Here is a 144,179-nt window from a genome sequence, read left to right as displayed (position 1 = left end):
AACCAAGCTCACCGTGTTCCTTCGAGATACTTTACACACGTTCTTGAAATAAAATACAGAATTCTCTAAACACGTGCTGAAACCAAATTGTTTAAAATCAACAACAAAAAACCCTGATTAATCAAATAATGGCAAAAATAATCTATCGATTAATCAATTAGTTGCAGCCCAAAAATCCTCATATAACTAAAATGAACGGATGGTTTTCACATTTGACGAGGACAAATTCTTCATCATGCTACTGCAGCTACTTCACAAACACTGCGTGAAGCAGTGCAGGTTCAGGTGAAACCCGAGGCGCTCCCTGCACCGGGGTGAACTGGATCATCTCTGCACGGCGGGAACAGTGTCGTCCTGCGTGAGGCTTTCTGACCAGCTGTCTGTCCCACATAGACTCTGTTGCATAACGGCCTCAGAGAGATTTACAGCCTGCGCACTCTTCATCACTGCTGACTCGGCACTAATTCACACCGAGCGCACCATGCGATGTTTGAGAGCGCGCCTTCGTCACTACAAACCTACCGATGCACTTCTACGACACCGACCAGAACCAGGGCTAGAATCCCTCCTCACAATCTGTCACCGGGTTGAGGGACTTTGTCCTCCAGCGTCTCGCCTGCTTGCTTGAATCAGTTGGTTCTTCTCTGTAAAAGTGCTTTGAAATAACTGTCGTATTCTCCATTTAAATGAAATTGATTTAAACAATCTATTGTGTTTTGGCGAATCCCACTTAAACTGTCTATTCAGAAAATATGAATACTGTGTCTTTAATTAATTTCAATGATAAGAGGATTAAAACCCAAACAGAGGCCAGGCCACCGTTCCTTCATTCAATCGCCACGCTGCTCCTTTATGACCCCAAACACTCCCCCTGTACGGTCGGGGTGGTTGGTTGGTTGGAATTTGAACCGTTTTAGTTCACTTCCTTGTATTTCCTACATTTCCTCCCGTCCACTAACCACTTCATCACTCGCACTGATACTTGTTCTGTGTAACACTGCCGGTAAAAACTATTTATTTCATTAAATATGTGGTCTCACTGGGTTTTTTTAAGAACTTTACCACAAAGAGAGACGAACATTCGACAAAGGTTGGAGGGACTCAAATGAAAAACTCCTCAAACTAGTCCACATTTGTATTTGAAGACATTTTTAGTAAATTCACAGAGTTGTCCATTCCTGCTTAGTTTCTATGTGAACTGAAAAGTGCTTTTCTCTTCTTTTTGTTTGAAAGTGTTCAAACTACACCTACAGGAGCAAATTGATGCAATTGATCAGCGGGTGAAGAGTGTGGCAGTACCTGTGTGAGGTTCACGTAGCACACATCTGGTCCATCCTGGCCTGCAGCTGGAAGGCGTCGGGCCGGTCCTGAGGGTTCACCGCCAGCATGTCCTGCAGCAGCTTCCTGACGCCGGCCGACATGCAGGACATGCGCTTCTGGGGGATGTTCAGCACCATCTTGGGGTTCTCCAGCAGCGCCTCGCCCACCGGAACGATGGCCGCCCCCTGCTTCACGTACGAGCCCAGCAGCTCCCGCTTGGACTCGGCGTCCACGAAGGTGATCCTCTCCAGCATGGCCCAGATGATGATGCCCAGGGCGAAGATGTCGGCCTTGGCGGTGTAGTGGCCCTCCCACACCTCCGGAGCCATGTAGAAGTCCGAGCCGCACGCCGACGACAGCCAGAACTTGTTCACGTTGACGTTCTTGTTCTTGTCCTCGCCCACTTTGGGCTCGCCGGCGCGGCCCAGCCCGGCGCAGACCTTGCTGAGGCCGAAGTCGGCCACCTTCAGCACCGGCGAGCCCGACTTCTGAGAGATGAGGATGTTGTCCGGTTTCAGGTCTCGGTGCACGATGTTGTTCTGGTGCAGGAAGGCGATGGCGCTGGTCAGCTGCAGCATGAAGCTGCTGTTGGTCTGCGGGTCGGGCCGCCGCGACAGGATGAAGTGGCTGAGGTCCCCGCTCTCGCAGAACTCCATGACGAACCAGAGGTAGCAGGGCTCCTCCGGGCGGCTCAGCACCCGCTCGCCTGGAACAACAGCACAGCTCAGACCAACGCCTTCAACCGACCCCCGGAGCACCGCCAACAGTGTCGATCACAATACACCTCGACATCATCACACGTCAGTCAATCGGTCATCACACTGCTGCTGAACCTCAACGCAGCAACCCACAGAGTTCACATCACTTCTAAACCGTTTGCGCTACTTCGCATTCCAACGTCTGGATTGGTGACATTTGTAGTCCACGTCATGGACCCCGAGGTTTCCTCAATGAACCACCGACTGTCTGCATGTGGCAAAACTGCAGCTAAACCGACAGCGTCGTGTAAATAAACTTCTTTGAATCTGACTGAAAAACCCCAGGAAGAGAATGTAGGTACTGAATATGACCTTCTCAGGGCCCAAGATACTTGAAACTACTCGACTTCTACTCCACAGATTGTTTTTGGATCCACGGTCACTTTTTCGGTTTAAAAAAGTGACATAACCGTATAACCACCCCCACCCCTAGAGACACCCGGAGCGCTGTTACCGTGTACTTGCACCACTACCTTGGTAAGTAGGTCTTCTGCTCATGCAACAGTAACAAACATGTCTGCCTCCGGAGCCGCACGACTCCTGTGTTCTAGTTTAATAATCCATATCGAGGTTCACCTCCAAACAGCATCCATTTAGTCACGACGCTCTTGATCGTGTCACCGGCCACAGCGGAGTGTCCTCTGGACCAATGTGCTGTTTCATTACAATAAAACGTTGAAACGTTGTCGTATACACGGAGCCTCGGCGCCTCCAAACGCAGATTCTTTACAGAACCTTGTCTTTTTGAACTTTTCTGAAAGGGACGAGGTGATGCTACTTGGAATGTTGGTAAAATGCTGAGTAAAAACCTCTGGAGCTCTACTTTCTGCCTCGAGGGGGCAGAAAGTCAGGACAGGAAATAATAGTCATTACATAACAGTAAAAACAACAACAACACACGCACGTTTTATTCCCTATTTAATATTATACATATAAATAAAGTTCTAAGTTCTACATCTTTGCAATCAGAGTGTCCCCCCTCCTCTGGACTACCCCCCAGGTAGGGACCGTGCGAGGCTCCCCTCCTCCCCGGGCCGGGCTCACCTTTCAGGGAGGTCTCCACCAGGTGCAGGTACTGCCTGGACGTCTTGTTCCCGTGGCTCATCTTCTGCGCCAGGCCGCTCCTCTGCAGGACGCACTCCTCCAGGTGCACCACGTTCTCGTGCCGCTTCTCCAGGCTGGTCAGCGCCCAGAACTCCTGCAGCGCGAGCTCCACTTTCTCCGGCGCGTCGCACCGCATCTTCTTCACGGCCACGCGGGCCCCCGACCTGCGGGCCACGGCTTCGTACACCACGCCGTACGTCCCCCTGCCCACCTCCCGCAGCAGGTTGTAGCGGGGAGCCGTCCTCCGCTGCCTGCAGGGCGGCGTCGCGTCCCGCTCCGTGTTCCCCACGCTGAGGCTCCGCAGCACGCCGCCTCCGGAGCTCCGTGCGCCGCAGGGCCGGGAGCTCCGTCCGCGTCTCCGACAGCGAGTACCGGTGACTCGGTCCATCGTTCCGCGCTTCACATAGCCGCTGGCGCCGCGTGCGTGCCTGGTGAAAGTCCTGGATTTAAACTGAGGAAAGAGGAAGTTACTCAACCGGAGGAGGAGGAGGTGTGGTGAAGCCAGCCGCCATTACCTCGCCGGTAGTCACCGCCCTGCACCTCCACAATAAAACACCCCTTTTGAGAGCACAGGAAACATACGTTTTACCCACAAAGAGTAGAATTAGGAACTCTACTACCATACCTCCCTCACACAGAGTTTATTCATACTTAACACAGTTTGTTAAGGGTTAAAAACTGGAAGTGACTGAGGAAACGATGTATTCACTTCCAATTAGTTAACAACGTAGTGGTGTTAAAATTTAAATTAGTAACAGACATTAAAAATTGCAGTAATTAATCCTTGAAATGACTGAATTTTCACAAAAAACAAAAAAAACAGACAGACAGGCAGGATGACAAAGGGCCCGTCCAGCCATGGCCTTAACATGCGTTTCAGGTGATGTGATGACGTGGCGAGCCCTGAAGACAAATGTGAACAGGCACCAAAGCGCTTTCACTCAAACCATTTCACGAAGTGGTCAGGGCCTGAGGAAGGGGCATTGTCGGGAAACTCATCATACATGAAGATGTAGATGTGATCAGTGGGCGCCGTGTTTTCATTCAAGAGAATGCGCCTGTCTGAGTTATACAGCCTCATAACCTTTCTAAGGTCTGTGCCTGGGGGTCTGCAAAGATACGGTGCCTTATAGCAGCCTGGCCAGAGGATACCGTGTGGGGATGAAAGTGGCGGAGAGGTAAATAATATGATACGGACAAGTGTAAACAGTCAGAAGTGTGATAGGATCACCTCAAACGCTTGATAACGCCACGTGTGAACTGGCCCTCACAGACAGACATTTTCTTCCTTTTGTGTGTTTATTTACTCGTATTTTAGAATCAAAAGTCAAACTTCTGAAACCTGCTTCGTAATGGTTTTAATGTGTGCTTTTATTCTTGGGCCTGGAAACACATCAATACATCCGGTTTGCGTCGCTCTGTCTTCATTAGCTTGACGTCAGCAGTCGTACTGGTTTGACCACGTTCAGCCGTACCATTGTAAAAGAACACGGGGTTCCCAATCAGCTTGTCTTCTGGCGACTGTGTGTTGTAAACAAAATATATTACAGCGGGTAAATATACATTCAGCAATTTAAATGTACACTTTTACAAGTATTATCCTCAGCATATTGTGCTTTTTTGTATAGTTCTGACCGAAGTACAGCAATATTTGTTGCAGGAACTTCAAGATTTAAAAAAAGAAATTTGTGATCAAAGGTGAAGACCACTTGACTCTTTTGCAAAGATGAGGTGGATTCTGATTCCAGCGTCTTTCTGAATTAAAGTGCGATGTTCTCCAATGTTACAGCCCTTTGTTTACATCCGCCCCCTGCCAGTCCACCGCAGATGGTTTGTCCCGCTGAGCTCCGATCCAGCATGGCGTTTCACGTGCGCTACATGTTACGTAAGGATGCACGTGTCAGAGCACGCCTCGCCGTCCGCAGGTCGGACATAAGACGTCACATGTTTTCATCTCATGGTTGAGACAAAGCCAGCAATGTGTACTTCTCAATTCCCACGGCTCAAAAAACTGAGATTATCAAAATAGAAAAGTGTGACATGCTCCAGTTTATGTATGATAAATTCACATTTTATGACATGAATTATTTTTTTTCTATACACCAAATATAAAAACACAGTGATTTCAAGGCACTTGTACAGAGAAAATCTCAAACTTCCTCATGAGCAAGACTAAATGAAGGCAAAGAGGAAAAGCTATATTTAAAAAGGAACAAACCTGCTGATGATCGAGGACATATCACTTAAAATTTATAAAAATCTCAGAGTCCACCACTGACATTACGCTGAAGCAAAAATATGAACACAATACTTTAGTCTTTACTCGCAATTTTCATTTTTATGAGCTGAAGCAAACATCTGAGACTTTTCCTACGTATACAAAATGTCTACTTCGACCAAATACTGTTGTCAAATGTGCCTAAATCTATATTAGTGAGCGCTTCTCCTTTCCCGAGATTATCCCTCCACCTCACAGGTGTGGCAGATCAAGATACTGATTAGACGTTTTGTTTTATGTGGTTGTTCAGTGTAAAAAAATATCTATCTATCTATCCATCCATCCATCCATCCATCCATCCATCCATCCATCCATCCATCCATCCATCCATCCATCCATCCATCCATCCATCCATCCATCCATCCATCCATCCATCCATCCATCCATCAATCAATCAATCAATCAATCAATCAATCAATCAATCTATCTATCTATCTATCTATCTATCTATCTATCTATCTATCTATCTATCTATCTATCTATCTATCTATCTATCTATCTATCTATCTATCTATCTATCTATCCATCCATCCATCCATCCATCCATCCATCCATCCATCCATCCATCCATCCATCCATCCATCCATCCATCCATCTATCTATCTATTTATTTATGAACATGTGCAAATAAATTAACAAACAAGAGAAACAAACAGAATGAATAAAAACAAAAACAGACACTCATCCAAAAGAGTAATCCCAAGATTACTTGACACACGCGCCAATTAGAGAATAAGAGCTTTACATGTCCAAAAAGGGGCTCGGAAGAAGTATAACTTTTTTAATCCTACACCTTTACATCTTCATCATTGCAATTAACACCAGGCTATATGTGTGTGTGTGTGTGTGTGTGTGTGTGTGTGTGTGTGTGTGTGTGTGTGTGTGTGTGTGTGTGTGTGTGTGTGTGTGTGTGTGTGTGTGTGTGTGTGTGGACTCACAGTGCCACGAAACACATACATACTTCTTAAAGCTAAGATATCAGGGCTAATACATTTGCTAATGCAGGTTGGTTAATATGCTAAAATTGAAAGACAAAAAAACAAAGTTTTTGCCAAGAGACACTGAAAAAAAGCATCCATCCATCCATCCATCCATCCATCCATCCATCCATCCATCCATCCATCCAGCCAGCCAGCCAGCCTGAATATTGTTGGAATTCGTTCCTGTGTTCCCCTGAATTCCCGCGTGTTCGTTTGATCCGGAGAGGCAGAAACAGAGTTCATTTCTTCAATAGTGAATTTAATAATCACACAAACAAGAGATTACAAAAATGCATATATCAGAGATTATATAATACGAGCTCAGACCATTCTTCCTTGCAGACCCAAGTATACAGGCCGGGTTTACAATGAAGAAGAGCACAACTGCAAGGCGGGGTTCATATTTACACATTTGCATACACTAACTCAACCTCACACTGGTCAGTTCCTGGTGATGATGTATGCGTTGCTGTGGTGAAGTTGCTATTCCTTTGTCTCTAAAACTGCTTCAAACTGGTTCTACTCAGAGCTTGACGTTCTGTGGGACACAGTGACCTCTGACCTCTTATCTGTTGATCCAATCTTACCTCGACCATGTTTTTGCAAAGAGGAGCTCTGAGGAGACGTCGCCCACCAACTAGGAATGTCCTTGAACATGGATTTATAGTTGTGTTTTCCCAACTTGGGCACTGGGAGAAACTCCAGCTGTGTAGAAACACAACTGAATACAATATGTTGAGTTGTCACACAGAAAACAAATGTTTAATGTCATCTCCCCCAGTGAGGAGTCATTCCAGGTCCCTGAGGGTTTCTGGCCACAGCGGCTCATCGTGCTGTTATACCTGCATCTCCTTTCTCTGTCTTTTGTCTTGCTAATCCCAGCCAGTCCTGCTGGGTGCAGTGTTGGTGTGAATTCAGCTCTGTGCTTCCACTGAGCAGAGGTCCTTGTCTTTATGTATGTTTGTTTTCCTGTTTTTCTTTTGTGCATCTGCAGCCTTCACCAGCAGTTTGTTGATTTAATTTCGAGCCTCTTTAGTTTTACGCTTCTGATTTCTGCCCCATCTCCTCGTCCGTCACCGGCGCGCTATCGTTTTTAGCAGAACTTATTCTCTGTATATCGAGATCCACATTAAAAGGCTACATAACTCACATCTCAACTATCACTCTCGACTCACCGCATGCTAAACTACTGCTTGTAGCCCGAACCGTCGCCAAGAAAACCATACTCACAAACTGGAAATCAAAAAATATCAGTATACGTACATCAATGGAAAAATCTGCTGTCTGACTATATTATTACTCCCTGAAAATGACAATAGAACCTCAATTCCCAAACAAACTCATTCAATTTCTACAAAATGGATAACTTCACTTTTTTTTTCTTTTGCTCCTTTCTGTTACTATACAAGCTATTTCCTTTCTCCTCTGTTTCCTCCATAAACATAACCAAGTCACACTGAGTATTTCATATACAAGCACACACACACACACACACACACACACACACACACACACACACACACACACACACACACACACACACACACACACACACACACACACACACACACACACACATTATGTAAATAGTATTTGAGGTAGCACATGTTTGGATTACTTTTGTATATAGAATGTTTGTTCATTTTCACACATCTTTGGAATTGTTTACTGTTTTGTATTGTTTATCTGCTCTACCTTAAATAAAAAAGAAAAAGAAAAAAGAAAAGAAAAGGCTACATAACTCAGCAAGTGAAGACGATGGTTGTTTACAGTAACTCTGAGGTACACATAAAGATGGCCATCAGGAAAAAAACATGTTTGGCCTGTTTTCATTTCTTATAAGAGCAAAGGAAACATAATTGGGGAAAAACAAGCTTTATTTAATCTAACCATGTTAAGTTATGTTTTAAAATGTCTGGAGTTAGGTTCCTGGAATCAGCATTGTTCCTCAATGTCAAACAAGTAGAATTAAATGTAGATTTTAATTTGTTCAATTTGAACATCATCGTCAACAAGCTTGGTTTCACTCCTCACCTTCATCGCTACTTAATTAATCTTCACTGTGTTTAGCTGGAGATGTTACTTCACCCCTCTTCTTCCTAAAAGAGTTTTAAAATAGTAATTATGCTGAATTCATTCTGTAAATAGACAATGATTGTTACTATCACAGAGGATAGTAATGGCCTGAGGTTCAGTTTATTGCAAGCAAAGCCTAATTCATCTCCGTTACACCATGAAGATTAAAACTGAAGTCTGATAGATGGTAACTTGTTCGGATGAAAACCTCATGCTGTCTCACTCACGCTTTACTATTTGGGTTAAAATAAAAAGAAGTATTTCCTCAGATGACCACACAATTCTGTTTGTCCCCTTTTTGAAGAGCAGGAAGTGAAACCAGTGTCCTCTGGAAGCGTTGGCATTAATGAAGGTCTTATATCGCTTTATTGTTAGTTCCCTGTAATGCATAATATATAATTATATTAATATAAATTAATATATCATTTATACCGTTCTTTCGGCTTCACATTGCATTATTTATTCACTCCATCCTGTGGTAGACGGCATGCTCCACTAACCAACAACAAAGGCCTTGTTAAAATCGTATCTACTTTAGTTTTCAGTCATTATTTAAATTTTTTTAATGTATTTCCGCAGTTATGAAAAAAAGAAAAACAGAAGAAAAACACTCAATAATCAAACTAATCAGCCAAAAGGCTGGTGGGTTAGAGCAAAAGTTTATACACACTTACCCCATCACAAAAAACAAAACAAGGCCCTCTAGATAATGGCACACACACACACACACACACACACACACACACACACACACACACACACACACACACACACACACACACACACACACACACACACACACACACACACACACACACACACAATAAAACAAAACTTTTTAAACTAATATTACTATTTTTATAATACATTCAATATATACCATACACAGATTTTATATATAGTTTATACATGCACATCAAACATATATACACACATATACATGAATGTACATGACATGTACATAATATTAATAATTATATGGAATGAGGACATTTACAAATAATATTAATGATCTACTATTTAAATTTCATAAATTTAAAAATATAGAGTGGAAATATTTTAATATATATTCTCTATTACAATATACACCTTTAATTATGTTTATTAAGTATTAATGTTTTATACCATTATATACATATATTTTATTGCTATCCTCTGTAAAATTGTTGCTCTTCTTTCTTATAGTTACTAATCATATATGATTTAAAAAACCTCTTAAACTGGTTTGTGTTGGTGCTTTAAATACATAAAAGAGATTCATAAAAAATGACGTCCATCCCTTTACTGAATTATTCCACGTTAACTTTTCAAACTCTAAGAAGTTGTGTTTTACGGCACAAAAACAACAGCAACAATTGTTTTAAAAATATTTATAAGTCCCAGACAGTAAATACAATGAAATAGAAAATCTATTACAAAAAACTGATTTTGCAACAATAAAATATCTCAAATCTAATCAGCACTTCAACAACTCCCTGCAATACATTTAAACAACACCTGGAATGAAATCCTCAACATTTTAAACAGAATTAAATGTGCGTCAGTTAAGATTACCAGCATAAAATCCATTCTTTGGAGTTTAACAAAAGTATTTTACTAAAGCCTTCAGCGCATTTAAGTGTTCGGAAAAAACACAATAGAAAAGAGCAGTTGTTGGAATTCTTATTTTCAAATTCATTCAAAGAGAAACAAAACGAAACAACTCCGACCCTTCACATCCTCATGATTACATGAATGTCATTTGCAATATGTAAAGCGATGACAACGACAAAATACAAATATCTGTGTCAAAATCGAACTTCGGCTGTATAAAAAAAGCTGCCGTTCCAGAGTTAAAAACAACAACAGCTAAACAAAAACTTAATGCCTGAGAGCACATTTCATGAATCAGTGCAGTTTGGTGTCGGTAGAGGACCGACAGGATCAGCGCTGCTGCTGCACTGAGATCTGGTCTGCTTCGGTCACTGCGCCCTGACCAGTGTAGTAATCCAGGAGGCGTCGCCACGTATGACTGCATCTCAGCAGCTCCTGGTCCCCTGCGAGTCAAACAAAGCATGTTTCACACATTTTCTCATCTCATATTAACCCAAAACCAACAGGGTGAGAAGATTGTGTCAGTAAAAACATGAATGTGAGCACTGCTGAGCTTCTGATGGAGCGGCACACTGGCTTGTGTGACTCCTGCTGTTTTAGATCATGATCGTAATTTATTTGACTTTTTAGTCATACATGTAGTCCTATTTTACTTTACGTTGAGTTTTTGTTTGAAGTTCAGATTTTGGATCATTTTACAATGTCTGGGAAGAATGCCAAAACTGGGAATACCTTCTAACCTCAACAATGTCCCGGACCACAGGAGGGCGAGGAGAATGTCAGGAAGCTGAGCTCTGCGTAAGTTGACCAGCAAATACTGTGTTTTTAGTCGCTTTGGAGTTCAGGATTGTGACTTGCAGCTGATTATTATTGCTGACCCAGCATATTTTTATACACTATTGTACCATTGTTGTGTGTGTGTGTGTGTGTGTGTGTGTGTGTGTGTGTGTGTGTGTGTGTGTGTGTGTGTGTGTGTGTGTGTGTGTGTGTGTGTGTGTGTGTGTGTGTGTGTGTGTGTGTGTGTAAGTAGATACATTGAGGTACAAAGTTGCATTGCAACACATCTTATTTTGGCGTCCTCCATGTTGCTCATCAATGGGTAGATAGTTATTTGTGACACATTATTATTAATGGTGTTATTACTTCAAACTACATATTGTTGCGATGCCCATACCTCTTTTATCTGATTCTTCTAGTTCAATTATTTAACGTTAAGTGAATAATTGCTGCTGTCTGGAACAGTGAGGGGAAGAAGTGAAGGGTTATTGTCTGCTGATTGGTCAGTGACGACCGTCACTCTGGAGCAGCGGCAATGTTTAAATACTCCATCGGCCGTAAACCCTCCTGTTGCTGTTTACATTGCTGCTTTGCTCACTGGTTGTTGTGTTGACTGGGTTTATTTATACACGGCAGCGTTTCGACGAGGTGCAGACGCTCCTCTCAGTACCAGGAGACGAGGAGATACCTGCGTCGTTACATGGCATTTACAACCCCGCCTACATTTTAACTGCACTCTTATATGGAGACTTGGGCTCGAAAAGAGGAACATGTTCTCTGGTTGCAGCACGCGCTTGGTGTCTATTTGAAATATTTAAGCTCTCAGACGGGGGCTCATGCTCCCTGCCGCCCTCCTCTGGTAAGACCTCGGCCTTCCCTCCTGGCGCTGCACTGCTCTCTGGACACGGAACCAGGATGCAGGTCCTCACCAATGATGCACAGTCCCTCCTTGGCCCTGGTGATGGCCACATTGATCTGATTGGGATCCCCCACAAAGCCCAGATGTTTGGACAGCCAGCCTCCGTCTGGTTCACGCTCGATCTCCGCGCTCGGGAGAGAGCACACTGTGGATATGAGGACGTAACGCCACTCACTTCCTACAAGACAAAATGTTGAAAAGAGTTTTTCTTAAACACTCTCTCGTTCGCAAACACGTTGAGATGGCAAAGAAAAATAATCACTGCATTTATTTATTAATGTTTCTACTCAATAATAAAAGTTTTACTGTAATGTTGATGTTAGCATGTTAGCATGTGTATCCAATGGATTCTTTAATCGCATGAAAGTAAAGGTCACCTTGACTTTTTGTGATTGTGGTAACAGTGATTTGTCCCATGTTTTTGCGTTTCAGCGCCTCCTTGATTTCAGAGACCTGAGCATTATAAGGGGACAGAATCACAATGCTCTGCTGGGGGATTCTGGCCGTCTTCACCAGCTTTCCAGCAAGCTCAACCTGCAAAGGGAACAAAACAAAAACAGTGTAAGAAAAGAAATCCACTCCGTTAATACACACAAAATGGTTTCAAAGGATGAAAGGGACAGTACCACTTTGTCCTTCTCCTCGTGGTTTGCTTTTGAGTTCTCGTTGCCTCTGGCTGTGCTGACAACCAGAGGGATCGTTTTGCCTTTGATGTCCCCAAACACAACTGGCATCGTCTGTTGGCTGACACGCAGGAGGCTGATGGGCTGCTCCATTGCAGTCTTTAGTTTGTCGTGATAAAACTCCTTCGATGGGAACTTGCATATATCTCTGTGCTAAAAAGACACACACAGGATGGGATGATGGTACAGGGCAGTGTCACTGGAGAAGACATGCTTCCACTCACTGATGGACATGCCAAACACCCTGATATCTGACCTCTGACATGTCAACTGAAATGTTTTGCTGTTATGTTTTCTTGAATGGAGCCTCACAGTGAGACTGGGCAGGAAACAGTCAACATGTACATTTCTTTACAACTATGCCACATCGCATCTTTGACAGTAGAGGCACTATCCTGAAGGTCAAGTCTCCATTGGCCCACTTTCCATAAATGAAAAACTTACTTGAGATCCTGCACAGTGTGCGTGAAACAAAGCAGAGTTCAGAACTGTCGTGTGTAGAGGTTCTCACCATTCTGTACTGGGTGTCCAACATCACCGCACAGTTTGTTTCAAACAGTTCATAGATGCGTTCAAAAAGAGACTTGGCCATCCCAAGCTTTTTCACACTGTGTTCCTTCACGATGGGGCGAAGCTGTTTGTGGTCGCCAATCAAAACAATCTGAAACGGAAACCTTACGTCAGCCACTGATTCAGAACTTTTGTGAGTATTATGAAGACATAAAGGATCCAACGCCTTCATTATTGTAACTAAAACTAATCATAGTTTATCAATACCCTCGGGGAAATTCCTTTTTTCCCCCACAATGAATGTTTTCAGGAGGTAGAGGCGCTCCAGGGAGCTGATGGGGGGTAAGGGTATTGCTCAGGGACCTACAGCAGTGACGCATCAGCTGTGGGATTTGGACATGAGACCCCCGACTCCTAAGTTAATGTAACTGGGATACATCAAATTAAGCATGTTTCCCAACCCCAACTGGGGTCTCAGCCTGTTTGTCCTGCATTAGGCTGCTTGTTTTCAGCTCAAAATATTATCGGCAACTCACAAAGCTGACGAGAAGTATTACTTTTGGCTTTATTGAAATCTTGCATGGTTTCTGTAGATGCTGCTCCCTAATGGCAGAGCACACACCTGACCAGCTAATCCAGGTTTTAGGTCGATTTCCTAATGTTCCTGAGCCCATACGGTGTAAGGACAAAGGACTCGTCTCTGTTCTTGTCCTGTTGGATCAGTTCCTTATCACTAAGTTATAATGTTTGAAGTACTGTATATGACCACCTAAATAAAATACAACTATAAATACCTTTTCTGGCTGGTTGCAGACCAGTGGAATCATGGTCTGGGGTTCTGTAGCCATTGCACATTCATCAATGAGGATCTGACGAGCACTGACATTCGTAGTCAGGCTTGGTGTAGAAGACGCCGTGCAAGTACACAAAATGATCTCATGGCGTTTTAGTTCGTATGCTCGTGCATCTTGCAGAAGCTTTTTGCATCTAAGAAAGAGGAAGACAAAACACAATCCACACAGTTGAGTTTGAACAAGGTTTCTTTTTTTTTGAAGTAGCACGGATGGCTCAATTATTCTTAGTTAATAAACATCAATGTGGTGGGTTTAAAATCTTTGCATAGCTGAAAAAAGTTCTGACTTCAACTGATCTGAAAAATTTGCAGAAGAGTTGTTAAATCCCCGTTGTGAGTCTGAACTTACTTTGCCACGTCTGCCGCAGTAAGCAGCTCTCCCTTTCCTTCACGGGCAAGTTGAATGCGCTTGTCAAAAGCTCTAATTTCAGCTGAAAACTCTGTGTCTTGGTCTCGCATTCGGTGATGCAGAGTGATATTCCTGCAGCCATGGAAAAGAGTTTTAGTTGAAAAGAACGAAATTGTGATTCCACGTCGGTGAGACTAAAGTACCTGAGCTCTTCCTTCGCTTTGTCTTGACGTGTCTTTTGGGAAAACTGAAGGTTGGCATCTGGTAAAGGGTAATCAAGCATCTCCACCTGATGGCTGTAGACCCGGAGAGGCTTCAGTTGCTCTGCAAACCTCAGCAGGTACTCTGTGTGACGGGGATGAAGACAAGGACAACATGAGATAAGATAGTAAGAAGATTAATGTACGTGAAATGTTTCTCCAGATACACAAATCAACTTGCCTGCTACCACGTCAACAGACTTGTTGGACGGGCCACAGTAGAGAATGACTTGTTTCTTTTCCTCGTCCTTTTTGTCAGCATCTTTCCTTTGGTTGTTTGAGTTTTGCTCAAAGAAATGGCACAGTATGTGCACGCCCACTATCGTCTTTCCAGTGCCTATGAAAAACGAAATATTGAAGACAATCCTGATAAAATGCTTTCATAAAATAGCTGGAATCAAGAGGGTCCTAAATGATCGTCCTCACCCGGTGGTCCCTGGATCAGAGTCAGAGTGTTATTCAGAGCTTTACTCAGAGCTAACCTCTGGATCTCATTCAGATTTTTGAGTCTTCCGTGTGTTGGATCTGCCATCACAATGCGCACATGTCGTTGTCCTGAAAGGAAATGACAAAACACGTCATTGGTGTTTCATATTTCACTGTTATTTGTTCTATTTGCTCTATCAAACTACCGGAGACCGTTGGACGTACCCATGTTTGGATGGTACCTCCCAAGGGCTATGTCTTGGACAAGACCACATGCACGAGGAACATTAACCACTGCAGTTTCTTTCCGTCTAAGAGAGAAAGAAAATATAAGAAAAAAACAAAACAACATGTTTATACCTCTTCTCATAACAAGCGCACGTAGGACAAAACAATAAAGAAATACATTAATACCTATTATACTGACAATTGAACTTACATGTCAGGAAGAAGTCTTGGGATTATTTCCACTGTGAAACTCGTGTTTTTCTGAAAAACACAATCAGGAATGGTTTCCATCGGCAGATGGTTGATGTAGAATTTCACTTTGGTTCCTTCCTTCTCCCGTATTTTCATGGCATTTGTAACACCATGGGCCACCCATGTAAACTCCGGAGGGTCTACGGCAGCAGAGTGTTCCAAGTTTGAAGGCAGTTTTAATCCTCTCTTCCGGATGCACAGTAAACATTTGGACAAGTTGAACTCAATAGCCCACTCATTTATCCACTGCACAGGTAAGAAGAAGCTTCCTGAGAGCTTGTCTTTCTGCCTCTGAGTGAAGCTGACCTCCAGGTTCTCAATGATGATGCTGTCACTTTCATCCACCGCTGCATGGGCAGACTCCATGTCACACAGTGGCCTCCAGATTTCAACATATTCTCCAGTGTCTTCATAACGTATCTTTGTTGGGCGGTCTACAGCTCGAGAAAAGCATGTGATGGGGTTCTGGACATGGTCCACACAAATCTCAAACTTCGGTTTGATTTGCACCAACTGAACAACAGGTGTACAAAAGCCTCTATTCATCTTAGATGTCATTTGGGTCCGAAGTGTGTTGCCCGGTTGCAACTGGAGGTTGATGTCCACCCAGTGCTCAATCTGGACCATCGATTCTGGAGTTTTTTTAGAGGCGCAGGCGCTTGTGTTGGCTTGAAGCATCTCAAGAGATGGTTGCTTAACAACATGTTTTGCCAGTTGTTTCTTATTAGCGTCCAAGATGAGCAATCGCGCATCTTCCAACTCTCCTTCGGTAATTGCCTCAACAGTGGCTTTCCATGCTGACATTGGAAGCTCAATGTAGTCATCGCTGTCTGCCATCATTTTCACCTCCCGGTGGATTTTCCTGGTGTCAGCTGCATAGATCCGTCTTTTCCACTTAAGGTTGACGCTGTGATTTCCCTCGTCATAATCTGGTTGGTCATCTAGCTGCAAATCTCTGTACATAACAGACACACTCACAGCAAATATGTTCTTGTTGAAAGGAAAAGACAGTGAGAAGCTGTCTCTTTTGGCATCTTGAAGAACCACGAAGGCCAGCTTGAAAGCGCTTTGTTTTTTAATGCTCACTGCATAGCTGACCTCCTCAGCCCTTCGTTCAAAAGATTTGGACTTCTTGAGTTTGCTCTCGGATTCAATGCACAAAGCTGTAATGTCTTCTGCTGTGTACTGGACTTTCTTCTGACAAATGACAGAGTGCAAAAGCCTCTGCAAGACAAGATCCATGTAACGCCTGATTGGTGAGGATGCCTGAGTGTAAGACGTCAACTGCAAATCATAATGCCCAACCTTTGCTTCCTCGGCAGAGTTTGAACGAATGGTATAAGCTCTACTAAGGCACCTTCGGAACTGATCGGTGACTTGCTGGAGCAAAGGGTGGATGTCGTCTGCGGCAATGATGTCCACCATTTTGTCGAGATCACCTGTGCTGGCAGCAGACTGGATATCTTTCCACATTTCTGTGAGGATGCGGAAGTTTTCGTATTTTGGAGGCTGTTCGTCATGATCAACTCTGTGGCGTACATGGAAAGAGAATGGTATCAACTCCCCATATTCCTTCTTGAATTCTTCAACTTTCTCGGGATTTGGTTTTGCCTGACAGCGAAGAGGTGTGGTGAACCAGGTTTTATCAGAATTGATCAAAATTTCAGCTGCATGTGCGTTGAATAACAGACTAAGCTCTTCGATCATCAGATGGGCTTTGCGTCTCCCGGGCGATCGGTCATCATCAGTCTGGTAATACTGCCAATCCACAAGTCGAACTTGTCTCTGAGCTTTGGCAAAGCGATAGGCCACTGCAACACAGTCCTTCACGTCACCAAATTTTGGATTGTCTGTATATCTTTCGGTGATGATAGTCTCTGCCTCGTCATACGTCAGCTGTTCATCTGACCTGATCAGAGAAAGCTGTAGTCTGGGTTTTCCAATCCTCTTGTTTGTTTCCTTTTCAACTGTGAAGATCAGTGAGACGACCCTGCAGTCTTGACCTGGCAGAAGACTAAAGACCTCAGTGCATTGTTGAGGGAACATGTGATTGGGTTTTTGTGCAGGGCAGTAATATGTCGAACCTTTTTCTCGAGCATCTACATCCAGTCTACTGCCTCGACTCACAAAGCTTGCCACATCTGCGATATGGATTCCCAACTCATACTGGTTTCCAATATCCCTGACACTGATGGCATCATCCAGGTCTTTTGCTCCCTTGGGATCCACAGTGAAAGTGATTTGCTTTGTCATGTCACGTCTGTGCTTCATGTCTTCATCTGCACTGAAAGCAACGTTGCTTGAATTCGATGTCTGTACTTTGAACTCTTCATTTAGGATTCTTAGTTGATTGGAGAGTCCTGTGATGGGCAAAATATCTGTGACTCTCCCCAGCGGAAACCAACACATGTCTTTCCACCCAAGCACTCTGATCACGAAAACATAGTTTTGTTTGAGGTTCAAATCAAGATATTTCTGCGTTACAACCTTCCAGTCTCTGTTGATTAGCTTCCATATGGGAATGAAGTTGCGGTTTTTCTTGGGGCTCAGTATGCAGATTTTTGTCTCAGATTTTGAAAGGGGCACCATCATCCTTTTGATGAAATCTTGAGAAGTCCGTCTTGGTTTGCTGTGGTCCTCATCCTGGAGCATACACAGCAGCACACGAGCGGACTCTGCTTCCCTGGTGATGGTGACCACCCGTGGAGCTTCTGTGGCGTGTACCACAACTTCATCTCCAGTGAAGGTTTTACCCAGGTTTTCCCTTCCATTGATGTTTATTCTCTTGTTAGTATTATCAAGAGAAAAGACATAACCTGTCTTAAATGTCTCCCTGACCAACATTCCTCGTACAAACTGTTGTGGGTCTTTGTTGCACAGCTCCATTACATCTGAGTTGGCTTCAGTGCTATTGTATAAGACAGGCAACTGGTGATTCTTGACTTCTACTTCCAAAGTGACTTCTCCTGCATTGTATTGTGTTTCCATATGCTCATACTCTTCCTGCAGCTCTTGAAGAATGGCGTCACTGAGAGTGTTGCTTTCAGGTGCATGTTGAGACTTTTGAAACTTTGCCGTCTCCATAAGATCCTTTTCAAAGAAATCTTTGGTGAAATAGTCTGGTCTGACACTCCTCTTGCTGACGCAGTGGTCTATGAAGCTTTTCCAGACTTGTGAGCACTTCCCAAAGCAGCAGAGGGCAGCAGCATCTCCAACCACAACCACTTGAGACTGCGCTCTTGTCACTGCAGTGTTCAACACACGGACATCGTTGAACAGCTCCAGGCCAGGCAGGTGAGATGTTTCTAGACTGTCTCGTGTTTGCACAGCTGTCAGTATGACTGCTCTGAACTGTTTTCCTGTTAGAACACGAGAATATCATTAGATTTCTGAAACATTGAACTTGTTTATGATATACAAGAGCAATACGATATTACAATGAGATGTGTGTGCTCTTTAATCACCTCTATGGCCAACGTAATGGTTCATGAAGCTAGTCTAAAATTACCTTGTACGTTTGCAAGATTCTCAACGTGCACTTGATGAAGACTTCTTTTTGAAAGTGCTCTCCTAATTTGCTGAACCTTTAATCAAACAAACAAACAAAAAAATCAGTAACAATAAAACAAACAAAAAAATGTAAACAACTCCGCCCACGTGTTTGTAAAGTGAGCAAATATTTGAAGCAATACGTCATTTAAACATGTCATTAATTTTAATAGCATTTGGCAATCAAAGTTGAAACAAACAAAAACAACTACCTGAGCTCCTTCAGACATGATGCAGATGGTGCTTGGGTCCTTGGGCCCCCACGTTAACGGCCACTGTTCAAGAATGTCTTCCACTACTTCAACCACTTTGGCCGACTCTCCCCTGTTATACCAGGACATTGAACTGGTGTCCAAGATGCACTCGCCTCTAACATGAAGGAACTTCAGCGCATGGCCATCTGCAGGAGGTGGAACCTTTTCAGTAGCTTTGATGACATCATTTTTACCAACATAGAAATGGGTGGACACAAAGTCCACTATTTCTTTGGTTGACCGGTAGTTCTCATTGAAAATGATTCGACTGTTCTGGGCTGCGTCACACTTCTGGTCTTGATAGTAGTGGAACAGGCGAGTGAGGAGCGTGTAATCTGAACGGCGGTGATCGTCCACAGAGAAAAGCTTCGGTCCCATTTGCATGTGATCTCCTGCTAATGCAACTCTTGTGTTCGGGCCAGCAAGACCAAGTGCCATTAAGGCTTCACATTCCAGCATCTGTGAGGCTTCGTCGATTAGAATATGAGTGAAGTATCCCTCCGGGAGCTTCAGGCCATGGAAACGTCTTGCCATTGTTGTTGTAGTTATGACTATGTTGTGGCGGTCTAACACAGCTTTGGTAGGTGGCAGAAATCTCGACCCATCTTGCGAACAAAAACAGTATTTCAGAGTGATCTTATCTGTGGCGGACACAGCATTCCCTTGTTTGTTTGCTTTTATTCGAATTGTTCGCAACCCATGATTCTTGTTGCTCATGAATGGATGAATGTGATCTCTGACATACAGATCAGCAGAACTGAAACAAAAGAAAAAAAGGTTCATGTAAATTTGAAACTGTTAAGGTTGCACATGTCCATAAGAAATAAACCACTCAAGATCATCACTGGAAGTACAACTGTGTATTGATATAATCATATCCAGCGACGTGGGGAGACCCTTGTGCCTTGAATAACCACTATGTGACCGTATTTACTGAGGTACATTGATAATGCCGAATTTCAGTAAATAGTTCAGTAAATACTTTGAAACAATTTGCATTACCTGTTGGTGTAAGTGCAAATCAGCACTTTGTTGTGAGGGTTCTTGCAAAGCTCTCTGGCTGCTGCAGCGAGGGTGTAGGTTTTCCCAGTTCCAAATGGTCCATAGATGAGGAGTGGAGCAACAGTCTTTTTCACAGTGGAATCCCCGGTGATAAAACGAATCGCTGCCTGCTGCTTGACGTTCTGGTTCTCATGTTTGCCGTTGCTGACGGGAACGCCACAGTTCCGGAGGTCTGGCAGCACCTGCTTTGTGTCCCGGAGCAGGTCCACCGCCCTGTGCATGTTGCAGAAGCTGCCGCGGTCCAGCTGAAACTGCACTTCCATTTGATGCGATTCGTTGGCTTTGAGCGCAAGATCGGCACAACATTGTTTTGACGCCTGCAAGTACATTTTGTTTTTGCCTTTTTTGAGTGGCAGAATGCGAGCTTCATACACCTTGGAGTTCAGGCCATTTGATGTTAAAGGGGCAATCAGGCCAGAATGGATGCTTCGTTTAAGCGCCATTCCTGCGGGGCTGTCGACTGTGAGATTACAAGGAATCGCAACAGCACAGAACAGCTCTCCTTGAGGAGCCATCATCATGTCAGACCATGTGCTGAATATGTTATCCGTCGTTTTAATCTCTCCACAAACATTGAGTCTAAGGAAAATTAGAAACAAAACAATCAGGCATTGTTTCAAACATTTTCATCCATTTCGCAAACTTAATGACAAAAGGATTCACACCAACAACCTTACCTTGAAACGACTTCATCCTCTGCATGTTCCTCATCATACAGGAACTGGTGCATTTGTTCTTTGTAGATTTCACCAGTCAGAGGCAGTTGGCTGTTTTGGGAAGACTTATAGAGCAGGTTGATCTGTGGAGGCTTGTACTCTTTTAAGAGCTCCTCCTGCTCTTCTGTCCTGGATGAACATGGAATGATAACTCTGTTCCCTCTGTGCCAGCGCTCAGCACCTTGAAAGGTGACTCCATTGCTCAACGACGGTTGTTCAGTTTCATCAAGTGACTGCTGGCCGACTCTGACTCTGATTTTCTTCAAAAGTACCGGCCTGATGGCAAAATCTAGTACCAGCCACTGTTCATACAAGCCGGGGTTGACGGACGTGAAAGACAAAGTGATGGCGTAGGTCCTGTCTTCAGTAAGAACGTTTTTTCCTGTGGAATAGATGCAGGAAACAGAACTGCTTTCACTGAGGCTGAACGACGCTCCCGGTTCTTGCTTCAGCAGGGCCACATGCACAAGCTCCCTCTGTTTGTGGGGAAACAAACAAAAAAACTAAACTGAAACACAACGATATGCACATTTAGGGAAATCCCACAACAGCTATCTCGAGCAAAAGCTGTACGGTCGTCACACTGACGGCAGAGATCACTCAGGCAACCATCTATTTACTTACAACAGCGATAACTCCACTGTATGGTGCAAGATAGTTTTTTTTCTTTTAATTGTTCATTACTTTGACAAAAACCTTGGACAAAAACACAACATTCTCCAAGGTCAAGTCTTAATAGCACAGAGCAAGGACCACACTGTGGACATGGTGTGCTCTCAGTTGTCACAGCAGATACTTTTCTCTGCACATTTTCTGCAGGATTCCCTACCTGATTCAACCCTGAGCGTTTGAACTGTTATTGTCATTATTAGATTACAATTCCATCTATCACAAGTGAAACTTGTGAACCTTGAACCCAATGTGATTTACAAATTACCCCCGCGTTTCATTTTAAATTGGCATGTGGATGATCGGCCAAAAATGATGTGTTTGCGTTCTCATGTGGACAGGCCCTAAAGTCTTCCCCACACTGTGATTTTCACAATCTTTAGCAGTCACAGCTTCTCACACCGCATGAGGCGAATGGTAATATGTCTGCAGGCTGTATAAAGACACGTGCTGACTCGCAGCCGGGGTAGTTGCTCTATCATGTATTGTGTAATCACATTGACTGGTAGCGTAATAGCAAACAATAACACGTCCAAAACATACACATGAACGGGACATCAGCATTCTGGTATTTATGTGTTTAGAAAGAAATCCCAAAACAGAGAAAGAGAAGATGAACACGGTCGTCTCTCAGAGAGAGAGAGAGAGAGAGAAAGAGAGAGAGAGAATAACCTGGAGGGCATCTATTAGCATCGACTAGCATTTTATGTTAGCATTTACTGTTGCGGTTTTTCATTTTCCAACAAAACACACTCAGTGAAATCAAAAGAAACAGGCTGCAGGTTGCAGAAGCAGCGACGATCACCCCAACTATCTGACACTGTCTGGTATTGATCGCAGGCTTACAAGTACCAACTTGGCCGTCTGGTGAAAAACGCATATTGTGGGGAAGACTTAAGGTTCATGTGAAACAGCTGGATTTTTCTTGAAAATGGAAGATTTTCTTTAGTTTTTTTGCAGTTCTCTGATCAAAAGTAGATGTAGTGGAGGGCATAGTCATAATATTCATTAATAGCTGATAAATGCCTGCATAGCAGAACTCATAATTATGGGTGTCATGTCTATTTATTAATTTTCTTTTAAATATTTTACAACATTTCTTGGCAAAATATGTTATTGGCTTTATGTCATTAAAAAACTCCCAGAATCATTCTGTGCTCAATCTGTGTTGGCCCTTTGGTTGCAGGATTGCTCTCTTTACAGAAAGACTGTTTGTGCTGAAGCAGAAGTGCGCAGCACACACACTCTGATGCTGCACGTTGCTAGTATACGATCTGATGCAAACATGCACCAGGTGCTCAACCTCTACGTCCGTGTCAAGCACGTAACCTGAACAGTGCAGACACTCAACAGTACCACAAGATTGCCAATATATCATCTTACCTCTGGAACTTCAAACAAATCCTACCTCTGTCTCAACGTGGAAATCCCAAGTCAGCGTTTTGTTCGGTGTTTCACAGACCACAGTTAAATCTTCATTACAGGAGACGACGACGTCGTCAACTTGCTCAGACATCTGTTCAGTGGGTGAAGTGGAAAAAAAACAGGTTCAGGATGATTAAGGTCAAAAAACTAAACTGAATAAGCTGTAGTTTTATAGTTCTGTTGTCTTTAATCGTGTAATTATTTAGTGCGGTAGCAGCAAAGGAATGCGCCACATAAAGTTGCCATGTTTCTCATTCAGATGATGAAACAGGGCAAACCACAAATTGATGGATTATTGGTGTTGCCCTGTCTTCCTGCAGGATCTCTGGCAGTGGAACTGAACGTTCGTGGTCTGAGCCTCCATCACGTCTGCAGCAAGTGGATTTGTCTGTTCTCTTGTTGCCCTCTCTCCCTGTCCTCTTCTTTTCTCTCCCTCTATCCACTCCCCCAACGGGAACAGCAGAAAGTCTCTGAGTCTGGTTCTGCAGCTTTCTTTCTGTTAAAATGGTGTAATTCTTTTCTATCGTCTCTTCTATTTTCTCATGTGGGATTGTTGCTTTATCTCACTAAATGTGCCTTGAAATGATTGTTTGGTATTTGGAGATATACAAATAAAACTTAACTTGTCGATTATCTGTCTCTTCAGACTTGAAAGCAGCCTCTGTCCACTTTATTTCTTTCTGACTATCATTTATTAGTGTGATAAGACAGGCCTGAACAGACAGGGGGAAGATAAATGCTCTAAAACATGTGGATGAGGTTTAGTTCTTTAAAAAGTGACAACAAACAGGCCACCGGTGTTTTCGATCCACTGGTTTCCATGTTTATAACATCTGCTTTCGCTCCGGCAACCACAGGTGAGTGAAAGACTCACCTGTGGTCATCCTCACAGAAGTCACTTTGTTTGTCTCTCATGAATTAATCACGAATGTAAAATGTGATTATTTGCATGAAGTGTCACGTGCAGAAGAGCACAGAGTATTCTAAACTAGTCAGTCAACACTGTAATAGCTTTGTATATCTTTTGTAAATGATCCGTCCTGTTGGATTTGGGTTTGCAGTGATGTTTGTAATTAAAAATGTGACTAAATAAAATATTTAAATGCGAGATGGTTTCACTGCACTGCAATGGTACAGCGGGTTCACAGCATTGTGCCCGTCAGACGCCACCGTGGCCACTGGGTCAGAGAAACACAGGCAAGGCCTGAGAACCCAGTAGAATAACACACTCTATCCATGAAGTGCATTCACCCTCATGAACATGGAATACCGTGTGTGTGTGTGTGTGTGTGTGTGTGTGTGTGTGTGTGTGTGTGTGTGTGTGTGTGTGTGTGTGTGTGTGTGTGTGTGTGTGTGTGTTGCTCAAAATGACAACAGTTAGCAAACTAAAAACACAGTTTGTTTGTAAAGATATCAGCTTTAGTAGGATCGATTTAAGCAGCTGCAGTTTTGAAATTTGTGAAAATGAGTTTTGATGGTCGTGTTTTTGAGTATTGGTTTATTCTATGTGCAGAAGTGAGACTTATGGGAAGCATATTTGAAATATTTTTTTTCCGGTGCAGCAGCTTGAGTAGACGAATGCTCAATGTGATTTCTGATGCCTGAGACGTGTTTCTTGGCGTGAAGTTGCTCAGTCTTCAGCAGAAACGTTCTTGTATTGAGAGACATTTCCTCAGCTGGCTCCACATGATGTTGAACTTTAAAATAATCTCTCAGCTTGTGCTTTTTTTTTTTTTTTTTTTGCCAGATTCAGATGTATTGGCGATAACGCCCCAACGTGTTTGACAACTCCAACACCAATAACATGTCCAACTCCATACGATCATGGTTCACTTCGTGGCTGCGGGAGCTCAGAGCGCCATCGACTGTTTGCATGGATAAGACTCCAGTTTGTGTGTGACATCACTCAGTGTTATTTGATTCCCTGCAGAGGGCATGTAATCCGAATGCACAATGTTACAAAGGATTCTAGTAAATCAATCCTTCAGTAAGATTTCCTCAGCCATAATTCAGAAATATCAAGACGGAGTTTGAACTGTGTGTTGCTCTCAGTCCACTGATCCATCACCTGAAGCTCTGAGAAGAACTTTTCTCCACATAGCAGCGAAATATCAGCACAAAAAAAAGGAAGCTTCACACTCACGATGTACACTTCATTACAGCTGCTTCTGTACTCCTCCAGCAGCTTCTCGTTGTAGTTCATGAGACCCTGAGCTTCGATGCTTTGCCTGATCTCCTTCTCTTCTGCAACTCGCATCAGCCACTCCTGAAGCTCCTCCACGGAGTGAGCCTTTGGACAATTCATCCCGTATTCGCAGGTTTTCGGTCTAGGAAGAAAAAGCTGTTTCAGCAATTTGGTAATATGCATGCTCTCATGATAAGGAGTGTTACGAATGCCTTTATTCTGTCTCTACTGAACTATATCTGCTTTGTCTGGACGTTTAACGTCAGTCCTTGGACCAAAATTCTCCGGGTCTCTTTTTAGCACACGCTACAAACTTCTACTCAGTGTGATGACAGGCAGTTTTCTTGCATTGGAAGCGTGTTTGTTTTAAGGGGATGGCTTGAAAATCTGTAGACACTGTGGATGAACACAAAGGTTTCCAGCTCACTTCACCATGAATATTCAAATAACAAAAGGAAATCTTATCCTCGCTGCATATTACACACGCGGCTGAAAAGTGAGACAAGCGTTTAAATGTGCAGCGTTTACCTGTCACACAGCCAGAACTCAGCCCGGCGGTTGTGCGGAGGCTGGCGTCCCCTCCACCTGGTGGTGGTGTCCTCGGAGAGCAGCTGGGCGTGCTCCAGAGAGGCGCAGTGCTTGTAGAAGCTTTCTGAGGAGGACAGGCTGAGGAGGCACACCTTGCAGTACATGCTGACCTGTCGGGGCGGCGCCGGCTCGCGGGGGCTGAGCTGCAGGAGAAGGGGGCGGAGGGAGAGGCCGCTGTGCTCCGCCTTCCACACCGCCATCTCCACCTCGCTCTGTGCAGACTGGCAGCGACCGGCGCCGTGCCAGCAGGGCTTCCCGTCCCTCACGTGGCTGCAGTAATTGAACTGAGGGTTTGGGGGGGGAGGGCGCACCTGGCTGTAGACGTGCTTGCTGCTTTTTTCCGACAGGTGGTGAACTAAGGCTGGACTCCAGCTGTGCGCCGCGTCGGCCGCACATTTGTCGTTCCACCTTTTGTGTGAAATCGTCTCTGGACGTGCACTGAAGCACTCACTGCAGAGCTCAATGAATCCCCCTGAAAACTGTTTGAGTATGCTTTCAGCTGCGCTTTGCGGCGTCAACACTGGCTCAGACTCACTGACGAGTTGGATTAACTTTGCTAGATTGATTCTTTTCTCTCTTAAAAAGTTCCATACGGTGGCTTCTTCGTAGCTTTTGGCGAAAGTGCACCCATTTCCGTGTTCTGTGCATCCCGAGCCCTCAACAAAGTAGTTACACTCCTTGTAAATGACATTACTACCGAAGTGACCTCCTGTTGGCCTCTCGGAGACGGGCCTCCACTCGCTGCTGCCTTTCATTTTGGCTAAGATCTGATTTCGGCCACATTTGTGAACAACTGACTGAACTGCGTATGTTATTTCCTTTTCTCTGACAGAGCACAAATCACAGACGGCCTTCACATCCAGACCTGCCAAGACGTCGGCCGGAGGTCCAGCTGCCGCCGGCCGATCGGGCCCCTTTTCAGACAGAGTTACCAGGTTACAGAAACGCATGTGGTCCAAGCCCTCTTGCTTTATAAAGGTCCACACAGCAGCTTCCTCGTCACTTCTGGCAAAGCAGCATCGGTTCTTGTGATGCGTGCATCCCAAGCCCTCCACAAAAAACCAACAAACCTGGTACTGACTTGGGTTTGGAAAAAGAGGTCGTTTAGCGACGGGCCTCCATATGTGGGACCCTTTGCCCCGGCAGAGCAGGACATCGCGAGAACAGTGGTGGCTGACTGACTTCAAAGTGTAGGTAATTTCCTTCTGCTCGACACAACAAACTCTGCAAACACGTTTGAAGTCATATGCTGCCAAGAGAGCCGACAGTCTGGACCCACTTGCTGCCATATTCACAACATGGTGTAAGATCTGAGGTCCAATGAGCCTCCTGGACGAAGAATCTGAAGGAAAGGTTTTGCCGGACAATTTCTGAAAAAGACAAGAGCAGAGAGAACAACGTGGTGAAATCACACAGTAACTACTGGGAGTTCACTTCAGTTCCTCGGGACACCAACCTGCATAAGGAAGGAAAATGGACAATCGACTGGTTCTCACCAGGGTCACGAATCAAAACGTTAGACTAAGCTGGAAGTCTTTGGAGTTCTGCACGGAACAGTTCGGCCGCAGGTTTTCACACTCAGTTTTGTGTGTGTGTGTGTGTGTGTGTGTGTGTGTGTGTGTGTGCGTGTGTGTGTGTGTGTGTGTGTGTGTGTGTGTGTGTGTGTGTGTGTGTGTGTGTGTGTGTGTGTGTGTGTTAAAACAATTAGGACGAGTATTCACACTAATATTATTTAAAAGGAATATTTAAAATGGACATAAAGCCAACATTGACTTCAGCCACAGTAACTTCAATACTGAGCATTAGTAGAGGTTTCTTACCTCATAAGGATCACCAGGTGCCATCTATGTTCCGTTTGGCAGTTTGGCTATCGATAATGATTAATCATTATCGAAGACAGTTGATCAACATCAACTGAAGTACAGTGGTTCAGGAGGAACGCTGTACTTCATGTCCTAAATCAAGTCCTAAATCATAAAAATGATTTTTATGTGACGTGGTCAAGCCTCTTGTGAACAGCCCCCCAGGATTTACAGGATGAACTTGATAATAAAGAATTTGATGTGATTGATTAAAAATGATAATAATGAATGTGATGTTATGATGCAAAAGGGGGTGGAAATGTTAAGGGGGTGTAGTGTTTGCTTATTACGAGGGATGAGCCGGATAAAGCATTTTTCACGAGTACAAGCACGATACAAGTAAAACTTGTCAATATTCGCGTTCGTGCTGAAGGAGAATCCTCATTTGGTCACTGACTGTCTTCACGCTCTGTGATTGGCCAGTCACACACAGAGCCCCCCCCCCCCCCACACACACATCTCTTAGGTTTTCTTCTGCTCGCCTCTATTTCGGTTTGTATGATATTTAAAGTTACTTGGTGAACTTGATTCGTAACGTACGTGGTGCATTTGACCAGACAGAGCTGAAAACGACTTGTGTCGCGTCGGACACTGCCTCCACTCCGGTCAAATTGTTTTTTGTTTTTTTTACCGTCTTCTTGCTCTTACTTGGGCTGGTGGTGTAAAGTCAGTTGGAAAAGTTTCCTCGTACTGAACGTGGTGCTTTTGAGAAGAATACAGTGGACTGGTGTTCTGGATGTTTACAGGAATCACCAGGTTCACACCTCATTAAAAAATGAACAGTCTGACAGACCACTTACACACATATAGCTGAACACACAAAGTAGCCTATATTAATATGTTTATTGAATATGGCTGTTCATAAAATAAATATACTATTATAAATATTACAAATTAAGCTTTATATACTGTATATAGTATATAGTTTTTTTAATACAAAACACTGAATCTCAATTCTGAGGCTGTTCTGTAAATAGATTTCAAATAAACAATAATAAAGTAACTTCTGATCAATTCATATCAATCTCAGACTTGAACCACGCCCACTTCCTGTTTATGCCCTGCCCACCCAGAGCACAGGTACGGATACAGAGAATGTAGATGGTTGAACAGATACAGATACAGATACAGATAGTGGTGCACTCGCTCATCCCTACTTGTTACTTTCTGTTCATATTTGAGTTGTTGAGTTGTTTGGAACGTAGCATGTGCCAAAAGGGGAATGTTAGATTATATTAACTTGAATTCTTATATTAACTTGAATTAACTTGAATTCTTCTATGCAGAAGAATTTTGGCTTCACTGTTAGAGATACAATGGCTTTGCGTCCTCCCATGTGTTTTGTCCACCATGTTGGTTTCACTGATACTCAAGAACAATAGTCTGTTGATGTGTAAACGAGGTAACGACTGTAAACTGGAGCCAGCCTCAAGGACAGGAAGTGACCAAACGGTCACAGGAGGCGGTTCCCAGGAAGAATGTACCCAGAGTTGATAAATCAGGGTGTTTCTTCAGGATCACTCTCTTCCCCATCCTTAAGCTGGGGGGAGCTGTGCCAGCGGACCATGTGGTGAGAATGTTCTTTGTTGAATAGATACTTGTCTTAAGAGGACATTATGAATATAAATAATTAGATTCATTTAATTTTCATACTGTGGGAGGAAAGTTGTAATGAAGAATGCACTGTGGTGAATGTTTATGTCCGAGCAGCGGTGCCCTGACAACCAACTCTCCTCTGTGAGCCTGTGATGAGGAGACCAGAGTTATTTTATGAAAATATATGAAAAGATGGTTCAGTTCTAAGGAAAGACAATTCATTTGTCATGATATAAGGTCGTGTGGAGTCCGACAATCTGTGGAGCTGACAATCCCCCCCCCCTCAGTGACATTGACTGCCCCCATGCTCAGCTAGTGACCGACTGGTAGAGGCCCCCAGGATTTGATTCCACCTCATCAAACGCCTTTGGAGAGGTTCTCTTGAAGAAGCCGTCCACACCATGAAACGCTTCACCTCAATGTGCTGTTTTTGGCCGGTCGTCCACATGAGGCAGTTTTAAGGAGCGCAAAGAAGTTTTTTTAATTAATTTTTTTAACCTGGGTCCCAGAGTGGGGGCATTTTAAACGTGCCGTCCAACCCCCTGGGGTGTGGATGGCAAAGACGGCAAAGACGGCAAAGGCAATCCTCTGTGGAACAAAGATGACGTAATCGCCCCCTTCCCCCCACCACGGTCAAATAACCACAACAATCAGGGACTACAAGCTCCGGTGGCCTATAGAACAAGAATTATACAGAGGTTTATGTGCAGGAATCTACTTTTAAAGTTCTATGTGTGTTTGTTGAGTCACAGCGCCCCTCAAGGCCTGGCATGTGTACTACATGCCCTGAAGCCTCGTGTTGAGACGTGGTCATAGTGACGTGTGGACGGAGGTTTTTTTTAGAGAAGGCTGGGGAGGAAAAAGATGGTTTTTCTCGTCGTGTGGATGAACCCTCAGTCTCCTTGCTCTGTGAACCCCGGGGAGAAAGGAGCTTGTTATGGAAAATTATGATTTGCCACTGAAGGATTCTGCGTTTTTCAGGATCCTGCTCAAAATGTTATTTGTATCTGTGCTGTCCTTATCCACCGGCTCAGCGGCCATGTTTATCTTCGGCCCAGCTGTGCCAGAAGGATGGGAATGAGCAAGGTTTCCCACCCACCAGGGTGAGAACCAGCAATGGTTTTCACCCTGGTGTGCTCACCCCCTCCTTTCTGTTTCTCTTAAAAAGTTCAGACCAAACTCTGAACGGGGGCAGACTCATCGGGGACTCTGCTTTTGTGTGTCTGTTGGAGCTTCAATAAATATTCCTGACTGATGAACTCTGTTCAAATGAACTTTTATTCCAAAGCGGTATCAATACAGAAAAAATCCACAACAAGCTGCAGGAATGGTGTGAGTCACCTTGAACAGGAAGCCCCGCCCACAGCCCTTGCTGATTTGCATTGTATTGCGTTTGTCTTTTCCAGACGGCTTGACTCCTCCAGTAAATTCAATTACAAAAAGCAAATGGAAAAGACAAAACAGGAGAAGCTTAGACAAAATGGAATTAGCAAACACAAGATAGAAAAAGGATATGACTACCTTTGTATATTTTTTGTATTATTGATTCTCTTTATATGTCCACATTTATTTCTTTTTAATTTTGGCCCTCCTGGGATTCCATACTCTCCAGCCTGGACAAACACCAAACTCCTTGAAGACATCAAGGATCTAGTGACATCTGGAAAAACACATGTGACTACTTGTGATCGAGTTCTATTGAATATGATATTAGGAAAAGTTATCAACTGGAACCAACGTTAACTCTGACACGCACACACACACACACACACACACACACACACACACACACACACACACACACACACACACACACACACACACACACACACACACACACACACACACACGTAACATCTTGTCGCCAAGAGGACATATTATGTGTAAACAAGAACTCTTTGAGGTTGTGCAATATTTGTAATGTTTAGCAAATAGTCCTATTCCGTTTCCTTTTTGGATAGGGTGGCGTATAATTCATTTAATGACAACATTAAATGCAACATTTGCAACATTTTGACCAGAACTGATCTAAAAGCAGCAACGGCGTAGTCAGGATGTTGACAATCAAACTGTAGTTAAATGTTCATATCTGCTATGACTCGCTGACTGTATTTAATGCAGACGTGCTTCGTGATGAACGTTGCAGTTCTAAGTCTTGACTGCTGTTCTGATTTCCTGCAATGTGACAGGCTGAGTCTGATGACATGAATCACTCTGATAATTAAAGGCTGAGGTGGCAAAAAGAAAAAGAAAAACCTCTGACGAAGACTGCAGTCTTTGTTGGTGAAGCAAGGAACCGTAACATACATTTACCATGACAAAATTTACATAATTCAGCTATTTCTCCGAAGATTTGGAAATTATGTGAAGATCGCGCTCCAAGAACCAGTTTAAATTCAACCTCCGACACAGAGAGGAGGATATACTGTCACACTGAAAAGCCTCAACATCGACAACCACATCCTGATGAGAAACAAAGAAATCATCATCAGCAAAGCAAAGAAAGGCCTCATCAGAGAGAGAATCGGGACAACGACAAACAAACTGGAAAAAAAAAATCTATACTTCAATCAGAGAGGATTCAAACCCAGTCAAAGTACACTTCCCACTCAAACACAACACACAAGAACAGATGAGCAAACATCTGAAATTCACTTTTAAAGAGGAATTCACCACAACAAATCATCACCATGTCCAACAATTAAACTCATGGAAAGAAAAAAACTGAAACAAACAAACACATCAATGCAAAAATCAATGGAAAAATGGTTTTGTATGGTTACTACGAGTTTTGCCACAGTTACTTTAAAACTAATCTAATTACTAGTTACTCCTTTAAAAGTGACTTAGTTACTTTACCGATTATTTGCTTTTAAAAATAACTAAGTTGGATTACAAGTTACTTTTTTTAGTTACTTTCAACAGCTGCCAACACCCCCCATCATCTGAACATGAAAATTACAACCGGTTTTGCCAAAAATCTTCTGCTGATCCTGCCTCCTGCACCTGCTGGTTCATATTTAACCTTTGCCCTTCATTCTTTGTTCTATTTATATCTGACTCGTGGTTTTATTATCAGAATTTTAGTCTTACTGCTATTTATTTACCCTGAGATGTAGTTGTAGTGTGTTGTTGCACTTTTTATTTATCTGCACTGCCTGCTCTATGCGACTTTAATTGCCCCCCTCCTGGACAAATAAAGTATTTTATTGATTGATTGATTGATTGATTGATTGATTGATTGATTGATTGATTGATTGATTGATTGATTAAAAATAAAAGTCGGAGCTGATTGTAATGTTAAGGTTTATTGATGACAATGGTTGGTTCCAATTCTTTTCGTGATACCTGAAACCACGTTAGAGCGAGTTGGCCTGTGATTGGCTGAGCGTGTAGAAGGGGGCGGGGTCAGATGACTGCACGCACTGCGTGTGTCTCTTTGGCGAACTGAGGAGCAGCTGGTCATCTTTGATACCAAAGTGGCTTTGCAGACAAGAAGCTGTCCTGCTGGACGCTATAATAGTAATACACAGTGACTTGCAGAAGTAACTTTAATCTGATTACTGGTTTGGAAATAGTAACTTGTTCGATTACTCGCCACTGAAAAAAGTGGTCATATGAGAGTAAGGGGTTACTAATTAACGCGTTACCGGCATCACTGGTTGCCACATATGAAACACTGAAAAAAAGATCCCACAGAACAAAAGAAAAGGATGTTAAAAACTCTTTCTGCTGAACAATAAAATAACCCAAGACAACCAGTTAATACACACAGCCAGCTTGAGACACATAGGACTCCAAAAACACACAAAAAACCCTCCCCTGCGCCCCCCAGTGGACAGCATCAGCTCCTTCACCTCCAGCCTCTCAGGTTTTATTGAACACAGCTCTACCTGCGGCGCTCTCACTTTAGAATTTAATACTAACTGGTGCGCTCTGCTTTTCCAAAGAGCAACCCGACTAACTTATATCTGTGGTGAAAATAAATACAAATACTAATTGGCTACGGGAGAACGCGATATGATGCAGTGTTTAGTAGTAATGTGTGCACAGTGTTCAGTCAGAGGTCAGAGGTCTGCTTGGTGCTGCCGGCTTAACCCCCCCCAAGTGCTTGATTACACTTTAACTTTAAACTTTAACTTTAACCTCCGGTTTGGAAACTTCCAGCCTTCAACAAATCGAACTGAGCACGAAGAGACAGCGTTCAGTTCAAATGAGGAAGTGGGTGAAATTCTGACCACAGGCATGAATATTTCACCATTTCCAGTCAAAACATTCTGAAAATAGATTTTGATCAAGTTTGTTCAGATGTAGCTCTTAATCTTTTAAGATACTCGAAAGCTAGGGTCACATTATTAAGAATATACGTGTGTGTGTGTGTGTGTGTGTGTGTGTGTGTGTGTGTGTGTGTGTGTGTGTGTGTGTGTGTGTGTGTGTGTGTGTGTGTGTGTGTGCGCCCCAGTGGGGGGTGGGGTGCTGCATGGTGTATCACAGCCAGCAGGGGGCGCAATCAGTCATAAACGATAATAAACAGACGGCAGGATGTTGTCTGGGCTTAAAAAAAACAAAAAAACACAAAACAAAACAAAACACAACAATAATAAACAAATACATAAAAGAGTTCAAATCCAACAAGCACGCACGCAGACATTAAAAATAGAGTAATTATTTAAACAATCTTCCCACTGCATCATCCTCTGCAAGCTGCTATGACAGCATAATAACCGGGAGCCTCTGCCAGCGGGCGCTGGTTCGATCCCCGGCCGGAGCGGCAGTCTAACCGGCCGATCACACTCACCTGCCGGGCTGAAGAGGACCGGAGCGGGCGGGAAGTGGCGGCGGATGTCGGTCGATGTCGGTGGATGTGCTGTCGTGCTGCCGGGCTTTAAACAGGGGGGAGGAGCGGAGGACGGCCCCGGCGTTAAGTTTCGATTCTCGGGTCGGTGCGTCAGACGCGTCACGCTGCAGGATCAGACCCGGTGAGGGTGTGACCCCCCCCCCCCCCCCGAGAGGAACCGAGAACCCCCCCACAGTTCATCTCTCCATCTCGCTCCGATAATTGCCCAATCCAGTTCCCCCCAAAATACCCCAAAATTATTTTTAGTGCAGGTTTACCTTGAACACATTACATTTTCTCTTTATTTGAGCGAGAGCTGACATAAAACAGTATTAGGCAGTTTATTACTGTTTTAATGTGTGTTTTATACTTTTTATTGTTCTTGTTTCAGATACTTTTTCAAACCAAAGTTCAGCCTATCTATCTATCTATCTATCTATCTATCTATCTATCTATCTATCTATCTATCTATCTATCTATCTATCTATCTATCTATCTATCTATCTATCTATCTATCTATCCAAATCAGTAGTTGCAAAGTTGAAAAGTGAATTACAAAAAAAAAAAGATAGAATATGTATCTATAACACACTTTGCATTTTGACAGTTTCAAAGTGTGAAAATGGGGAAAAATTGATAAGATATGAAAGGTCAGTAAAACAAAACCAGCTGAAAAGAACTCTAAGGCGTATTGGCTTAAAGAGTAATTCCAAAACCTCTCAGCAAGACCATCAAACAAGACAATGAACACGGCGCGTACTCAATGTGTTTACATATTTAAGTTTTTAAGACGTTCAAAGCCAAGCATAAATCTTTTCAGAATTGGATTGGTTTATTTAGGTTTGACACATTGGTCAAGTTTGCATGTCGCGAAAGAAAAGAAAGAACGAAAGCCTCTGTCCCAGTGTCGACGGGAAGAGTGTGTTTATAATGATAAGCTCCACTGGTCTCTAATAGAAGAAATAACCGGCGCAATATGTTTGAGTCCACATTTGTTTTGCGTGCGAAGAATTGGAAGAATGACATAATGTTCACTGGTCCAACAAAGAAAATAATTTCAGTTGATCCGAGTACAGTTCTAATTGCTTCAATTCCAAGTCACACGCCTTTAACCACAGCCTTATGAACCTGCCTAACTTGTATTTATGGATAATGGTAAATACAACAATACAGCCTCCACTGCATGGTTCTGGAGGAATGAGATGAACAAGCTCTGACTCAGTGTTTGGTGCTTATTCATAGGTTCAAGGTTGAAGGTTCAGTCAGGCTTGTTTGGTGCTGCTGATTTCTGCAGAAACCAAACAGAAACGCCAGATTAGACCGAATGAAACTCACCAGGTCAGTGTGGAAACTGGAGCTTAAGCATTGCAGGGTAAGAGCTGGAATGGGGACGATCGTAGTAAATGACGTTCCGAAGCACGATAAACACTGATGACGGTTTAATGACACGTCAGTGACCGCGTCATAAAACTCGTGGAGATAAGGCCTTTTCACTCCTCGGCTCACAGTCGTCTCACTGGTTTTTTACGACGTCACATCAGAGAGCATCGAAGCACAAATAACACATTCCAGGAAGACGGCGAGGAATGCGGTGTGGACGAGGACGCAGGACTCAAGCTAATCAAACACTAACAAAAGTAATTCAAGGTGAATATACCAACACCCAGATTGAACGCGGAATTGTTTTTGACTTTTGGAAGAGTAAGCGTAAATAAACAAAGTTTGTTTTCCTCTCAGTTGAAGCCCCTTCCCTCATGTCGCGCTGCACCACATGTGTTGATTTGCTTATTGCTGTCACACCAAAGCAAACAAATATGAGGAGAAGTAAATTTAACTTAATGGAATCTGACAAATCAAAAATAAAGATTCAAGTTTGTATTGTCACACAGATATATATATCTAGTATAAGTGTGGAATATTTGTACAACATCCAAGACACTGACTTGTGTGAACTCGTCATTTTAAATTCATCCACACAATAAAAAAATTATCTTGTTACCTTTACTGTGTTTCATTAAAACCCCAAATCCTACAATACCCATTGGTGCTGCATTAGAGCATAAGCTAGACTGAACAAGCGATCAAACACACTCCAGTTTACACTGATGATTTAACCATCAGGTGGCAGGAAAAACACAAGTTCACCTCACTTGGATTATGTTTGCCTTCATGTAAAAACAAAAGCAAAACAAACAAAAAAAACCCCACATTGTTCAACAGAGTTACGAGTTATTTTTTAAAACTAGGTCGAATAGAATATTTGTATCAGTTTACTTTCACATCTTCTGTGAAAACTGTGCTTGAGGGTGTTTGTTTGTTTGTCTGGCCGCCTGCTGAACGTCCCTTTCCTGCTCTGTTGCAGAATGTGCTGCATTTCACAGGAAAATGAAACTTCAGTCTTCAGCTGCACCGTCACAAGATTCACTGCTGAAATGTGTGTGTGTGTGTGTGTGTGTGTGTTTTTTCATTCACAGCCTTGGAGCAGCAGCATGCACTGTCTCAGGCAGTGGTAAATAGGTTCAGTGTAATAGAATCCTTTTTCTTCATTTTAACAATGTTCACCATTGCTCTCAATACATTAAAAAAAAGCCCCTCTGAGCAAAATTGGTTTAGAAACATGAACAATTCCCTGAGAGGGAAGAAATGACAGCTTTAATCCACACATGTTGTCAGTGGATGGCGTGAGGCTGCTCGCTCACTTGCTGCTGCCACGTCTCAGGTGTTCAGACCAACAATAGGACTTCAGCAGCCAGGTGTGTGTTTGTGCGTCGGCAAGTTCGGGTCATTGACGTTCAGAAGCATGTCACTCTGGGATAAGTTTCATGAGGAAGTTGTTCCTGTAAAATTTGCTGTGCAATCTTTTTTCCCCCCTCTCGCGTGTCGAGAAGTTGCGGAATATCTTTATATCTTCGATTCATTTGATTGGTGACACATTTCTTAGGTGAGGCTCTTCGCCGTTGTCCAATTCCAGAAATCTTATGTTACCTGATACAGTGCATTTATGAACCAGGTTACAACAAGCATCTCATCTTTTTTCTTTCTTTTTTTTTTTTAACAGCTGTCAATAAACAATTCTTAGCAAAAAAGCTCTCGGGGAGACAAAGTTTGAAGAAGTCAGATTAAGAGCGACTGAAAATATTCAAAAAGCACTTCATAGTAGAACAAGCCAGAGACAACGTCCTGTTCTTCACCATTGTAAGTGGGTGATAAGAAACAATTAAACGTGAGTGCAGGGCAGGAACCACAGGAAGGTCAGCCAGGTGTAAAACTCCAAATCCTCCCCAAACTTGTCTGGTTCTGCCTTATCTGAGGTAATGGTGTTAATGGTTGACAGAAACACCCTTTAATATAACACATGACTCTTTTATCAACACCCTGAACCACACAATACAAGCAGATGCTTAATTACTTCCTTTTAGAAAAACCACAAATTGAAACAAAAGTGACTTCAAGACTCAATATGTTTTAATTAATATTTGTCCTTCGTGCTTCCCTTTTTAAAACATCGCAGCTTTATGAAGTTTCCTGATATAATAATCAACAAAACCAATTTCAAAGTCATAAATTTTATCAAGAAACTAAACAGAGGCCAGAATTTGTTTTAATAATAAAATTGTATTATTATTATTATTATTCTCTGCCTTATTGACATCATGGTTTCAGCTGATTAATGATGAAACTGTTCTGGTGACTGAAGATAGTAATGAGCCGCCACGCCTGATGCCAATGGGCACACAGATAAGGGCAAATAGAATTCCTGTGAATTTTCATGTAATGGAACTGGAAATACAAGCCGCCCTATCGCGCCGCATTATGTAACAGCGGCACTATATCTAATAATGTAATACATTCTCACCTCAATATGTAATAGGGTTAGGGTTAGTGACACCACATTTTGTAATCACTTGGTACATATATATATATATAAAACATGTAATACAAAGTGTGGCTAATAATGTGGTGCAGTATGTGATAAATCATAAAAAGGTATGCCTTAATTAGAAAAACCATCAAAACAAGTTTAAGAATTGCAGCTTAATTATTCGTTAAACAACCCCCCCCCCCCCCAAAAAAAAAAAAAAAAATAGCTAGCTGTTTTATTTCAAGCTTAAATCAAATATAACTGTATTCATCATAATGGAGAATGTGTTCACAAGCTGGAAACCAAAGATATATTATTAGTATTACTGACACAGAAATTACAGGTGCACTGGAATCCCGAAACACAAAAACAACAATGGAAGTGAAACAATCTACATCCCAGCACCATCTGTGTGTTAATGGACCAACAGGGCTGGACGTGAATCAGCATCAAATCACCGATGAACATAACTTTAAAGAATGTCTTTGGTAACAATAGAAGTTTTCCTCCAAAGTAAACTTCTACTATAACGACGGAGGGAGGACTGAAAATGAGCACTCAGAAAATGATGGAACGAGGTTCAGTGAACAAGAGTTCCACCTTTCTCTCTTTAGACCTCTTTACATCCACATCGTTTCTTTCTTTCTTTCTTTCAAGCTACTAAACGTGCAGTAATGTATTATGTCCTTCTCGATTTGGACGTGTCCACAGCCGATGTCCCTCAGCAAGACCCAGAGTCTCGTCCTGAGTGAAAGAGCTCTGCTTTATAAAGCCTCACTATACTATTGACACTGTCGCCGTTTTCTTCCAACGGGAGGATTTCAGCTAAAGATCCTCAGGTGAAGGTTTGAGGAAGAAATGGTGAAGAAAGGTCCTGAAGAAAAAATGGAGTTGTGTTGCCAGATTGGTCACGTCAGAATTGCTGTCATCACGTGGGAAGGCGTCATCGTGGGGTCTTCGTTCAGAACTCAGTCTTCAGGTTCCTCCAGGAAGACGGTTTTCATCTGATGTGGCATCATTCATTCATTCATTCATTCATTCATTCATTCATTCATTCATTCAGAGCATCGTCTACTTCAGTTGATTCATATTTATGTCTTTGTGTCTCAGCAATTCTGTTTCCAAAGGCGCTTAATAAAGAACGTTTTTATTACAGAAAAATATATTATATTTACACTTTTTGCACGTCCAAGTTCCCAATACAAGGCATTCTGTCCCGCAGGGCTCGTTTTACATACAGTTCTTTACATTTTCATGCTAAAATATGAAGAAACATGTAGAATTAAATGCAGTCAGTAACACTTTTAATCTGCTCTCATTTCCTCAAGTAAAAAGAAAATGCTTTTGGGAATACTGGTTGGTTTGGAACTTTAAAAATCTACCAGCCATAATGACATGTAATCTAAAAACTCCTGATTGAGGCCCCTGCATTCTACCATCGCTATCTACAGTGATATATAATGCTAGTCCAACTAGGGATTAGATTTTTTTCCCCCAGTTATTAAAAATAAGGCAACATTTATTGCATAATGCACCAAATTATTATATTTAAAAAAAAGTGAAACACCTGCATTTTATAATAAATGTTGCAATATGTAACAAGTTAATACAAAATGTGGCAAAGAAAAAAAAACCGCTTAGAACTTTTATTCAAAATGACTGTAGGATATTACAAAATGTGGCATTAATACATAATGAAGTGAAGAAGTTTATTTTTGCATTATATGACACCATGGAGAGGTTCCTCCTTAACATTGTCCAAACAAAAGACAGTAAAGACAGGAAACTGTACATTTGGTCATTGTACTTGTCCAATAATGTTCATTTATGAAATTCAGGAGTGGAAAGGTTTTATACTGTATTCACTAAAATAAAAGCACCGATCGATTCTTCCTTCTGAGTCGAATCCCTGAACTGATGGTGTGTTTCTCTCTTCTCACTCTGTGATGTGACCCGGCGGCCCGTCGTCTTCTTCATGAACACATAAAACTGTAGCTGAAGCTCCACCATCTCCTACAACTTCCTCATTTCCTGCCACACCAGGCCTCAGACTGTCGGCCATGTTTGGTGATGAGACCACATGTGGAGACAGAAGATGGACTGCAGAGACAAATGTTCCATCGAGTCACAAGATCTGCATATGACTGAATGGATGAATGACTATAATAAGTAACTTTAATCAGCAACATATATCTCTAAAATGGTTTCAGACTAAAATGTATCTGGACAGTTAAAGCCCTATATAAAAAGATGTTAATGGAATATAAAAGGTCCGTTTCACTGAGTGTCCCCTGAAACGGTTGAAATAGTTAAACAATCCAAAAGGTTGGATTGATGTGGATGAAAACAGTATGCAACCGTTTCATATCTCACAAACCCATCACATATTTTATTCACAACTGGAGATGATGGTTTTGTTTAGTTTTTTTCAAAGGAACACGTGGAAAATCACAAATGACAATATATTTTTTAATGCAGTTAAAACTTATACTGACAGTGGGTATTTAAAAAAACCAGTTAATATCAACAAAAATGCGTTAATCTGATTGATTGTAAGCAGGTTAGTAAAATCCATCCATCCACCCATTGAATACATATAAACACATAATTAGAAAAGTGAGGGTGAATATTAATGAGTCTACAAACATATTAATGTGAAAAAGCGAATGAGCCAGGCTCAGCCAATCGTGTGTTGGAGTAGATAATGTGAAGCGAGGCTGGTTTCACTTTGCTTCAGGCCTCCATTGTTTCCTGGGATCTGCTGCTCTGTGTGAGTAAAACCCTCTGAAAGGGGAGTGAAACCCAAGCCTCTGCTGAATCAATCATAAAACTAAGTGCTGTGGCTGAGCTGACCAGTGTCTTACCCCCACCTTGAACCGTCTCCTCTAAACACCCAGTGATTTAACATGGAGTGAAGCGGACGACCTGATTGCAGCTGGTGAGGATTAGGATCCTCCTCTGGGAAAGTGAGAAACACGGCAGGTGGAACAAAAACAGCGAGGAGCGCTTGACCTGCTTTTAAGGACACGGCGTCTCCGAAGAATCCCGTCACATCACTATGGACGCAACGTCAGGCCGCCACACAGCAGCAGCTTACCAACACATTGTGTGTTAATAAGGCCGACACAAAGGACGTGGCTCGGCTCCAGGTGCTGCCAGGGGAACGACGAGGATGATGTTTACTCTTCACACCTCCTCTTTCTTGTCCAACAGCTCACACCTGCACCTGCACCGTTTTACACCACAGCAAGCAAAGCCACTGGATTAACCTTGTATAGCGCTTTAACACTTTATATCCATGGTCACATACACACACACACACCCATGGAGGCGGCTGCCACGCCGTGCAAGGCATCTCATCCAACCAATGTGCCGTGCAAGGCATCTCATCCAACCAATGTGCCGTGCAAGGCATCTCATCCAACCAATGTGAGCAATTTGGGGTTCAGCGTCTTGGTCAAGGACACTTTGACATGTGGATACGGGGAGATGGGACTCGATCCTGCAACCTTCCGATTCAGAGACGACCTCTCTGTTAACTGAGCCACAACAACAACAACAACAACAACAACAACAACAACAACAACAACAACAACAACAACGTCCTGAACCTTCCTCGTCATGCAGGTGGTGTTCCTTTATTGCCACAAACCACAGAGGAGTCTGGGAGGAGGACAATAAGCAGGAGGAGAGGAGGAGGAGGGGGAGGGAGGAGGACAGTCAGCAGCAGGAGAGGAGGAGGAGGTCAGTCAGCAGGAGGAGAGGAGGAGGAGGTCAGTCAGCAGGAGGAGAGGAGGAGGAGGACAGTCAGCAGGAGGAGGGAGGAGGAGGACAGTCAGCAGGAGGAGAGGAGGAGGAGGACAGTCAGCAGGAAGAGAGGAGGAGGAGGTCAGTCAGCAGCAGGAGAGGAGGAGGAGGACAATCAGCAGGAGGAGGGAGGAGGAGGACAGTCAGCAGCAGGAGAGGAGGAGGAGGACAGTCAGCAGCAGGAGAGGAGGAGGAGGAGGACAGTCAGCAGCAGGAGAGGAGGAGGAGGAAGGAGGAGGAGGACAGTCAGCAGCAGGAGAGGAGGAGGAGGACAATCAGCAGGAGGAGGGAGGAGGAGGACAGTCAGCAGCAGGAGAGGAGGAGGAGGAGGGAGGAGGAGGACAGTCAGCAGCAGGAGAGGAGGAGGAGGAGGGAGGAGGAGGACAGTCAGCAGCAGGAGAGGAGGAGGAGGACAGTCAGCAGCAGGAGAGGAGGAGGAGGAGGGAGGAGGAGGACAGTCAGCAGCAGGAGAGGAGGAGGAGGAAGGAGGAGGAGGACAGTCAGCAGCAGGAGAGGAGGAGGAGGACAATCAGCAGGAGGAGGGAGGAGGAGGACAGTCAGCAGCAGGAGAGGAGGAGGAGGAGGGAGGAGGAGGACAGTCAGCAGCAGGAGAGGAGGAGGAGGAGGGAGGAGGAGGACAGTCAGCAGCAGGAGAGGAGGAGGAGGAAGGAGGAGGAGGACAGTCAGCAGCAGGAGAGCAGGAGGAGGAGGGCAGTCAGCAGCAGGAGAGGAGGAGGTGAAGGTTTTTAGGATGTATGTACAGTTGTAATGATGATTTGAATTCAGAGGCGAGGCTCTGTCCTTCACACTGATTTGAATTTTAACAGGTGTAAAACAGTCAGACGAGTTACTTCTTTATTTCCTGGTTGGTTTATATTTTGGTTGATGAACTTTTCTTTCCCTGTAGAAAGTTCAGGTAAATCACTAAATTTGACTATGAAAGTTGTCCTGGTGGTCTGGTTATATTGCATCTGATGATTTGTTACTGGGGTTTGTAGTTCAGGTCTTTGATAAAGATTAAGAGACCCACTGTACCTCTTTTTAGCACTTTATTCCTAATTACTAATATTAATTGAAATCTTGTACTTCTGGGACAAAATCTTTATATTCCTAGTCTTCTTAGTGACTCCGGCCTTTAGGACAGGTATGACATGTTCTTTTCGTCTGGAATGACTCCGTATTGACTTTTACCACAGTGCAACCTTACTGAGCTCTCTGGACGGATCCCTTTCACACTCAGCTGATCCTGGATCTGTCTGTGTTCGTTAACCGTTGTTCGGATTCCGTCACCTCTTGGAGGACTTCTCTGTGGGGAGGACCAGACGGCTGCATGTTTCAGTCCCCATGCTGGCGGTGAATGTTGAGAATGTTGGAATCTGTTTCCAAGGACCAAGTTGTCAGCAGAATTTCAGAGTAAAAGCCTCAGGGAGGCAGAACGCGCAGGAGTCACACTGAGAGCGATTTGAAAAGTTGAAGACAATCTGATGACGTTATTCTTGTAAGAAGAGACAAAGACACAGTCCAACCTCTGAATGATTGTCCAGGAGTTTGACACCGCCCGTTAAAGACTGAAGTGTTTTGAGAAACATCCACCTTTCTACATTAAACAAAAGACACCAAAAGCAGCACAGACGTTCCTAAAGTACTGACACAGGTTACCCTTGAAACTCACTCTGCAAAATTACACATTATTTACGAGCAGAACAAGATTTCCCTCACAATTATTCATCCACACAAGATGTTTCTTCTGGTAACAGTATTTATATTGTATTTCAGATTTACATTCACCGTGTTAAACATGTCAAAGAACTTCCCTCTGGGATTATAAAAGCATTTCTATTCTATATAAATTGGGAGGAATGTTCTCTTAAATGTTAAGACAACCGTATTAACTATGCTTTTCCATTTGTTTGTACATGTAAGTAAAGGAGGAGGCGTGACATTGGTCCACATCGCCGCTCCAGGTCAACTGGACCTTCACACAAACTGTACACATCGTACACTTCAGACACAAAACTTTTATTTTTCTTCCGACTTCCTGTGGAACAGATCATGTGCGGAAGTCAACAGCTGTGGAGAGAGAAAAGTCATTTCACTACCGATATCCATGAGTGAGTTGACAATGTTGTTGCTTCTGCTACGACTTTACTGGAACACTGCAGCAGCTGTTTGAATTAAAGTCTCTGCTGCTTCTGATGTGACTGTGTCATAATGAGTGAAGCCCACTGACGCAGCTGAAAGCACAAAATACAACTTTTTATTAACATTTTGAAATTCTAAGAAAAAAACTCAACAAAAAAACGAGTCTCAAAGAGGAACTTGTGTTTGTTGGGACATTTCACTGCATTTTACACCCGGGAAGATTTTTTTTAACAGAATAGAATTCTTAGAATGCATTTATTTTCCTTTAAAATTGCAAAGTTTGTAAAAAAAAAAAAAAAAAAAAAAATAGAGAGACTTTATAGACTTTCTATGGTGCCGTGGTCTCGGTCCACTGGTGCAGCTCACTCAGTCTGCGGATCTTGTTTTTTTTATCTGTTTCTTATCTGCTTTCACAAACGGGGTGTGTGTTCTCTTCAGGGGGGAACGTGGGGGGATGAGAAGACTGATCAGACAGCACGGGTCAGGACGAGGGGAGGCGTCGTGCTCCCACGCTCCGTCCAGGAGAAACAGATAGTGAGAGACCTGCCGTCCCTCCTCCGAGCGGGAACCGCTGAAGGGTGACCGGCGGGGACGAGAGAGAGAGAGAGAGAGAGAGAGCGAGAGAGCGAGAGAGAGACAGAGAGAGACAGAGAGAGAGAGAGTGGGCAGCGCCGGGTTTGTGAGGAATGTCCAGAATCGGAGACGAGTCCGGCGCCGTCTCTCCCTTATGTGATGTCCTTCTGCCGGGGGGGCCGGTGAATGTTCCGGACCACACACTTCACCATCCACTCGATGCCTTCGTTCACGCCGTCCCTGCGCCAGAACAAGTGCTCAACCACTCGGGTGACTTTCATCAACATTTCCACCGACTCTTCTCCTCCACATTGGAAATCATAAAGAAATATCTACAACATTGTCACAGTCAACTGCTACCAACCACCGCGGCCCGAAGGAGAACTAATGGCTGCTCAAAGCCCTTCAGCCCCTCGGCTGTTAAACTCCTGAAGGCAGACCAAACCCTCTTTAAATCATTTCATCCACAGGACATTATTCCTTTCTTCTTTTCACCACAGGGAATGAACGTTGGGCCAAAAACGTGTGTGGTCATTTATTTATTGGTTCGTATTTTACCAACTCTCTGCATGAAATCTTCATGTGAGGATCAATCCATTAGATATTGGGTAGATTTACCCAATAAATCCCCAAAAAACTGTGAGAAAAAAAAAAAAAAAGTTTCCATACAAAGTGGATGAGAGAGGCACCTCACGTAGGACTTCAGCATCTGTTGCTATGGAGATGCTCAGTGTTTCACACTATGGTCATGCTAACTCGGTTCCGCTAACAAAGGTGGACTTTGCGCTCTACCGAGTGTAGCTCTAGATTATTACTGTTTGTACCTTATGTGTTTTATCTTATCTGGTTTCATCTTGCGACGTTCCGACACCTCCCCGTTTCTCATGCTTAAATATGTTCCCTTGACAGATTGATTATTTATTTACTTCTTTCTGCGGTGACTGACTGAAGCTACACATTAATTGTCCCTTGTGGGATGAATAAAGTTGTGGGAGGTGATTATCGGCGGGCGTTGGACTGACGGATGCTGCTGCTGCATGATGGACAATAAGTAGAACACAAACTGTCACGTCCTTTTCTTTTTCTGGCTCGATCACCCCGGGAACATCACTTCTGTGTTTGTTTACACATTAATAGTTAAACTAAACTCCCATCTGGGGGGGGACATCACGCTTGCTTCACTGACTTTTAAAGTGCCTCCTGTAATGTACATTCTTGAACCCTGACCCACGACTCTCACAGCTGGAGTTATTTCAGAGAGGATGCCGGCCGGTCGAGGGAGCTGGAGCGGAGCCCCCCCCCCCCCCCCCCCCCCCCCCCCACTCTCCCCCCTCCTCACAAACAAACATGGCCGACTGCTCGCTCAACGCAGCGTTTGGAGACGTTTGGAGACATGTACAGGAAGCATCATGGAGTTGTGAGGTCAGGTTAAGAAAACACATCCATTATTATTCTTTGAGTGCAAGTTGTTGATTGAATGGTCAATTTAAGCCGCTAATGTTTTTTTGACATGAAATGTAGGGATGGGTATCGTTAGGATTTGTATTAATCTGATTCCGGTTCCTAACGATTCTTTACTTTGATTCCAAAATAGTGAAACTGGTAAACAAAAATAAAATCCTGTCTGAGCAGCATTAGTGCTAAAATATTAAAGTGCATTGTGTTCAGAGCAAAACAACAAATAATTATTATATCATTAAATAAACATCAAGAATTAAAGTACATTCAGTATAACAGCTGCTTCCAATCAGTAGATATCACTGAGAAATAAACTGAAATAAAGATTATGAGTACCTGGGCTGCTCAATTATAGAAAAAAATCATAATCACGATTATTTTGGGCAAGATTGAAATCACGATTATGTCTTTGAATTTGGAACAGCATTTACTGATTAAAAAGAGACTCCTGTTAAATATATAAAAATACCTTGTACTGTAGTAGTAAGAGACAAACTACTGTGCTGCTCTCAATCTTTTGAAAACAAGAAATAAATAAAATACAATAACAGATAGATTTACTTCAATAAATAATTTTAACATAAATACTTTGATAAATTGTAAAAAAAAAAAAAAGGACATTTCTCTCTCTCCACCATGAGAGTGCAGCGCAGTGCAACAACAAAATACTTGGTGAGATGTCGTCACCACACTGAGGATTATTATATCACACCTGCCTAAAACCTTCGCACGGGGTTGTTGGGTTGAATCCAGGCTGTGTAAAATCACACATTGAAACATGAACTTTGGCCACCAGCTTTTGTTAAATGGAAAACGTTTATGAAGTGCTTTATTTGAGTGCCCTGCTTTTCTCAAAGCTATTTGTATCATGTCAGGATTTAATGAGGGTCAAATCCACTCCTCCTGGGCTGCGATGGAAACATCCCGTCAACCGGTTCACCAGCAGGACGAGGACGAGCCGCGGCGGCCCAAACTCATCTGGCTTTAAAGTCCCAGTGAAATGAAAATTCGACCTCCAAAACACTCTGTTTATCACTTCGAGGGACATTTTTATGCTAACTGGCTGAAGGGTAAAATGTTAAAACACGGCAATCTGTGAGAAAATAGCTGATAAATAGTGATTTCCGCTGCTGGGCGGAGCTTCTGACAATAACAGAGTGACGTCACGAGTTGTGCACACGCCCAAGTTGTGTTTACATTATAGAGGATCAGAGTTTTGACCACGAAGAGGCTGAATTTAACCATATTTCATCATCATCGTCATTTCAAACCCAGTGATTGATGAAGAAGACACAGAAGGTGGTTCTGCCATCGGTGACCCCGTCTGGAACATGTTTGAGGAAGAAGACGCTTCGTCCGCTTCAGCAGCCGCCAGTTTTCACCTTTGAGGCTCCTGACTTTTGGCAGAACGACCGGCTTCCGAACATGTTGAAGCGCTTTTCCGACTGTAGAATCACCGAAGATGAGTCCAGGTATTACTTGATCGTCTACTAGCCGCCCGAGCTAGTGGCTCCCGCCGCCCGTGCTCCTTTTCTCCTCTCTCGGTCTCTTCCAGGCTCAATCTTTCATCAAGGCTCATAAAACGCCGACTATAACTTCAAAACACTGTAAAAACTTGGATATTGAAGAGGTAAACAAACCAATATAAACACAACAGATGGAGATCTGCACAACTCTTGACGTCACGCTCACGAAGAAGGATTCCCCCGACTTCCTCGGCTGGAGATTCAAAATTCAAATAATTTTGTAATGTGACAAAAGTGGTGGGGCAGAGGAACCTTAGAAGTAGCACCCCAACTATCGTTTTTTGCAAAGTAGTGTTTTACATTCCACTGGGACTTTAAATCGCGGCCAACGTCACACAAGCGCCAGCAAATGTTTGGGTTCATTTCATCAGTTCAGAAACATTGGCCGCAATGACGTCACACGCAGAATGTGGGGAACGTCAACACAGACGGCGTGACTTCACGAACACAGGAGAGCTCCGCCTTTCTCTGGTCTGAACCGAATCCCCCCGACCAATGAAGTGTCGCCTCACGTGTGTTTTACCAAATGTTTCACTCGGTGAAGCTGAAATCAGACATTTGTCCGCTGAGTTAATCTTCAGGATTCTTCTGAGCTATTTACAATTGTCTTTTTAGTTTCAAACCTGTAAATACCCCGTGTGTGTGTGTGTGTGTGTGTGTGTGTGTGTGTGTGTGTGTGTGTTCTTACCCTGTGAGGGCAGTGCAGGGCTGCACTAAGCAGTCCCTCTTGCCAATCTTGGGTGCACAGTCACTGAAGGCAGTTTTAATGTCCGGCACTGATAAACAGCTCTGAGGAGACGCAGGAAACACTCGCTGATGAACAACATGTCCACAAGATGGCAGCACCTCATTACTGCTGATCTATACTCATAATAATAGGAAATGCCTGGTGGAATTATTGGAGGAGAGGATTTCTTTTCCTGTTTGTTGAGCAGAAGTAACAACCTTTTGTTAGTTTCCAGCTGGGACTGAGCAGTTTTCTACTGTTGTTCTACTTTATTATGGCCGCCATCTTGGCTTTTCACTACTGCTTCCTTGTGCCAGCTCACATTAATGCACAAGTTAAATAATGTACACCTGTGGTCTGAATAAGCTGGTCAAACAGGTTCTGTGAGTTCCTGGCAATCTGGGGAAAATCTGGGGAAACTTGATAAACACTGTCTATCTAATCAGAACGAGATGACATACCAATGTCACCTGCTGTAAGTGACTAAGGTGAGATTTCCTACCGGGACATCCTGCTTGTTGGCCAGCACGAGCAGTGGAACACCGTCCAACACTTCACTGCAGATCATTTTCTCTGGAGGAGGCAAAAGCACAGACGTTATTTAAAGAGACGAGTTTGACCGAAGCACATCTGGAAACTCCAATTTCAACAAATCAAGGCAGGAACCTGGGTGTAAGTCTGGACTCAGCCCTGAACTTCAACAACCACATTATGACAAAATCAGCTTCATACCATCTCAAAAATACTGCAAGAATGAAAGGATTTCTGACTGAATAAGATCGAGAGAAATTTGTTCTTGGAATCATCCTTGGTAGGGTGGATCGTTGTAAGTGTGTTTACAGGTCTCAGCCAGAACGTTCAGCAACACAAAGAGGGTGAAACACATTTACACCTGCTCTTCAATCTCTGCACTGGCTGCCTGTGTGTCAAAGGCTTGACTTTAAAATCTGACCTATAACATTGACTTGTAGAATGTGGAACATCCAGACCTGAGGTCCTCGGGAAACACTGAACTGCCTGGTGTCTGAACGGTGCTGGTGAGAAGAACTTGTCCCAGACGGACTCCGAACACAACTCACCAAAGGCCTCCTTTGATTCTGACAGACGCTCCTCATCGGTTGAGTCTATGACATAAATGACTCCGTGGGACTCGGCGTAGTACTAAAGATGGAACAACAAGGCGTTAGAGGGAGGGACGACGCTCCGCGAGGGACCTGAACTGTGAGGTCCAGACACGTTACTCACTTTATCCCACAGAGACTGGAGCTCGTCCTGACCCCCCAGGTCCCAGAACATCAGACGGGCCTTTCCCACGTCGATGGTACCAACTGTGGGGGACGACAGGACACCCGAGAGAACGGAACTGTTATTCACAGCATGCGAGACAAAAAGGTAACACACTCATTTCCTGGAAACCTTTGAATATAAAATGATTGCATACTGGATGTGTTCAGGTGATGGTTGTATTATGGATGTAACATATTAGTGTGGCAAAAATATATACACTTAAAGAAATTGAGAACAATGATGACTAATAGCAGCTGTTCAGAGTCTGCACTGGAATGAAGAGGATCCTGACAATGAAGTAAACATCACACAAGTCTGCATGTTGATGCTGTAAACACGTGACAAAAACTTACTGTTCAGGCCAACTGTCGTGGTGATCTTCGACAAACTCATCCCCTTGTAGTTCTTACTGAACCTGGTTTTAGTTTGTTCCAGAAATGTCTGCAAGGCAGAGAAAAAGACCAACTATATACAAAAAAACCCAAGCAAAACAAGACTTTTTTTCTCAGCTGAGTCACTTTGTATTGAACCAAATATTCGAGTGGGCCGTTTCAAGGGGGTTCACTGCAATCACCTCCGGTGGGACTGATATTTAATATGTTTGAGAAGATCTGCCTCCTCGCAGTTGGTTCTGGGTCGTTTGCATGTTGTACCTGGAGGTTTTCTACTCCCACAACCTGATGATTATCTCCTCCTGTCCTGTGGATGTCTGTCCATAAAGAGACAACCCTGTCCTGTTTTAAATGCAGCAGGCAGTGGATGGAAGCCTGGGATGAACCAACACGGTAGTATTAGTAGTGAAGGTTCTACCAGCGCAGTAGTGATGGAACCAGTACATGGAGTGAGGGTGGTACCCCGGGTCAGTGTGCTACACTCCATATGCAGTCAGTAGGCAGATTCATTATTAACATTTCCCTTGAACGGAGCAGACATTTAGAGCACATACCGTTTTCCCGGCATTGTCCAGTCCCAGGATCAAGATGCAGTATTCATCCTTCTGGAACATATATTTGTACAAACCCGATAACAAAGTGTACATCTTGGGAAACGAACAAACAAACAGTGGCTACCTGCTAGCTGGCTCACTGAGCTCACCCCATATAGGATGATGAAATCAGTAATGAGGGACACTTTTGTTTCATCGTGCTCTAAGAGAAATACAATAATAACTGAACACACGCAGAAAACGCACTTAATATCGTGGATTAGAGCGACTTTACTATTCTGAAAGCTTCAAAACAGCGTCGACGCTTCGTGGAAGCATACAGGAAGTGTGACGACATGCATCATGGGAAATGTAGTAAACGTTCTTCCGGACGCTTGTTGGGATTGTCGCGATACTTTTTCATATAAAACTACAACTCCCAAAGCCCATTGAGCATAAAATCCCGACACCCATTGCGAATATAAAACTACAACTCCCACAGGTCATCACGAGCGGGTCATACAGTTAAAGGAAACCCCTCAAATAACCCGCAGGTTATGTGAAAAGTCAGAGTACGTTAACCCTGAAATTAGAGAAACTCTGAGTTCTAAAAAAAAAGAGCTGAATTAAGCTTTAAGTAATTAACCACAGTAACAGACAGTAACAGCTTCCCACCTGAAGCTTTTCTATTTATTCAATAAACTTTACTGCACTCAATGATTTTACAGAAAAACTACAAAAACAGTTACGATCAACATAGACTTATTGTACTAAAAAGTATAATAGTAAGTGTCATATGAAAAGGAGTCGCACTGTACTTATGTATTGTACTTTCTTCTTTCTTCTAGACAAAAAGGAGTCTAGAAATGTCATGCAAATCCTTTGCAATGTGACCGAGCAATACATGCCTCCAAAACTAAACAAAAAGATAATTAATTTTAGCATGGATCAGATTGCAAATCTTTTGCCAGAACAATTTAACAATTGGACAATACCAAAATAGATTAACAGATGTTTCAGCTGAGTTTTTACAGAAACTACAAAGTATGTAAATGTTTAATTTAAATCTGTATTGAATGTAGACTTTAGTTGGGTAAATTCTATGAACAGGGCGTAAAGAGATTTCTTTCATTTTATTTGTGATCAAATATTTATTAGGAATTTGCCAAATCTTCTTCCATGGGACATCGTCTATATATTTGTTCCAATAAGAAATGGGGTAATGACACAATATCCATTTGGAATAATTCTCTCACTAACTTATTATTGCTTCTGGAATAACAGGACAAGCAGACCTTCCCTACAGGAGTATTAAGAGGAGACAGTCGGGGGGGGGGGGGGGGGGGGGTGTTCTGGGTATCAATCCAATACAGAAAATATATGTGAGATTTTGCAAATATCATAATTAAACATCAGGAAAAAAAATCAATGCTACCAAGTTTTGATAAAGTGTGGGGAGGTATGGTATTCCAAATTGGGTTGGGGTTTCTAAAAAGTTATTTCAAACAACTGATCTTAAATGTGTCATTTGAAGAATGAAAATCAAGAAAGTGGAGCCCATTTCATTATGAGTTCATCAGAACATTTTTCTTTCATGTGTTCTATTTTTCAATATGAAACCAAGAAGCATTTTATCAATCTCCTTAAGTCATTTGTCTTCAACGTGCAAATCCAAGGCTGCATATGTCCGATGAGAAAGACCCTCTGCTTTAGTAAAATTCTTGCTCTTGATGATAAGTCCCTCGGGAGCCAATGATTCAATTTCTTTTGTGTGTTTCTTTTTTTTTTTTTTTTTTGAGTTAAAGTCAAGGGTACATCTTGCATATTGGTCTTTTGAAATTAAAATACCGAAATACTGCACGTCAGTTCTGACAGGAATATTGTACATTGTAGGAGCTTCACAATCTTTTATTGCCCTAAGCTCACATTTATGTGAATTCAGACACAGGCCGGATGCCCTTGAAACTTATCAATAACATCAAAAGAAACAGGAATGTAGTTTTTGTTCTGTAAAAACAGTGTAATATCATCTGCTGACTGAGTAATAAGTAAATCTTTATCAAGAAGGGAGAGACCTTTTACTCCACTTGAATTGATATGATCGGATAAAAGTTGTGCAACTAAAAGGAAAAGATATGGAGAAGCAGGATAAACTGAAGTTTGGAGATGTAGCTAACTTACTACTTACTCATATAGCTGTAAATGTTAACATGAGCGATGATGATTTGATTCATTAGCCGCCCTGAGAACACATTTCATGCTTTTTCTGTCACGTTGCAGTGATGTGTTGGAATAGGAAATGTGGCAATGCTAATGTTTGCTAATGTTATGTTTCAGTGCTAAAAAAGTACGTTCTGATGTGTCAACCAGTCAGGCATCCCTGCAACCGTCACCCCATTGGAGCGGACTATACAAGTTAAACATTTGATTTCTGTGAGACAACTGAACATATTGTATTCAGTTATCTTCCTACACAGCTGGGATTTCTCCCACTGCTCAAAACTATAAATTAATGTTCAGGGACTTTTCTAGTTGGTTGGCGACGTCTCCTCAGCGCTCCACTCTGCACAATTCATGGTCAAGGTGAGATAAGAGGTCAGAGGTCACTTTAGTCCCACAGAACGTCAAGCTCTGAGTAGAACCAGTTTTAAGCAGTTTTGGAGACAAAGGAATAGCAACTTCACCATAGCAACGCATACATCACCAGGAACTGACCAATGTGAGGTTGAGTTAGTGTATGCAAATGTATGAATATGAACCACGCGTTGCAGTTGTGCCCTTCTTCATTGTAAACCCGGCCTGTATACTTGGGTCTGCAAGGAAGAACGGTCCGAGCTCGTATTATGCAACTGATATATGGAATTTTGTAGCATTATATAATCTGATATGCATTTTTGCAATCTCTTGTTTGTGTGATTATTAAATTCACTATTGAAGAAATTAACGCTCTTTCTGCCTCTCCCGGATCAAACGAACATGCAGGAATTCAGGGGAACACGGGTACGAATTCCAACACTTGCTATGAACAAGAGTCTTGTGCAGTTTGGGATTATAAAGAGTCAGAGTGTAGTAAAGTTGAATAAGTTGTGAGCACTGAGCACAAAATGCACTTTAGTTATATTTGAGTCACTGAGACCAAAACTTTAATAATTCCATAGTTACAGGTGTCTACCTCATTGTTGCTATGTTTGATGCCAAAGACAAATTAAGGGGGAAAAAAACCCCTAAAAAATAAACCTGAAGCATTTATTTTTCTGTTGTTTAGGAAAGTGCTTTTTCCTTATCTTACTCAGCTGTTTGCACTTTATTCTACACAGTTAAACAAATGTTTGTTGCTACAAGCATATTTCATTAAATGTTTAATTAACTCATCTGAATTGTCTTTATTTTTAGTTAGCGTATACCTGCGATAAGCTGTATGTTTTACATTCAATTTATGTACGGTCCGATTAGTCGACTAATTGAAAAAATTATCGTTGATTAGTCGACTATCAAAATAATCGGTTGTGGCAGCCCCAGTTCAAACTCCAGTAAAAAAAACAACAACAAAAAAACCCCAATGTCTTTGTTGCTTTTGTGAGGAAAGTCTGTCTGCTGGCTTCTGCCAGAAATATTTTGAGTTGTCATGAGAGTCTTCCAACCCAGATGATATTTTCCTTTTTGCCTTGACTGTGTTAATTCACCGTGGGGGGAAATTCCTTCCCGAACTGACCCGTGCTTCACGTCAGAGCGCATTTTATGCGTGGCACTATGTTTTTTTGTGAAATGGTAGTTTTCTTTTGAATATTGGTAAAGCGAGCGTGTAGAGCTGTTAGAAAAGTCACCCTAGCACTAATACAACTGGATTTTTTGGGGGTGGGGGGTATAGACAAAGACATTTATTTGTGTGTGTGTGTGTGTGTGTGTGTGTGTGTGTGTGTGTATTACAGTATATTATCGCCACTTTGTTCATAAGTTCACAACTTTGTTTCTAGAAATATTCCAATTCTCAAAGTGGTGGACCTGCACTCTAAAGACACACAGACTTATGTTCGATGTTCATTAATTAATTAATTTATGTTTTTATTATTTTGCTGATCTTGGAGAGAAACAGTTTCACCCAAAGCTAAAAGCAGGTTATAAAAAATTGTCTTTTAATTCAAATATAGTCTCTTTATGTTGAGTCAACATTAATTCTGTGGTTTTCCCTGAATAAATATCATTATAAGCTTCAGCCTTCAGTAGAAAAAAAAATGTAATATGTATATTTAGATATATAAAAGTTAGAAAATTGTCAAGAAAGTCAAAACTCCCAATTTTTAACCCCTGTTCTGTATCTACATCTGTGCTTCGTGTCATGCAGGAGGGAACTAAAGCTGAGTCGGCTGTCACTCCACAATGCTGAGCAGATGAAAAAGTGTCGCTGTGAGAAAACCGAAATAAAGTAGATTCTGTGACGGCGTGGCTGTGACTCCACGGCTGTGTCCGCTCTCCTGGCCGTGACATCTTGTAAAGTATGTGAGTCTCTCCGCACATCTGAAGAATGACTTGGGAACATGAGAATGCAGGTAGAGCCCGTCGGCCCTGTGCTGACAGAAGCTGCTGCCGGGGCGGAGCACAGTGATGTTGTGGCTGCAGGCGCCGCCTCCTGCTGCGGTCGTAGTGAAAAGCTGGTTCGAAGGTTCAGAAGTAGACGAGGAGGGCGGCGAGGTGAACGCGGCCACTGCAGGAGATGTTTTCTGAGTCGTCCAGTCTGAGGAAAATGACCCCAACATTTTAGTGTTTCAGCTTTTTTGACAAAAGAAATAGCACACAAAAATTTCAGTAATGCCATTTTTGCTGTTAAATAGCATGAAGTTGAAATAATCATAAATCAAACAGCCAAACATTCCTTCCTTTCAAGTCTGTATTAGTAGATGTTTAAATAATGACATCGTGACAAAACATATGCTCATGCTCCACGTGGATCCACACAAGTCCTGTCCAGGTTTATCCTCGGTATTATTCAGTGTGCCTGACATAGGCTGGCACGATAACGATAGTCCTCGCCCTGTACTGAGTTTTGATTATTTGTTTAATTCTTTGTAAAGCAGAGCAGCAGTCGGTCTCTTCAAAAGCACTGAAGGGTTTTTCAGATGTTGAGTGGTGTGCAGGGAGGATGGACCTCACCTTCACTGAGTTTCTGCTTGAGGTGTGATATGAGTGGATAGTTGCCCTCTCCGCAGAACTGTCCGGAGAAGTCGTCCATATCCAGAGTCCAGACTGCAGCGCCTGCCAGCCGCCGGCTCCTCAGATAATCAGCCTGCAGCAAACATGTCACAGTGAGCATCACTGAGTCCTCAGACAGACCATGAACATCTTATTAGACACTCAGCTGATCCAATGTAGTTGTTCCTCTGTACCATTGTTGCATGTAACCAAAGACTAATTATTTGAATTCAATTCGGCTTGCTGTCAGGAAAACTGTGCTTCTTTGATGGAGGTTGAGAATCAACCCTGAACAAGAAGCTCTGACAAAGAAAAAGGACAAATGTCCAGGCTTCAGTGAGATTTGAAGCAAAGATTCATTATATTTGTTCTCGACCACAGTTCAGCACAACAAGACAAAGGTGTTGCAAACATGTGGGTGAGTTCCACTTATGTTGAGACTTATGTTGAGACTTCCCAGTGAAGACACTTTCTTCACTGGGAACAATATTTTAAATCAGTTACGGTTTCTGCTACAATGCTGCTTAATGTAATTTTTGTTATTTTATGTGTGTGACATTATAGGGAGTGAAAACCTTATTGTAGAAGTTGAAAAGAAACATAGTACAAGCTGTACCTTGGCATCGAAGCTCCTCTTGTTATCAAACCCAACCCACTGGTTGCCTTTGGAGGCAAAGGGAACCTTCTGACTGTCACTCCACTCAACAGTCGAGCCGACCAGGAAAGAGCAGGTCTGGAAAAGAAAAAAACATCAGCAAACATGTGGGGATATTCAGAAAAAGATGTATGACACTTGTATTGCAGCACAGTTGGAAAATGAACCAGGACAGCAAATACAATGAGACGAGCAGCACGTCTCAGCAGCTCAGTCTGACATTCACACCTTAAATGAGCTATTCTGAAATTGATTTGTGAGCGGCCATCAATGGAGCCTTTTTTCAAAGGCAAAAGTGACTGACATTTAATCACAGAAAGTGGAAAGAAGACCACAATAAAGTGTTGGCCTTAACCAGAATGGTGAGGTACAGTTCAATCAAGCTGTAAAGCTGGTTTTAACACGCTACATTTGCAAGGACAAATGAGGATTTAAAAGGCTCTTTTATTCCCAGAAAGACTGTCCCAGAAAGTCTTCCTTGTCATCTTCACATAGTGCACACTCCCGGATCAGTCACCCAGTAAACAACTTACCACTAGAGGTCACAATATGCATGTAAAATCAACACCCAGGGATTTTTCCAGCGAAGGTATTTAACATGCAGCCACACAACCATGACTTTAAAACAGTGCAAAAGTGTACAGAACTGCCAATAACTGAATTTAAGGACCCTTGTGTCCTTTTTGCACCGTCAGTCTATCAACTTATTCTTTAAATGAACAGGCAGAGAGCCACAGCAGTCCTGTTTTCCTTCTGTACAAACCCCCCGGTGAAAAGTGGGTGGGTGACCTCCAGTGGAGGGTGGTGCCTGGAGCTGGAGCTACAAACAGATAGAGCCCACCTGGATCCAAGCACTGGGAAAAACTGCAAAGGCTGACTGAGGCTTTTTCTGAGGCTTTTTCTGCCCCCCTTTATGTTTTTGGTTCCAAGGCACACAAAACAAAAGAAATCAGGGGAAATCAGGACAGTTTCGCTGATCCTCTGCATATTTTTAAAGATCTGGTCACAAGTCGTCTGAGAGTGGAATGCAGTTTTTATGCACTCATGAAAAACCTGAATGGTTTTATTTGTGTGTGGAGAATGAGGTCCTTCAGTCCCTTGGTGAGGGAGCCGGCCTCATCATTAACCTTTAACATTGTTTGTGACCTTGTGTTGATTCCGTCGCTGTTCACAGTGTCTAACCGGTTTCCGGTTTCATTTTGTTTTGCATTTTCTTTCTTTCTTATTAAAAGGTTGATGCAGATCTTTGCACACAAACCAATGCCAGGGAATTCTTTAAAACGTAAGGACTCAGCAATACGCAATATTTTATTTCCCTTACGTACGATGTGAGCATGTTACAACCCTGCCAAAGAGTGTACGGTCAGAATCATCAGCTTGTGTGTTGAACACTTGGTCAGTACCTCATAGTAAGACCAGAGGCCGATCTGCTGGGTGTAGGGCCCCGGGGCCGCAGGGCCGCTGATCGGGACGTCCAGACCCACGGCTGCAGTGGAGAGTGTGAAGGGACGAGTGTGAATAGGAAAACCCAGCAGCAGCTTCCCCGGTGTGGCTCCTCTCTCCATCCAGTCCTCCATAATCTCGTCCTGACAAGGGAAACAGATGTGGACGTTTTCTATTGGATCAACCCAGATACGAGTGTGACAAATGAGCAACGTATTTATTTCCAAATGACATTTATGAAGCATAACACACAGACCAGATATGAGGAGTGATTTCTGTCAACATGTTTGCTAAGTCAGGATACTCTCTAGTCCACTGCAAACTTATTTTACATGAAGCCGGGATTAACCAGTGTTTTTGGACTGGAGACTTTTCAATAGTTATCATCTGTTATAAATCATCTCCTAATGATCAGTGACTCCAGTTCTCATTAGTATTAAATCTGATGACACAAATCCCAAAAATGAATTTAGAACCGGATCAATAAGAAGCTGCAAAAGTCTTTCAAACTGAAATTAACAGCAAGAGCTAATGCAGTTCCCCGTCAATAGGTGGGTAAAACCTGAGGAGCATTTCAGAGATCACAGTGTCCGCAGTGATTTGCAGGAATTGTAGTTCACTGAGCAATCCACAAATGCAAGGTTGGAATAGATTCATCCAAAGAAACAGATAGAAACATAATCCAAAACGACCCTGAGCCTCGGTGGATGGGTTCAGGTTCAGGTTAGGGGTTAGGACGTTTACATTTAACAGGGCGTTGAAAGTTTATGAACTGGGCTTGACACCCCCACCGTAACAGGCATGTTGGCAGTAATCACTCATCATCAGATAACATCCACAGTGACTCTACACTAGACCAGAAAACTATCACGGTTTTTGATCAGGAAGAATGAAACAGTTACTATGTTATCATGGTCTTGGCTGTAGAGAGAACTGTGGTGGCCCGTCCTTCCATCAGCTGCACTGTGGAGATCAAATGTCTTCACACTGATGAAGTCCAGGTACCTACAAACACACAAACACATATAATCAGACATAAGAACATTTAAACACACACATAAACACATAAAATATACACATACATAAATAAACATGTAAAGACATGAAAAGACGCATGAGCACACAAGTACAAGTACACACAAACATACATACACACACACACACACACACACACACACACACACACACACACACACACACACACAATGACATTAATACATATAAATACATATAAACTCATACAGTCATAAGTGCATATAAACACACAAACAAATATAAACATACATTTTATGAATGTTAAATAATGTGTGGGAGTGGCCCTCCCAGCACCTGATTTGTATAATGTTGGTAGGAGTCTATTTTATGTAAATGATGACACATAGAAACTGATGCGCTACAGATGTTAATTGCATTACATTTTGAATCAGATTAATGTTAATGATAGATTAATCTGCATTAACACATCAATTTTGACAACTCTAATATAAACACACATAAACACATATCAAGACACATATCACATTAGTTGGTGTTATGATATTTAACACTATTTGATCTCAGTAGAATTCCATAAGTCGTACTTCAACAGCTCAGATATTTCATGTCCATCTTTCCCATGTGGTGGTGCTGCTACAGCTGCAGACAGAATTAGCCGCGTGGTCCTGCTTCTTTCACTTTCAGCTCTGTACGCCTCTGAAAGCTCCTGAAAATCAAAAGAAATATATTTACACTTTAGTGTAAATACATTGTGTAGTGTTTACTTAAAAGCATGCTCGGTCCACTCTATATCAGCCAGCAAACGCGTGAAAGATCTCAAAGGAACATATTTGTCACGTCCCCTTCTGTGTCTTAGTCAAGTCTGCATCTCTTCCTGTTTTATTTTGACTGACCTGTCTTGTCCACGTCTCTGTGCACTTGTCCTTTATGTCTGCTTTCCCTCTGTGCGTCTGATTGAATTAATGTATTTCACCTGTATCTCCTCCTCCCTGTTTTATGTGTACCCGTCTCCTTTATGTCTGCTCCCGGACCTTTTCACCCTGTCCTGTTGCTCCAGGTCCAACATCATAAAACCCAACGCCTTCCTGTGGCTGTTCGACTCAACTTCTGACCTGGAGACTCTCGACGCTATTCTGACACCTCCTGTTTTGTGGGGACTTTAACTTGGTAGGCCGAGCAGAGTCCGACGCGCTTGAGGGCATAACTGTCCTGTGGAAATGACCACCTAACCGACGATGTGCCAGAAGCCCTCAGGTCAGCAGTGGTCCTGTCATCCTGGAGCCAGGAGGACTCTCTTCATGGGCAGACAGTGGTTTTGGTGGCCATCCATGGAGGAGAATTTGCAACACTACGTGGATGCTCACCCTATCTACACCAAACACAACTCTTCCTGTCCCATGGCTTCTGGGCTCCTGAGCCACCTCCCCGTGCCCTGCTTGGCCCTGGTCCGAAATCCCCATGGATTCGTCACAGGACTTCCTCTGTCACCCTCACTGTTGTCGACTGTTTCTCCAAGATGGCTTACTTCATCCCTCTTCCTAAGCTGCCCTCTGCTGATTCATGGTGTTGGATTGGGACCCTCAATTCATCTCAAAGTTCTGGAAGGCTATGAGCTGCTCGGGATGGGGTGAATCTATCCACTGGATATCATCTTCAGACCAGTGGACAATTGGAGTGGCTCAACCAGAAGCTGGAGATGGACCTATGGATCCTGGCTCCCCTGAACCCTTCAACCTAGACCTCGGTAGAAAATGAGCGTCCATGAAAATGTATGGTAGTTTAGTAAAGGTATTTTCCAAAGATTTTCTTTCTTGAACTTTTACAAAGTCCATGCCGCAAAGATTCATTTGTACCTCTTTCAGTATGAAGTAAACACAGTCCAGGCTAAAGAGACGAACAAAAGAACGGAAGGAGAAATGACAAACAAAAAGTTCAGTTGATTACGCACATGTTCTACATAGTTTCACTGAAAACTTTTGACTTTGCATGATTCACTCGAACACACTGAAATAATACAGGCATTATTAGAATACCCCCCCTTATCATGACATGGGCAGTACCGTATGATAAGAACTAGTAAAGGGGTGTTGTTGGCACTCATAATTCTCCTTCTCATTAATATTGTAGACACATGAATGATTCTGAAAAGACTTTTTGATGCTGATTAAAAAGTATTTGGTTGTAACTGTTAGTAGTGTTGGTACTAACATATCTCTGCAGCAGCTCTGGAATAAAAATGCAAAACAAACTAGCTCAGAATTTGTGCATAAAATCAGAAAATCATGCAAATAATCTGGATTAAAAATATTATTTGTTATCTTGTCTTGTGTAGTAAGACGATAACAAACCTCATTTTGAGGACAAAAAAAATAAGAGAACATTAAAAAAGGTTGGAGGTTTCCACATGACGTGGTGACAGAATAGTGCAGGACTTGTTTTTACCTGGCAGAGCAGAGTGAACCTGTGATTGTCTTCAGATCCAGGATCCTCCCAGTCCAGATCCAGACCATCAAACCCACGAGTCCTCAGGAACCTGATAGTAGACCTGACGAAAGCCTGTCGGGTGGACGGAGTGGAAACCATCATGGAGAACCTAGGACAAGTTAGAACAGTTCATTCACGTGTGTGTGTGTAAAACTGTAAGTAAAATGCAGGATATTGATATTATATATATTTATCTTTTTTGGTGGCAAAAGGAACAAAAATGTCTGACGTGTCTTTCAATGTTTTGACTTCTCCTTCACAGACTTTTCACTACAGACATCACCAATGTTTGCATTGCCATCATTTTCTCTTTCTATATTTCAGGTTATAAATCAGGTACTAAATCAGTGCTTGGACACAACCCGTGTAAAAGAAGTGAAACACCTTGGAGATCTTTCAGAGAAATTAAATTGTTGAATTTGTCAACATGAGAAGAGCAGAATAAAATCATTCTTCCACAGCAGAGACATTAAACATCTGGCCTGAGGGTCAAAACCAGCCCACCAGAGGGTCCAACCCCGCCAACAGGATGACAACTTGGGTTTTAATGAAAATTGCAAGCAGCCTTGAACGAGTCCTTACTACTTGCAGTCAGTCAAGAAAATGTCAGTTGGTCAGATGTGTCCTCTCATGAAATGTGAAATTTGGTGCATGGACAAGTTATGGAGACCGCACTTCCTGTTTCCAGCAGGTGGCACTATGGTTGATGGTCGCCATTGTGACGTGACTGCTGAGAGCTGGACGTGGATCAAGCCATGTTAAGGCATTTTCCACAGCCCTTCCTGTTTTGTGGCGAAACTTCAAACTTTGGCCACGCCCTCAGATGTTTTGTAATAATTCGCTCAGCAATCCCTTTCCCATCGTCAAGCCAATTCCCAGGTAAATTTGAATTCCCCCCTCGTGGACTAGTTAGTCTAGAAGATTAAGTTTGGTCCAAAATTTGCGAATAATCCAACAGCGGACTTCCTGTTGAGTTAGGAGATTTGGTGTGTCTTGGGATGTGTAGTGATTTTTGTATGTCTGGGTGAAACATGGTTCTAGGGCTTCAATAGGGTCCTTCGGTACTTTCAGTGCCCGGAGCCTTGTAACGTTTTCTTCTTGTATAACACAACATCGACATCAGAGGTGAAACATACAGTACATGGATGAAATAATGTGAAATCCAGATACTTCATTGATCACATTTGACACTAATAATCTGTTGTGAAACACTTTAAAGTTGTTTATCATAGGCTTTGTAATGTATATAAAAAAACAACAGCAAAAAAAAAGCTGAATTTCAGAAAAGTTGTAGTTTATTACTAGTGTGAGGCCGTCAGTGAGCAGATGAAGAAGATTCGTAAAACGTTGAGGTCAAACTCACCGAGGACCGTCTCCGTCCCCTCTGACGGACAGTAACATCTTCAGCCTGGGGTTCCTGTCTCACGCACGCACACACACACACACACACACACACACACACACACACACACACACACACACACACACACACGAAAAGGTTCTGTATCCATAAAAAAATCACTTTTTTTTTTATTATTATAGATATTTTAATTACTTTGCAATAAATACCAAGAAAGTATTGTATGGGAACATAAAAGCAGTTAAAAAAAAACATTAAAAAAAACCAAACAACAAAAAACCCAGCAGCTCACCTGCTCTTTATCTGAGTGAAGGATCGGTAGAGGCGGTCTTCACTCCACTCGTACTGGCTGATCTCATTGGCCTGGTCGATGACAGCGAAGCTGTACACCAGGTGAGAACACAGGAATGGGTCCACGTCCTCCGGGAGGAACCTCCCCGCCCCGGTCCGGTACGGTGACCAGTTGGTGAAGTAACACACCAGCTTGGTTGTGGTTGCTGGACGAAACACGACGAGAAGGATGAGTAAAGGTTGGTTCAGCCCTTGCATCATGTTACATCACTGCGTTGCTCACCAATCTGGATGAAGAGCTGCAGAGCCACTGCAACAGGAGCAAAGCCAGTGCACCTTTTATTAGTAAAAACAGCCCTCCAACACGCAGGTTCTATTCTATACATACTGGGAATATGAAAGTGTGTAAATATTTACCAGATATTTTGGCCCCTCCCGTGTTCATGTCAGTGGAGAGTGTTGTCGTCCATCTGGTGTGTTGCCATTGAGTGGTGGAGAGGAGAAAGTCACTGCAGTCTCACTTCTCCTGTTACATAATCACATGGTGCAGCGTTCAAAGCCACTTCTAAATACAGCCTATTATGATGGGAAAAAAATACACTGGTGGTTATGACAAGTGGCTGAAAAGAAATCTCGATGCCTGAATGATGTCCCCGCCCCCACCCCCCAAGGGCCTTCTGGCACATTACAAGACATCTTCCTGTTACTGTTACATCTTCGATTTACCGTCTTCATAACGAGTGCAAAAGAAAATAAATGCCTTTTTTCAAATCGAAGAAAAAAAGCACAGAGAATATTTCCATCTGTATACATTTTGAAAAGGAATAATGACAAAAAGGAAATGAGTCAGTGTTCCTATAATTACACATAATTTCACAGTCCAGGTATTTTGTTCAGTTTTCTCACTCCGTTTAGTTATTGTTTCATTTGTTCTGCTGCTTCATGTCTTTTCATGCTATTGTCTTTACTCTTTTGTCATTTTTCAGGCTTATGTCTATTCATGTCCCCGTCCATCCTCCTCCACAGACTGGAAACCACTGGATTATCACACACACCCCTTGACTGGTTCAGATCTTACCTCTCTGGCTGCACTCAGTTTGTTCAATTAAAGTCTTATAGGTCCCAGCTGTCCCCCCTCTCCTCTGGTGTGCCCCAGGGCTTTATCCTGGGCCCCATCCTCTTCATCATCTACTTCCTCCCTCTTGGCCATACTTTACGGAGGTACAATATTCGATTTCACTGTTATGCGGATGACACCCTCCCACCACTACCTCTGACCAAGACACATTATGTCTTCAGAGCATGTCAGTAGATTTCTATTGTTCATGAAATCCAACGTCTGATAATGTTATAGCAAATCTACCGCAAGTCATCAGTGTGGCATAAAACATGTTTAAAGCATTAATAGTTAGATGCATGTCACAAATAATTACGGACTTGGACCCCTGAAAACCATGAGTGAAGGTGGAGCAGTTTGATTGACACCACAACCTGGTGTCACAATTTAACTGTACTAATGAGACAGATTTGTTTTCATGTAGCACAGAAACTGTGAACAACTTTCTCCATAAAAATAGAATTTTTAAAAATGCATTTTTTTTTTAGCTTCTTATTTAATGATCAATTCATTTCAAAATGTTAGAACTACTGTATTAACACTAATATGTTGACAAATTACATGAATCACCATTCAATCTTTTACATTATGTACACATACTGATATGACGATATTGATGAACTTGTGGCGTCGTGTTCCACACAGTCGTGGAACTCTCTCATTCCATGAGAACGACAAACGGTGGTCATGTACATTTACACAATTGCATTCACATATTTGAATTCTTTTGATCATGTCAGATCTGTTTTGACTTTTCTAAACAGTGTACTGTATTGTTCTTTTTTTTAACAAAGGTTAGCATAAAAGCCAGAATCAGCTGACCCGTCACTGTGTAAAGTGTAGTTATGTGATGTTAGAGAACTTGTATTCCTTCATCGTGGTGATATCTGGTGAGCAGCGCAGTGAACATGTTCGAGATGCATTACGACATTTTCTCCACCCGAAAGGATCAGATTTTAACGTTTGTCATTACAAACTGATGTGACCCACTTCTATATTTCCCCCCGAACACTAAATCCCGTTTGAAACTCAACACTTAGTTCGCCTCTTTAATATCCATCAGTGTGTGATGGTGTTTCATGGCGGAGTGTATTTGACACGCTGACTGGCAGGACAAAAGACATCTCACACCTTGAGTGTGGAGCTCAGGGCTAAAAGTGCAGGAGGCTGCAAAGAGCCACAAACTTTATTCATGTGCCGCTGCTCTCCTTTTCCACTATCCTTTCAGTTCTGAATGAAAAATCAAATGTTCTGTCACTGATCAAACTTGTCAATACTCTCATCAATAGGAATGACACTTGATTTGTCACCAAACATGTACGTGACTCTTCAGCAGCGACAGGATCAGGATTTGGTTTTCTTTGAGGAGGATTCCTGTCCCCCTGTTGTGTCGAGATGATCTTTGGTAAACCCCCTCATGCTGACGACACTCAGCTCTCACCTCTCTCACATGGGAAGAAAACACCACAATTAATTCTGCCTTTTCAATGCTTGAAAAATAAAGACGTTCTATTCCATAAAACTTCACTTAAGGAGGCGACTTGTGCAGTTAATCGTCCACAGCGACACTCCCGCTCTCAACGTGTTCAAATCCATGTATGTCCATTTATTGACGATTTCTTTTACACCTTCATCGCACCTCGTTTCTCTGAGAGCCGGCGAAGTGGAATTCAAGAGTTCACTTTCAGACTCTGCTGATTAACTTGAAGGTTTTTTTTAAATTAAATCACAGAAGTCGTCTACACGCAGAGGTGGACAGGTAGTTTTCATGGGACACTTCAGGACACTTTCACCGACTTGAAATATCACAAGGTTCTCACACGTACAAACTGAAGGGGGACAAACTGGAGGTCTAGTTGTTGTCATGCAGCGCAGAACCTAAGAGCAGACTCCCAATTTTCAATAAAAACTCGACTTTATTGTTTAATAGTGCAGGAAACGCAGGGGAATGACAAAGACAAGACGAGCCGACACAGACAACAGAGAGAGGGGAGTTTAAATACACAGGGGAGTGCAGGTCTGGTCCTTAGAAACAGCCAACCTAAAGTGTTTGATGCTATGTAATCCAGAGCTGATGGAGCTGTCTGGTGGTTTTCCAATGTTAGATTAGTTCTGAAAAAACAACAGACCTTTGCTCTACATGTTGCCTCCAACTGCCGTACATCTGCCTCACTGTAGGGGGCAGTGCTGACCACACCGAGTTTTTTTTTCCATTTACAAGTTGGGGTAATAGACCTTTAAGAGGTCTGAGCGTTTTATGCATTTAGGAACACTTTAGCTTCGTAGTGCAACATAATGATGTTGGCAGACGAGTGGTGGACCAGACAAACAAGTTTATCTGAGGTGTGGCAGACACACACACACACACACACACACACACAAACACAGAGAAAATCTCCGTATCCATACAAACATGCGAACAGACAACGAGGTAAATGACTGAAAACACACTGAATACAGTTAATCTTTTTAATAGTTGTTATTTGCGTTGATTATCATATACATGGTGTCGTTCATGGCTCAGGGCCACACACAGCATTTGCAGCTGTCGTTGTAGATGGATCCATGGCCGCAGTAAGTCACATGGGTGATGCCACCGGCACACATGTAGAAGGAGGTCTTGTCATCGGGGTTGGCGTAGATGCCGTCAGGTTTTCCTTTGCAGAAGCCAGAGCCTGGAGCATGGGTGGTGGGGGTGATGGTGGTGGTGGTGGTTGTGGCTGGAGAGGCGGTGCTCACACCGGGCTTTGGTGTGGTTGTGGGCCCTGGTGGCTTTGCTGAATTGTGGAGGGAGAAGTGTGTTACTTAAAGGGCTTCAGAAAATCCCATCAATAATGATCAGATCAGTGCTGATAACTAACAGTGATAACTAAACCATGCGGCTGAACTGGGACGTTCATCTCAAACTCCAGTGCCCGCAGTTTGAATGATAATGGATTATCTATACTGTCAGGGACAATGCTCAATAACGGTAAAGACTTACTATCACCAAGGAGTTTGCGGAGATGAGACAGCAGGGGGTAGTTGCCCTGACCACAGAATCGTCCAGCAAAGTCATCCAAGTCAAGGGCCCACACAAAGGCGCCGCCAAACTTATACTTCTGCAGGTAACGAACCTGTAGGGATGAGAAGTAGAACGGTTGATTTTTGAGCTTTTTCGCTGGTTTTCAGTATGTTAGAGACACTCGATGAGTAAGCTCTACCTACCTTGTTCTCAAAACTCTGCTGATTGTCGAACCCCACCCACTCATTGTTTTTGGCGGCATAGGGAACCTGCTGGTCCTGAATCCACTGCACGGTGGTACCTTTCAAGAAGCCACAGATCTGGACCACAACAGGATTTTTACAATGAGTTTCTGCCTTTCCATTCGGGACCTTATTAGTCAAGGGGGATTTACACAGTTCAGTTTCAGACCTCATAGTAGGCCCAGAATCCAGCTTCACGTGTGAAAGCTCCGGCTGCAGCAGGGCCACTAGCTGGGGCTCCAATACCAGTGTTGGCTGACGTGAGACGGAAGGTACGGCCATAAGTGGCAAATCCCATCCTCAGCTTCTCCGCTGGAGTGCCGTTGTCTCTCCAGTACTTCATGGCATAGTCCTACAGACATGTACAGGAGGGGTCAAGTACTTTTGACAAAGAGCAATCAGTGAGAAGCCTGGTTCTTTTGCTCCCAGTGTCTGCTTACGGTGTTGAAATATATGAGGTCACCGGAGTCCATGGACCCCTGGAACAGAGGACTGTTGTGTCCAGTGACCCGCTCCCAAGTACCGTGGAAGTCGTAGGTCATCACATTGATAAAGTCTAACTCCCTGCAGAAAGGAAATAATGGGAATAGTGAGATCAAAAGCCTTGACTTCACTCCAAAGAGTTAAAATAAATAAATAAATCAACACACTTACTTGGCAATGGCAGCAATTTCATATCCAGCATCAATGGTTCCTTTCCCGGCAGACACAGCAGCAGTCAGCATGAGCTGAGGTCTTCCTGTGGACTTGGCCTCAGCAGCGTAACCAGCAACCAGTTCCTACAAATGTGCCCAAACAGAAGTGATAATGAAGTCTACCATATTGTGACGTAAACAGCTGTATATCTCACACAAATGTTGTGTACTCACCTGGCAGAGGAGCGTGAACTTCTGCTTGTCACCTGGGGGACTTCCACGAGATCCAGGGTACTCCCAGTCCAGATCCAGACCATCAAATCCATGAGTTCTCAGGAATCGGATCGAAGACTGGATGAACGTCTGGCGATTGGCTGGAGTGGATACCATGATGGAGAACCTGGCAGCATAATTGAATTCCAAGAGTGCTTTTAGAAGTTAGTCAGAGGTTAATAAGAGAGTACGATCTGGAAGAATGAAACTGTGAGTCCATATATCATCAAAGTATCAACTAAAATGAGTAAAAATTGACAAATCCGGCATATGTTTCACAACCGCTGCTAATAACCCATGACATTGCAGTACACCATGACATAAGACTGTGTCGACACAGTTTCATAACCTTTAACTGATGATGATTTTAGTGAGTGCCATATATAGGTTTAAATGCGTATATAGTTGAAACTTCATTGGATATCACATTTAAAGATTATACATTACATACGTTTTAGAAATTTAGATTCATATACTGATACGTTCGTGTTGCCAATTTGAAACGTTACTCACTGAGTTGAGCCGAAGTTCCATCCTCCAACAGCCAGCAGTGTCTTCAGGCTGGGATTCCTGGAAAGAGCAGAGCGGTTTAACTCAATTCACTTTTACTGCTCTGCCTTCAATTACCAGTTGCATGCGATAGATAACTGCAACTGAATCACTCATAGCTCTTGCAGGTACCCAATCCTAATAAGGCTTACTTGGCTTTCAGACCATTGAATGACTTGTAGAGGACATCGTCATTCCACTCGTAGGTGACCAGCTCGTTGTTGGGGTTGATGATGGAGAAGGCGTAGATCAGATGGGTGCACAGGAAGGGGTCCACGTTCTGCGGCATGTACTTCCCCTCCCCAGGACGGTACTGGGACCAGTTGGTGAAGTAGCACACCATCTGGGAGGCGGATGCTGCAAAGACGCAAAGGAACATTTACAAAGGAGAATAAAAATCCACATGTTAACTGCTTATCAGAAGCGATCATAACTTACCCAGGTGACAGATCACCAGACAGAGGCCTAGTGGAACAGAACACGGTTGAAAGAAAGAAAAGAAATCAGTGGGATTCAATTAAACAAGCCTGTGTTTGACAGCATTGTACTTGTCCTGAAATACCTGCGAGGACTGTGAGCCTTGCCATCTTCAATGTGCTTATTACAAGGTGGTAGATGACTAGAAGACAAAAAGTAAAGTCTATAACACAAGCAATACAGCAAAGATTCACCAGGACAATTAGAGTGACAAACTGGGATGTTTCTCCTTGTTGACTCACCCTGGGACCAGATGAAAGACCCAAAGAGCTGCTGCAGAGTTTGGCCTTTTATACATTTGGAAATCTGGCCAGAGAAGAGGAGGTGTTGCTGCCTTTGATCATTTGGGGCAATAAATGTCATGATTTTTAGACAAAGTTTTGATAAGACACCTCATGTAGATAATAATTTACCGAGTGTGTACAGTGTAGGTAAGGGGACATATTGCTTATCAATATTGCATTAATCAGCTGAAATGACCTTAGTGTACTGTGGATAATAACATTGATATTCAACTTTACATTGGACACACTGTGTTATTGTGCTGTCATGGAAACATAGAGCATAAATGAAAGTTCACTCACAAGTTAGATAATCGTTTTTTATCACACATAAAATCCAGCTGGTTGGTTAGTTTAACCCTGTTAGATCTTTCATGTCATCTGAACTGATATTTCCTCGAGAATATTCTTGCTGACGCCACAAAAATGAAAAGATTTGCCTTGAACTAGATTACTAATGTCATCATGAATCGAATGACAGAAACCCGTCTCAACCTGCTCTGGTCATCATCGCGCCGACATAATGCTTTTTACATTATATTACATTACATTACATTACATTACATTACCACTGCCTTTTTTAGGCTGCTTCCTTTGACATTCTACAAAATGTAGAATCACACAACATTTGAACCGTATTTATTCATCAGATTTCAAAGATTGGTTTTATATACTGTAAGTCAAATTTCTTTTTTTTTAATTAATTTTAATGAGCTATTCCACTCTCTATCCAGGATTGGATTTTCATTGCATCAAGCTTAATAATGTATTTGTTGAGTTTAAAGGAATGTGTTTTAATGCATTTGGTGAGCAAATATAAACAAGGTCAGTAACAGAATCAAACACCGTACAATGTTTGTGCATTCTCATCTCCCAGACAACCGGACAGAGGTGTTATGAAACAACTTGAGATGGTCTTGTTTTGATGTCCAGGTCAACAACTGTGATTGTGTTATCACGCTCCTTTGTTGAACGTTGGCCGTGACCATTGATCAAGATGTTCCTCTGCTCCACCTTCTACTGTTTGTTTTCCTGCGCCACAATATTCCCTGACTTGCGGTTAGCTTGGAGCTGACTGTGGCTTTCAGGGACATTTTAATGTGACGTGTTCACAAAATAGGTTCTCTGGGCATAAAACTACAGCAAATAAACTCATTCATAGTATCTTCATACCTTACTTATACAATAGTAAGTATGACATGAAAATATGTCAGTTTGGGATAAACTAAACATTTCAGATATTTTAAGTTGAAATGATGAATATTTGTCATGACGTCCTCTCGACTTTCTGCTAATGTGAACAATGTGCTTTCCGCTCTCTGATGATTGAGGCACCAGCAAAAACACAGAGCAGTCTGCAGGATAAATGTCCACATTCAGATCTTCTGCAAACAAAGATAATCCACACGTTACATTTGTAGGGTTTTGCCGCCATCTTCACTTGTTAAGCTTGTCTTCCAGGTGAAAGCAGGAGTAAATGGAAACTATGTCTACGCCTTACCTGCCCTCCTGTGCGCGTGGATTTCATTGAATCGGGCTTGACAGCAGGTTTGATTGTTTAATGTCAGTATGTTGCCGTGGTTCTATTGGGAATCAGGTCTGTGGAAAAGTCCCAGGCAACCTGGTTCATGTTCACCTGGTTCAACCTGCGATGTAGGGACACTCCGAGAACCAGTTGTCCCCTGAAGACAAGAGTCCACTCTTCTCATCAGAGGTCACGAGGATAAATTGTAGGACTAATTGATGTTGAATGAACTAAACACCAAATAGGTTCTGGAAGAAACATACTTTTATATGAAAGCACATTATTGAACCAATAAAAATAAATGTATACACAAGATGTACATGATAAAGGTGAAAAAAGAAGTTTAAAATAAATATTTAAACAATGACATGTAGAAATGTATACACCTGAAAACAAGACAATATTATACAACAGTAAATGTGGAAAAGAAAAGAGAAATTCCAACAGTCATCTATTTGAATAAACAGCATTGATCATACACAGTAAATCATTGTTGCCAGCTGATTGATGGCTATTTTAAGATAATGGCCAGTTATCTTGAATGCAGTAAAACGCCCTGTTACTAAACACATAATCAAGCCAAGTTATCAAAGGATTAAGTCATATAAGCCGCAGTATTCATGATTTAATCAGGGTTGATAGTTACTTTGGGAGAATCACGAGGGAAAATTGTCTCTTCGATACTATATTTTCAAAATTCTGTAATCGGATTCAGCATTTTCCATTTTGCGTTCTGTAAGCGCCATTTCTGTGTGCAAAACAAAAGAAAAAAAAATTGCTACCTGCATGCATTTGTCAGCCAGGCAGAAGAAGACAAGATGGCGGACATCAGGAAGACAGACATTAAAAGTTGTTGGATTTTGGCCGTTTTAGTGTTCGATCAGCTTGACATTTGTCATCTGCTCATTGAGGTTTGTTGACAGTAAAGTCCTGTGCGGCCACGTCGACTCGTCCACTCAGTGTGGGGTGTCCTCTGTTATGGGTTCCCCTCGCCAGGGGTTCTCCTGTATAGACCAGCACCCTGGAATCCTGAACTGCTCATCATGGTGTTGAAGGTGAATGAACAGATGACAAACAAATATTCAGTCTGAGAAATGGATTTGGAAAGAATTGAGATGAATGACAATAAAAAAAAAGTACATTCACTTTCTTTTTTTTTTTTTTTTTTTTTTTAATTATTTTTAAATACTTTACAGTCATTCCAATTTGCTGTTATAGAGAAAATAGAAAAGCCCAACATATCCACATGAGCAAGCAGGTGTGTTTGCGACTGTGGAAAGGAAAAACTCCCTCAACAGGGAGAAACCTTTGCAGAAACCAGACTCAGAGGTGGAGGAATTCTGCGGACCAGTTGGGGTGAAAGGATAGAGGAGAGGAGAGGAGAGGAGAGGAGAGACAGAGAAAGGCTTGGTGAAACAAAATAAATACAAAAAATAAAAAATACAAAATACATACAATACCCTTGTTAGTGCTACATACATTTTTTTTTTTTTTTTTGATAATACATTAACCACAGTGATCTAAATATTTTCCAACTGCCATGAGATTAAGACCAGCCTGAGCAACAACAGAGCAAAAGACCTAAATAATGACAACAATTATAACAAAAGCAAAAACAAAAAGGACATAGAACAAAAATAAATAAATAAATAAATAAAACAAACAAACAAACACAACAACAACAAAAGCAAACAACAACTTGGTTTTGATAATTAACAGAACAATCTCGTCAATGAGGAGTGGGAGTGTGTGTGTGTGTGTGTGTGTGTGTGTGTGGTTTGTCCTCTGGATGTGAATGGAACTGTTGTGGGGGGGCCGCAGCACCACCCCGGAGCCCAAGGCCACCAGGGCCGGACGCCGCCACTCCGGCACCCAGCGACCCACCGGATCCAGGGAGGCCCCGACAAACCCCCCCGGAGAGCCACGCCCCAACCCGGAAGGCACCAGACGGAGCGCGGAGAGAGGACCCCCCCCAGGCCAGAGGGGCCCACAGGAGAAGGATAAAGGGCGCAGAGCCCCGGGCCCCGACCGAGCCGCCAAGCCGGGACCGGCCAGTGCAGCGCCCCCAGGCCACGCGGGCAGGGAGCCCCCCCGGCCCCGACAGCGGAGCCCACCGCACCCCCGGGGACCATCCCCCCAACCCCCGGCGGGACAGAGAAGGCCCCAGCCGCCGAGCCCCAGACCAGCCCCCCCCCCCCCCCCAGACCAGGAGTACATTCACTTTCAAAGAACATTAACTTCTATCACTAACAGTACAAACAGAACAGGGCGAGCAACTGAGAGATTATTTTCCCCAAGGCTTCTGTTGTCAAGAGTAAGTAGAAATTAGTTATTCTATTTAGATTTTAACTGACTGGAACACTTCAGAATCTTCAAAAGCAATTTATTTTGTTTCATCATGCATCACTCCAGTTTAATGTACATCTTAAACACAAAACGACTGCTGATTGCAAAGATCAAACACAATATTCATTTAAAGCAAAACCTTTTCGACACAACTTTTATTGAAGGTGTTTTACCTTTTCTGTTTGTAAAATGCAGATTGACATTTTGATGTAGAATGCAGAAAATATTGAAGTGGCATCTTCAAAAATCTATTTCTCTGTTTTGCACCAATAACAATCACGTCAAGCCAGAAGAAATTCTAACTATTCCACAGAAGCATCAGGAGATGGTGGAAAGAAACTTGTTCTGCCAACAGGAAGAAGCCTGCAGGACCAGACTCAGAGGTGGAGGCTTTCCGCTCTTCTGGTTGAAGATAAGAGGATGAGAGTGAGAGAAAAGGAGACGAGCAACAAACGAATTACCATGAATCTATTTAGAAATGTATGACGAAAAATATTAGCTTAACAAACATTTTTCATCGTCGAAGACTTAATGAAAACTAAATAAAAAGTAGGGCATGAAAACGAAGGCTGTGACAAAATATAACTGACACTTTCGTCAGTGAATCAAAACGAGAGGAACATGTTAGGGCGGGACGAACAGATCCAATCAGATCTTAGAGGCTTGGTTGATCGATGTGAAAGCAGCACAGACTTTTTTAAGAGACGTTTTAAACTATACACATTTTGCAGGATGTTTCCACATCAGTTAAATTGTTTACATCATATTTAGTTGTGTAAAGTTGCAGTCTTAGTTACACAACTTTGCTTGATTCTAGTTTACTTTCTGTTTCACTTTATGTTTGCTGGTTAAGCACCAGAACATGGGGGTCAAACTCACTTCCACCAGGGGCCACATCAGCATCATGGCTGCCCTAAGACAGTATAAATGTAACTAAATGTAAACAAATATAATGTAAATTAAATTATAATGTAAATTAACTCTCATATGACCACCTTTTTCATTAACTAGTAATCTAATGCGTTACTATTTCCAAACCAGTAATCAGATTAAAGTTTCTTCTCCAAATCACATGTGTTACTATTGCAGCGTCACGCAGGACGAGTTTCTTCTCTGCCTCTCTCCTCCAAACAGTCACCTGCACACATAGGCAATTTCGACACCATGCTCCAATCAACCAATCAATGAAAGACTTAATTAATAAAACAGTTTCTTGCTGTCGGTGCGGGGAACATCTTAATCTGGATATACACAATATCCACAAGTGCAGAACTACTTCCATGTCAACAAAGACACATGTAATTATCGTATTTTATAGAATGTTTGACCCTGAGCTCACACTGAGACTTTTAAAGTGTGGTACGTTGATAAGATGCCTCATTTGTATGACAGTAGAACACTGAAACAGCCTCGCTATACGAGGTAAAATATTTTATATGTTTGTTTAAAAAGTATGAGTGAGATGATGAAACGAGGTGGAGCAGTCAATATAGAGACAGTCATTATCTCTCTGCCTCCTGTTGAATCCAAATCATCCTGGCTAAGTGATCCAGTTAGAAAAGCTATATACCATTTTGATGAGCTGAATGGACACTGTTTACGATTGAAAAATGAGGAGTGTTTGCTTATGTTTTCTTGCGGGGGCGTTACATTAATATTCCTTTTTCATAATCATTGGCTTGAATTTCTCACTTTACTTCCTCGGGATCTCTGTGTGTTTTTCTCTGTCCTGTGGTTAATATCACTAACCTCAACAAGTGCAAACCGAAAGTCTCTGCTAAAAGTTTCCCCCTGGTGAGATCCCCCCCCCCCCCGTCACCTTCTCATGTAGCTTTGCTTGACTTTTCCTCTGCATTTGACTTGAAGGTGAAGCGACACGAAGTGGCTTTGTTGTAGCTGCTTTATAATTCAAACTGAACTGAACTCCTAAAATGTTCTGCTTATTCTTTCCATGTCAAAATGTACAGAATAAACAATGTGAGTTTGTCGCTGTACCAAACTTTAGTCTTGCTCACTGTGTGAGGAGTTTTTAGTGTTGAACAGAAAGAAACCAACTGTCGTCATTCAGGGTTTATTGATACACGCAGCACTTGCAGCTGTCTTGGAAGACAGTACCGGCTCCACAACTCATCAAGTAGGTTCGGCCGCCTGCACAAGTGTAAAACTTGGTCCTGTCCTCGGGGTGGGCGTATATTCCATCTGCCTTGTCTTTGCAGAAGCCTCTTCCCGGGATGGGGATGGTGGTCTTGGTGGACGGAGCGCTGGTGGTGCTGCCTGGTCTCTGAGTGGTGGCAACAGGTCTCGAGGTGGTCGGAGGGGCTGGTGCAGCTGTGGTACTGATGCCAGGTCTTTTTGTTGTGGTCGAAGGCACTGGAGGAATTTCTGTGTGAAGCGAAACACCCAAAGTCAACTTTGAAGCATCGGACAGAAAACTCTGGTTTCCAAGAAAAGCAGTTGTGATTGAAATGCTGATGGTCGTGGTTTTCTCCTCTAAGCTTGACGATCTTGGGAAGCATCTTGGTTTGAAAGAAGTAAAATGAATACTTACCAGCATTAACAAGCTTGCGGAGATGGTAGAGCAGTGGATGGCTGCCTTCTCCACAGAAATCTCCTTTGAAGTCATCCAGGTCCAAGGCCCAAACAAAGGCACCTCCATACTTCATCGTCTTCATGTAGTCAACCTGGGGATTGAACACAATATGGAAATATGTTTTACTGCATTCCACTAAGCAGACCAATCAATCATTTCTGACACCGTTTGTTTGCCACCTACCTTGACCTCATAGCTCTCCCTGTTGTCGAATCCCACCCACTCGTTGTTCTTGCTGGCGTAGGGAACTTTCTGATCATCAATCCACCCAATCTGGGCTCCTTTCAGGAATGTGCAGACCTGTATGTGCAGACCAAGCAAATACATTTGTTCCATGGTCCATCACCTCGACATCTTCTTGTTAGAATTGAAGTCATTTTGTTGAGTCGCTACCTCGTAGTAGGACCAGAATCCCGCCTCCCGGGTGAACGGACCAGCTGAAGCAGCGCCGCTAGCCGGGGCTCCGACGCCAGTGTTTGAGGATGTCAGGCGGAAGGTGCGACCGTAAGTGGCAAATCCCATCATCAGCTTCTCAGAGGGGGTGCCCTGGTCTCTCCAGTACTTCATAGCATAGTCCTGTATGTGGAATAGAAGGATGGAGGGAACAGTCTGGATTTCTTTCTGCCTGGAAACTTTAGAGTTCAAGCAATGAAACAGGTCAAGTCAAAGGGATTGAGAAAAAAATGAATGTAATTGTACTGAAGTCAATTCATTTTTTCAGTTAAACATAGTTTCTAATAAAGAGCCAGTACTCCACAACCAGTTTGTGAGACAAGCCACGTCAATTCGCGAGATTGAGGACCACTCAAACTCCAGTATGAAGTGCCTTACAGTGTTGAAGTAGATGAGGTCTCCACTATCCTGGGAGCCACGGTACAGCGGGCTGTTGTGTCCCGTGAAACGTTCCCACGCTCCATGGAAATCGTAGGTCATCACATTGATGAAATCCAGGTGCCTGGGAATTAAACATTCATCAAGTTAACACGATGATCATTGCCAAAAATAAAGATGTCATTTTAAATTTCACAATTTCCAACAAGATTTCTTCAGTACTTTGCGATTTCTGCAATCTCATATCCAGCATCAATGGTTCCTTTCCCAGCAGACACTGCAGCGGTCAGCAGGAGCTGAGGTCTTCCTGTGGACTTGGCCTCGGCTGCGTAGGCCTCAACAAGTTCCTACAGACGATGTAAATCAACACGTTCTAAAACACAATGTCATTAATATAATTTGTCCACCATGGTGCAGTAGTCCTCCGCCTACCTTGCAGAGAAGACTGAACCTCTGCTTGTCGACTGGGGGACTCCCGCGAGACCCAGGGTACTCCCAGTCCAGATCCAGACCATCAAACCCATGAGCTCTCAGGAATCTGATCGAGGACTGGATGAACGTTTGGCGGTTTGCAGGAGTGGACACCATGATGGAGAATCTGTGGTCACATTTAGTGTAGTTTTGCACAAATTACATGAATTCCCAAAATACATTTTGTCTGAAGCAGTGCAGTACTGTCATTTCCCTTCATATCCAGCACCCGACGTCTATAAAACATCATACTCACCGAGTCGAGCCGAAATTCCATCCACCAACAGCCAGTAAGGTCTTCAAACTGGGGTTCCTTTCGAAATAGAGGCCATGTGTGAACAAAACTGCATGAAAGTCAATTTGCAGGAACTCTACTGTTCTAATTCTAGTCTCATCTTGTCACTGTGATAATTACATGTAATCACTATGATGAACACCGGAGAAAAACCAAAGCAAAGTGTGGTTTTGTTTTTAAAGATTGAATGACCTCATATATTAGTAAGAGGGATAAATGGAAATGTGTTTATCCTGTTATTTCAACATAAGCTGCATTATACTGAACAACTGAGGTTCAAAGGCTTTGAGCATATTCCTTGTAAATATGGCTAAATGGGGAAGAAAAGTAGCTTTCAAGTAGCTTTCAGTGGCATTTTATACATTTGATAATATTTGGTCATTAATGGACGCTTCAGTTCTTACTTGCTTTTCAGGCCGTTGAAGGTTTTGTACAGGGTCTCATCATTCCACTCATAGGTAACCAGCTCATTGTTGTTATTGATAATGGAGAAAGCGTAAATCAAATGGGTACAAAGGAAAGGATCCACGTTTTGGGGCATGTATTTCCCATTCCCGGGTCTGTACTGGGACCAGTTAGTGAAGTAGCAAACCATCTTGGAGGCCGTTGCTGCAGATCAAAGAAGGGGCGCAGTTGTTAGAACTGTTCCCATACATGATTTGTTTTTCTGCTCGATGAGTTGGTAAAGTCTTCCGATAGCCACTTACCCATCTGGCACATCAGCAGGCACACACCTGAAGGGAGACCACAGTCAAACATCAGTCGTTTACATTTTGGATAATGCAGCGATGACGCATCGAGTTTGTCAGTGGAAAGTGAGGGAAAGTGAGTGAAGGTTTTACCTGCGAGGATGGTGAGTTTGGTCATCTTGATTTTAAAACTGACAGTTTCTTTTCTTCTGGAGGAAACAAACAAAAACATGCTCATTAACACGGCCATTATTCACAACAGTAGAAAATTATACAATCCAGGAAACATTTTAGAAGTGCAACTTGTGAGGATTTAACTCAATCATGTCGGTAGAGCTATAACTCTGGAGAGTAATCTTTAAAATGTAAGAAATGAGAAGAACAGCTGATTCCTCAGCAGAAGCATACCTTGGATCACAGAGGAACGACTGTGTGAGGGATTTCCAGCTTCATATATACTTCATGCCCCTGCAGAGGAGGGGTGTCTGTCCTCACATATCTCCTATAGTAGGTGGGCAACAGTGACGCATTCAGTGCATTGAGGTACACAGAGGGATAAGATAAGTCGACCACGGACAGAGTGATAAGCAGTAATATATGGTATGGACGCAGTATACAAAGTCATTCATTCCGGTCATAATCTGCTTTTGGAGCTGATTAATTTGTGTATGTGACAGATTTTCTTGGCTTTGAGAATTTCTTGAGTGTCCAAACATGCCTGGAAATGTCACTTTGTTGTTATTGGATTATAAAATGGTCGTCCCAATGTTGATTCAAGTGCTTAACACCACTTCCATAACTGTTGACTTAATAATACTTGATGTCTGAGAAGAAACTTCTTGACTTTCTGCTGACGGTGCATCTCGTGAACACAACTTGTGCTGGTGTCGACGTCCATCTGGTGATCTGAGACGAGTGCCAGAGATCACAGGGAGCTCTAATCTGGTCCACACTAGACTTAAAACTTCACATGTCAAAGAAAACCATAATTAAGACACTTCTTGAACATCGAGACCTGCCAATGGGACAGGACTGTGTTCAGAATGCACTATGTGATTCCAAGGCAATCTGGATGAGTCTGATAGGATTATTAAATCTTTTTTTTTTTTAACCATTCTTGGGCCCTACATCATATATTTTTGCCCATACAGGCAAATAAATACATAAACAAACAAACAAATGGCCTCAGTCATACCCATTTACTCGTTGCCATTGTGACAATTACAATGACAATGTTATTTGACCATAGGCAACATCTGATAGCATCTTCCAAAACGTTACTGTTCCACTACACGTCAAAAATAATTCAGATATAATCTGAGGAGTGAAACTACCAATGTGAATTGGCCTCTGAATTCATCTGATTCCTACACAATGAAGCATTTGTGGTTTGAGCTGCGTGTCCAACCGATGGTCTCTCAGAACTTAAAGGACCTTCTGCTGATGTCTGATAGCAGGACGCCTTCACCGGTCAGTGACGTCCAGGTTTTGATGTGTGAATGATGTTTTAGGGGCCAAAAGGCTTCAGTGTTACTGCACGCAGAGTTTCAGATAGTTCCAGATGAAGCTGCATGATGGACACCAACTTATTGGTTTATTTTTGCATATCTCTGGTTGTGTGAATGATAATATAGTGTCTGCACAGGGACCTCTGTCTATCGACGTGTACTGACTACTGGACAAGACACGCTGTGAACATTTAAGGTCTGTTTATAACCTATTGACTAGTCTGGCTGCTTTACAGCAAAGCAGTAACACATCATCCAAAATATGAGCCCTTCTGCTGATGTAGCTTTTCAGTGGCAACGTCTGGTCAGGACTGTGTGATGTGGACTTTCCAAGGACATGTAGATAATCCTTATTATGATCCCTGACTCCACACATATCAGACTATTGTGCATAAAAGTGCTGAAAGTAACATTAAGTGTATGTTATCTCTCTTTGAGTGGCGCATGAGGACTCATTTAGCAATGTGAATAGTAAACATTGCTGATAAGACGACCAGTATGCAATTGAATGATTAAAAGTTCTTTTGATAATATTGTTACACAGGTTACATTTGCACAGACAGGGTGTGAACGGTTATGCCTTGATTGACATAGTTTGGCTTTTTTTTTTTTTGGCCCTGTTTTATAGTCATCGGGATCCAAAGTCCAACCTGTCAAGTTGATTCAGGGGAGAAGAAAAGACCTGGCGTTATTGCAGAAGCTTCTCCTGCATTATAAAGACTTATCTTAACTTCAGTTGTGTAAAACAGCTCAGCTACTCCCTGATCTGGCTCTTTGATCTTTGAAATGTAATGGTGCTACTGACAAAGCACCTGCTCCATGTTTGTGATAATGGTTCACAACTCAGCTATAACATTATTATAATTTATTATCTAACCTTTATTTAACCCCATTGACATTAAATGTTCTCTTTTCCAAAGGAGCCTATAGCATAGATAATAATTGGTATTTTGAAGTAGAATATTTGTCCAGAAAGGTAAGAGAGGAGCAGGCCAAGGATGGATTTATAAATAAAATTGTACCGATGTGTGAGTGCCCACGGTCGGGGAGGGACACTGAACTTTGGCATATAAAATGCAATGGTGAGTTAGAACTTTGCAGCCTGTGTCAAACAACAAGTGTCCAGGCAATGCAGGCGTTGTGCAGGAGCATGCATGTTCAGCAGGTCACCATCGTCAAGCAACGGAGGAACGTTAGGAAAAACAGAACTTGTTTCTAAAATAGAAAACGAGTTTGAGCTTAAGCTTCTTCACTACGGTTTCAACACGAGGTCTAAAAGTTAAAGGTTCATCAATTATACTTATATTGTGTCACTTGTTCAGTCTGACTGCCCTGCAGGGTTTTAATGATGTAAAGAGAATCTCCCCTCTTTCCAGCGCTAGAAAACAACACCATTCATTGAGTTTTTGAAGCATTCCACACACGTTTTAAACCAAACAGGTGCAGATGTACAGTCAAACACAACCTGCAGATACTGAGAAGATTAAGCGAAGGTAACACCGCTGCAGCAAATAACACTATGATCAGCATAAAAATTAAGTTGCACATGTGGAGTTTTATGACCCATATCGTTAACATAAATAGTCAATGAAAGTGGACCCAGGACGGAACCTTGGGGGACCCCTGGTGGGACATTTAGTACATTAGAGGCAATGTTATCAAATTGAACACAATGACTTCAATGTGTGTAATTTTTCAAACAACAGCGTGCTGGGTCAACCCGACATTGAGCATTGCTTCAGGTTGTGGTGTTCAACAGTGTTGATTATCTCACTGATATTGTATAGATACTATACATAGTGACTGGTTCATTGTACTGCGGCACACCTTGTATGTCGACACCGTCCGGTCTGAACCAGAATGAAGTCCTGCAGCAGTTTGAGCTGCAGCAACACCACTATGAGACCAGCACACACATCCAGTGTTCAATCCCCACATCCACCACTGGCATGACCCCATCACCAGCTTCACCTTTCTGAAACCACTTTTGATAGCAAACCCATAGAAACCTTTTTCAAAAAGTCCCTAAAAATTCTAGATCGAAACCCTTTGTCATATCATCGTTGTAATATTCTCAAAAAATGCAAAACGCTCAATAATTATTATTTTTTTTCATAAATTTTAAAAACCTTTCTTGCCTACAAAGACAACTCCATGGTCTTGCCCCGCTCTGACTCTCTGGCCACATTGAAACTAGAACCCGGTAGGGGTCTCAGCACCAGACAAACTGTGCTGTCCATAAGAGGAGGTCAGTTTAGGAAGAGATGCCCAACTTACATCTCTTTTAAAAAACAACTTAAAACATTATCTTAAAGTAAATCAGTTCTGCACTAATTTTACATAAATGTAATTTGTAGAGTTTTTATATTGAGTTTTATTCTGCATTTTATATAGTGCTTTGTATAGCTTTATACGTTGTATTGCTTGTGTGACCTGCCTCAGGACAACAGATGTGAATGAGCAGTTTTGCTATAATGTGGCACATTTACAATTTGTATTTGCATATAAATGTACATTAATGTGTGTTGTCCTGATTAAATAGGTAAATCAATAAAAAGAAATGATTATTATTACTATTGTTATTATTATTATTATTATTATTACTATTATTATTATTATTGTTATTATTATTATTATCATTATTATTATTATTTTTTATTGTTGTTGTTAATAATAATAATAATAACAATAATAATAATGTAAACAATTGCTTAAATCCTTATGCATGATGCAGTTGTGCTTCATATTTCCCAGCCATTAACAGGTTTCTTCATATAATCATTATATTTTCATATTGATGCAACCTTTTGGCAGTTTGGCTATAGATTATGATTAAAACGATGTGAGATAGTTATTAATTATTTGATTCAAAATGGAATCTGATCTGTGTCAAAGGCCTTTGGGGGCTCCACCTATTCATTCTCAAATGATGGACAATTCACTTATATCAGTTTCATAAGATATACTAAATGATTAATTATGAATTTGAATTATGTAATAATAATCGTCGAACCTCTCATATCACATCAGATCCCAGAAAGACCCGGGAAAGTGGAAGCATCAGACCTTCTCGCATGGAAGGGAAAAGAGTATGTGATCGTTGTCAACCCAGTCACACACACACACACACACACACACACACACACACACACACACACACACACACACACACACACACACACACACACACACACACACACACACACACACTGCTCTGCCGGTATTTCAACCCTCATGAGTTTGTGTTCTATGATGACACACACACACACACACACACACACACACACACACACACACACACACACACACACACACACACACACACACACACACACACACACACACACACGCTGCCCTGCCGGTATTTCAACCCTCATGAGTTTGTGTTCTATGAGGCACGACAGCGCCACCAGGAGGTCATTAAAAATGGTACCAAGGTAAAATGTTCATTTTCACTTGTTACCGTTTTAAATGAGTTTATCATTCCAGCCCCAGGTAAGTTACTTCACATAAAGCAGTTTCAAAACTCGTCTCTCATCGTTCCTGTCTTTATGAAGATGATTGAAATGAAATGTAACTGAACTGATTTAAAACGTCTTTCTATCCTGTCACAACAGGTGCAATAACTTCACCTCTGTATTATACGTGTCGCCTCCGTCACAGAATCAAATCTCTTCAAAAAGAGCTTCTACAACTGAGTTTGTAGATCTTCTATAAGACATGAAGTCAAGAGCAACGTTTCCACCAAGTGTCAGAGATGCACATATTCAGTTTTTCTGGGATTTAATTCTAACCTAAAAAGCTCATTGAGAATGCAGTGAAGCAGTTTGTTCAGATTAGAAATGGAACAGACTTGAAGCTCTCTGGTCTTTGAGATTTGGCGAGTCAAGGTTCACTTCCAACAGCACAGAGGAACAGCACTTGAAGATCAACTCCAACTTTTGTAGAGAGCTGAAATCTGCAGAAGGAGCATGAAAATGGATACAGAGGGTGTTGATGGAAGGTGTTACTGCTCCAAAATGAATATTAATGCAGAAAATAACTCGATCCACTCTTTTAATTAAACATTATAGTGCATGTTAGTGTGTTTGAAGTGTCGTATGTGGATCAGGTGGGAACCTGATTCAGTGTTTTAAGTCACTGTTTAAAATGACAGGGACCATCATATATGTGTGAATTAAGCATACAGGCAAATCTGACAGCGTGTCTTGTGATGTAAAAGGTGCATAGACTTGAGCAGGACAAACTCATTTGTAATAAATGTAAAATGTATTTTATTTGGCAGAACATCATGAAGTACATTTTCAAAAACACAACAAAAAAATAGTGCACATTTCTCCCCGAAGCAAAAGTACCAGCAATCGGACAATGTAATTCATCTTTATATTTGTAAAAAAAAAAAAGTGATCTGTATAAAAGAGGAACGTTCTCATTGATCTTTGTTTCAGATGAAACCTGGTGGACGGGGCTCAGGGCCAGTTGCAGCACTTGCAGTTGTCCCAGTAGATGAGACCGGGCTGGCAGTGGTGCAGGAACGTGTTTCCGTGGAAACACTGGAAGTAGGTGTTCTTGTCCGCAGGATTTACATAGAGACCATTGGGTCTCCCCCTGCAGAAATCAGACATGGGGTCCCTGGTGGTGGGGGGTCCCGGAGTGGTGGGGGGGGCCCGGGTGGTGGTGGGTTTGGGGCCAAAGCCTGAATAGTTAGAGAGAGAGAATCACAATTTATTTGAAGAACTAAACTGTGATCAAGAAATACTAACCACACTCGAATGAACTAAGTCAGACCTATCATGGCATAAATGAATAGATTAGAATATCAGATTAAATCATGTAGTACTCCATGTTATAAATCATGAGCTCTTTGATAATATGTCATCTTGTTTCTTTCTTGTTTCCTACACAAACAAAAGTACATAAAGGATTGTTGGATGGAATCAACTTGTTTTGAGAAGCTGATGGTCTTTAAGCTTTAGCCACAGTGATGTCTGTGTGGAACATCAGATATCCCATACTTGAGATTGTTTTAATGTGTTCATACTTTAATTGTTTAATGTTAATTTGTAACGTTCACCGTATGCACCATGGTTATCACATGGTATGAACAGGAATCTTGTGCTGTTGGGTAGTATACATGCATATTGGGTGGCTATTGCACCAGCAGGGGTGCTCAGGATACACATTATTCTGTGGACCTCAGATGTGAACATGTGCCTTGGTAGCTTATGTTTCAGTGTAAAGGATTACGATCCAACTACTGAACCCAGGCACACCTGGATAACATCTATACGTCTGAACAGGCGTTCAATATTTACCCATTGAAGTCCTGAGGTGATTGACGAGAGGATAAGGTCCGTCTGAGCAGAAATCACCACGGAAGTCGTCCATACCCAGAGTCCAGACGTGAGCGCCTCCTAAGCCAGTGGCAGTCATCCACTGGACCTAAAGACATTGACCATTGGAGCATTGAGAGCAGAACGGTTCCAAACATCAGCAGCTGAGAGAAAACGTGGAAAACAGGTAGAGAAGGAGCTTACCTTGGCGGAATAACTGCGTTTGTCATCATAGCCCACCCAAGCAGTACCATAGGTGGCGAATGGGACCTCCTGATCAGGGATCCATCCAACATTAGCACTGGTGATGAATTCGCAGATCTATAATGACAGAGTTCATTTGTATAGGAGATGCTTCACCTGAATCCCTTCATGTCCAATGGTTTTACAACCAGAAACAGTGACAACATTGATGTACCTCATAGTAGGACCAGAAACCTCGACTTTGAGTGTAAGGTCCAGCATCTGCAGGTCCACTGGAGGGTGCTCCCACACCATTAGCAGCAGCATTAACAAGACGGTTGTTACGTCCGTATGTGGGGAAACCGAGCAGCAGCTTCCCAGCTGGGGCTCCGAGCTCCAGCCAGTAGTGTACTGAAGAGTTCTAAGAGAACAGACCAAGAACATGAATTTGACACTGTTCTACTGATTATTTTCTGTTGTGACACTGAATCTAGGGCCACAGACTGTTTATGAAGTTGGCTTCCAGTTAGATAATGTGGAAACCAGACAAATGTCTGTTTCTGTTTTTCGTTAACTTTTAAGTTACCCACACTGGAGCAGCCCCTTTTTCTACTTTATTTTGTTCAGTGTGATACATTCTTCAAATATTTGAGATGGAACCATCTCATGTATACGGGGATGTGAATGAGGAATAGCATGTTTCAGGTCTCACTATGTTGTGGTGAAAATGTGCGCCGATGTCCACAGAGCTGCGGTACAGAGGGCTGTTGTGTGCGGTGGCTGGTTCCCAGTGTCCGTGGATGTCGTAGGTATTGATGTTGATGAAGTCGAGGTGACTGTTGAGTTCAAAGCAGGATTAAAGAAGACATTTAGTTCAGCAAAGTATGTTTCACTCCTTCATGTTACTGTACAGACTGAACACAGAGGAATCAAACTCACGCAGCAATCTTCTCCACCTCATATGCTTTGTCAACGGTCTGACGGAGCGCTCCTACATTGGCCGACAGCAGCAGCTGAGTCCTCCTGTTGTCTCTGGCATCGTCCTTGAAGGCCTTGACCAGCTCCTGTGGGCACAACAAGTATTGAGACTCTACAAATATAAGAGCTGATTGGTTATCTGTACAGGTCCGCAGTGGTTGAAGAGAGACAATTTGAGAAACATGCTTACTGCGACCAGCAGTGTGAACCGTTGCTTGTCTTGCGCCGGACTGCCGTTGTGTCCAGGAAACTCCCAGGCCAGGTTCAGTCCATCAAAGCCATGTACACGCAGGTACCTGATGGCAGACTGGATGAAGGCTGACCGGCTCTCCGGTCTGGCCACCATGGCAATGAATCTGAAGGAAAAGCAGTCAGTCTGTGATTTCTCAGCTGTACGCATCACGAGAGAAAGGCGGTGTAGAAGTTGAACTCACGGGCTCACTCCATTCACCGAGCCTCCAACAGACAGCAGAGTCTTCAGGGCAGGGTTACTGAGAGCAGGAGGACAGGAAGGTCAGGTCACTTGTTGAATGTGAGTTTGTGATGTGTTACTATGACAGTGTGAATGTGGAGTCCAGGATAGATGATGTTCATTCAGTGCTGGATCTGTTTCTGCTGACAAAATGTTGCTCTAACCAATCAAGGAAATATGTCGGTGTTCGGGAGTGGTGACGGTGTAAACTCACATGGTCTTGAGCTTTTGGAGCGTGACAAAGTGCTGCTCGTCGTTCCACTCCATCGGCGTGATCTGGTTGAAACTGTTGATGGTGGACAGGCCGTAGATGACGTGGGTGCACAGGAAGGGGTCGATGTTGTCCGGGGTGAATTTGGCATTGGAGGGCCTGTACTGGGACCAGTTGGTCATGTGACACACCAGTTTATTGGATGAAGCTGAGGGCAAACAGAAACACTTTGTACTTAATTTGAAGTGTTGGTGATACTTCACTACTTCAACATTACATTACATGTTCACACAACATGTTCACTTTGCAGCCCAAGGACAATGACAAGATTAGCTTTTATTCCGTTCAGATGTACTCACCAATGTGCAGAGCCAGCAGGACACCGAAAACTGCAAGAATCAGAGAAAAATAAAGACATTTAAAAACATAAACTTCAACATAGTTTCAATTAGCTGTATTTTAAAACACCAGGGTCGATAGATTGTGATACAAAACATCAACAGCTTGACTGGTTCAAAGAACTCATAATTGCAGGAATGAAGCTCATTTTAAGTCAGGGGCCGTTTACAGATTTCACTCATTTTAATTGGAGGTAAACTAGAAAATAAGCATCATAACCAAGTCAAATTGATGTTTTCTCTTTTAATTAGTGAAAAACAAAAAGTACACGTCCTGTAGATCTTCACGTTTGGTGCACTTTTCTGAAAGTATCTTATGAATACCCTGAAAGTTCTCTTTTTTTTTTTCTTTTTTAATAAAAAAAAAATTGTTTATATACAACACAGTCATTCCTAGGTGCTTTTAACAGAGAGAATAGAAAAGCCTAACATATCCACATGAGCAAGCAGGTTTATTTGCGACTGTGGAAAGAAAAACTCCCTCTAATAGGAAGAAACCAGACTCAGATGTTGCGCACTCTGCTGATCGGTTGGGGTGAAAGGATAGAGGAGAGGAGAGGAGAGGAGAGGAAAGACAGAGAGATAGACTGGGTGGGGAGATCCATACAATACCCTTGCTAGTGCTCCAAATATTTTTTATACAGTAACCACACTGATCCAAATATTTTCCAACTGAGATAAAACCAGCCTGAGCAGTACTATCTAGAGAGTAACAGGATTTTCTAGATTAAACCAGCCTGAGCAGCTCTATCTAGACAGTAACATGATTTTCTAGGAAGAGTATAAATAAACAGGTAGGCAAAAAATGAAATGTGTGTGTGTGTGTGTGTGTGTGTGTGTGTGTGTGTGTGTGTGTGTGTGTGTGTGTGTGTGTGTGTGTGTGTGTGTGTGCATGTGGTTTGTCCACTGGTTGTGGTTGGAACTGTTGTGGGGGGGCCCACAGTACCACCCCGGGGCCCGAGGCCACCAGGGCCAGACGCCGCCACTCCGGCACCTGAAAGTTCTCCAATTGCATGTGAAACAAGGTTTATGTGCTGTGCAATTCTACTTGTTATGATTTGGTTTTATGTAATATTTCAATGACTCTGCAGCGCCTCCCTCAGGAATTCAAAGTATACGCTGCTGCCAAGGGGCCAGCATTGTCAGTTTACCACAGACGTGCACGAGGTGGGTTGTCGATAACAGCACAGTGTATAAAACTCTATATTATTATTTGTACTAGTTCATTATGTAATCGTGTGTATTGCAAAGTACTGGAGTGTTGTTTTTCATGTGTTTGATGCATGTCTCACAAGTATAAATGTGTGTATTTGTTTAACACACTCCATGAGCCAGCTTCTGGTAACTAATGTGTGTATTAATGTGTGTGCTGTGTGTAAACACCCATAGCAAGGTGTGAACCTGACCAGCCAATGTTTATTTTCATACCCATGATATTAAACAGCGACACAAAGCATGTCCCGGCCTCCCGTCTTCATTCACCAACAAAATACACAACGTAGTCGAGGAGGTTGTTTGAGCCAGCCAGACACCAGCAGTGTCGTGTGGCTGAGCATGTTTACACATGCAACCTGAACGTGTTTCTCTGGCAAAGTGTCAAGGCTAAAGTGTTCGCATCTGGATGTGAGAGTTATGATCTAGCGATCCCCAGTGGACCAATTAGGAACAGGAGTCGCTTTGATTGAGAAACAATCGTCCACTCCAGATCGTAATGCAGGTGAGAACACACACTGTTGTAGGACAACTTGGTTTGTACGTGTTGAGCTTGATGAGCATGATAATCATCAAGCTGTGTTTCAGCATGACAATATGTGCTGTGAATAAGTTGTCATGCTGGTAAAAAGGGTAGTACAGGTGTACATTAAGTATGAGAACATTATTAACCCCAAGGGAAAGAAGAGCAGAATGTATTGTTACATCCAACTCAATGCAAAATCTAACATTCCACCACTGATGTGCTTTTGAACAAAACACCAGTTCTAAATTATTGTCCGAAGAGCATCATATATATATATTGCAGAAGTTATTCAACCTTCCTACAGTGGTGATGAACCGTCTATCAACAAAGCTAGAAAGCTGATAAAACATCCCAAACCCACTCATATGATCTGACGTCTGACATCACATTTCACATGTAGTTTGTTCTCAGTTCAACCAGACGTGAAGAAAGATGACGGAAAAACAACATTTTAGAAGTTCTACGGCTTTTCATTTGTATAGTTATTCTATAAAAATCTGGATTTTTCCCCCCTTTCTTTGACAAAAAAACATTTTCAATCAGACAGAAATAAAAAATAACTTTGTCTGTATATGAATGAATTAACTAATGAGTGAATAAACAAAAGATATTTACCTGTGAGGAGCTTCGTCATCTTGCAGTGTGACAGTTTGTATTTGTAGAAGTGAGCCTTTGAAAACACAGTTGGAACAAATAAAACTATAAGGCATGAACATTTACTGCAGTTTGAATTACAATTGAAACCCAACATGAAGTTCTTACCTTTCTCCAAGAGGATCAGGAGCTGAATGATGCACTCGCTGAGGTTTCTGAGATTTATATATTCGCGCATGAATGACTGAGTGAATCGTTGTGGAAACGTGCAGCTGATAAGGCCTCAGAGGCTGACACAGCAAGTAAAAACACTAAATGTTAATAATTTTGCAAAACCACTGAAGAATTCAGAGTTCTTGGGAAGATAACGATCAGATGAGGCTTCAGTTTACTGCAGCCATAACTGTAATCAGTTTATGTTGTAAATGGAGGAGGAAGAGGTCAGTAGACCTGGAAAACCCAGAGCCGAATTTCCTGCTTGGATGTTAATGTGATGCTCTGATTCAGGGGATCAATAAAGGCACGTGACTTCAGTCACGTTCTGACAGGCACGTTATAACAAATAAGAAAAATAGGTCATCATAGCATCAGTTTTTACTTCAAAGACTGCTGACAGTATTCGATCTGTGAAAATGTGCTCATCCAAAACAGATAATCCAGGATTATTAATGTACAATTATGTTGATTCAGAAAGCAGTTTGTGTCTAAAGCTTGAACAGCTCGTCACTACATCCAGGACTCCAACTTAGAATGTCAGTTGGCACATGTATGTCACATAATCAACGTGTCAAATTTGTGGTCAGTTGGAGCATGGACCGGTTATGTAGACTGTACTTCCTGTTTCCAGCAGGTGGCGCTCTGTACGACACTCATTGTCGTCATATAGATTTCATGCAACTTTGATGCAACGTGTAAAGTTTAGGCAAGAGCCAAGCATGCACACCCCACTACCTGTTTCCAGCAGGTGGCGCTATGGCCGATGGTTGTTCATATCATATGGCTGTGATCAGATCTGGAATCTAATGCAATATGTAAAGTTTGTATGTAAGTATTTACAGTTCACTTCCTGTTTGATGGGAAATATTAAAGGCCTTAACATGGTCCGATTGGCCTCACACTTGACACGTTGCATCAGAGGCCGGCCTTCATCACAACCATATGATGACTCTCACTCGTAGCACCATCTGAGGGTGAGGTTGTGGCCACGTTCACCTTGGAACAGGAAGTGCAATGTAAATGAACTATACATTAGGGTTCTCCAGTTCTGGGCCTTGAGGGCTGGTGTCCTGCATGTTTTAGGTTTCTTCCAGTTGCAACACACCTGAATGCAATAAGGGCCTCGTTACTTGGCTTGTTTACAAGCGTGATCATGACGTCAACATCAGATTGAGGTGTGCTGGAGGTGGGAGAGCTAAAATGTGCAGGACGCCGACCCTCCAGGCCCGGAATTGGGGAACTCTGCTGTGCGTAATCAGATTGCCCTCAACCTTCACACGTTGCATCACAAGTCAGCCCCGATCGACATCACAATTATTACCTGCTGGAAACAGGAAGTGGAGTGTAAATAACCTGTACGTGCGCCGATCTGACCCAAATTTCACAAGTTGCATCACAGTCCTGTCCTTGTCACATGAATCTCAGTTGTAGCTCTACTTGAGGGTGTAGAAATATATAACAAACTTTAATATTCGCCATCAAACAGGAAATTAATTGTAAATACTCTCAACATAGTCTGATCAGCCTGAAACTTTACATGTTGCATTCGAGTCCATATATGGTCACAGCCATATTATAATTCCGACCATCGGCTATAGTGCCACCTGCTAGAGACAGGAAGTGAAGTGTCTATGCTCCATTCTTGCTGAAACTTTACAGGCTGCATGAGATTACACATCTCCAAAGTCCTATGATGATAAAGACCATTGGCTAAAGCGCCACCTGCTAGAAATAAGAAGTACAGTCTACATAGCCTGTCCATGTTCTGACTGATCCAGAATTTTACATGTTTCATTAGATGACATTCTCAGAGGGAATAAAGTAGTGGGTAGAGTAAACGTACAGCTTAAATCAAGAGCATCATTTCTGAGGTTTTGAAGAGTACATTTATCCATGCTTATTCTTATCTGGATGGAGACCCAAGCTTAGTCACACAAACATTGTGCAGAACAAAAGGTTTTGCTTACCTGCCTATTGTCGTGACCACTGGTGTACTGAGGCTCAGATTCCACCCCGGTAAGGTCACTTGGGGCACATTCACAGTTCCTTGTTTGATCTGGACCACAATTCACTTCAGGGACCTCCAGGAAAGTCGGCTTTGTTTGGGCTTCGGTGAATGCTCCTCAGAGCTCAGATCCTGATCAAACAAGGTCACTCTGGTCACCTTGAAAACATTGGTCTCGGTTCTCACATCTACAGAATTTCTGGCAGGTTGGGTGAGAGGACATGATGTAGAGTGCAATGCATTTTAGGTATTACTCAAGCATAGCTAACCATGTGAATCAGAAGATGCAGGCACAGAACGAAAACATTGAAAAATATCTTGCAGGCAGATGTGGAGTCGTGGGGAATAACTAGTGAACAAGTCACCCATTGATATCTGGTCAGAAGACTATATATCGCAGTTGTTTGTGGCTACCCATTATCCACTAATTAGCCTCGCCACCACTGGCTAAAATGTCGGTACCTCCGCTTTCAGTCTGAACAATCAATTAGCCATGTTTCTTCTTTATTTTCTTACTGGCCAATCTTTGTTTCAGGTGACAGAACACCCAAACCAGCAGCTGCTGTAATTGTACAACTTTTTCCAGGCTGTTTGATCTGCTCTCAGAATGCGGCATCAACACAAACCGGACAAAATGAAGGTGTAAAAATCTCCCACCCCCCAAGTGAACCAAGTCCAGGACTATCCAAATGTTAAAGGCTCCTTAGAGTGTGTTCATATTCCCCTGATTGGTCCGGACTACGATTCTCTTCAGGGAAAAAACGTATTATTTGAACAATGTGAACATGCCCACAAACTCTGAACTGGGGCTAATGAGCCATCTCTGGTCTCCTTGAAAAGCTAAGGGTATGTGCGGAAAGTCCCTCCTATCTCCTTATCTATCGACCTTTACTTAACCCTGGAAGTGTTTTGTGTAGCGGCCATGATAAGGATTGTCCAAATTCCCAATAAGCAAAGGAAAGGAGGCTCGTTGCTTCCTTTAGAGCCTCCTTTAGCATAGGATCCACTGATGCATCCTTTAACAAAGGAGGCGAGCTCATGCTGCCTCACATTTCCAGGGAAAAAAGGAGACCTGCTCATCCGAGTGTTCAGGGAAACTCAGGATGACTGAAAAAGGAGCAGCTCATGTAAGCTACCAAAGCAATAATCTGCATTTACCAACTTTAAATCATATAAAACCCATATGTGCTTTTTGTAGTCCATTTTCTGGGTTAGGTTTAGGGTTTAGGGTTTGGGTTAGGGTTAGGATTAGGGTTAGGGTTAGCCTGGTGATTGGCCCAGTTTTGGTCTGGGCCAATCAATGAGCCGTGTTTCTTCTTTACTTCTGCTCTGGTCATTGTTAGCTTTGGGTGACAGCACCCCCAAACCAGCAGCTGCTTTAATTGTGTGACATTTTCCAGGCAGTTTGGTCCGGTCACAAAAGTGAATGTGAACGGCACCTGAACCAAATGAAGATGTGAAAATTCTTGGCTCCCCTCACTCCCATGTAAGTACCAGACTATTTGAATGTGAAAAACCCCTTATTGTACCTCTCTTCCTGGCTGACTCGCCAATAATCTAGTAGAGAACATGAGGGTTCATGATGTCACTGGAGCAAAGTTTTACCAATAATTTCTAATAAACTCAAAGTGGAGAGGAGATTATGAACAAATATTCAGGAGATAGGCAGAGTTCAATGCAAATAGAATTTATTCTCTCAAAGATCATAACCCCAAATCTATATTCATTCAAAACTGACTTCACGCATCTTCCATCCTCTCTTTAGATTATCTTCAATCCCTCCCAAACCATCCAAGGTGGGACAACCGATGTCCCCAGCATGAATTTTTATTCAACGAACACCATGTAACTGCATAATCTAAATACAATTTCTGTGAAGAGGCTCCAGTGTGATCTGTGTCCTTGTCAATCAGGTGGTATCAAATAGAAACTACTTCTATTGAAATTATGAACTCCAACAATTCTTAGTGATTGTTGGTAATGTCAATGAGTTCTGTTTAATCACCCTTTTATTGCCGAGGTTGAGGGAGCACTTTCCTATCGACACTGGATGGAAAGGTACATAAGAAACCTCTCATTTGGGAGAGGTGAATGATTAATATATTTTGTGTGTTTTGTCAAATAAGGGTGGGCAAATAACCTTTTCCGAAGGGGACGGATGAAGTTTTACTTTTCACTAGTGTGTGTGGTTAAGGGGTTGTATGAGTGGATCGGGTAGAAATCGGATTCTCTGTCTCCAATTTACAAGACCAGTACCATCATATATGTGGCTCATGTTTTCAGCATGTCTTATGGTATAAAATATCCATTCACTTAAGCATGGGAAGCAGATTTGTAATACATGTAAAATGTAGTTTATTTAGCAGAACATCATGAAGTACATTTAAAAAAATATAAAACATGGTATACATTTCTTCACAAAACAAAAGTACCAGGATTCAGACAATGCAATTCATCTTTATTTTTGTAACCTGGAGAAACGTTCTCATTGATCTTTGTTTCAGATGAAACCTGGTGGACGGGGCTCAGGGCCAGTTGCAGCACTTGCAGTTGTCCCAGTAGATGAGACCGGGCTGGCAGCGTTGCAGGAACGTGTTTCCATAGGAGCAATGGAAGTAGGTGTTCTTGTCCGCAGGATTTACATAGAGACCATCAGATCTCCCCCTGCAGAAATCAGATATGGGGTCCCTGGTAGTGGGGGGGCCCGGAGTGGTGGGGGGGGGCCCGGGTGGTGGTGGGTTTGGGGCCAAAGCCTGAATAAGAGACAGAGTCACAATGTATCTGCAGAACTAACCATGTAAACCACATCCCATAAAGTTAACAACCCAAATTAACTTAGTCGGGCATATTATTGGATACATTGATGGATTGGAATATCATAAAAATATCATAAATCATGAGCTCTTTGATAAAATCAACTTGTTGGGGGATGCTGATGGTCTTTACCCATTGAAGTCCTGAGGTGGTTGATGAGAGGATAAGGTCCGTCTGAGCAGGAATCACCACGGAAGTCATCCATACCCAGAGTCCAGACGTGAGCGCCTCCTAAGCCAGTGGCAGTCATCCACTGGACCTAAAGACATTGACCATTGGAGCATTGAGAGCAGAACGGTTCCAAACACTAGCAGCTGGCAGAAAGAGTAGAGAAGGAGCTTACCTTGGCGGAATAACTGCGTTTGTCATCATAGCCCAACCAAGCAGTACCATAGGTGGCGAATGGGACCTCCTGATTAGAGATCCATCCAACATTAGCACTGGTGATGAATTCGCAGATCTATAATGACAGAGTTCATTTGTAAAGGAGATGCTTCACCTGAATCCCTTCATGTCCAATGGTTTTACAACCAGAAACAGTGACAACATTGATGTACCTCATAGTAGGACCAGAAACCTGGAGTTTGAGTGTAAGGTCCAGCATCTGCCGGTCCACTGGAGGGTGCTCCCACACCATTAGCAGCAACATTAACAAGACGGTGGTTACGTCCGTATGTGGGGAAACCGAGCAGCAGCTTCCCAGCTGGGGCTCCGAGCTCCAGCCAGTAGTGTACTGAAGAGTTCTAAGGAATCATATTTGCTGTCTTATTAATGTGTACAAAAGTGAATGAAATGTCAACCACTTCTTTGTCAAGAACGCTGAAATTCCTCAGGCTTTACCATGCATCTTTGAAATTATTATTAATTAAACTATTAGTTAAAATTCCAAATCAATGGTATATTTTATGAGACTGATTAAAACACATTGGCTATCATTTCTTGTTAAACAGGTGGTGCCCTCAAGTTATGTGATGCATATAAGATCCCATTTTTTAAAAACAAAACCTTAATCTTTGATAATTGTTAATCAATAGCATGTTTCAGGTCTCACTATGTTGAGGTGGAAGAATGAGCCGATGTCCACAGAGCTGCGGTACAGAGGGCTGTTGTGTCCGGTGATTGGGTCCCAGTGTCCGTGGAAGTCATAGGTCATGATGTTGATGAAGTCGAGGTGACTGTTGAGTTCAAAGCAGGATTAAAGAAGACATTTAGTTCAGCAAAGTATGTTTCACTCCTTCATGTTACTGCACAGACTGAACGCAGAGGAATCAAACTCACGCTGCGATCTTCTCCACCTCGTATGCTCTGGCAACGGTTTGACGGAGCGCTCCTACATTGGCCGACAGCAGCAGCTGAGTCCTCCTGTTGTCTCTGGCATCGTCCTTGAAGGCCTTGACCAGCTCCTGTGGGCACAACAAGTATTGAGACTCTACAAATATAAGAGCTGATTGGTTATCTGTACAGGTCAGCAGTGGTTGAAGAGAGACAATTTGAGAAACATGCTTACCGCGACCAGCAGTGTGAACCGTTGCTTGTCTTGCGCCGGACTGCCGTTGTGTCCAGGAAACTCCCAGGCCAGGTTCAGTCCATCAAAGCCATGTACACGCAGGTACCTGATGGCAGACTGGATGAAGGCTGACCGGCTCTCCGGTCTGGCCACCATGGCAATGAATCTGAAGGAAAAGCAGTCAGTCTGTGATTTCTCAGCTGTACGCATCACGAGAGAAAGGCGGTGTAGAAGTTGAACTCACGGGCTCACTCCATTAACCGAGCCTCCAACAGACAGCAGAGTCTTCAGGGCAGGGTTACTGAGAGCAGCAGGACAGGAAGGTCAGGTCACTTGTTGAATGTGAGTTTGTGATGTGTTACTATGACAGTGTGAATGTGGAGTCCAGGATAGATGATGTTCATTCAGTGCTGGATCTGTTTCTGCTGACAAAATGTTGCTCTAACCAATCAAGGAAATATGTCGGTGTTCGGGAGCGATGACGGTGTAAACTCACATGGTCTTGAGCTTTTGGAGCGTGACAAAGTGCTGCTCGTCGTTCCACTCCATCTGCGTGATCTGGTTGAAACTGTTGATGGTGGACAGGGCGTAGATGACGTGGGTGCACAGGAAGGGGTCGATGTTGTCCGGGGTGAATTTGGCATTAGAGGGCCTGTACTGGGACCAGTTGGTCATGTGACACACCAGTTTATTGGATGAAGCTGAGGGCAAACAGAAACACTTTGTACTTAATTTGAAGTGTTGGTGATACTTCACTACTTCAACATTACATTACACAACATGTTTACACACCATGCAAGTAATTCTAGGTTCAGGGTCTAGCCCAGGACACTTTGACATATGGAAATATGTAGATATGGGATGGAAGAACTAACTAAAGGTTTAGAAGATGATCTACCCTACCAGCAGAGCAACAACCATCCCAAAATTAGCTTTTATTTAGATGTACTCACCAATGTGCAGAGCCAGCAGGACACCGAAAACTGCAAGCATCAAAGAGAAAAATAAATAGATTTTGAAAAAAATAAATAAAACAGGGTTTCAATGAGTTGGTTCAAAACGTGAAGGTCAATGTTACTCTCATTTAGATTTTAGGCAAACTAAATTAAGAGCATCATAACCAATTTATATTGAAGTTGTCTCTCTGTATTAGTGCAAAGAAAATACAAGTACGTCCTGTAAGTTTTCATGTTTGAGACACTTTTTTAAAAGCTGCTCGGCTCTCTGATCGCCTATGAGGTTCTCCGGGGACTCCAGGGGCTCAAAGGATTTTTGACTGTTCCTGACACAGTGCCAACGCTCCTTCGAGTGGCGTCGTACCCTCCTGATTGCTCCTGGATTGCCTGATCGTTGAAGCCTGGGCTATGTCAGAGTGGAGTTGCTGGACGTCTGTGACAATCTTCAAAAGTTCAGGATGTCACCGAAGCCCTCTTCCAATTCCCAACAAGTTTTGCCTGGCTGTGAGGCAGCCCGGGCCCTGGTGAACCCAATGAACCCAATGAACCCAATGCAGCATTTTCGATGCATCTCTGAATACGCTGTTGAGTTCCAGACACTTGCTGCTGAAAATGACTGGAACCAACAGATTCTAGCCGATGCATTCCTGAACCATCTGCCTGGCTCCAGAAAACACCACCTGGCTCCCCTGGAGCTGCCAGATTGACAGTGCTGTCTTAGCTAGGGATGACAAGTATCTTCACGAGTGGGAGGAGAACATGACTGGGGCTCCTGGGGATCTGCGGCAGCGTCCCTTCACCTGCCCAGCATGACAGGGTCCTGGCATGTTCCAGCCTTGGCCCACTGTCATTCTCTCATCTGTGTCATCTTCACTCCAGCAGGTGGTTCTCATTGATGCCAACCTGATGGAACAGTCCCTCAATGATTGCCTAAAGCTGGAGGTTACCTATCAGAACAGTCTGCTTCCCGTTACACCCCTTGGCAGGTAACTGCTCTGGAAAATAACTCGGTGGACGCTTCCAGTAACGATTACCTTCAGTAATGGACACACTGAGCTGCACTCCTTCTATGTTACAACGTCCTCCACCAAACTGATCATTCTGAGCTACTCCTGATTAAAAGTCCACAACTCCCAAATTGACTGGCCCACAGGCAGCACTGAGTCCTGGGGCCTGAACTGTCGGTTAGACTTCCTTTCTGCACCACAATGGCAATGGCTTGAGGGGTGCACAAAAATACGGAATACCTGAAATCAGGATGAAAATTTAACTCCCGACAAATAAGGTCGGCACTATTCTTTAATCGGTTTAACCTCACTTTGTCCTTCCACCCCGGGACCAGGAACATTAAACCTCATGCTCTCTCACAGGTGTTTGATTCCTGCCCCAACCTTGGTCCCGCAGCCACCATCCTACCCACAACATGTGTGGTGGGGTGGTTACCTGGGAGGTTGAGGAGAGGGTCAGCAGTATGCTGGAGGGCACAACAGTCCTGGAGAGGTGCTCACATCAACATTTGTTCATACCAGTAAACCCTTAGGTCAGTGGTCATCTCACTGATCTCCTGTCATCCAGGGACCAAGAGGACCATTTTGATGGCCAGACAGCAGTTTTGTGGCTTGGCATGAACAAGGATATCCAAGACTACGTGGCTGCCTGCCCTCTCCGTGCCCAGCACAAGTTCTTGCATCATCCAATTCCTGGCCAAGCATCTCTTATGGGTTGAGATATCCCACAACTTTTATGCTTTTGTACATTGTGTTCTGGTTTTTGACTTCCCTGTGGGGTCCTCCTTTTGGACCCCTCTGGTTTTGAACTTGATGAGTAAAAGCTATTAAACTGAGAGAACTGTCAACGTCTGAGCTCTTATAGTGCAGCATGAACTTAAATCAACAAAGTTACAAAGCTGATAAAACATCCCAAACCCACTCATTTGATCTGCTATGTGGCATCACATTTCACATGTAGTTTATTCTCAGTTCAACCAGACATGACGAAAAATGACCACCGATGGATGAAACGAGAAACACAACAAGTTCTACGGCTTATTGATTTATACACAGTTATTCTTAAAAATCGGGATTTTTCTTCTTTCTTTACCAACAAAGCCCCTCAAACAAACAGTTCAGTTTGACATAAATAACTCTGACTGTATTTGAATGAATGAACTAATGAATAAGTGAAACAAATCATATTTACCTGTGAGGAGCTTCATTATTTTTCTTTGTGACTGTTTGTAGTTGAGAGAGAGAGAGAGAGAGAGAGAGAGAGAAATGTTCTTTGTAAATCACAAAAAAAGGATATTTAAGCAATACTCTCAGATCTTCCACTGTTGGAACACATAATCTATAAGACACGACCATTTACTGCAGTTTGTAGTCTGACTGAAACCCGACGTGAAGTTCTTACCTTTCCTGAACACGATCAGAAGCAGAGTGATGTGCTTGTTGAAGTTTGTGGAGTTTATATGCTCACTGATGAATCACTGAGCGAATGCTGGTGGCAAAGGGCAGCTGATAAGGCCCCAGGGGCCGATACAGCACACAACTACACTCATATGAAACATTTTGGAAAACCACTGGTGAATTCAGAGAAGTTGGTTGAGAGCCGCAATACTTGTAATCAGTTTAGGTTGTAAAAGCAGGAGAAAGCTGGATGTTGACCTGGAAACCTCGAGGTGAACTTCCTGCTGAGGAAATAAGCGTCGTGCTCTGATTCATACCATGATGAGGAAACGTTCACCTGCAAATCACAAAGGGGTAGAACACTTGAAAAGAACCATGTTAGCCACCAGTTACCAGGTAACTCCGACTAAAAGGTCATTCATTCGAAAAATGGAGAAACTTCATTACAATATTGTATTCATGTAACAATATGTCAGAAATATGATCATAAAATAATGATAATGCATTTTATTTATAGGTGTCTTTAAAAACAGTCAAGGTCATTTCAAGAAATATAAATGTTTCAGGTGTATAATGAGTGCCTGTAAACAATTATGTATTTTCAACCAATCAGTCGTTTTGTTTTTTTTACAGTATCTTTTATCTTGATGACACAAGAAATATTGAAAAGTGAAATTTACTCTCAGGAAGTCTGTGACGCTACAGTTAATTGTGATCTTTGCTTGGATTTATGAAGAGACTTTATTAGATGGTGCTGCAGCTTTACTCAATCAGTTGGAGATACATTGATGAGGGGAGGAATTGTTCAGCCAGGAGAAATCTTAATGTTTATTTGCTGCCAGTTTAACTGTTCTGGTTTCATCAGTACGACGGCTCTTTACATCCTCCACAGGAACAGAGCGATTCCTTCTCTCTCCATCTGCTGTCCACACGTCATCTGCATTTGACTTTCTCACAAAGTATGAAGTCTCCGTGGTTTATCAGTGGTTCTCACTGCTTTTTGAAGGTCATGTATTTAACGGGTGCTTTACCCAGAATATGACGGTAATCTTCGACCTTCGTCCTTCAGCTTTGTCACTGATCGTAAATACTCAGACTTGTTCCGCATCGCATTTCCCAGCATGTCAAGAAAAGAAAAAAGACTTTCCACCGTTTGATGTGGAGACATTTTTGTTTTGTTAAATTATTGTGCTTGTGAGACTGTTTCATTGTTTCCATCATTACATTGAAATGTGTTGGTAAATGTGAAGTTGTGTCATTTTGATGAGTTTATTTTTTTGTAACATTGAATGTTGAAGAGATTATTTTAGACTTAATAAATCATGTTACATAACATCTGACGATATTTATCTCTGGTCACAGAGATTCATTCCGTTACGTAACAGTATTTTCTATACATACGGAGGACGCATGTATTAAACATACCACATGACATGTCGAGGTAAACTTCCAATGTCATTGGAGTTTCTTAGAGAGACAAAATAAGTTAACGCTGGATAGTGTGTGTGTGTGTGTGTGTGTGTGTGTGTGTGTGTGTGTGCATACGTGTCATTTGAACCACACACATTACTGAAAGACAACCTCAAAGGTGTTTATTTGAAATCATATTTACAAGTGGCACTGCTCCCATCATCCCTCCAACATCTTCACTCAGTCACATTTCAGGAAGGTTCAATGATCTCGACCAGGAAGCAGATCCTTCCTGCCATGGATCCACAGGTCAGTGTTACAACAGAGTGATAAAAGCGTGACGTCCTCCCGTAAAGCGGGAAGGTTCGTCCAGACACTCGGACATAGTGACTCTGAAGTGAACACTGAAGGCATTAAGAAAACACTTTGTACAGAGTATAGCACAAGAACACACACCTGGACATCATTCATTGGTTCTCTAAACATTTCTACCAGTGCAGACATGACGCCGACGTGTGACGAAAGAAAACATTCTGATTCAGGTTGAGAGTAAACTATGTGCTCCACGCCTCAGTAGATTTTACTGATCCAACCTGAACTTATACTCAACCTCCACTAATGGAGAAACTATTGGAAAACTTGAGAGAGAGAATGAGTTGATGTGTACTGAGCCACCAGGAGTTACAACATCCTGAATGAATAGTTTTAAATTTCTTGAGGACGGTAAGCCAGTAAAGGATGAAAAATAAAAAGAACTTTGTCAAACCATTTATATTTAGAATTGAGGGGTCCATCATTCAACCACCTGCCAAACCCCCCCCCCCCCAAAAAAAAAAGATCTTAGGTTGTCCAGACCGTTCAAATAGTTGAATGGAACTCAGTTACACTTTAAAACTCCAGTAATCACGAGTCTATTCACTGAAGGTACGGAGCAGATTGGGATCCGTGGATGAGGAACCAACTTGTCAAGAATTTCTTTCCAAATCTTTTCAGTCCTGTGATTTACAGGGTGAAGTCTCTGTCGGGGCACATGGATCAATGAGCCTGGTGCACCCATCGCTGGTTTAACGGTTCACTGGCTGACTTGTTCAATAGTTGACAAGAGTAAACTGCTTCAATGGTTTAGAGGCTGACCAGTTGACTGGTTGACTGGTTAGATAACTGCTGATCAGCAAAAATCCCCCTAACTATTTTAACAGCGGTTTAAGACGGAGTCACTGTGGACTTGAGGTTTTGTGACGACCTTAGAGCTGAAAGCAGCAGCTGATTGCTCTCAGTCAATATCGATGCACGGATTAAAAACTGAAGTGAATCCAAGACGGTCATTTAGGAAAAGGTCCTGGAATCTGCTCAACTGGTTTTGAGTGACTGTCATATAAAATGTTTTTTTTTCTGGCTCAAAGAATGTTTTTCTCGTGTGTTTCTTCGACAATCCCAGAGCATCACGTCGATCAAATCAACAAACGAGAACACAGAAACACTGGAACAAACAGCTGCGTGTCTCTGACGGGACAAACTGCAGAGGAACTGTAAAGGTCGAGCCAAACTGCTCAGAGGTCGTCCCTGGCGGCGAGCGGACCTGTTACATAAGAGCAGAAAGGTGCCGCCAGGTGACAGAGAAGAAGATGTATGACACTGTTCACTGCACTCTCGGGCTTTGGTGGCCAGCTCCTTCACGTAGCCCACCGCTTCACACACACTATCCGCAACCCAATAAACACGAAACAAGCATTTTACTACGTTTTCAGCATTATTCAAAGAAGGCAGGCACAGATAATGTAAACAGAGACTTAAATACTTCATCATCCATTCAGGTTTCATCTCTCGCGACAGAAAGTAAAAAAAAAAAAAAAAATGTAAACATTCATTTAGAGCAGTGGCGTAAATCTGAAGTTTGCTATAATTACAGCTGGGGTCAAAACACGGCAAACATACAGACAGAAGCAGGAGCTGGAAATCAACAAGAAACAGTTGTTCAGTGCTGCAGCGACTCTGAGACTGTGTTCACACCGACAACAAGTTCAGCTGGCAGGAGCTCAAAGGTGGAGTGAGGGACTGACTCGGGACGACGGCGTGAGTGACTGACCCGGGACGGCATGAGGGACTGACCCGGGATGGCGGCGTGAGGGACTGACCCGGGACGGCATGAGGGACTGACCCGGGACGGCATGAGGGACTGACCCGGGATGGCGGCGTGAGGGACTGACCCGGGACGACGGTGTGAGGGACTGACCCGGGACGGCGTGAGGGACTGACCCGGGAAGAGGACTGACCCGGGACGGCGGCGTGAGGGACTGACCCAGGATGAGGACTGACCCGGGACGGCGGCGTGAGGGACTGACTCGGGACGACGGCGTGAGGAACCGACCCAGGATGAGGACTGACCCGGGACGGCGGCGTGAGGGACTGACCCGGGACGACGGCTTTTGGTTGTTACTGTGAGTCCAGAGTGCCGCCGCCGGGCGGAGGTGAGCAGACTGAGGCCGGAACTTAAAGACGCCGGAGGACAAGAAGATGATTAATGAGTGGAGGTTATTACTGATGGTGACTGTAGTCATAGAGATGTTTTAGAAATTAAATGAAGAAAAATGCGGGTCCAGCAGGTCCTCCATTGAATGGCTTTAAATAAAGACTCGACATATTTTCACCATGATTGATGGCCATAAACTGACTTATAATGCTTTAAATGTTGAGAGAATTCAAGAGTTGTAGTTTTGCTTGAAAATATAAATATGTATATAATGAGAAATTTTTCCCACACTGTGATGAATTTGAGCCATTCATCATTCGGTGCAAGTAAAAATGATCACAACTAAATGTGTCTTGTTATATGTCTGGACAAACCTGGTTAATCACTGATTCTGGTGAATTTACATTCAAAAACAGGTGATTTGAGAAAATTGCAGCTTCTGCATGTTTGATTGAAAATGACCAAAAGAATCAGGCGCAGTTCACAGAAGAACCTCAAAAAAAGACAAGTTGATGGACGGTCCTGGAAGCTGAAGAGTTGCTCTCGGCGTGAACACACAGGCCGACAGGTCACAGGTCGGACTGGACTGTATTTACACAGGATATACACACAGTTGGTTGGATGGATAATTTACACCTGAAGCTGGCGTCACAGCTGGAAGACGCAGTCTGAGATGCGTCCGCTGCAGACGGAATGGTCCCCATAAGGCATGGTTTAAACTGACGGCGGGACACACAAACCCCGAACCCACAAAAACACCCTTTTTGTTGTCATTATAAAAAAGTCAACTAACTCCCCCTTTCTTTCCCCAACCCCCAGATCCCTGCACTGAAACCCACCCGACATAAAACACAGGCTAAGACACAGCAGAGCTGTGAGCCGTCCGCAGAACGAGACGATCACAGAGACACGAGGACGAGGAACCAAACGCCGGCGACGACCAGAGGCTGACGGAGGAGCAGCGAGGAGACGGAGGCGCTGTTCTGAACCATCATACCAGTACCTGCACACACACACACACACACACACACACACACACACACACACACACACACACACACACACACACACACACACACACACACACACACACACACACACACACACACACACACACACACACACACACACAGAGTAAAACTCAATCATAATCATACTCACTGATAAAGCTTTTCTTAAACATATGATGAGCATTTACACCTCATTCACATCTGTATTACACTATATCACACTATATATCACTGTGTCACACTGTAACACACTGTAATACAATGTATTACACTGTATCACACTGTATGACACTGTGTCACACTGTAATACACTGTAACACACTATATCAAACTGTATCACACTGTATTACATTGTATGACACTGTGTCACACTGTAATACACTGTAACACACTATATCACACTGTATCACACGGTATTAAATTGTGTCACACTGTATTACACTGTATATCACTGTGTCACACTGTAACACACTGTATATCATTGTGTCACACTGTATTACACTGTATTACACTGTATATCACTGTGTCACACTGTAACACACTGTATATCATTGTGTCACACTGTATTACACTGTATCACACTGTATATCACTGTGTCACACTGTATATCATTGTGTCACACTGTAACACACTGTATATCATTGTGTCACAACGTAACACACTGTATATCACTGTGTCACACTGTAACACACTGTATATCATTGTGTCACACTGTATTACACTGTATCACACTGTATATCATTGTGTCACACTGTAACACACTGTATATCACTGTGTCACACCAGGTCACAATGTGATATCCAGTGAACTGCAAAGCATTGTGGGAGGAAAATGTGATCACCATTCTTTCAGGGAATGATACTTTCTACAACAACAAAGTCATTTTAGTTTCCGGCCCACATTCTGACTAATTTGATCTCAAAAGAAAAATAATTTAGCAACTGACCAAAACGTTTTTTTTTTATCAAATATGAGAGCAACCCGTGAAGGTTCTTATTTATTACCCTTGAGTCAAAATAGTAAAAATCAGATTTGACCGTATACATTTTCACAGTGGTGGTAATGTTGTGAGTATTTCATTAGGATTACTGGGATTAAGGTAATCTGCATTATAACCTCTAACATTACTGAAACAGTGCAGTCTGTAGTAAACCTGCTCATAGTAAAAACTGGTAATTTAATCAATAAAGTTAGAAGTAATGCTTTCTTTATTTTAACGCTTCTGGAGCTGGATCTAACAGGATTGTAATCATCCTGTGACTAAAGTTCAGTCATCAGATCAGATGTTCCTGCTTTACTCTGAGGTTTCAGCTTCCTTGTTGCTTTGAGCTGTTGCTTGTGCGCAATACTTTTATACTTTTATCATTTCTGCAGCACGTCTCTTCAGTTTGTCATTTAACAGTGGTGTTAAATAGGACTCAAACCTCGTGAAACCACGTAAAAGCTGAGCGCTGCCTCTTGTTTCAGATAGTGATGACATGTTTATCAGCATATTCGCTTAATAAGTATCCTGACATCACATGGCCTTGAATAAATGGTGGCTCTCAATTGTGGCCAACCTGTTGGATTTATACCAACATGCGCAAAGATGAAAGTTTTCATGTAAAAACTGAATAAAGTTTTATGACAAGCGGTCATATTTGGACATGACAGGTTAACAACATCTTTATTGTGAGCTCTCCTCCAGACATGATGGGACATTGTGTCGAATGTGCAAAGTTCATGATAAAATACCTTGAGGCACAAAGGAACACTTCTTTGTGGTTATATGAATAAGGTGGTTATATGAATAAGGAAGTGAAATTCTTGGTTGCACCTTTTTATTGGTTTGTTTTCCCTCACCTGAGTCTCGGGACACGATGATCTCGTGTGCAGGCCCGTCGCCGCCTTCGCCCCAGGACCGGATCTCCAGCACCACGTAACCGTTGTCTTTAGGCAGCGGCAGATTCACTGACGTCTTCCCTTTGTCCAGGAACTTCAGCGCTGCCTGATCCTCATGCTTGTACAGAACCTGACACGCAGAGCAGCGGGAGCACACGTCATCTTCACTGCATCTCACACAGTGAGCTGTTCACTTTTACACCAATGCACCGTCAGTAAAACAATAACTCAGTGAAAGTTCGGAAGGAACGCGTTTGAATGCAGGAGTTACCAAACATGGTCGCTCTTCCAAGAGAAGGCGATCACCTTCGAGGATTCTGTTTTTGTCCGGGTGTATTTATTCGATTTTGGGATGTTTTGATGGCTAACTGTTCACGGATGGGAGAGGCACCTCATGGAGGAGATCAGCATCTGTTGCCATAGTGACGCTCCCTGCTGAGTGTTCCACACAGTGATGTTGCTCGCTGACAAGCGAGTTAGCGTCGATATGTGCTAACGACTAACAGGCTAGCGATGCTAACTCGGTTCAGCCAACAAATGTGGAGTGAGCGTGTATGTATGTATGTATTTTACCAAATTTTCACAAAAACTATTAACCCGAATTGCATGAACTTTTCAGGGATTATTTGTCATCATCCAAGGACCAATCAAAGGTTATCAGCTAACCATTTCTGAACAAATCCCTCCAAAACTGAAAAAAAAAGAAAAAAATCTCCCATACAAAGCGGATGGGAGAGGCACCTCATGGAGGAGATCAGCATCTGTTCCCACGGAGACGCTGAGCTCAACGGAGAGAGATAAATGACCATGACAAAAGGAGTGGTAAGGCGGTTCAAATAACTTTGTAATCCATTGGTTTCCATGGTGACATATTGTGGCGTTTTGCGTAGGTCTGCACTCTACCGGGTGTAGTTAAAGCTCTTTATTTTCCCCCACCTAAACTCAACACCTGCTCAATGTGGATAAATGTGTGCAGCTGTGTGGTCGTCAGCGATCATATGGCGTGTTTGAAAAGGACCGAAATGGAGGCCTGCTGAGTGTGGAACACCCGGCGGTGGCTCACCTTGTAGCCCAGCACTGCGGACTCATTGTGCATGGCCGTCACGTGGTCCCAGCGCACCGTCACCGAGGAGCCCTGAGTCTTCCACGACACGTTACCGGGAGGACGGTTGGGAGCTGCAAGACAAACACATCCTGAATCAATATGATGAGAAAGAAAAGTCAGCTCAGCCAAATACAACGGTCGTATTAAAGGGGTCACATTGTCATTATCATCCAGCTTTCAAACACTTTCACATGGTCTTGTTGATTCAATAACATTGTTTTCAAAATGTAGTGCCTCAAATCCAGCTTCTCCTTGATTCTCCTCCATTAGAATATTGGATCATAGGAGCTACATTCAGAATCTGCTGTGTCTGTGTGAGCTGGACTGGCTCCGCCCAGACACACCCATCTTGGGAAGAGGAGGGAATACTACCTCTCGTGGTGCCATGTGCCAGAGCAAAGCTGCCTGATTGTGGGAGGAGTCAAAGGGGAGGAGCCTACCTTGATTGTGATTGGCTGAACCCCCGATGACACTATATAGGGTTTGATTTCTGATTGGCTGGTTGGAGCAACACAATTTTTAAAAACCTGGAACAAGCCAGGGAGAGAGAGGACACACTTTTTACACCTCTGGGGCGTCGCTCCAGGTGTGGAGACGATTAGTACTGCTGGAAAACCTTTAGAAAGTTAATTTTGCATAATATGAGACCTTTAACTCAGTTTTTTTGTCTTGAATCTGATATTTAATTGTGATGTCATGAAAAGAAGCTCTGGAATTGACGGTATGCCTGCAGGGATAAAACATTAGATTTCATTGATTTAATGATTCTTATTAACTTTCTATTAGCATTAAAGTCAACCTGCTACACATTACAATAGGCAGAGGGGGGTAAAAGTCAACACCCTAGTCGTACACATTACGTCATGCAATGTGTCCCTCAGTAATGGCCTTTGTTGACAGGTGAGGTCACTTTGACAGGCTGCTGCTCTGAAACCGACACTCCAACGTTTTAATCTCTCGTTTCAGTGCAGCCACAGCCTGAAGCCCAGGAAGCGTTCCACTCTTTCTCTGCTGTCTGCAGGTGAGGAGGAGGATCCGAGGAGAGGCGAGGTGGCCCACAAGGCTGGTTGACCTGGAGGATCACTCGCAGTGTGTCACCCCTCAGCTCAGTATTTGTGTTAAATTCAACGTTACTGCAGGCGACACACAGAGACAGATGAGAATCGTTTCTCTCTCTTTGAGAAGACAGTTTGGAGCTGGGGGGGTTAAATATCTGGGCTGCAGCTAGTGGAGGGTCTAATCTGGCCCACAGGATTCTTTCGCAGTGTTACAACTTTATATGAAAGCCAGTTAACACTTTCATTTTAAAAAGACGTAACCAATGTAGCAGTGTGTGTGTTTGTGTGTGTGTGTGTGTGTAGAGCCAGACTCGTACGAGGTTTCCTGGTGGTGATGGTGGTTTGGGGGGACGGTGGTCCGGTTCCCGCGCTGTTGTAGGCGAGAACAGCGACGCGGTACCGGGTGCTGGGCCGGAGTCCCGATACCCGGGCTGTCGGTTCCAGTCCTGCGGTCCTCACTCGGTCTGCTGCCGCCTCCCGTTCATGCTGCCGCCAGTAGCGGATCTGAGGACACACATCGCAGGGCTGCTGGGAAATCTGGCACACGTGAGACCGACAGGGTTCTGGTCCAAGAGTTACTGTTACTGTGAGTGAGTCAGACCAGCAGGGGGGGGGGGGGGTCAGACCAGCAGGGGGTCAGTCCTTGCTGGGTTGCATGAGGATCAGTGATGAGCCAAACCGTGAGTTTGTCTGGTGAGACTCTCCTAACAATGACGTACGAGCAGCGCGACGTCAGTGAGTGAACAACCTGTGCAGCAGAGAGCAGGACCTGCAGCATTGAATTCTCTGAAGTACCGACATTACTTTGAGCTCGACTCAGTAAAAGGTGACATAAACCACAGCACCTGCTGTGCACTCTGCGTGGGAAGAAAACTTTGATCTACGGTGAAAACGTCCACCTTAAATCTGCGAGGAAGCAGCACGGGAAAGTGGAACCCTGCTAAAAAGAGTGACAACACACTGAACACATGGAAATGTTAAGAATATGAAATACAGTCAGGAGAGACTTTGATTTCAATTAATTTACTGCTGTACTTTATTTACATATATTCAAATGAATGAGTATATGTACACAAAAAGTCTTTTATTTTATATTTCATAAGAAATATTTTCTCTATTTCAGCAAAATATAGTGCATTTTGCAGAAAATAGGTTTAAATGTTCCTTCAAATCGGAGACTGTTGTATTTAATTTAACTGCTACTTGATGCAGGAAGTTAAAAGACTGAAACGAACAAAACAGGTTTTCAAGAGTTTTTCATTTGACTCAGTTTTATATGATGGAATCTGCAGAACCAATGTTTCGAAAGGAAACTAAAATTAACTAGTGTACTTTTCAAAATAAGTAATCAGTAAAGTAACTGGATTATTTGATCAGGGCAGTAATCAGTAACTAGTTACGATTTCCAAGTTACTTGAGCAACACTGATGAAGGCACTCGGCTCCATGAGAGGAAATAAATTCAGTCTGTCTCTTTAGCCTTTATTCTGAGCACTAAAATTTTAATCACCACGGCGATCGAGTGAGCTTTAACCAGGGCGTCTCCTACGATCGACAACAATCAACAATAAGGTCTGAAACAACTTCCGCCTGTCTGAGAACAAAGTTTAACATCATGACACTTTATAACCGGCGTGGTGAATCATAAACTGTTTGTTTGTTTGTCATAATAGAAGAACCCGCTCCTGATAATTCAGGCTCCGTCCACACCAGGAAGCCGGTTCAGCTAAACCAGATGTTTCTGGCCTGTCGTCCACATGAGGCCGTTTTAGAAAGTGTAAAAACAGGGTTTTTTGAACACTGGTCCCATAGTGGGGACATTTTAAAACCCCGGCTCACATCTCGCAGGATTGGACGGGATGAGAACGAGAACAAAGTCGGCAAAAACGATCATCTGTGGAAAAAAGATCACGTAATCGCTCCCCCCCTCCCCCACCGCGGTCCGTGATGTCATCAAAAAACCACAACAATCAGGGACTCAAGAAGCTACATGATGCTAACAGCAGGAAGAGTGTGGCCATAGACCTATAGAACTAGTAGTGTATAGAGGTTTATGAGCAGGATCTACCTCTAAAGTTCTATAGCCCCCTCTCCACCACACACAAGTGCCGGGGCGGAGCGGAGCGGTACGGAACAGTTCGGAAGCACTAACCCCGACCGAAATTTTGGGTCGTGTCTCCACTGCAGAGAGGAGCGTGAAAAGTGGGCGGGGCTTATGAGCTTCGCAGAAATGTGACATTATAACAGAAAAGAACGTCGTCAGATGTAGATCTTATGAATCCTCTGTTGTTGTTTAAATTCTCCACTTTGCACTTTAATTTTATTAAATTTTTTGCAGCGGAAAAAAAAAAAAGTTACTTTTTGCAGCAGTCATTTTTTGCAACGGAGAGCTGCAGCGCAACTTCCGTGTTTGTGAGAGAGCGGACGCTCCGGCCACTTGCCGGGGACTTGGGGCGACGTGCCCCGCACTCGAGCACTCGGGTGTGGGGCAAGTGGCCGGAGCGTTCCCCCCGGTTGGCTGAGGCACAGACACGGGAGTCTGAGCTTTCTGCTCAAACGCAGGAGGTTCTGATCCGGCGCTGATCGCGGTCCGGCAGCTCAGCGCCGGAACACGGAGGCGCCGAGCTCCGAGCTCCGAGCTCCGTTTCATCGCTTCCGCGGTCCGTCCCCGCGATAAAGCGCCACTGACCGCGGCTGAACAGAACGCTGACCGCCTCTGGAAAGCGGAGCTGCCGGAGCGCGGTCAGCGCCGGAGACGAAAGCTCCAGACTCCGGTGTCCCGGACGCGCATCCACGCCACGGCGAGCGCTATGCTGCAAACAGAAAACTCCAACGTGATGCAAAGTCCCTCCCCACGGTCTCCCCCTGCCTCAAGTCCGCTCTTTCACAACAAACACTAAAGTTGAGCAGCAAAGAAAAGAAAATGAAAATAAAAACAACCAGAGCGCAGCTGACCACACTGACAGCAGAGGCTTCATCCAGCCAGCACATTAAAATATTGAGGGCGTGTAGTAAATCACTGACCAATCAGCAGACAGCAGCTCAACCTCAGACCCGTTCCATGGTCCCCGGCACCCCAATGGATGGGGAGCGGAAAAGCGGTCGCCTTTGGAGCGGTCTGGAGCGGTTTAGACTGCATTACATGTCGTGACACGCGAGCCGGAGCGGTTTAGACCCGTCTAGGCTGGTACTTTTTGTGCGGTGGAGACGGGGCTTATGTGTCTTCTGAGTTTCTGGTGTGTTTGTTGAGTCACAGCGCCCCTACAGGCTGGAATGTGTACTACATGTCCTGAAGCCTCGTGTTGAGTCGTGGTCATAGTGACGTGTGGACGGAGGGTTTTTAGAGAAGGTATAGAGTGTATAGAGTAAAGGGGAGGTAAAAGATAATTTTTTCTCGTCGTGTGGATGAACCCTCAGTAAACAAGTTGTGTACTTTATCCTCCTTCTATTAGCGGAAGAGAATCTTTGAACATGGCTGTGTAAAATCCCAGGAGCACACTCCATGAGAAAATGACTCTTTCATCCGTCAGCGCTGGTGAACATTGTTTATGGAGATTCCATAGCAAACCGAATGGTCTGGTGTGGTGGGCGTGGCCCCGGAGCTGAAGGACGGCAGACCCTCACCTCGTATCCTCGCAGGATGCCGTTGGCGCTGAGCTGCTGCACAGGCTCCCAGGAAACCTGCATCTCGAAGGCGGACAGTGCCGTGGCGTTGATGCTCGACGGTCCCACCGTGGGTTCTGTGAGAGTCAGCCAGAGGTCAAAGGTCAACACACACACACACAGGTACTCGCTCACATTACGGCTTGATTCCAGAAGGAGCCACTTCATGAAGAGCTCCACACACATGATTTAAAACGATCCTGGCTTCGTGGCCGTTTTCACCAGAAATATAGAATAATAGAATAATAAAGTGTGTCAACTTTGGTAAAGTTTAACGGTGAACAATAATAGATGAACTTTTACTGAAACAATGGAACATTTACTATGAGTAACACGTGTGTGTGTGTGTGTGTGTGTGTGTGTGTGTGTGTGTGTGAGAGAGTGCACGTGCGCTGAAAGTCACGCATCATTTTGGTTTGACCTTCCTGTTTATATCCCTGCTGTCTTTTCAGAGACGCTTTTTATCTTTAAACAAATCAAAATCACACACACTAAGGAAACTCATTTGAATCTTTGTAGGAATCATGTTACAGCAAATCCACTTTAAAATAGTCAATCTCTGATCAAATCTGATCATTTCCGGCCATCGTTCATCAAACATAAACGTATTTAACTGGACAGGAGTCGTATGAAAACATCATTCAAACAATCATTTAAAAAGTGAGTCACTCCGTCAGACAAACGTAGAAGACAAAATGTTTCCTTGTGGTGGTGGAGGGAGTATGAAGCACCGGCCAACTAAAACCTGAGTACTTGAGTATATGTGGTTCCTTCCTGTCCACTGATTCTGACAATAAAAGCAACATCAAGTTTGATTAGATTAGTTAGATTAACCTACAGTTATTGAAAGACATGAAAAGTTAAGAACCTTTCCTGTTCAGAGGTGCGACAGATTGACTCGACTGAGTGATGAGCGTGACCTCGGCTCATTTTAAGCAGTCGTGGTTGTAACTCGTCGTTCATTGTTTCTAATCCCAGTGCTGGTCTCTGAGTGAGGCTCTCAGCCTCCAGCAGGAAGGTCATCCACAGTCCAACCTGTCCAACCTGTGGATCAGGTGATCAGGTGTCCTCCTGCAGCCTGAAGACACCTGCTTGAGGCTGCAGGCCTTCACTGCAGATGCAGTTTGCCCCCATCCCTCCTGCCTACACGCACACTCGCTCAGGGGACAACGTGCGGCTGCCCTCTGGTGGTCATTGACAGCTACTGCATGTCTTGCTGGAGTCAACTGCACATTTTTATCATAACATAAATAACATGATTAAAAAAACTAAACAAAAAGTACTTTTGCAAAAGAAAAGACTTTAATGTGATCACTGCATAACTCTATACACTAAGTTCATGCAGTTAAACTGGAATTGTAGTAAATTTAAGAGACGAGTCTGAAAAATAGTTTGCAGTTTGTGTGAGACCTGAGGGCCGACACCGATAACCATCATTTACCATCTAATAGCGTTAAACAACAGGACATATTTAACATGTAAATGTAGCCTTTTTGGGGAAGGAAAACCAAGTGCTGTTTTATTCCAAGCTGATTGTGTACTTTAACAACTGTGGGTTTTACAGGGTTCAGGATTTGTGCTTCTTAAGTTCAAACTTCAGCGACATACTGATGGTCACACTGTTGTTACCCTGAGGATTAGCACAGGTGGTATTTTATCCTTCCTGACTATAATTAGTTTGCTTTTATATACATATAGTCATGTTATACCACTACTGTGCAATAGTGCAGTTTGTTGTCATCACAGTGCAGTGAGTTGGTGGATTAAATACAAATAAGGAAAAGTTTTAAAGGAAGTGCAGATGTGCACACAAGCCTCTGAAGACTTAAACTAATAAAGATCTATAGTAATATAAAACTACTTAAAATATCTGTAAACAGCAGGAAATGTTTACACTTTTTTTACAAAATTAACAACAGCTGGGAAGACATAAACAGTTAAAATGATGATGGAATGTCCTAAAATGTTGAAAATGTAACAAGGAAAAAGAATCAAAATGGTTAATATAACCAAAATCTAATAAGAAATGTGGAAAAAAAAGGAAAGAAGAAGAAAAAAACAAAATATCAACTATTCTAAAATGCAGTTACAAAACATCATGAATGAAAAATCTTTTTTTTAATCTCTATACAACTACACTGGTTAAACACAACTTTATGAGCTGTTGTCTTCATTTCAATCAGCTCTTTGAGTCTAACGGCTTTCTTGAGTCTGATGGTTTCACCCACCGTTCTTCTGCCAAGCTTCTCAGTGTGCTGAGGAGTTTTGACTGTTTGCCGCCTAGTTACTGTAACTCACCCAGTGACTGTAACTCACTGAGTTACTATAACTCACCTAGTTACTGTAACTCACCCAGTGACTATAACTCACCTAGTGACTGTAACTCACCTAGTTACTGTAACTCACCCAGTGACTATAACTCACCAGTGTCAGAGGCTGAGTTGACCGAAACTCACCCAGTGACTGTAACTCAGCCAGTTACTATAGCTCACCTAGTTACTGTAACTCACCTTCTTCAGCTGAGTGCACTGCAGCGATCTGGCTGAAGGGACCTTCTCCTTTGCGGTTGTAAGCTTTGATCCTCACTTCAAAGGGGCTGTATGGCGTCAGGCTGTTGTTGTAGTAAACGTAGCGCGACGACTCCACGTGGGGGATTCGAACCTCTGTCCAGGCTGATGTGTCCTTCTTCCTGAATGCCAGGGTGTATCCAAAGCCGTCGCCGTTCTGATACTCTCTGGCCATCGGCTGGAGGATGAAAGGACATGATTATGTCAGACTGTGAGTCTCTTAAAACGGGACTAAATACATTATTATCTCTCAGCTCTGGTTGAGTTTTCTTGCTGTTTTTAACTTTCATATTGTTGGTTCTAGCACTTAGAGATTTATTAATGTAATACCAGCTGGGGCCTTTCTATGTGGAGTTTGCAAGTTAACCCCAACCTCCCCAATTAGCTAAACAAATATTACCCCTCTGGGGATATAATACATGATCAATAAATACTGGCACTGATGATACAGTATTAAAACGTTCCTTATATGAACAAAAACAACTTGTATCAAACATTATCAGGTCTGGTTTTGGGCGCCATAAAGACTAAATGCAGTACATGCATGCACAGAGAACATTCTCTCACCGTCCAGGTGACGATGAGTTCATGTCGGTCTCCTCCTCCTCCTCCCAGTCCGCTGGGCGCCACGGTTGGAGCTACGAATACGAACAGGAAGACAAACATGGTAAGAACAGGGAGTGTAATGATGGACATCACTGCTTCTGCACCTTCAGCGTGACGTATCAACCTTGAGGAGGGTCAAACATTTTGAAAAGACTTCATAAAACACAGAATTCCTCCTGAGTAAATGATATGAATACAAATGAATGATGTCAACGGACGACAAACGCCGAGCTTCATTCACAGATACCAGCCTCAATGCATTTTGAATCCTCATTAAATCACTGTCAATGATAATAATTCCTGCCTAAATGGTGATTATCAGTCCTGAAAAATCTAAAAATATGGTCAATGTTTGGTTGAGTGATGATGTGAACATATTGTACATCAGATTGCACCATAACACACACACACACACACACACACACACACACACACACACACACACACACACACACACACACACACACACACACACACACACACACACACACACACACACACACACACACACACACACACACACACCTGCTTGCTGTGTGCGGATGATGTGGGAGGGCATGCTGGGCTCCCCGCTGCCCAGGATGTTACTGGCAATGACCTGGAACTCGTAATCCATCCACGGCATCAGGCCCACCACCCGAGCCGACTCGGCGTTTCCTTCGATGTTTATGGGATCTGACGTGACGAGAAGAGACTTCATTGACAGAAACAGTACAAAGCAGTAGTGTTGTCAATATTAATCCTCAGGCACTTCAGCAAAATATAACGTGCACTTAATGTCATTTAAGTTTAGAATGGGCACTCGGTGGAGCGCTTACCTTCGCCAACCGAGTTAGCATTGCTAGCATGTTAGCGTCCACTTTGTATGGGAAGTTTTTTCTCAGTTTTTGAGGATTTATTGAGAAACGTTTAGCTGTTAACGTCGCAAAATCTAATCGATTATCCTGAGGTGTTTCTCCTGAGTCTTCCTTTCTTGTTTATGAAACTCTGAGCTGTGAGTCTGTTTCCTGCTTCAAACTTGCCACATTTCACTGCCTGCTAAGTTCCTACTTTTCTCTTGCATTGACATTATGTTGGACTTCTTACTACCATTTTAGAAATAAAAACAGCATCGTTATCAAGTCCGTTTCAGTTCTGCACCTGAGTCTTCAAGCTCTTGTACTATTTCTTTTCGCATAATCTAAGGTAACATTTTAATCAAATATATATTGGGAGTACTTGTCCTCATCTTCTTCCACTCTGACGACAGGGTGGATCGACCCATGATGACGTATCTTCCGATTGGACTGTGGTTGTCGTAGCCGCAGCTCCACCTGAGCTCCACCGACGTTTCCGCCACGTTCTTCACCAGCAGACCTCCAGGAGGTCCTGGTGGGCCTGGAGAACAGAACGAAACAGAAAGTCATGTATAGTACCACCGACCTGGAGTCACAAGCTCATTTTGAAACAACATTCCCAAAGAGAGAGGAAAGTAGAACGTGTGGAGGGACATTTCACTGCAAAAAAGGGTCGCGCAAATAGAAGACAGAAACCAATTTTGAGAAGAAAATGACTTAAAACCAGTGAAATTATCTGTCCATGCAGCCAGTAAATTTTACTTGAAAGGAAATCTTGAAATAAGCTCTTTATTTCTAGATTCAAGACAATAGGATTAGGGTTAAATCAAGGACGAAAAATGTGTTGGTAAATTTTATAGAAGTCATATTATCCAGCTTTTCAACATTCAGTTGGTCCAAAGACATTGTATTCAAAGTTTATTGACCAAAATCATCTTTTCCTTATTATTGATTTCATTTAGCCAGGAGAACCACATTGGAAGGGCCTGAATTTGAACCCGCGACTTTCTTGTTGCTCCACCTTGCAGTTTTCCTGAATTTTCCTCCATTAAAATATTGGATCCTAGGAGCTGCATTCAGAATCTGCTGTGTCTGTGTGGGCTGGACTGGCTCCGCCCACACACGCCCATCTTGGGAAGAGGAAGAAGCACTTCCTCTCGTGGTGCCATGTGCCAGAGCAGAGCTGCCTGATTATGGGAGGAGTCAAAGGGGGAGGAGCCCATCTTGATTGATTGATTGTGATTGGCTAAACCCCCGATGACACTATATAGGGTTTGATTTCTGATTGGCTGGTTGGAGCAACACACTTTTTAAAACCTGGAACAAGCCAGGGAGAGAGAGGACACACTTTCTACACTTCTGGGGCGTCATTCCAGGTATGGAGACGATTAGTACTGCTGGAGAACCTTTAGAAAATCGATTTTCCACAATATGACCCCTTTAAATCTAGCCAAATGATCTACCATGTTGAAAAATAAGATTTAAAATCTTGACAAGTGCCACCTAATGTGCAGTGTTTATTACTTTAATCAGCTACAGATCATTAAGATGAGGGTTTTGTGTATTGAAGGGAGTCGGCAAAGGTCGAGATGGCCAAAGTACAATGAACAAGTATGGATGATTTCAGAAAAATGTTCATTAAAAAAAAGGAGAAATAGTTGTGATGCTCCATTTCTACATGGTCAGCTTATGTCTCCACTGTCTGAACAGGTTGTTTCCAGTAATAAAAAAAAAGAAGAAAGAAAAACACATTCAAACGTACAGTAAGTAGAACCAGTATTGACCTATTTCAGCACCACAATGAGGTAAACCAGAGGTGAAACGCTCCTCTTTTCCCGGCTCTTCTTACCTCGAACTACAAGTTTAGCCGAAGCAGAAGCGCTGTCCACCACCGTCTGGGCCGTGCACACGTACATCCCCGCCTGACTCAGCTGAGCGCTCATGATCAGCAGGTCGCCGATGTTTTCCTTCTGAAAGCGCCGGCCGAGTGAGGGAGACGGAGAGAAGACAAAGCTCATGAAAGAGAAATGAAAACACGCGGGGAGACAGAATGAGGTCAGCTGACTCTGAGGAAGATGATGGACCACATCAGTCCCGGTCTTGGGTCCTTGTACGGACTTCTTGTTACACACAGAACAGATTTTAAAGTAATACTACTGGTCTACCACATGCACCATATGCACAGATTTGGTTACTGTAATTTCCAGACTATTGAACACACCTGAATATAAGCCACACCTCAATTTATAAAGAAAAAAGAATAAGAGAGGTCGGAGTCAGGAGATGCATCTGAACGTATTTCCCGTGTATCGGCGGCATGACGCTCATGAACCTATAAAAATCCATAAATTCGCCACGTCATTGTTTGGGCCACAGGTTTCAAAGTGTGTCAAAAAAATTAGCGGTTTATTATCTGGACATTACGGTAAACTGATTCTCTGAACCTTTAAATCTGATCCCACAACGGTGTGTTCGGTGACGTCTCAATGCCTCGGTGAACTAAAAACCTGAGACTCACGAACAGACCGGATGGAAATCTGTGGACGATTCAGCAGATCCACCGGACTCACCCCCTCCACCCTCTGGTAAGGCCCTGCAGAGTTCTCCAGGTCCAGCAGGACCCCGTTCAGGGCCCAGGTGAAGGTCAGGTCCATGGTGGGGTCGTGAGAGGCGTGGCACTGCAGCGTCACGTTCTCGCCCTGGTTGATGTCCGCGTTGGACGGAGCCAGAGTGATTTTAGTGGCGTCTGCAGGAGAGTCAAACAGACAGAGGTGAGATGGACGGAGCACGTTGCCAGGAGGTCTGGCGTGTGGTTCCAGGACCGTGGCGGCCCGAGGTTACCTCGGACTGACAGGTGTCCCGTGCTGTTGGCTTTGCCCAGGTAGTTCTCCGCGAAGCAGGTGTATTTCCCCTCGTCTGCCCGGCTGATGTTGTGGATCCACAAGATGCCGTCTGGAGTGACCGTGACTCTGAGGAGACACACGGACAGTAAACCTAGGATGCTCTAGAATAAATCTCTATTGTCCCCCCGGGGAGGACGTTTGTCTTTGGTTCAAAGAAAACATAAAGATCAAATCTGAAGCATTAAATATTGAGAACAGTTCCTGTCTCTTCTTCAGTGGTTCTAGTTCCTCCTCCTATTCAGTAAAAAACAAAACAAAAACAAAACAAGAACTTTGTGAGCCGCTTTATCAATAAATGCTTGAACTCCTTTTCTAACCAACAGATCCCAGAATATCAGAATCAGTGTAACTTGTCGTGAAACCAGAGTGAAACTCCCTCCATCAGTATTTACCAGGTCAGGACCATGGAGGAGTTTGTTCTTTATTTAAAGGTAACATGGAGACTGAGGTATTATGTGTGTTGCTACGTGGACTAGCAAGCGAGCCACAAATGTTTTTGTGGATTTTCTAGCCTGAGATCTATGTGTTTAGCACAAGTGGGAGACCGTCCCAAGATGGCGGCGCTGGAGGCACGTCGTGTCAACAGGCGCTGGTAGGCTGTGCGGCATCTAGGTTTTATACAGTATGTGTCTGAGGCTACGTTTACATAAACCAAAACAAAACGGATATTTCCCTCTCTTCGTTTAAAGAAAATCATCACTTACACTGACCCACATGTACAGCTGCTTCAGAGCTGCTCTGAGCAGCCAAACCTGTAGGGGGCAGTGTAAGCAAGAAGCCTGAAGCCATGATAGCCAATCAGAATCCTGGAAAATTAGGTTGAAGTAACTGTATGAATAACTGAGTACAATCTGCTGAGCTGATGATGCTCATGCTCAGGACACCAACTTACACAGGTACTATCATAGTTTAGTCATACAACGGGATTCCTATCATCGTGGTGTGTTTTTGACTATTATAATTTACTGCAGTTTAAATGTGTGTGTGACCAGTGGAACGACTGCAGTTTGCAGTCGACACATGAGGCGTCTATTCAATCTCACTGTGGCTGTTCTATCTCGGTATGTCTGAGGGTGCGTCATTCACTCACTCACCAGCAGCCCCGACTACTGAGAGAAACTTGTTCAATCAGGGAAAGATAATGGAATCAAACTCCGCACAAAAAGCTCAGGACATGTTACGTGGAGACAGGAGGGCTTGGTGATGCGTGGTGTTCGTCTCCTCTGGTTGATTACCTGCTGCTGTTGGTGAGCAGCTCAGTCCCTCGACTCCAGAACAGACTGGGCTTCGGGGCGGCTCGAGGGCGACACTCGATCATCACCTGTCCGCCCCGGGCCGCCGGGATCAGCCTCCTCACCGGATTCAGGCGGAAGTCTGGAGCCTGAACTGTGGAAGGAATTGAGAGCAGTGTGTTTTTGTAGGAGAATACTGGAGAGACGCAAACAACATTGACCTTCACTTTCCATTAAAATTCATTCAGGTCGCGTTCTTCAAATATGTTTTCATGTATCTTATCTGTTTTCAACAGTAAACTTTAGTATGAAACAGAGCCTCTTGCTACCTTGGACTCTGAGCTCGGAGGTGGAATAGATGGTGCCGTGCTTGTTTTCAGCGACACATTGGTACATCCCAGAATCCTCCAGGGCCAGGTTGTTGATTCTGAGCCGAGCCCCGTTCACCTCCACCCGGTCCTGAAACCAGAGGAAACAGTCGTTTCTGTTTGAACCAGGAGAACGTGAACCATGTCAGCATATGTTTTCTCTGTGTTGGACTGCTCTCCGGGCAACAACAAAGAAGAAAACAGGAATTTAAAAGGTGGCAGAGTGGCAGCGTGTTACCTGCGTGCTGAGCGGCTGCCCGTTGCGCAGCCAGCGTACGGCCGGTCGAGGTTTCCCAGCGGCCACACAGCTCCAGTGAAGCTCGGAGCTGATCTCCACCTCGGAGTCGCTCATCACCTGTAACCACTCCGGCTGAGCTGGACGAGAGGAGGACAGACACAAATTCAACTTCCGGCATCTGGCCGCCGCTGCTCGATGGCGGTGACGAGCAGCTCATGGTATAAACCTGTGGAACGCTGGTGAGCGAGAGTCTCCACTGGCAGGTTGTGCAGAAAACGCTCTGTTTGGGATTTGGATTGAATCAAAACTAGTGTAAATCCTGTCAACTGTGACAGCTGAAGTACAATGGAAAGATCAATTAAGGTTTTGAATAACGGAAGCAAAAGTAGAACTAGAACTACTCTGTCTGCCTCTCTCTCTCTCTGTCTCTCTCTCTCTCTCTGTCTGCCTCTCTCTCTCTCTGTCTCTCTCTCTCTCTGTCTGCCTCTCTCTCTGTCTCTCTCTCTCTCTCTCTCTCTGTCTCTCTCTGTCTCTCTCTCTCTCTCTGTCTGCCTCTCTCTCTCTCTCTCTCTCTGTCTCTCTCTCTCTCTGTCTCTCTCTGTCTCTCTCTCTCTCTCTCTCTGTCTCTCTCTCTCTGTCTGTCTCTCTCTCTCTCTGTCTGTCTCTCTCTCTCGCTCTCTGTCTGTCTCTCTCTCTCTCGCTCTCTGTCTGTCTGTCTCTCTCTCTCTCTGTCTCTCTCTCTCTCTCTGTCTCTCTCTCTCTGTCTCTCTGTCTCTCTCTCTCTCTGTCTGTCTCTCTCTCTCTCTCTCTCTCTCTCTCTCTCTCTCTCTCTCTCTCTCTCTCTCTCTCTCTCTCTCTCTCTCACCCTGCACGTTGATTCGTCCTTGGTACTTGTCGCTGCCCTCGGAGTTGTAGGCCTCGCACTCGTAGCTTCCCTCGTCATCGAAGGAGAGTTCGGGCAGGGTGAGGGTGGGACCGTCCACCGAGGAGCCGGCCTTGGACGGCATCAGACCATCCACCTTCCTCCATCTCAGCTTCGGGACGGGACTGTGGGAGGAAAACGCGAGTGAGAAAAAAAGGAGGAGGGAAATCGAAGGTTAAGGAGGTGGGTCGTTAAAACTTCCAACATGTGTTGCAACAAGTTCCCCACAAAAACCTGTTAACGCGGGAGCAGCGATTGTTGGAAACTCACTTTCCATACGCGAAGCACTCTAACTGGGCGGTGTGTCCAGCTAAGGCGTAGGTCTCTGCTGGGAAGCGAACTTTAATGGTTGGAGGCGACTTCCTGGGGTTCGCTGAAATTACAACAAAGAATAAAAACTATATATTGCATACTTCAGGAATTGATGGGACATTTTCATCTTTCACCAGTTTCCTCTCACTGTATAAAAGAAAAACTGTCTGATGTTAGTTAGTATAAATGTTCTGGAGCTGTAAATGCAGGTGAACCGACCTTTACACATCAGCTGGGATCAGATCACCCTGAATTGGGTAAAGTAGTACAGAGAGCGGATGGAAATCTCTACAGGAACTGCTAATTTGACTGACTTGGAGCTTACTTTCAAAAAGGCGACATATCAGAACACAGAGTCATGAGCTGCTTCCAGCTGATTGGACCAGTGTCATCGGCAAACTGGAGATTATTTACATGCAGTGAAAATATTAAAAAGAAGAAGTCACTGGGAGGATAAGAACATTTGAGTGACGGTGTGAGAATGAGCCAGGCAAGGCAGACTACTGGCGAATTCGATAAAACCAGACTGTGCTGATTCTTCACCAGTCAAAACATGAAGAGAGCTCAGGTCCAACTTGGACTAAAGTTGATTCAACGTCTACAAGAAACCCTAGAAGACGGTTCTCTGATCATGCTATGGAGATGCTGCTCATCAGCAGGCTGTGGAAAACTTTTAAAATCGTAGAAGCCAGATTCACTCTTTTAGAAGAACTATACCTTGTGTGACTTCTTTTCAGTTCAACAAAACAACATGAGGCACAGATAAAAAGTGTGGTCGGATCAGAACACAGACGTTCAGGTGCTCAGAGCTCACAGTAGAAACAATGTTCACACATTTAGTCGCTCAGATGCACCAACTAGGTTGTGCTTCAACTACAGATTCAATACTGAAATTACAGTCCATATTTTTTACTTCATTATTGAAAGCGTCACTTTATTTTCATTCGTATCATTTGGAGAAATTAGATGATATTCATCAGGGTAGAAGAGTAATTTAGTCGACTACTGTCAATAAGTGACATACATTAAAAGCTAACAGTGTTCTTTAAAGTGGCAGCAGCAGACGCTTCGTACCGTCCGGCACCACCGTCAGCTGGTTGGCCCTGCTGAAGGTGCTCTTGGTGCTCCTGTCCATGTTGATGGTGGTGAAGCAGAAGTAGTCCCCGGTGTCGTTGGCGTCTGCTTTGGCCACGTACAGGTTCCCTGTGACCTGCGAGACAAACCAGCGGCCGTCGTCCTTCTTGATGAAGTTGGGAAACTCTTTGATGAGCCAGCGGTAGGACAGGGCTGCCGGGGACGGAGACACAAGCCAGATTCATTCCCGTCGTTTAGCGGTCAGGTTAGAGAAGCTCTCCTAAACCGTCTTGACCTTGAGGCTTACCTGGATAATGTGGAGGAGGCTGACATGCCAGGAAGGTTCCTACGCCCTCATACGCTGTCTGGGGACTCCTGTTGTCTGGAGGGAAGTCGTGGAGGTCTGAAGAAACAAAGCCGATGGCGAGAAGGACAACGTTTACACGGCCATGTTTTGGATCACTGTCTTTCTCTGTCACGGAACCAAAGTCTTCACTTACAGCCAAATTTGAGATTGGCGGCTTTGCTGATGATGGTTCCGCAGCGGTTGATGGCCAGACACTGGTACGAGCCCGCGTCCCGGGAAGGTTCGGGGCTGCTAATCACCAGTGTGCCCGCCACCAGGGTGTACCGGTCCAAACCCAGCGGCACCTCTGTGCCATTCAGGAGCCACCTGGGAGACAAAGCAGACAGGTTCTGACTACGACTACGACTGGATGAAACTGCCCTGTTGCAAGACATAAGCGGCGTCACGGCAAGGTTTCACTTCTTCGCCATGAATCATCGAGAAATGTTGGGGGTCACTTTGAGTCCTCTGTGACTTGTCCATCATGAGACGCTGGACGCCTGTAGCAGGTTGTGCAGCAGGTATGTTGATGAGGCGCACGGGTTATGTGACCCACCTGTAGGAGGCAGCTGGACTTGCTCTGGCCTGACAGCTCAGGGTCACCTTGCCTTCAACCAGGCCTTCTGGGTAAATGACACTGCTGGGCTGTTCCTCAAACACTGGCCCGCTGTCATGGCCTGACACACACACGTCCCCACCTGCAGACATCATTCAAAGGGAGTTCAAAGGGAGTTAGGCACTTTTTCACCAACAATGTCCGCCTGGGGTCTTTGCACGTGTCAGTTCAACCTGTGACCGAAGCGTCCCAGTGAGCACACCCTGTCCTAACTCTGTCCAAACCTTGTCCTAACTCTGTTCAAGCCCTGTTGTAACTCTGTCCTAACTCTGTTCAAGCCCTGTTCTAACTCTGTCCTAACTCTGTTCAAGCCCTGTTCTAACTCTGTCCTAACTCTGTCCTAACTCTGTCCAAGCCCTGTTCTAACCCTGTCCTAATTCTGTCCGAACCCTGTTCTAACTCGATTCTAACCCTGTCCTAACTCTGTCCTAGCCCTGTCCTAACTTTGTCCTAGCCCTGTTCTAACCCTGCCCTAACTCTGTCCAAGCCCTGTTCTAACCCTGTCTTAACTCTGTCCTCACCCTGCCCTAGCCCTGTCCTAGCCATCTCCTAACTCTGTCCAAGTCCTGTCCTTGCCCTGTTTTAACTCTGTCCTAGCTCTGTCCTCTATGTCCTAATTCTATCTTAAGTGTCCTAAATTTGTCCAAACTGTACTAACTCTGTTCTAACTCTGTCTTCATTGTCCTAACTGGGGCGGCGTGGCTCAGTTGTTAGAGCGGTCATCTCCTAAACGTGAGGTTGCAGGTTTGATTCCCATCTCCACCTACCCACATGTCCTTGGGCAAGACACTGAACCCCAAACTACCCGGGTGAATGCAGTGACAGTGAATAGCTGGTGGTGGTGGTCAGAGGGGCTGATGGTGCTAAAATGGCCGCCTCCCTCCGTCAGTCTGCTCCAGAGCAGATGTGGCTACAGACGTAGTTTATCACCATCCAGTATGGAGGGAACCAGTAATGCAATGTAAAATGTCTTGGAGTGTCCAGACAAGCGCTGGAGAAAACCAATGCATTATTATTATTATTATTTTCCATTAACTCTGTCGTAACTCTGCGCTATCTCTGCCCTAAACATGTTCAGAGCATGACTCAGCACAAAAACCAAAAAGAAAACCAACAAAATTAACATAAGTCTCAATCATCTGAGTCTGAATCACCAGAACTGGATTCATAATAAATCCCTTCAGCAGAGGAAGACACTGTGTGTGTGTGTGTGTGTGTGTGTGTGTGTGTGTGTGTGTGTGTGTGTGCGCGCGCGCAATAATATATTAAAATTCTTATTTTTGTCATTTTCTCCCACCAATCCATCCAGCCAGACATTTGCATAAAATGAAGCTCATCTTCGATCCAGTTCTCTTCCACTCCTCCATCAGTAAGTTGATCCCACAGAAGCAGTTTTTTTTACAGTTTCTCCAGGCTTCACAAACACACAAGTGCTGAATTATGCAGATGTTCTCAGAGCCCAGTTACAGCTGGCAGCCTGTTAGGAATAGTATGAGCATTGATTTTGTATCTCCTTCTGTCTCCCTGCAGTCTTCCTCCTGGCTTTTCGCCACATGTAATTTAAACTTGTACGAGGCGAGGACGCGTGCAGTGAGTGCCTTGCTTTGCTCAAGTCTGGGACACGGCGGAGACCTCCGCAGGCTCTACATGTATGTGGTGATTTGGAAGAGCTTCTATTGTGTGGCTCTTAGAAATGCACTCACATTTCAGTTCACATTTGACAAAGACTTTGCAGAAGGCGAGTGATAATCAAAGTAAAAACAGTAAAAACATTTATATACAGGGAAGTCACAGTTATACAGCTTTTCTTTACTCTTATTGTGTAGAACACAAAAAACTGCTTCTATACATACAGGTACATTCCAGAAATGGATAAATACTGATAAATACAGTTATGGGAATACTTTGACTTTCTCTATGATCTGAATAATGAAAAACACCTTGAGCCCTCAGCAGCAGCATGGCGTTCGTGTGTGAACTCACCAGAAGCTTCCTTTAAGGCCACTGAGCTGAGGAACAGCAGGCTCAGCAAGAGCGCCATCATCTGGAGCCCACAGGAACACACCGAGGACAGCAGGGAGAGAACCGGGCGTCACAGGAGGAAGAGGAGGAGGAGGAGGAGGAGGAGGAGGAAGAAGTGTCTGCACCTGTGCAGAAAAGAGTGTGAGGTTAATGTGATTGCAGTAACAGGGTGAAGTCAGGTTCTCCTGGGTTCAGTCCAGTTCATGGTCCGGTTGCTTTATCTGTCCAACTCCTAAATGATAATGATGTATTTATTTTGGCACATATTTTAGGTGTGTGTGTGTGTGTGTGTGCACTGTTCATACACTGTCAATATTTAGAAACACAAGGGAAAAAAACCCACAGAATTCATATTGTGTGCAGGTATTTTCCATTTTTAAGTTAAAATAAATTTATTTTCTTCAAAAACAAGACATTTTCTGCTCCTGTCCTATACTTTAGGCAAAAAAACACATTAATTATAAATATAAACATACTTATACATATACACCTGAGGCTAGTCCAGTGGTGTCAGACATATGGCACATACACAGTTCGCAGATTGACTTTGAAAAGAAAAGTGTAAAAGTGGTGTAATAGCAGTACGTGCTGTTCCCAGGTGGTCCTGAGCAGCTCACATTGTTTCAGTGACAATAATGAAAGTTACACCTCAACGCTGAGCAACGCTGTGGTCATGAGAATGGTACAGGTAGTTCGCACTGTAATTATTCATTGAATTGAACATAATGAAAAGTGCATTAAATGGGAACATATTCAGGTTGTACTTTGCGCGACAACAAAGGCCGAACGTTGTTCTTTGTGTGGACTTTCGTGTTATTGTGCTCTTGAGCAGTTTAAACTGCAGTGACCGGATCCTTCCTGACTCCACACAAAGGACAAGACGTCACTGGAAACGCACTTTGATTCCACTCACGGCCGCAAATCAATTGGCTTTGGCCTCATTCCTCATTTTGGAGTTCAGTAAATCAAAATAGGTTTTTTTCTTTTGGTGTCTGTGCGGGAGGAATGACACACAACAGGAAGAGCTGCTGCAAGAGAGTTAGGAAACTCCAGTTTGTGCTTTTCATTAGAAAGTTAGACAACGCTCTCCCCCTGCCTCCTAATTTCATTTACTCATCAGAGCCAATCAGAAGCGTCCGTCTCTTTAAAGCAGTTGACGCAGGGTCACTTCTTCACATACGGAGGATTTAATATTCCGCTGCAGTCGTTCGCTGCAATTTATCAGAGCGCTTCAATGAAGCTTTCTGTAACTCTGGTGCTTCGGGTTTGATTTTTAGCAGCGACGTTTCTGGTGAAGATCGATGTGTTTGTCCCGTTTTAATCACCTTCAAAGTCTGTGAACTCTGATGAAGTTAATGTGGAAGAAAAAAATGCAAAGTAAAGTCAGTAAATAGATATTACACTGCAAAAATTCCCCCCCCAAAAATATATATACTAAAACAAGAAAATGAACACTTAAAATAAGCAGAATTCTCTGCCAACAGAACAAGAACATTTTACTTGACAAGATTTTCCAAAATAAGAAAATAATTCTCGCCCCATATGACCCAGCGTCTTGAAAACAGCATTTCTGGACTCAAAACAAGTATTTTCATGTGTTCTTATTTTCAAATGTTAAAATAAGAAGACTGGACTTATGAAATGTCAGTTCAGGTCCTTTGGTTGCTGCTCAGTCATCTTAAAGTGAGAAAAATGTTTGTTTTAAGCCAAACAATATTATAACTAGTTTTTAATACTCAACGCCAAGACCAGTCTAGCTAATAAGAAAATAAAGAAATAATCATCTTAAAACTAGAATAATAATCTGAGCGAGCAATTTTGCTTTAAACAAAAATGACTTATTAGTCAAAAACAAGTCAATTTTCACTTAATTTAGGAAAATATATCTTGCTTAGATTTGACTTTTTGCAGTGTGAGCGATGTGTCAAGATACAAAATGTGAAAGTTCAGTTCCTGACTGACAGTGAAGCTTTTTGGTTTTCAATGCGCTCCCTGTCCGTCCTCCAATGTTTGTAACGATGAGAACAAAACCGGACTGAAGCACCGACTGTGGGCAGATCTTTAAATAACACATAAAACATCCCATAATAAAACAGCAGATTTGCCTTCCGAAGCCTGTGAGATGATATAATGACACTTTATTGCTTTCGGTTTGAAACCAGAACTTCATCTCTGTGCATCACTTCAATCCATTTTGTTGATTTTGCACAGGAGCAGATGTTGAGCAGGTGTTGAGTGTGATTGCACCGCCAGCAGAAAGCAGGCTGGAGCAGCAGCAGTGTGGAAACAGTGGAGCAGGCTGGTGTTGGACTGGGTCACAACGTGGGCAGCTCTGGTAGATCCACCACAATATTTAGTTCTTCAAGGAATGAAGAACAACACACAGCTTGAGCTCTGCAGGGAGAAACAGCTTCCTCTCCAGCTGTGATGAACGTCACCGTTTCTGACTGACCTGGGGTCAGTGTGACTCTTTCTTTTCACACACAATCAAACCATCCTGATGTTAGCTGGGAGTGGCGTGAACCGGCCCCCTGCTGTGCATCCAGTCACATCAACACACCTTTCACCCCCAGGACCAAGCTGCTGGGGGATCTACTGAGGTTCTCTTCTCCCACAATGCACTGCTCTCACCTGCAGTTGTACTGGGCTGCGCACACACACACACACACACACGCACACACACACACACACACACATAGTGTGTGTTTCTACTGTTTTCATTCTCTGTGTTTCTACTGTGTTTCTACTGTATTTTCATTGTGTGTTTCTACTGTGTTTTCATTGTGTGTTTCTACTGTATTTTCATTGTGTTTCAACTGTATTTTCATTGTGTTTCTACTGTATTTTCATTGTGTGTTTCTACTGTGTTTTCATTGTGTGTTTCTACTGTATTTTCATTGTGTTTCAACTGTATTTTCATTGTGTGTTTCTACTGTATTTTCATTGTGTTTCTACTGTATTTTCATTGTGTGTTTCTACTGTGTTTTCATTGTGTGTTTCTACTGTATTTTCATTGTGTTTCAACTGTATTTTCATTGTGTGTTTCTACTGTATTTTCATTGTGTTTCTACTGTATTTTCATTGTGTGTTTCTACTGTGTTTTCATTGTGTGTTTCTACTGTATTTTCATTGTGTTTCAACTGTATTTTCATTGTGTTTCTACTGTATTTTCATTGTGTTTCTACTGTATTTTCATTGTGTGTGTTTCTACTGTGTGTTTCTACTGTGTTTTCATTGTGTGTGTTTCTACTGTGTGTTTCTACTGTGTTTTCATTGTGTGTTTCTACTGTGTGTTTCAACTGTATTTTCATTGTGTGTTTCTACTGTGTTTTCATTGTGTGTTTCTACTGTATTTTCATTGTGTGTTTCAACTGTATTTTCATTGTGTGTTTCTACTGTGTTTTCATTGTGTGTTTCTACTGTGTTTTCATTGTGTGTTTCTACTGTATTTTCATTGTGTGTTTCAACTGTATTTTCATTGTGTGTTTCTACTGTATTTTCATTGTGTGTTTCAACTGTATTTTCATTGTGTGTTTCAACTGTATTTTCATTGTGTGTTTCTACTGTATTTTCATTGTGTGTGTTTCTACTGTGTGTTTCTACTGTGTTTTCATTGTGTGTGTTTCTACTGTGTGTTTCTACTGTGTTTTCATTGTGTGTGTTTTCATTGTGTGTGCTTCTACTGTGTGTTTCTACTATCTTTCTACCGAGCCCACAGCCACAGACCTGAGGGTTGTACTGCTCATAAAGCCGCCACATGATGATTTGGTAATGAGAAACCAGGTCTTCATGTGTTTGAGCCCTGAGGGTTGCTGCTTCACGGTCCTGCTCTCAAACCGCCACCACTACTGCCCTGCTCAAGGGCAGGCAGACCCTTCACAACTGGTCAGATGAACTTCTGTGTGGTGCTGGTTGATGTGTCGATGATGATGATGATGATGATGATGATGATGATGATGATGATGATGATGAAAAAGTAAAACTAAGAGTATAAGCCTCTAGACCAAAAGAGTTGTGCCTGGAGCCACAGACATGTAAAGTCTCTGAAGAGAAAAACATCTTAAATAAATCACGACACAAACAAAACTTTCGGCTGCATTCATTAAGTGTCATAGGTGCAACTTAGATATATTTTATTCCATTTTTAGCTTCGGGAGACTTTTTTTTTTCCCCTTTGGATTTTCCAATTTTATGCATCTTTTATGCATAACTTTGGTTGTTTAACTATTTATAGCTGCTGTGGTGAGATCAGTTTTAGCTGGAGAGTTTTCAATATTCTTTTCTCTCCTTTCCTTTCCTTTATTTTTTCTTTTTCATGAAAAAAATTATCTACTATTTTAATCACTGCAGTTGAACCTTTTGACTATATTTTATTCTTCTTCTTCTTGATTAATTTTAGCTATTTCATTTGGGTTTTTTTTTTTTTTTTGGGGGGGGGCTCATCTTTCCTGGCTGTTTTACCTGTTTTACTTTATTTAGCAGTTTGTTGCCTCGATTATTATTTTGAAAAATCAGTGTGGTATGCACATTAAATAAAAAATGTAAAACGTTTTTTTTCTAGGTCAGGGAGCGCTTGTGAGAGTTTGTGAAACACTGTCCGGATTCAGAGCTTCTATAAACTGGTGAAAAGCAGTGGAGGTGTCCGCGGCCTCCATCACAATGATTTCTACAGTTCAGAACAAACGGAGCAAACCTTTCTCCTCTTCCAAAGTCCTCATGATTGCATTCAGAAGTTGGAAAAAAAAAAAGTGAACGGAAGGAGAAAAGAGAGGCCATGTTTCTGGGCTCCACATTCATTTTTGCTGATTGTTGGTTTCAAAATGTCACAAAAATTGTTCGCTGACATTTTTGTTGTCAGAAGTCAGCAAAAAAGAAAAAAGAAAAACCCATAAAAATGTATTGAGCCTCGAGCACCTTTCACAAATAAATGGTGCTGTAACTCCGTCCTCCATCTGCAGCCATTTCTGCAAACACAATAAAAACAGCAGAGCAACCGTCAAGTCTGAAGCTGGAATTACAGTCGGACCTTCGCAGGCCTGATCGTCTCTGCAATCTGCAAGACTAAAAGGTTTACGGGTCCTTAAAACCCCTCACACACTCCAGATGAATACCAGACCTGTCCGTCAGACTGAACGTCTGTGGACTTTCATGCTGGAAGGTCAGTTTGGAAAAGAGGAAAACATCTGTAAATAAACGACAAAGAAACGGACTGAAAATAGCCAGAAAGCGTCAGAATGAGTCTTCGACCCACAGACACTGTTGTGAGGTCAGAAGTGAAGCTCAGCAGGACAGAACACACACCGGCAGGAGAGAGCTGCAAGCTTAAAGTCCACTTACATTCAAAGTATTTCCTCCCAAACAAACAAACAAACAAACAAACAAAAACCCAATGAGCAAAATGTCTTTCCAACCAAATAAAAAAGGGAAAAAACGCAGCAAAAAGAATCTTCTCTCTACTCATGAGCTGTGCTCAGCTTTGTGGCCTCCTTTCTTAACAGACTCGCTGCTGCGAGAAGCTTCAGCCTCCAGCGGACATCGTTTACCCCGAGACGCTAGGATCCGTCTGGTCGGAGACAAAAACAGCTCAGCAGCACTATCGTCGAGTAAAGTCAAATTCTGCTTGTCTTCTTTGAAGCCTTGAAGCCTTCAGGAAGTCTGAAAACACACCGCAGGGACAATGCTAAATGCTAAATGCTAACCTCCAGAGAGTGCACGGACAACTCCTCCATGTGGACATCTCGTCCACCACTAATCTTTTCAGCATTGTTGATTTGAAGGATTTCAAAGTATATCTGACACATTTGGGATGTTTCTAAAGTGTATTTGACACAAAAACACAAGATATATATTTCATTATAAAGCGCTCTCTAGATCTAGGTTCTAATATCTGATGTCAATCTGAGGGAGGACATATGGACATATAGTAGATATATAAAAAGTACATAAAATATCAACTAGAAATAACAACATGTAAAAGTACATTGTATAGGATTTATTTTCTCCAAAAAAAGTCAGAAATCTCATCCATAGACGAGTTGTCCACTGAGGGTGCTGTCCATGGACGAGTTGTCCTACAATCCGTCCAGAGTACTGCAGGGAGCTAAGAGCTTCTAACTTCCGCAGACTTAAAAATCTGATAGCTGTTGAAGATTCTGATTAAGAGCTACATAAGAATGACAAATAATATAATTCAGAGACAATGGTTTAAATACTTCATTATAAATGTGGCTAAATTTTGACAGGTTTTTTTCCTGTTTGTCTTTTATTGATTAAGGGTTCATCCAGAAAAAACGATCTTTTTCCTCCCCAGCCTTCTCTAAAAACCCTCCGTCCACACGTCACTATGAACACGAGGCTTCAGGACATGTAGTACACATTCCAGGCCTTTAGGGGCGCTGTGACTCAACAAACACACCAAAAACTCACAAGAAGACACATAGAACTTTAGAGGTAGATTATTGCTCATAAACCTCTATATAATTCTAGTTCTATAGGTCTATGTTCGCTCTTCCTGCTGTTAGCATCAAGTAGCTTCTGCAGCTCCACCAGAGCTTCAGTCAATGATTGTTGTGGTTATATGATGACATCATGGACCGCGGTGGGGCAGAGGGTGGTGATTACCTCATCTTTTTCCCCACAGATGATTGTTTTTGCTGACTTTGCCATCCACACCCCGGGCGGTTGGACGGCACGAGCCGGGTAAAAAAAAAAAAAAAAGAAAGGTTTTCATGCTTCTAAAATCGTCTCATGTGGACGACGGGCCAGGAACATCTGGTTTAGGTGAACCGGGTTCCTGGTGTGGACGGCCACTGATTAAAGATTCTTCGGACATGTTTCAAGTGAAAGCGCCTCGTTTTTGTTGGAATAAATGTTAAATGCTGCTGCACACTGGAGCAGCCATCGAGCACGAGGCGAGCTTCGTGACTTCACTCACACACGCACACGCACACGCACACGCACACGCACACGCACACGCACACACACACACACACACACACACACACACACACACACACACACACACACACACACACACGCACACACGGAGTGTGACTTCATCAGGACACAGAGACTCTTATCTGAGAGGCTCATCATTAGGAAACAATGGCACTTTGTAAGTGCCTGTTGTCACCTCTTGGCCTGTGAAACAGAGGACACACACACACACACACACACACACACACACACACACACACAGGGAGATGGAGGCGCTCCGCTACACCAACTTTCTCTCCATAACCACCCATTGAAATGTGTCCAGGGTTGGTCGCCCTCAGGAAGGACGGCAGGATCTCTCCAGTGCTTGAAAAGACTCCTTGATTAGTCTGCCTTCTTTATTTTAAATCATTTATATTATTAATTAACATTTTTATAAGAAAGAAGGTGATCATAAACCTCGTGCAAACAGTTCACCAGCTGCAGAGCTTCCACTTGTCAATGTCACATTTAACAATCTGCGTCATGAGGATTTCTACGCGCCGGCTTGAATGTGACCATATGTTCAGTGATAAATGCACTGCTTTTCAAATGATACGTCAAAAACATGTCCAAAAAGATAAAAACGCTAAGAAGGCCAAAATGCTAGAAAGAGTAAAACACTAACAAAATTATACTATAGATGTATAAAAACTGTCAAATTGTTCTTTTTTTGTCCATTTTTGACTACTTTTCATTTGACCATTCTTTTTCACCATTAAAAATCTAAGACCTAAAATTACAAAATAAAATACAACATCTGAGTGGAAAACTTTTGGATAATTTATATTGGGAGTCACAAACATGTAAAGAAACAGTTTCACCATTTAGAAACCATCTATCTTCTATCTAAGTTATATTCACAAACATATGAACAAATGAATAAAAAATAACCTGTTTACAGAACCTATAAGAAACTCCCAAGTTTTTGTATATTTATTTATAAAGAGTTGTCACACTAATATTGCACATTAAAGAAGAATTATTCCCGATCACTAAAAATTGGTCGTTAATTTAAAACAGCTCCAGCTTTTGTTATGGCGAAGCCGTTAAAAACTGTGACAAAATATTTCTGAATTAGAATTTCATAAAATAAACAGAAGCTCCAATTGTGGTGAATAAAGTCGGAGTAAATATAAAAGCCATGAACTCTTCCTTTGACATTGTGAACTTGTTTGGAGCGCCAGGTAAATACATCACCGCACATAACTTGTTCACTCATAATAAACCTCTGCCTTTTCATTCCAATCTCCTTCCTCTTCCTCCAGCCAGCTGCTTTCTCCTCCATCAGTCATCGTCCGTCAGTGTTTTAACTGGTTCACAGAGAAAACGGCTGAATCACAATGCAGCTCCATGCACCTGGTGTGCTACGCTGGGACTGTACTCTTCATCCTTTAGCCCACTGACTACTCATCCTCTCCTGAGACCCAACCCAGACACTCCGAGAGCTTTTCTTCCTCTAATCCCAGGTCTGCACCGGCAGACTCCTGCTCACGTCGATGTGCTCGTCCAAAAACAAGAGGCTGCACCACAAGCGGCCGCCGTTACCTGGCTGACAGGACACAGACGGACACTTTGTTAAACGTCTTTATGTAAAATTGCCTGGTTCTCCACTCAACAGGAAAAACACGTAAATCAGGTCTTCAAATCTGAGGATTTATTTTATTGTAACTTTAGTTTTTTTTTTCCCAGATTCCAGCTCTGAAACAGGAGGATCGTGCTTTACAAAGTCTGCGTGCCTCAAATAACCACAAGCCTCCACAACTAATCAAATTAATAGATTAAAATCCATTATTGAAATAGTTATTAACTAGTTAGTTATTGATTAGTGAGCTAATAAGATATTTTTAACCATAAGCGGCCCATTGTTCTTTCTATTTTTTTTTTTTAATTTCCAAACAGTCTGTTCTCACAGCAGCCACAGTGTGGCAGTAATGAGCCACGTGTGGCTGTAATCTACCAGCAGAGGAGAAGGAGAAGCAGTCCACAGCCAACACTTGGCCTTGTTTTGTGTCACGTGCTGCACAGCAAGCTGGCGGAGGGCAGGAGGTCATAGAAGCAGGAGAAGAGGTACATCAGGAGAGAAAACTTTGTGAAAAACTTGGTTCACAATGTGGGAACACTTCACGCTAAATTTCCACAAAGAAGACGTGTGACCCGCAAACTGAGACAAGGTTGAGACAGCCCTTTATACCTGAGTCCAATTACTGCTCAATAAGCATTCATTAAGTTCACTGTGTTCTTTTTTGAGTCCTTTTACACAAATTAATTAAATAAAATGCATCAATCTTGTGCATGTTTTCATTTTTTTCATGAAATTTTAATAACTTGCCTTACTGAAGGTGAAGCTAAAATGTTTGTTTAAAAACAAATACCATGATTAATCGAATAATCGTGACTGCGGCGTCATTGAGGAGTGACTGACTTCATGGGTAAACGCCAGAGGAAGCGGCTCCGCCAGAATGTTAAAAGCTGTGCTCTTTTTACCTCTTACTCTCTCTTCTTTCACTCATGTTGTCTAGATTCTGTCGGTTGGTATTAAACAACCGCTAGAAAATGGATCTCCACGCTGACCAGCGTTACCAGATATGGCGGTTATCCCCCAGTCGGAGAGCCAAACTGGTTGGTCGTTTCATTAATTTGTGTGTTTATGGTGTGTTCATTATTACAGATATAATAGTTTTTACAGTTTTAACACGATTCCTACACAAACTGAGATTTGGGCTGGTTTTTATTGAGGACTCTGGGTTTCACCTTGTTTTTGCTGGAAGCGGTTACATCTGGCAACCCCGGTGCTGACTGGCGTGCTCGGCGTGATTTCAAGTCATCTTCTGCGCTCTGAAGCCCAAAAACATCCGGTCCGATCACGTTCACACGGCAGGTCACGTTTGAATTGATCACGCTCAAACGTTTCCCAGCAAAAAAAAAGCCAGAACTGAGAATCAAGACCTGCGACGTGAACGTCGTGAGTGCAGTCGTACGTAGGAGGTGACCTGCCTGCAGATCTCCACACACACTGATGAGTGAAACTAAAGCCAGCTGGAGGGGCGTGTGTGTGTGTGTGTGTGTGTGTGTGTGTGTGTGTGTGTGTGTGTGTGTGTGTGTGTGTGTGTGTGTGTGTGTGTGTGTGTGTGTGTGTGTGTGTGTCCACCATGTCTTCTGTGTTTCCAGAAACACCGTCGCCTCGCAGGTGAACGATGGGAGGTGATGAAGTGATGGAGAGAAAACTGACCCGCAGAGAGTCTTTCATGTGTTCATCCGGCTCACTGCTTCACTGCGGCAAACTGTGATTCCGGCCGCGTTTCCATGACGACCTTTCAAGTGAAAACGCATCGTTTTTGCGTTTTATTTTCACGTTGACGCAACAACGTCTTTGAAAAAACAATGTCCATTTATGGGGAACCGACAGAACCGCTGAAAACAATGTAGTTCTCATGTTGGGCCACTCGTGGGCGCTGTTTGCTTGTTTTTGTAATAAAAACACATAAAATATTTTTAGGGCTTGAGAAGCTTTTAGCAATTCATCGCTTTCGTCACACCCTTCCAGTGATCAACTTATTCCCACTTATGAAAACCTGAGAAGGTGATGTAGATTTGAGCGATATTTATGATAGGATGCTGTTAAAGCCTCCTGGAGCCGCGGCAGAGGAGCAGTTCAGCTGCAGACCTGCAAACACCTGGCAGGAGAAACCTCGTCCGTCCTCCAGCAGAACTTCACAATCTAAATGAACTGAGAGATTTTCCCTCTTCAAGAGGTAAGAGAGGAACCGGCTGGTGGAGGATGAAACCTCGCTGCGAAGAGAAAAGCATAAGAATGAACTCCTGACTTCTTTTTGTTTCTCAGCCGAGTCTAATTTGTGGCTTTGTGATCAGTCGGCTCACCAAAGACTCTTGTTCAGTTTGACAGGCGGAGAGTCAACAGGCTAATAACAGTCTGAACCGTCCCATCGACTGGCTGCTGGATATAAAAGAGCAGCAGCACAATGCTGAAGAGATACAATGTGCTTTAAAAAAAAAAAAAATCAATGACAAGTGAGTTCAGTTTATCAAAGAGACGAGCAGATTTAAAGACAAAGACACTCGAGCCGGACTGCATCCAGATTCTGGGAAAGCATGGCGTGGTAAACACGATCTGTGGCTGTGACCCTCTGAAAAGCATGAAAAGCACACGCACACACAAAAAAACCAAAGATGCTTGGGTAATTTTATCACTGATCCTTCTCTCCCGCTGTGCTCACATTACCATTACTGTGCAGTAAACAGAGACGTGGCTGCAGCGGTTATGTGTGGATAATGTGCTAACAACCCTTTCATTTCAAAAACTCACTGAAGTGCTAAATATACTGCAGAGCTGCGTGCTGGAGACAAACCAAGAGAACAACAGCAGGCACGTCGACACTAAAAACTGAACTGGGTGAAGGTCAGGGTTCATCCACACCACGAGAAAAAACGATCTTTTTCCTCTCCAGCCTTCTCTAAAAAACCTCCGTCCACACGTCACTATGACCATCCTAGCCAGAGTGTTTTGGAGGTCGAATTTTCATTTCACCAGGACTTTAAGGGTTCATCCAAACGACGAGAAAAATTATCTTCTTTTTCCCCACCCTTCTCTAAAAACCCTCCGTCCACGCGTCACTATGAACACGAGGCTTCAGGACATGTAGTACACATTCCAGCCTTTAGGGGCGCTGTGACTGAACAAACACACCAAAAACGCAGAAGAAGATAAAGGACATAGAAATGTAGCAGTATATTCAGGCTCATAAACCTCTATATAATTCTAGTTCTATAGGTCTATGGTCGCTCTTCCAGCTGTTAGCATCATGTAGCTTCTGCAGCTCCACCAGAGCTTCAGTCAATGATTGTTGTGGTTATTTGATGACATCACGGACCGCCGTGGGAGGAGAGGGCGATTACATCATCTATACGAGCCGGGGTTTTACAATTTCCCCACTCTGGGACCAGTGTTAAAAAAACACCTGTTTTCACACTTCTAAAAGTGCCTCATGTGGACGACAGGCCAGAAACATCTGGTTTAGGTGAACCGGGTTCATGGTGTGGACGGACCCTCAAATATACTTTAACTCTGATCCTGTTACATAACAAGTACCCAAAAGGTAAGATATTTACCATAAACTGATGTTAATACTGGCAAACAGAAATCAAATATAATATTTGTGGACCAGGAGTCAAAAACACGGGGCCTTGTTTATTATTAGCGCATAGAAAAGCTTCTAAATTCTGTCTTAAGGATGTTTAGAGAATGCATTTGTACAAAATAAAATCTGTCTTCATGAAACATACGTGTGTGGGTTGGTACGCGCTGTAGGAAGTCATCATAAATCCACTTGTTCTGGTCAGCAAGGTTGAAACCAACCAGAATATATTGTTTGCATATTGAGTGTTGAACCAAAGAAATTAGAAAAGCTGCTGAGATAAGATAAAAAAACAAACAAACTCTGTGTCACAGGACAGGAGCTGGATGAGCACTGGGGGTGTCTTCAGCTCTTCTTGTCTCTCGCTCTTATATAATACCTAAACCACTGCATTAATGCATTAATGGTAGGGATGTCCGACAATATCGGCGGGCCGAGATTATCGGCCGATATTGACTAAAAAATGTAATATTTAGAAATATCGGTATCGGATTTTTACAACCGATATTGGAATTTCTGAGTCTGCATGAACGCAGCATGGGATGTTTACCGGCGCGCGCTTGATGACGTTTAACAACAACAAATACAACATGCTGGACTCGTGGCTAAGAAGGAGAAGCCTGGTGAATGAAATGTCCGTGGAGGACTGGAGGCTCAACCAGGCCCTCTTCCCTGCTGGGCCAGTACCTGACTGCACCCTGCACCAGTGTTGACAGTGAACCAGTGTTCAGCACTGGTACCAGTACCTGACTGCACCATGAACCAGTGTTGACAGTGAACCAGTGTTCGGCACTGGTACCAGTACCTGACTGCACCCTGCACCAGTGTTGACAGTGAACCAGTGTTCGGCACTGGTACCAGTACCTGACTGCACCCTGCACCAGTGTTGACAGTGAACCAGTGTTCAGCACTGGTACCAGTACCTGACTGCACCCTGCACCAGTGTTGACAGTGAACCAGTGTTCAGCACTGGTACCAGTACCTGACTGCACCATGAACCAGTGTTGACAGTGAACCAGTGTTCGGCACTGGTACCAGTACCTGACTGCACCCTGCACCAGTGTTGACAGTGAACCAGTGTTCAGCACTGGTGCCAGTACCTGACTGCACCCTGCACCAGTGTTGACAGTGAACCAGTGTTCAGCACTGGTACCAGTACCTGACTGCACCCTGCACCAGTGTTGACAGTGAACCAGTGTTCAGCACTGGTACCAGTACCTGACTGCACCCTGCACCAGTGTTGACAGTGAACCACTGTTCAGCACTGGTACCAGTACCTGACTGCACCCTGCACCAGTGTTGACAGTGAACCAGTGTTCAGCACTGGTGCCCACATCATTGATGAGAAGAGAAATCACATACATTGCTGAGATGCTGAGATGCTTGTATTCATACAGAACAATCTCCCTCTTACACATGAGGACATGGGAAAAGAAATAGACCAGTTATATGGACGAGTCAACTTCAGTCTTTGTTTTTGTTGCACTTTAAAGGAGGGCTGTTTTAATTTTGTGAGCATTTCTGTGCCTTTCTTGTTTATATTTACACTATTTTGTTACTCTTAAAAGAGATTGAGCCCAGTTTGAGTATATTTTTTGACAAGTTATGTCCAGTTATTCATTCATTGACTGTTTACAACTAATGGACTGAAGATATGCCTCTTCCTTTTTTTTTATATTGTCTGTGGTGTTGTTGAGTTTGTTGTTGAGGTTTCTCTCTAACACTAAATAAATATGGCACTTTTTTCCATAATTTAAGTTGTTGTTCTCTTATTTTTCTCAGTGTGTACATTTGGAAAGTCATGTTTGATTCACATATGCATCCAGTGGGGCATCACAATAAAATTAGGCATAATGTGTTAATTCCACAGTAGGAGATATTTTATGTTGTTGTTATCTAACAGTTTTGATGTAAAAAGCCAGCAGATATCGGTATCGGTGATATCGGTATCGGTGATATCGGTATCGGAAATTAAGAGTTGGACAATATCGGAATATCGGATATCTGTAGAAAAGCCAATATCGAGCATCCCTAATTAATGGCCAGTCAAAAAGGTAAAAAAATAAACGCAACGGAATCGAACTCCAGCCTCCCACGTGATAGCCACAATACTGGAAGAAGAAGAAGAAGAAGAAGAAGAAGAAGAAGAAGAAGAAGAAGAAGAAGAAGAAGAAGAAGAAGAAGAAGAAGAAGAAGAAGAAGAAGAAGAAGAAGAAGAAGAAGAAGAAGAACTTCAGAAAACACTTTGAAAACTCATTTCTCAATGCTTCTATCGGCGAAAGATCATTTATTGCACCTACTGTCTTTTATATCCTTTCGTGCCGCATATAAAACATGTTTCTAACTGGAGGGAATTACTATTTATCATTTTTAATTAAAGGAAACAAGAGCCGTATGAGGCTCACTTCAGCTTGTTGAGCTCCTGCTGTGAATTGTCGTCTATTTAGTAGTTCCATTATTCTCCCACTAGATCACGGTCAGAGCCGTGCTTTTATATTCACACGTTTCCAGAGAACAAGTAGGAGTTGATAAGTTCATGTCGGTGCACACGGTGCTGAGCGAGAGCCCCGATGACAAATGAGGCTCCTGGTGAGATGTTGCTGAGCTGGTTTCCCTTCAGGTGCAGGCGAGGCGACGTGAGCCGACGCTGCAGAGCCACATTTCACGCTGCCTCTGAATCACGTTCGCGACAAAAAAGCAGGTGAAGTGAACCGTACGTCACTGATCTCTGGGTTCAGCTCTCAGGCTCACAGTCGTCTCATTAAGCGTCGCCTCCACTCCGACCGATCAAGACCTGCAGGACGTTTGACTGGACGAGCACTCGTGAGAGAAACACTGTGGAGACTCTGCAGATTGATGCTTTCAGAGGTTCCAGTGAGCCGAGCTCACAGTGGCAGACCTGGGAAAGCTGCCAGCAGCAATACATGCTGCTCAGGACCACTGAGTCACACTTCAAACCACAGTCATACTTTGATGCAGTGTTTTTCAACCACTGTGCCGATCTAGTCAGGTGTGCCTTGGGGAATTATCCAATTTACATTTTCTAAAAATCATTTGCAGAGTAGTCATGTATAAATACTCTTCACCACTAGATGGCAGCACAGAACTTTGCCGGTGAAATGTAAAGTGACAGACGTCAGTGTGGTTCATCTCCACCTCCTGCTCCCATCTTGTATCAAAGTACTGTGTCAGTGACAGTGATGGAGAAGTTTTTGAAAAGGAAGAATGTGAACCAGGATCTCAGCTCTTCATCCATCAGGTCCAGGTTTCACACTGAGGGAGTTAAAATAAAAAAAAGAAATTGGGAAATACTTTTTTCTGTATTTATTTGATTATTGTTGATAAAACTTTGATGAGAATGACTTTATATTGTTAATAGAGGCTACAGAGTTGCACATTTTAGGAATGTGTGCCTTGGCTCAAAAAAGGTTGAAAAACACTGCTTTAATGTATTTCTTTTATTTCTCTGTAAAGCTTTAATGTATTTCTTTTATTTCTCTGTAAAGCTTCAATATATTTATTTTATTTACAGTCGTTGTAAAACATTAATTTATTACTAATTCTGCGTTTATAGCGTTAATGTATTTTTTTTATTTAGCTGTAAAGTTTTAATTTATTTCTTTATTTCTCTTTAAAGCTTTATTATCTTTAACTGCTCAGTACTACTCTGAGTCACACCTCAAACCATAACACGCATTTAGTATTTAAAAAAAAGAGGAATGGAACGAAATGGAAACATGAGTTCTATGTTAGGAACACTGCTGCACCGTGTCCTGCCCCCAACAGGCAGAGCAAGTTTCCACCCGAGTGGTGATTTTTTTTTGTGTGAATCCTCAGGGGATGTTTGATTTTTGACCTGCCGGGGAGCCGTAGTTCGTTTCATTGGAGCCGCAGCAGCGACCTGCATGTTGGTTCCACAGGACAGACGTAAGTCCACAACGCGTGTTGTAGGGAGGGACACATGCGATCTGACGTGCAGCGCGTCACATTTCTTTCAAGTGGGAGAAATGAAAGGTTAAAGTTGGAAACTTTGCTTTCCATTTGGAGAACGACCTGCAGATTCACTCCTTCTGCTCTGATTAAAGCGACTTCAGCAGCAGACTGGAAAAAAAACAAAAACACGTGAATTAGAAGTATTTTTTTAAGCCAAGATACTTCTCATGCACTGTGAACACACACACACACACACACTACACACACACTGATATCCTTAAACGTTCAATATAAGACTTCATGTATGAATTTATTTGTCGATGCTTTTTGAGGGAAAATATTTTCTCTGCATTGAACCGCTGTCCAGTTCACCGTCAACACACACACACACACACACACACACACACACAGCCTCCAAACACAAGCTCGCTTCGCCCCACTGACCTGAGAGAAACTAACATCACGTGTGAAGAATTCTGCTTACAGACTTTCACTTTGTCTTTCGAAGTAAAACAGAAATACACATATAGGCTGCAAATCTTTTCAACAAGTTTTACATGCGAGTTCTTCAAAGCCTCCTCATATTCTTATTTTAATTTCTGCAGCAAAGTGAAGGTTCAGTCTGATGTGTATTAGCCTCCGGCTCAATCTGGTACGATTCATCAAATGGCAACATCTTATGTTTAAATTGTAATAAATGAAATGAAATGACTGTTACTCTCTTCATGCTTGTATTTTGTACACAACTTTTGGTTTTCTTGTTTGTCTTAAATTGGTTGCTGTACCTTTACCGGGTCTCCCTCACAGGGAAGTTCTTCTTCATCTCAAGAGAAACGGCGAGGAAAATGATTTGCTTTATTTCAACAACAGGCGACGTTGAAGCCGAGAGGAAGTGAGATTAATCTGCTGCGTTGGGCACATTACTGCAGCTTAAACAAGGAGAGGCATCGGGTTCTGGCATGTCCGCCTCCTCCGAGGCTTCAGCTGAGCGGCTCCAGCTTCCTGAGCAGCGTCGGCCCGACGGATCGGTGCCGCCGTCCTCATATTAGCAGTCTGCAGCGAGGGCGCCTGCTCTGTGCTTCACTGAGTTTTAATTTGGAGGGGTTCCCATGGAGAACACCTCCCAGACAGCTGGAGACCTCCAGCCGCTCACGTCCAGCAGACCTGCGAGCGTCGCCGTTCTGCTGCACAGCAGCTTCCTTTGTTCCTCCAGAGCAGTATGGGGGGGACGGGGGACGGGGGACGGGGGACAGGGGACGGACCATAAGGCCAAAACAGGGCCCACACTGGGCTCCGGTCTGGCCAAACCACCCAGAAAGTGGTAGAAATCTCAATGCAAACACTGATGTTGAAGCCAGATTTCTTCAGACCTGACATCGTTGCAGGCAAACTCCCTCAAAGCCACGCCAACGTTTGGAGAAACGTCCATAATGCAACAGTCTTCTGGACATTTTGCACCGGCGGGTTTCATTAAAATTGGGTTTTGTGTTGAGATTCTAATAATCGTGGGTAGTAAATGTTTGCTTTTGTGAAAAAATATCAACATTTCCATCACGTATGCGCCGCGCCGCCACAAAGAAAAACTTTAAAGAGTAAATTTAAAGGTTATTAAGGCTCCATTTCACCAGTCCAGCCCACTGAAAATGGAATATGACTGCATATGGCCCCTGAAATGAAATGAGTTTGACACCCCTGGTGTGTAACAAGCAGGTTCAAACACTGTGAAGTTCTCCATTGTTTTGTGAAGAGAATCACAATGTGAAATACTTTGGTGTGAGTATGAACGAGAGAAGGAGAAGTCAATTAGCAATTATAAAGTCCATATATATGGTAATTGAGTGCATATTCATCCCTGGAAAATGACTGAAAGTGATTAGAAATGTCACACAGAGCAGAATAGAGAAAGTTTGTGTGTTGATCTTGAAACCAAAGCAGTGCAGGCTCAGTGTGAAGGTCTTTGGTGGGATCAGATCATAATTCAGACCCAGCGTGGCGTCACGCT

At 43.1% G+C, this 144,179-nt stretch overlaps 7 protein-coding genes across 7 annotated transcripts in view; all 7 read right to left on the bottom strand.

Moving 5' to 3' along the window:
- LOC308129046 (serine/threonine-protein kinase 35-like) overlaps positions 1–3,587 on the bottom strand; it is a 4,293-nt gene extending 706 nt beyond the window's left edge. Inside the window, exons 1-2 of the mRNA XM_080494798.1 lie at positions 3,123–3,587; positions 1,300–2,026 (exon numbers count right to left, since the gene is read on the bottom strand). Of these exons, the coding sequence (XP_080350924.1) occupies positions 1,311–2,026; positions 3,123–3,570 (1,164 nt within the window). The 5' untranslated portion in view covers positions 3,571–3,587 and the 3' untranslated portion in view covers positions 1,300–1,310. The remainder of the gene's footprint in view (positions 1–1,299; positions 2,027–3,122) is intronic.
- A 6,088-nt stretch (positions 3,588–9,675) lies between these two features.
- Positions 9,676–34,145, bottom strand: LOC308129015 (3'-5' exoribonuclease HELZ2-like). The gene is made up of 20 exons (XM_080494760.1): positions 34,071–34,145; positions 25,755–27,184; positions 25,185–25,368; positions 23,025–23,132; positions 20,909–21,423; positions 20,172–20,810; positions 19,128–19,926; positions 18,875–18,950; positions 15,326–18,725; positions 15,112–15,197; positions 14,887–15,015; positions 14,642–14,797; positions 14,404–14,545; positions 14,201–14,332; positions 13,793–13,985; positions 13,000–13,149; positions 12,432–12,641; positions 12,183–12,339; positions 11,816–11,983; positions 9,676–10,552 (listed from the first exon to the last, which is right to left on the bottom strand). Exons 2-20 carry the CDS (start codon positions 27,101–27,103, stop codon positions 10,440–10,442), a joined length of 8,706 nt encoding a protein of 2,901 aa, XP_080350886.1. The 5' UTR covers positions 27,104–27,184; positions 34,071–34,145; the 3' UTR covers positions 9,676–10,439.
- Positions 34,146–43,598: 9,453 nt separating this feature from the next.
- On the bottom strand, positions 43,599–50,739 carry arfrp1 (ADP-ribosylation factor related protein 1). The gene is made up of 7 exons (XM_080494551.1): positions 50,438–50,739; positions 49,845–49,932; positions 49,450–49,532; positions 49,284–49,365; positions 48,707–48,777; positions 48,166–48,266; positions 43,599–44,733 (listed from the first exon to the last, which is right to left on the bottom strand). Exons 1-7 carry the CDS (start codon positions 50,528–50,530, stop codon positions 44,646–44,648), a joined length of 606 nt encoding a protein of 201 aa, XP_080350677.1. The 5' UTR covers positions 50,531–50,739; the 3' UTR covers positions 43,599–44,645.
- A 4,044-nt stretch (positions 50,740–54,783) lies between these two features.
- On the bottom strand, positions 54,784–63,093 carry LOC308128771 (acidic mammalian chitinase-like; the record flags this gene model as incomplete). The annotated part of the gene is made up of 6 exons (XM_080494436.1): positions 54,784–55,148; positions 55,565–55,697; positions 56,220–56,336; positions 57,662–57,844; positions 58,604–58,706; positions 62,834–63,093. 6 exons carry the CDS (start codon positions 63,091–63,093, stop codon positions 54,784–54,786), a joined length of 1,161 nt encoding a protein of 386 aa, XP_080350562.1.
- Positions 63,094–66,469: 3,376 nt separating this feature from the next.
- On the bottom strand, positions 66,470–78,335 carry LOC308128770 (putative chitinase 10; the record flags this gene model as incomplete). Its single annotated transcript, XM_080494435.1, has 22 exons — positions 66,470–66,726; positions 66,933–67,065; positions 67,157–67,273; positions 67,365–67,547; positions 67,636–67,759; positions 67,850–67,974; positions 68,065–68,230; positions 68,617–68,673; positions 68,805–69,009; positions 69,091–69,117; positions 69,215–69,271; positions 75,367–75,663; positions 75,830–75,962; positions 76,055–76,171; positions 76,265–76,447; positions 76,703–76,826; positions 76,925–77,049; positions 77,135–77,300; positions 77,430–77,486; positions 77,873–78,077; positions 78,176–78,202; positions 78,311–78,335. The coding sequence occupies 22 exons, from the start codon at positions 78,333–78,335 to the stop codon at positions 66,470–66,472; spliced, it is 2,910 nt and encodes a 969-aa protein (XP_080350561.1).
- Positions 78,336–84,134: 5,799 nt separating this feature from the next.
- chia.1 (chitinase, acidic.1) lies at positions 84,135–104,066 on the bottom strand (the record flags this gene model as incomplete). Its single annotated transcript, XM_080494433.1, has 21 exons — positions 84,135–84,361; positions 84,981–85,107; positions 85,203–85,319; positions 85,417–85,602; positions 85,894–86,017; positions 86,121–86,245; positions 86,350–86,515; positions 86,594–86,650; positions 86,846–87,050; positions 87,202–87,231; positions 94,740–94,866; positions 94,951–95,067; positions 95,165–95,350; positions 95,659–95,782; positions 95,886–96,010; positions 96,115–96,280; positions 96,359–96,415; positions 96,611–96,815; positions 97,068–97,097; positions 102,529–102,584; positions 104,008–104,066. 21 exons carry the CDS (start codon positions 104,064–104,066, stop codon positions 84,135–84,137), a joined length of 2,616 nt encoding a protein of 871 aa, XP_080350559.1.
- A 188-nt stretch (positions 104,067–104,254) lies between these two features.
- cntn2 (contactin 2) lies at positions 104,255–126,135 on the bottom strand (the record flags this gene model as incomplete). The annotated part of the gene is made up of 22 exons (XM_080494432.1): positions 104,255–104,358; positions 106,208–106,376; positions 107,310–107,422; positions 108,727–108,913; positions 112,033–112,148; positions 114,582–114,816; positions 115,206–115,276; positions 115,770–115,919; positions 116,463–116,621; positions 117,930–118,050; positions 118,651–118,826; positions 118,922–119,049; positions 120,219–120,369; positions 120,545–120,674; positions 120,822–120,958; positions 121,687–121,868; positions 122,014–122,116; positions 123,130–123,342; positions 123,437–123,532; positions 123,630–123,802; positions 124,032–124,173; positions 126,075–126,135. 22 exons carry the CDS (start codon positions 126,133–126,135, stop codon positions 104,255–104,257), a joined length of 3,117 nt encoding a protein of 1,038 aa, XP_080350558.1.
- Positions 126,136–144,179: the final 18,044 nt, after the last annotated feature.

The sequence above is a fragment of the Blennius ocellaris genome (assembly GCF_963422515.1).
Source record: "Blennius ocellaris genome assembly, chromosome: 4".
Classification (NCBI taxonomy): Eukaryota; Metazoa; Chordata; class Actinopteri; order Blenniiformes; family Blenniidae; genus Blennius; species Blennius ocellaris.
This window is presented reverse-complemented; position numbering and strand designations above follow the sequence as displayed.

Bases quoted from the DNA above. Each gene is read 5' to 3' on its own strand.
- LOC308129015 (XM_080494760.1), bottom strand. From the start codon at position 27,103: ATGGCAGCAAGTGGGTCCAGACTGTCGGCTCTCTTGGCAGCATATGAC. The intron at 20,811-20,908 runs GTAAGGTTGTTG...AATTTTCCTTAG, and splicing joins GAGGATGAAGTCGTTTCAAG to ACTCAATGTTTGTGGAGAGA. The intron at 12,340-12,431 runs GTACTGTCCCTT...TTCCCTTTGCAG, and splicing joins ACGAGGAGAAGGACAAAGTG to GTTGAGCTTGCTGGAAAGCT.
- arfrp1 (XM_080494551.1), bottom strand. From the start codon at position 50,530: ATGTACACTTTGTTATCGGGTTTGTACAAATATATGTTCCAGAAGGAT. The intron at 49,366-49,449 runs GTGAGTAACGTG...TTCCATCTTTAG, and splicing joins TCCAGTCTCTGTGGGATAAA to TACTACGCCGAGTCCCACGG. The intron at 48,267-48,706 runs GTAGGAAATCTC...GCGTCTCCTCAG, and splicing joins CCAACAAGCAGGATGTCCCG to AGCTGTTTATCAGTGCCGGA.